This window comes from Emys orbicularis, chromosome 2, assembly GCF_028017835.1.
Source record: "Emys orbicularis isolate rEmyOrb1 chromosome 2, rEmyOrb1.hap1, whole genome shotgun sequence".
Lineage (NCBI taxonomy): Eukaryota > Metazoa > Chordata > Testudines > Emydidae > Emys > Emys orbicularis.
In genome coordinates this window covers 13,478,572-13,622,750 of record NC_088684.1, presented here as the reverse complement: position 1 = coordinate 13,622,750, position 144,179 = coordinate 13,478,572, and positions in this window count along the sequence as shown.

Genomic DNA, 144,179 nt, shown 5'->3' with positions numbered 1-144,179 from the left:
GCAACTGGAGTTGCAGCTAGCAAGGGATGTGCTTAAGTGCTTTGCTGAGTAGGGATGGATTCAAGAATGTGCTTAAGTGCTTTGTTGAATTAGGGCCACTGGGCTTGATCCTATAAGCTGCTGAGTACCCTCAACTCTAGTGGGGGTCATTGGGAGTTGAGGGTGTTTCTGTTAATTTCCAAGGGAGCAAGATTGGGTTAAATATCTGTTGCAAGAAAATCACAAAATCCTCAGTCCAGGTCTTGGCAAGTGCAATACTTTTTAGTTCATTTAAGCATATTTATGACAGATTATATGTCTTATTCTTCACATTAAGATGAACATATGAATATTGGTTCTTTACTACATTAGGTTAACCTGGTCCTGCAACAGCACAGGGGGCTGGACTTGATAAATTCTTAAGGTCCTTTCCAGCCCTACATTTCTATGATTCCATAAAGTACTTTCCCCGTCAGTCTTATTTTCAGGCCTGATTGTCATTTGCACACTGGTTTAATTCCCTTCGTGTCAATGGAGCTACTCCTGATTTACACTCTTGTAGTTTAGGGCCCTACCAAATTCATGGCTATGAAAAATGCATCACGGGCTGTGAAAGCTGATCTCCCCTATGATATCTATTGTAAGGAAGGGGCAGGACTGGAAGCCCCCTAGCCAGGAGCTCCTAACATGGGCAGGACTCCAACTGCTAGTCCCCGCCGTGTGGGGAGGGAAGGGGCTTCCTCTTCCCCTGCAGGGGCCCCTGCCCCTTCCCTCATGCAGCTGGGGGAATTTCCTGGAGGTGGGTCTGTCCCGACCCCAGGAGCAGTCCCTGTAGAGGAAGAGGAAATCCCGTCCCTCCCTAGCCCCACCATGACTAGCAGCTAGAGCAAGGTGCACAGTAGGAGCCCCCGGTTGGGGCGCCCCCAGTCCTGTCCCTCCCCAACTTCGGGCCCAGTGCTCGGGGGATTAAAGGGGCCTTGGGCTGGCTTTGAGTGGGGGAATGGACCACGGTGCCCCCTGACAATGGGACCCTGGGTGGTTGCCCATCTATAAGGCTGGCCCTGCCCCCCCCCCAAAAGTGACAACCATCCCATACCCTGAAACCCCCCTGCAATAGCTTTGCGACCCCCCCATGATCCCTTTAGGGTCAGGACCCCATGGTTACAACACTGAAATGTCTGATGCAGACATCTGAAACCATGAAATTGACTATTTTAAGAATCCTATGACTGTGAAATTGATTAAAATGGACCATGAATTTGGTAGAGCCCTGAACCGTGGGCTGAGGGAGGCTAGCCCCAGCCCTGCCCCTTCTGCCCGAAGCTCCGCCCCTTCCACCCCCTGCCGGAGCTCAGAGCCCCCCCCCCCACTGCAGCCACTGGCCCATCCCCAACCCAGACTAGCCCCCAACCCCGGAGCACCAGGGGGGTGGGTATCAGGGGGTAGCCATGTTAGTCTGTATCTACAAAAACAACAAGGAGTCTGGTGGCACCTTAAAGACTAACAGATTTATTTGGGCATAAGCTTTCGTGGGTAAAAACCTCACTTGCATAGCATCGGAAGAAGTGAGGTTTTTACCCACGAAAGCTTATGCCCAAATAAATCTGTTAGTCTTTAAGGTGCCACCAGACTCCAGGGGGGTGGGTGACGCACGGCCCCAGCCTCCCCAGCCCCAGAGCGCAGGATTGTGGGCAGCATGTGGCCCCAGCCTCCCCAGCTCTGGAGCGCCAGGAAGGTGGGTGGCACATGGCCAAAGCCTCCGCAGCTGGAGCACTGGGCGGCTGGAGCAGGACTGGAGCTGCCGCACACAGGAAGTGTTGGTAAGCAGGGGGTGGGGCAATGCCTAGCCGTTTCGGGAGGCACAGCATCCCCCAGCCTATGCGACCCACCGCCCTGATTGTCAGGCCCTGTGTTTTAATTATTATACCTTCTATGGTTAAACAGAGGAAATAAGCTGTTGGTAGGGTGCCCATATTGCCCAAAGGGAAAATGGGCACTGCGTGGGGCTAGCCCAAAGCCCTTCCACACACCCACACACCCCTGCGCAGGGCTGGCATTGCTGCTCACTCAAGTACTGACTCCTCCCCACTGTGCAGGGCTGGTATCGCCCCCCCCCTCCCCACACACACACGCAAGAGCAAACGGGACAAATGCCCACTTTTGCCAAAAAAGTTGGGACAGCCGAGACAGGGCTTAAAAAAAGGGACTGCCCTGGCCAAAATGGGATGTATAGTCACCTTAGTTATTTGAACTTGTGCTAAACAGAGCTTACTATTCTTGCAAATTGCTCCTGCACCTTAACATTCTTTAATGACAGATAATATTTTATCGTAGTTCCAGCTGTCAATAATAGCTTTGACTTCCCTCTATTAATATTCAATTAGGCACCAAAATCTCTCTGTATTGGACCCTAGAGGTGCTGATAACAGGCTGAGCCAGAAAAGAGGTCCATTCCTTAAAAGGCCGGCAATGGCTTTCAGAAATTTAATTAACAAGATGTGGACATCAATACCCACTGCTTCTGCCTCTTTATTATATTTTTATTAATGAGTTAATGTCCAGCGTCACTTTCATAACTGTAGAATTTGCAAGTAACGTGTTTAACTCACTTCAGCCCAGTCCTTCCTACATGTCCAAACTGATACTTGTTTAAGAATAGGCTGCCATGGCACAATAATAAGGAAAGAGAGAGAGAGAATGGGGAGCTGTTTTCTTTTAACACTGAACAAGTGACTTTATTAAAATAAAAAATATGGTGTTATCTATAAAGCTCCTCTATTTCGTTGTAGAACACATGCAAACAACCTTCCCAAGTCCCATCCATCTCGGCTTCCTGCTATAAATTTAAAGGAACAGTGCAGACATTCTCACACAGGCCAATTGATTTTGATTGAATGGAGGCACAGCAGTAGAATGGAAAGTGGGCAGCTCTGATACCTTTCAGTATGGTGTTTCTTCAGGTGGACGAGTTCTGTACACTATCACTGTCCCTTCTGGTTCATGCCTTATGTTCCTAAAATCTCATGCTTCAGGGCTTCATCTGATCACCTGCCGGGGTCAGGAAGGGGTTCCTCTCCTACCCCCACAATGTATTCTCCTTCCTCTAAAGCAGTGGTCCTTAACCTTTACTGCAGCCTGCACCACTTTGGTTCTCAAAATATGTTCTCGCACCCCTTATCAAAAATCTAAATATGTTCTCGCAACCCTTAAACCTAAAAATATATATTTTCGCACCCCTTAAACTTAGATACATATTTTTGTTTGTATATTACAGTAATCATTAAAAATGTATAATGTTAATAAATACATAGGTTTGATGAAACAAAGTAGTTGTACTTCCCGTGCCTGTGCTTAATTTGTGTTTTAGATTATTTACCTTCTAAAAAAATCTGGCATGTCTCACACCCTCAGAAAGGGCATCTCGCACCCACAGGGAGTGCATGAACCCCAGGTTAAGAACTACACCTCTAAAGCATCAGAGATGGCCACAGCTGCAGATGGAACACTGGATGGAGTTGAACAGTGGTCTGCGGTAGTATTGGGAATTTGCTCTTTCAGGTGCTTGGTTGGTGGGTCTTGCTCACATTCTCAGGTCTAACTGATCGCCATATGCGGAGCTGGAAAGGATTGTTCTGCAGGTCAGATTGGCAGTGACCTTGGGGATGGGTTTCATCTTCCTTTGCAGCATGTGGCAAAGGTCATCTAGGATCATTTAGGTATATCTCACTTAATCAGTTTCCTGCCATGGGTTTAATGTGCAGGTATGGGGTGGTCAGACTAGATGATCCGCTGGTTGCTTCTGGCATTAAACTCTATCACTCTAACTATTTGAAGATCACTAACTACCCACATATCAGAATTCAGAAACTAAATTATGTTGTTCATGCATCTTAAGGGCCCTGCCCCGTCCTCATTCCACCTGCAGAATCCCTTGTAACTCCTAATTTTTGAGTAAGGATCAACAGCAGGTTCAGGTCTCAAATGTTTAAGTGAGTGGTTCCCCCCCACCCCACCTTTCTAAGTGATCACATCAGCAGTATTGCCAACCCCAAGTATTCACAAATCATGAGGCAGGTCCCCAAAATCATGAAACTGCTTTGAAAATCATGAGACCTTCCTTGCATAATCACTGATCTCCAGGAGCTGGAATGTTCGCAAAACACCAACTATTGTGCGACTTGTTATACAATTGCACAAGACTTGGCCACCCTGCAAAAAGTCCCTTGCAGCTACAACTAACATCTCTGTTTATGAACGAATAGGCCAGGGGTGGCCAAACTATGGCTTGTAAGCCACATGCGGCTCTTTTACAGGTAAAGTGCAGCACGAGGAGTCCCCCCAGGCCACCCACATTCTCTACCTACCAGACAGGGAGGCAGGGAGCTCAGGGTTTCTGCCCTGCGGTGAGGTGGTGGGGCTAAGGGATGATGCCAGAGATGACTGGTCCCTGCTGGGGGATGGGCACAATTTAAAGGTTTGCCCCCCCCAACAGCGTGAGTCATGCCACCCCAGGCAGACACCCCCTCTTACCCTAAGAGGCTCTCCCTGCAGCTCCCAGCTGTTTGTCACTGCCTCTCCCCAGGGCCACAGATTCCATCTTGCTGGTTCCAGCAGCTGCCGTGCAGGGAGAGGGCCCAGTGGCACCATGTGACTGAGCGGGACCAGCAATCCCTGGCAAAAATCGGGGGGGGACGTGATCCCATGTATCCCCCCCCATGCATTGCCTCAAGCTTCTGCCCAGCGGGGAGAGGGGTCTCGGGGCTTCAGCCCCACAGGGCTTGCTTGCTGGGTATCAGAGCTTCAGCGGGAGCGGGGCTGAAGCTCTGAGCCCAGGCACGGACCTCCTACGGGGCTGAAGCCCTGAAACTCCCTCCCCACAGAGCTGAAGCCCCGACCCTAGAGAGGTGCCTCCTCTAGGACTGAAGCCACGTCCTAGCTCTCAAACTTTTGAAGATTGTTGTATGTGACTCAGAGGGTAAGTTTGGCCACCCCTGGAATAGGCTATTAAACTTCCCTGTAGAACCCTACAAATACAGCTCCGTCCTGATCTGTAGCCACACTACTATCCCAGATCCGATCCTCACTATAAAATTTGTGTTTGAACAAATGTCTCTTAGCAGGGATGGTCCCCTATCGTGTGTGATTTACCTCAAATTTGGGGTCAGAGCTCTAGCTAAGAACATCAGGTCTATGTGCCAAATGAACCTGTTGCTACTAGAACTTCTTTTAAAGCTTTCTATCCATTTTTGGAAAGGCTTTGGCTCATACCAAGAGATTGGTAAACTTTACAAATATTTCCAGCCGATAATTTTTCACGTTTGCATCAATCAGCTTGGACTGAAAGAAGCAAAATTAATTGAATATTTTTTCCTTATGAATATTTGTCTTGATCTAGTTACAACATTCTTTCTGACATAAGGATTCTTTTGGCTGCCATTTCCTACAGTATAACTATATACTACAGCTGTTTGGAAAACAGAATTTCTGTCCTCTGGAAAATTCCGACCTTCCGACATTTGATTCTGATTGATTCGGAATCAGAATGAAATGTCAAAACATCAAATATTTTCACAGAACAAAATGCTGTGAAAAAATTCAGTTCAGAACGGACTGAACCAATGACATTTTAAATCAAGACAAACATTTCATGTGTGAATGTCAATTTGAAATTTAAACCCCCCTCATTTCACTTCAAACTGTCAATTCACAATGAGATTTTTCTTTTAGACTTTTTGGGTGGAAAAATCAAAATATTAAATCAAAATGGTCATTTTGCCATGGAAAACTTTGGTTTTAACACTACCACATTTTCAACATGAAAATATTTTGGTAAAAAAATATAGACCAGCTCTCTATCATAAGAACATAAGAACATAAGAAAGGCCGTACTGGGTCAGACCAAAGGTCCATCTAGCCCAGTATCTGTCTACCAACAGTGGCCAATGCCAGGTGCTCCAGAGGGAGTGAACCTAACAGGCAATGATCAAGTGATCTCTCTCCTGCCATCCATCTCCATCCTCTGACGAACAGAGGCTAGGGACACCATTCTTACCCATCCTGGCTAATAGCCATTTATGGACTTAGCCACCATGAATTTATCCAGTCCCCTGGATAAATTCATGGTGGCTAAGTCCATAAATGTTCCCCATATCCATTATATGTTCCCCATCTATGCATTAATTGCAAATGTTGGTTATTTAGGATCATGTTGGTAAGATCATATCATCACACCAGTTTCTGAAGATGCCTTGCTGATTTACCATTTGGAACTTCCAAAGCATTCCTAGAGGACTTAGACTCATATCTTCCATTAATTCTAATGAAAGATCTGTTTAGCCTCCTAGGGCTAGTCTACACTGGCAATGTTAAAGCGCTGCTGCAGCACCACTTTAACATGGCTTGTGCAGTTGCAGCAGAGTGCTGGGAGAGAGTTCTGCCAGTGCGAGAGAGTTCTCCCAGTGCTCTAAAAAGCCCACCTCCACGAGAAGGGGAGCTCCCAGTGCTGGGGCACTGTTTACACTGGCGCTTTACAACGCTGAAACTTGCTGTGCTCGGGGGGGGGGGGGTGTTTTTTCACACCCCTGAGCGAGAAAGTTGCAGCGCTGTAAAGTGCCAATGTAGACAGGCCCTTAGACTGCTTTGGAAAAACTCAACCACCATATTTATTTGCATCCCTTAACACCTTGTATTTAAAGAGCAAATCATAGAATCGTAGGACTGGAAGGAACCCTGATAGGTCATCTAGTCCAGTCCCCTGCACTGAGGCAGGACTAAGTATTATCTAGACCATGTTTGACAGATGTTTGTCTAACTTGTTTTTAAAATCCTCCATTGATGGAGATTCCACCCTTCCTAGGTAATTTGTTCCAGTGCTTAACTAGCCTTAGTGTTAGGAAGTTTTGACTAACGTCCAACCTAAACCTCCCTTGCTGCAATTTAAGCCCAGTAGTCCTTAGTGGATAAGGAGAACAATGTATTAACCCCATCCCCTCTTTATAAATAAATTAATGGAGATATCCTATCTCCTAGAACTGGAAGGGACCTTGAAAGGTCATCGAGTCCAGCCCCCTGCCTTCACTAGCAGGACCAAGTACTGATTTTGCCCCAGATCCCTAAGTGGCCCCCTCAAGGATTGAGCTCACAACACCCTGGGTTTAGCAGGCCAATGCTAAAACCACTGAGCTATCCCTCCCCCAACCTTATTTATACCTTAATAACAACCTTATTTATACTAGAAGACTTTCCAGGTTTTTTTTTCTTTTTCTTTTACTTTCAGAACTGAGATTGACTCCATAGCAAAGCTACTGTCAAGAAAACTTGAGAAATGATCTATTTTCAACTTTTAAACCCCATCCAGAAATGCAGTCAACTCTTCCAACACAATTGAGGTGGCTGGCAAGCTGGACAAAAGGGATGGGTTTTGTCAACATCTGGCCTGTTTTCACCCATTGCAATAAATTCTGATCAGATTCTCCATCTCAACTTCCATGAATGACTAAGCAGCATGCCTGTGTACAAGGCCAGTGTTCTGAGAGCTTTGGCATGGTTATTGTTGCTATGGAGACTACCACCTTCACATGCACATGTTCCACACATCTGTCTTCTTTTGTTTATGGCTCTTAGGATGAGCATCCCTATGTGGTTCTGAAGTCAATGGAGAGAATCTCTAAAACCACTCGCAGAAGAAAGTATTTAGAAAACCTAAATTAAATCAGTTTCAGGTTTGTTTGTTTTTAAATTAGTGACTTTCTAAGGCTGATTTGAGTTGAATCCTTTAATTCCTTCTATACCCAGGAAACACAAACAGGGGAAAATGTTAAAACACCAACCGTTAGCAATCAGGTACTCACTATTCCACTATCCACATTTCTCATAAATAATGTAAAGCATCTTTAGTAGCTATGTGCTCTTATATAACAATAATAATGTGATGCTGATTTTCACATTCATAGCAGCTTTAATTTGAAGATCTCAAAAATCTACAAGCCATTCTGGGATAATACCTAGACTGCCTTGTGTAGTCGTAGGTAAATATTCCCCTTTGATTCTGAGGCACAGATAGAACTGGTCATGGACGTTTTTTTGTTCCCATAATTTTTTACAACCTTGACAATGCTTTTGGTTTTATTGAAAATGTTCATCAAAAGATTTTGGGCTTTCATCCAAAAATGAAATAGTGAACATTTTCCCTTTTTTTGGAGGTGGGGGGTGTCAAGATTTTGATATTTGGGCTGCTGAAACAAACAAAAGCTAAACAAAACAACAACAAAGTCAGGTTTACAAGTTTTCTGATTCTTTGATGGAAACCTCAAAAATATAATTGAAAACAGACTCTTGTGACAGAAATACCCATTTTCACAAAAAAAGAAAAGCAAAAGCCATTTTTCATTGCAAAATCATTTTGAAGTAAATATGTCTCCCAGAGAGGTTGAATGACCTGATCACAATGAGATATGCAAAATCCAGGTCACTTTTACTTAGATGCCTCAAATATGAATTTAAATGTCTAATTCAAATTGACAATGCTGGTCTAAGAGACTTTTCTATGGTCACAAACTCAGTCAGTGGCAGAAATAAGCAGTGGAATCCAGGTCTCCTGAGGCCGAATCTCCAGACACACGTCCTTCCTTTAAAGTGCTTGGCTTGTTGCTTTTGCCATTCTCATTGTCCCCCATTTACCTCTTCCACACTCTGTAAGGAGAGAGAGCTGGAATGGATACAGAATATTTAAAAGGTTAAAATCTGTGTTTATAAGTCCATTAGGAGTATATAGTTTTTAACAGAGTGTACCGGCTATTAAAATTCTGATACTTTCTCATGGCAAAGATTGTAGTGGGAACATAAAATGCTACCAAATGAATCCATTCTGAAGATAATGATTGCAAGGAGCCTGGGAAATGATACAAACCTTCCTTAATATCGTTATAGCCTTACATTGTATAATTGTATGCCTTACTTGGATGCCTGTGACATGCTGGAGATAATTTTAGTTTGATGGTAACAAAGGGGTTTATTTAATTTGTTTTAAAAAATAAAAGGTAGTTGCATACTTTTACCACACCATAAATGACATAGAAGCAGTCAGTGTTGCTTTATTAGTCTGTATGCTTCTAAAAATATGGAAGTCTTTTCTGTTGCTTGGAGCTGAGGATTGGAAGTCAGGAGTAGAGCTGGGCAGTTTTCTTTTCTTTTTTGTAAAATACTTTTTATTAAAAAATGCATTTTCGGTGCTCCAAAAGTATTCACAAACTCTGGTCAAATTTGATGAATAGTTTTGGCCAAGAAAAAAATATGAAAAAAAATGGTAAAAAATTGAAAAGTTTCATTTTGAGTTTTCATTTTTAAATAGTGTTTTGAATTCAAATTTGGACAAATAAAAAGATAACCCAGAAAAATCAATTATTCACTCACCTCTAGTCAGGACTGCTGGGTTTCTCTGCCACTGACTGGCTGTGTGAGTTTGGGCAGGTCATGTAGGCCAGTGGTTCTCAACCAGTGGTACACAGAGGTCTTCCAGGAGGTACATCAACTTGTCTAGATATTTACCAACTTTTACAACAGGTTACATTATAAGCATTAGCGAAGTCAGTACAAACTAAAATTGCACACAGGCAATGACTTGTTTATACACTATACACTGAAATGAAATACAATATTTATATTCCAATTTGATTTATTTTGTAATTATATGGTAAAAATGAGAAAGGAAGCAATTTTTCAGTAACAGCGTGCTGTGACACTTTTGTACTTTTATGTCTGATTTTGTAAACAAGTAGTTTTTAGGTGAGGTGAAAGTTGGGGTACTCAAGACAAATCAGACTCCTGAAAGGGGTACAGTAGTCTGGAAAGGTTGAGAGCCACTGTTGTAGGCCAACATTTTCAAAGTTGGATGACTAAAATGAGACACAAATCTGTACACCTAAGTATAAGTGGCCTGATTTTTAGAGCACCCATGACTCCTAGTGAGATCAAGTCGAACTATCTGAGCCACAGTTTTCCCATCTATTAAACAGATATAATCTATTCCCTAACTTTGTGAAGTGCTTTGAGATCCCTTGATGTTATAGAAATGCAAAGTATTGTACTGGAAAACTTTAGAGTTCATATTTTTAATTAAGCAAGAAACTTCTTTTTTGATTTGTTGCTAAAAGGCTGTATAGAAAAAGGAAGGCTAAAACACAGGGTAACATTTTTCCAGGTCTTAGGCTCCTAAGTCATTTAGGCATTTCTGAAAAAGTTACCTAGAGACATTGTACCTAATCTTGCTCCCATTGACTTTAATGCGAGTGGAATCTGTTGCTTTTAATACCAGGCTTTACAAAGCATTAAGAAGTATTCTATAGGGAACAATTCTACACTTGTAAGATGCTGGACTAGATGTCTGTGATGGAATGGCATATGACTTATCACACCGTGAAATCTGTTTTGTATCTGTGCTGAAATACTGGCACTGTGGTCGTGTTAGTTCGGACTAGCCCAAAGGCAGACTGTTACGCTGCATTCCAGACAGCTGCCATGCCTGGGTAAGGCTTTACTCCTCACTGAAGGACCATCACTGAGAGCCATCAAGGGCTATCAGCTTTGACTGAATCTCTTGGGCCACTCCATGGAACAATGGTCTTGCCAGACAGTGGTTTGCAAGGTGGAGAGGGGCAAGTATGTCTGGTTTGTCAGGAGCTTTTCAGCGTGAGCACATGGGACGGAAACTGTGGCCCTGCTTTACAATGGGCCTCTGCTCTATGCAGTGGCCGACCATCACCACACATAAGACAGGCTTCCAGGAGAGAGAGGGAATGGTGGATTCTGCCCAGCCTGAAGCATTGATAAATCATGAACGCACAGAAGGGATGAGCTCAGAGGAAGGGAGGGGGTGGCCTTGCTCTTTTGTTATTTTCTAAGATCTGCAACTCTTGAGTGCTTTAAGAGTAAAGTTACCGGGGTTACGAAATCCCTCTTTGCTTTCCTACCACTTTGTGTTTGAAAGGGTTCATCTAGAACAGGGGTGGCCAACCTGTGGCTCGGGAGCCACATGCGGCTCTTCAGAAGTTAATATGCGGCTCCTTGTTTAGGCACTGACTCTGGGGCTGGAGTTACAGGCGCCAACTTTCCAATGTGCCGGGGGGTGTTCACTGCTCAACCCCTGGCTCTGCTACAGGCCCTGCCCGCACTCCACCCCTTCCCCTCCCCTCCCCTGAGCCTGCCGTGCCTTCGCTCCTCCTGCATGCCATGAAATAGCAGATTGGGAGGTGCAGGGAGGGCAGGGAAGGTGCTGATTGGTGGGGCTGCTAGTGGGCAGGAGGCACTGGGAGCAGGGCAGGGGAGCTGATGGGGGGCTGCTGACGTATTACTGTGGCTTTTTGGCAATGTACATTGGTAAATTCTGGCTCCTTCTCAGGCTCAGGTTGGCCACCCCTGATCTAGAAGCCTAGAGTGCCCACAGCCTACCTGGAGCGCTGAAGGAGCATATGTAAGATACTCAGGGGCTTGGGAGGAGGGGCTGAACCACTGGCTTTGGGGTCTGCATGGTGGCATCCCATGTCCCCAGGACAGAAATCAGACAAGATGTCTGAGATTAGGATCATGTCTTGGAGTCCCAGAGCTAGAAACAGGGACTAGACTATACCCCAACTCAGTTGGCTTTGAAGCATTTGGGTCCCAGAGACTGGGTCTACTTGCAACTAGGGTGACCAGTCAGAAAATGTGAAAAATTGGGACAGGAAGTGGGGGGTAATAGGAGCCTATATAAGAAAAAGACCCCAAAATTGGGACTGTCCCTATAAAATTGGGACATCTGGTCATCCTACTTGCAAAAGACTGGCAAATCTGGGTTACTAGACTAAGTTGTAATTATGACATATAGACCTGTCCCAACTCTATTTGCCATGACAGGGGTAGATGAAGCTTATCTTTCCTCAGGCACTGAAAAGATAATTCCAGGAGATGCAGATAAAATAGTAAAACAGACTATTGTGAGAAGTGTGATTCAATAATTAGAAATATCGATAGCTATAAATGTAGTAAACTGGTTCTATATTTCATTGTCTATTCTCCTAGCTGCCCTCTCCTATTCTGTTAGTTTTAAATACCAAAGAATAAGCCCAGAAAAAATATAGGATTTCACCAGGTGCAGGACTCTGAGTTTACCTGGGAAAACAGCAGCAGGTTCATTCTGTGCCCCTTCATCCATGAAGGCACTGAAATCGCTTTTCCAGCTGTGAAAAACAGTGAACATTTTAATGCAAAGCTACAAAATATTTCAATTCTTATAAAACTGACAGAAACAATTCTTCAGGAAAGGCTTAATCACGCAGCCCATATGTGCGTTTAACCCCAGTAAAGACAATGGAAATTTGGCATGTGCAAAGAATGCAGCAATGACTAGTTTCCATTGTCTAAATCCACCCATAAAATCATTTTCATGGTGTTTTCCTCTACCATGCCTATGAGAGGCAGAAAAAAGGAACAAGAACTACAGTAAGTAAAATAATCATCATGGGTAAATGGAGGGAGTGTATAGAGTGGTTAGTAATTACTGGGTAACCTAGCTAAAGTTCATTCTACTGCTTTACACTTTCCTGATGAAGCCAAAGGACTGATGCCAATGTAACATGTTGCCATATGAACTTTAGTGGAAAACTTTGGTATATGTAGCTGTGTAACTCTTAAGTCTCTCTGTATACTACAGATTAGATTTTCAGATGCACAAAAGGACAGATAGGCACATAGATTCTACAGACTTTCAATGGAACAGGTGTCTAAATGCCTTGTGCCTTTGAAAACCTCACCCTCCATCTTCATATCCCTAAGGACCTTAGGGTTGCCAACTTTCGAATGACACAAAACCGAACACCCGAACCCGCCCCTTCCCCGAGGCCCCACCCCTGCTCCTTCTCTGAGGCCCCGCCACTGCTCACTCCATCCCCCCTCCCTCCGTTGCTTGCTCTCCCACACCCACACTCACTTTCACTGGGCTGGGGCCTGGGGTTGGTGTGTGGGAGGGGCGTGAGGGCTCTGTCTGGGTAGGAGGGCTTTGGGGTGGGGCTGGGGATGAAGGGTTTGGGGTACAAGAGGGGGCTCTGGGCTGGGGTGTGTGTGTGTGCAGGTTCTGGGGTGGGACTGGGGATGAGGGTTTTGGGGTGAAGGAAGGGGCTCAACGCTGGGGCAGGGTCTTTGGGGGTGCAAGGTGCAGGCTCTGTGAGGGAGTTTGGGTGTGGGAGGGGACTCCGTGCTGGGACACGGGGTTGGGGTGGGTCCCAGCGGGGCTTACCATGACTCCCAGAAGAGAGCTGCCAGGTCCGTGCAGCTTCTAGGCAGAGGGGAAGTCAAGGAGGCTCCGCGCGCTGCCCTCGCGCCCCCAGACTCCGCCCCGCAGCTCCCGTTGGTCGTGGTCCTGTCCAATGGGAGCTGTGGAGCCAGCACTGGGGGCGAGGGCAGCGTGTGGAGCCTCCTTGGCCGCCCATGCACCTAGGGGCTGCAGGGACCTGGTGGCTGCTTCCAGGTGCCATGCAGAGTTAGGGCAGGCAGGGAGCCTGCCTTAGCCCCGGGCCCCCGCTGCGCTATCGACTGGACGTTTAACAGCTCGGTCGGCAGTGCCGACCGGAGCCACCAGGTTCCCTTTTCGACCAGGTGTTCCTGTCGAAAACTGGATGCCTGGCAACCCTAAAGGACCTTGTGGGCTGCAGAGGCTGGTGGCCATTTTGTGCTCATTTCAAAGCAGACACTTACAAAGAACACACACACTCCTGGAGACGGTTCTGGTTTCCTGGGACTGTGTTCTCTTAATTTGAGCTAAAAGCAAATCAAACAAAGTATTAGTTTGTAATTTATGCAATGTATGCGTGAGATCGTACAGAAGAAGAGCCCGGTGTAGCTTTTACCTTACACCAACAGAAGTTGGTCCAGTAAAAAATATTGCCTCACACACCTTGTCTCAGCAGCATTCTGTTAGTCTTCTGTTTGTAACCCTTTCCTACAAAGCACATTGGGAAGGATTCTTTCCTGCTATGGCCCTATAGACAGCTGAGGAATAATTTCCTAGTACAGGCATTGCATAGGACAGCTATCAGCTGCCCTGCATAGGCCCCTGTCACAAACACCCAGTCTACTGGGAGAGAGGCTAGGCATGAGGTATATGCAGAGGGCAACAGGGTGCCTGGGCGGTGCTGCAACCTATGAGCAGCCTCGGATGGCCTGCTTTCATTTAAAGCAGCTGCCTAACATATATGGTTCCCAGAACAGTCCAGAATTGACAGGGTGCAATAGAGGCAGAAAGACCTTCCACCCCAAGGGCTGCAAGTTGTGTGCCTCACTTTTAACAGGCATAGCCTAGAATCTCAGCTGCTATGTCTGCAAAGCCAGCAAATGCAGGAGCAAAAAGATACCAGCACCAGATCAGAACTAAAATACATCAGCTACATCTTATTTTCTTTCCCCTTTATCTGCCTGGCTTACAGGATGGTAAACACCAGTTTTCATTGCCATGAGAGTGGAATCACAGCAAAACTATGAAAACAACCACACAGTGAAGATCACATTTTGTTTTATTGAATTATGTATCATGTTGACTTATGCTACCTGGTCACAAAGTAACTGTGTTAAGCAAGCGTAGCATTTTTTTAAAATAAAATAAACACATTAAATAGCTAACTTCAAAAGCAATCCATTTGAAACGCATTACAAGTGGCACTGGGGTGGAAGTTCTTGCCTGGCCTTTTATGACAGTCTCAGTGGATGGCCTTAGTAAAATGTGTTCTGATCACCAGCTGCTCAGTTCCCTGAACATAGCATTAGAATTAAGAGTGCTAGGTTAATAGACTGTTTGTTTGAAGAAGGGTCAGGTACAGGCGCAAGGGAAAGAATTGTACTGTGGATTGAGCTTTTCATTGCTAAGGTTTTTTTTTAAAAAACAAACAAATCAGATTAAATAGCAGCTTCCTGAACGTGCTCCTCGGTCACCCTTGCCATTACTTAGAGCTGGGAGGTACTTGTCCCACCAAATGTCCATTAGAACAAGAGAAAAAAGTCAGCTTGGCCAAGCATGAACATAACACACGAAAGAAGCTCGACTAGCTTTAACTCACTAGTGGCTTGTGTACAGCAACGTTGCCAACTCTCGTGATGTTATCACAAGGGCCTGCTTTAGCCCTCTGGCCACTATGATAAAAATAATATAATAAACAATAATAACTGAACAGCTCTCAGCGAGGACCAGTACATCTCCAGATTCAGCTCCCTCCCCCATTCTGCGCAGGGATCTCCCCATGCAGATCCTTACTTCTGTACCATCATTGGGTCCATGTATTATTCATTTGTATTGTAGTAGCACCTAGGAGCTCTAGTCGTGCACCAGGACCCCATTGTGCTAGGTGCTGAACAAAAAGACGGTCCCTGCCCCCAAAAGTTTACTGCCAGTATTGGGGCTGCTCAGTCCGGGAGCACACAAAACCCCAAAGCAGCCAATAACGTACCAGGTTTACCATGATTCAGAGGCAAGCGCTGTAGGTGCTTCAGCAGCAAGGCCTCCTAGGTGCTCGCTGTGGGGAATCCCAATAACTACCCAGACACAGGGCTAAGGGAAAAGGGTATGTTAGCAAGGCTGGCAGGAAAGGAATACGTTTCAAATACCATAAGTACAGGGGCATGAACAGTTGCGGCTCAAGGTGTGAAACAGTGGTTCTGGTGGGGGGCCCTGAGGCAGTCAGGGCTTTTTGGGCCTAGTGCCTGGGGTGCTCTCTCCAGTCCAGTCTCTATTTAACAAACAGGCGCTTGCAGGTTTCCAAGTCATGCTCAGTTAGCGTCTCTCACTGGGTCCCCTCAGCACTGGTTCCCTGCCCAGCTGCTGCTACTTCCCCATAAGTCCCACCCAGAGCTGCACCTTGCTGTCACATCTGGCACTCTCAGCCTGTTCCACATGCAGCTCTGCATACAATTCCTGGGGATTTCGCTCTGCTATTCCTGACCAGCCCTGGGGCCACCGCTTCCCCAAAGACATAGCCCACGCATGCCCTGGTTCAGGGTCCTTCCCCCCTACCTGGCCAGAGGAAGGGATGTGCAGTGGGGAGGGGGATGATGGCAGATGTAGTTCCCTGCTTAACCGGTCCATCCCCCTTGGGGGGATCAGAGTCTAAATTATTTTTGTATACAATGAATATTAGACTTATATAGCCTTGAGGTCTGCTCCCATTACCCATGCTGGAATTCTACAAGTGCAAGGTACGGATGGATGTGCCAAATGCCTGGGAGACGCCACAGCAGCAGAATTGCTAGGTGTTCACTACTCTAGCCAAAGGCCAATGCCCTTGTGCCCATATGGCTCCTACATGTGATTAAGAGTTGCACACAATATACTATTATATAAATATTTTTAAAATCATATTATGGTAATAAGATCTTAGTAGTTAGGGACGGAAGATTCCTTTGAGATCAGTAGACGAGTGGAACTGATGACAATTTTTGCATGAATTTTCATTGACCTTGTTTTATTAATGTGTTTCCTGTATTTTTATAGCTTTGTCATTTTGGGAAGCTGGGCATTTTTTGTTCGTTTTTGGGGTTTTGTTTGTTTATATTTTCTTTTTGTTTTTAAGTACAGAAACCCACAGAAAACTGAAGAGCCAGTATGAGTGAAAAATCCTCATGTGTGAATTTTCAGCATGGCTTGAGTCTTTGTAGGCAGAACAGTCTAATGAATTCAGCACAGACAAGAAGCCAGAAATCCACAAGTTCTCTTCCCACCTCTGATTGATTTTATTACTTTGAACAAACCTCATTTTGTGGTACCTCACAACACCAGCATGAAGCAGGTCAGCATCACTGGCCACATTTTACTGAGGCTAAAAGAGTTGAAGTGATTTGTCCAAGTTCACATAGAAACATAGCATCACAACCCCAAGTTGTGGGACTAGATTCAAGAATTGCTGGGTGACGTTGCATGGCCTGTGTTAGTAGGAGGTCAGACTGAATGATCATAATGTTCCCTTTTGATCATATGAAATGGGATTAGAACCCAGCTCTCCTGATTTTCAGGAAAATAATAGAACCTACAGTGCCTTATAGTTCACTACACCTCAGGCAAAGTCATGCAATTCTCATTCAACAACCAGTGAAAAATATATGTCAAAGATCTTTGAACAGTGAAATAGCCCTAAAATGCTGCCTTTTTAAAATGCAAGAATAAGCAAATTTCATAGTGGGAACTTTTCACTAAGAATATTTCATCCAGCTCTCATCGATGGGTCTCTTTCCTTTCAAGGACAGAAGATAGACCCCAAAGTAACACACTTACCACATCTTATTTTAGAGGCAACATGAGCTAGTGGACAGAGCACTGGCCTGGGAATCAGGAGAGTAGGGTCCTGGATCTGCCACTGATTTGTTGTGAGCGCTTGGGCAAGACACTTTCTCTGTTTCCCCTTCCATTTTTGTCTGTCTTTTCTATTTAGGCTGTAATCTCTTCAGAGCAGAGACTGTCTGTGCTTTTTGCACAGTGCCTAGCACAATGGGGCCCTGATCTTAACTGCGACATCTAGGCAATAACATATTACTAATATTTTTCTAGCTTAGCATACAACAAACAACATCTGTGGGATCATGTCTTGCTACATCCGAACCAAGCCATAGAGTGCAGAGCCACAACACTTTCCCAAAGTCTTAGTATGTCCAGATCAGAAGTTTGGATTGACCCCATTTCCACCTGCTACTCGGCATGTCCTGTATCAGTTGTGTGCATACACTGGGGTGGGAGAAGGTATGCTAAACCCTTATGCTCTTTTACAGAAATCATAATAATGAAGGAAACAGTATTTTGAATTTAATAGTGCTCATGGGATTGTTATTTTTTTCTTTTGTGTTTTTAAAACAAATAATATCAATGCATTTGGGAGAGTGCCTATTTTGTGTGTAAATTAGAATATGTATGAAGTGCGATTCTCCTCTGCAATCTTTTTTTCTGATTTCATGCACATATACTCATGGGAGGAATAATTCACTAGGTATGAACACTTTAACATAATTTAAAGAAACTTTAACTGTTCTGGGGCTGATGCACACATCAGAGCATCAGAAGGTCATAATAACAGTAATATTTAAAATGGATCCATCCTGCAGAGTAAATTATCTGTTAAAACCCTTTATTCCCAGCTCCACACATTCCAAGTGCTTTTAGTTTTCTGCAGTTGTGATCAAAAAGCAGTTTCAGGCCCAAAGAACAATGGGAGAAAAAGAATATACATTATATAGAGTCACAATAATGACTCAAATCAGAGAGCACTGCTATCTCACACACGTACACACACCAGGATCAAGACTATTTAGGGATTTTACTTGTTGATAACAAAACTTTAGTTTGCACCCAGAAAGAGCCCAACTAAAAGTAATGTGCTCTATTGGGAAAATACTGCTTGCTAAACAGGCCTCTGCCTCTCTGCTCTTTGTAGTTTCTGACTGGTTTAAAGGCATTCCCCTGTGCAGAGACTATTCTAGTCATCCCACCCAATGTGATGATGAGGTCTACAACTGAAAGAAGAGACTGCTTGTCAAGTGTGACTAGGCCCCCAGGTGCAACCTGGACTGTGAGACAGTTGAGCCCTCTGAACGCACCAACCTGGGCTGCCCCTGACATTGTGATGCTGATGTCAAGGTTCAAGCCTCTGACAGGAATTGCATTTACACAGACGTCCACAGGGAGGGACTCACCCAACTGATTTACATGAATGATTTCCCAGTCACTCATGAACCATCAATAGAGAAGCTCCCGGCAATCCCCCCCAGCTCCAGCCCTACACCCCAGGATTGCACCGTATTACACTGCACAAGGCTCCCCTGGGCAGTGCAAGTTCATTAGCACACACACTAGCCTGTGTAAACTGAGCTGAGATTTCCCAAGCACTTCAACCAAAACACAGTGTTAGGTAAAATATAAAACAGGTTTATTAACTAGAGAAAGGTACATTTTAAATGATTATAAGTGGTAGCCACAAAGCTCAGACCTTTAGAAAATGAAAAGTAAACATGCATTCTAAATCCTAAACTTTTGTTGAATCAAACAATGTCTTACCCTGACAGATGGTAAAAGCAGGTTACAGTTCCTCAATATACAGACTGGACTTCCAGTCCAGCCTAGGACCACCGTACCCAAGTTCAAAGTCTCTGTCTTCCAGATGTTCTTCCAGGTGTTGAGATCGGGGGAGGGGGGAGAGAGGCCAAGTGATGATGTCACTTTCCCCTCTTTTATGCTTTCTTCGAGCTTGCTGGAAAGTTCCTTGCTGTGACGTGCGGATCAGGCAGTCCCCATTGGTCAAGCAGTCTCCACTGCACCTGTGCTCTCTCTGAGAAATCTCTGGAATGGCCACTGGGAGAGTGGACTCCCTTTTAATGGGCCATCAGCACATGTCTGGCTGGTCCTTTGTTGCCACTGAAAGGTTGTTGTTTCCCAACCTCACAACATATTTCAGTAACACATATTGCAATACTTAATAACTTCGCATATAATCATAGTACATACAATCCAACAGGATATAAATGTTCAACAGATGGTCTTTTCAAATGATACCTCACAAGGCATGCATTGTACAAAACACATCATAATCATATCACAGTGGTGAAAATGGGGGTTCCAGGGTGCTACTTTGAGGGACAGCGTGTCACACCTCCCCATATAGTTTACTGCAGGAATGTTAGTCACTGACTAATGTGGAGGCAGAGTGCCCAAGCTCCTCTTTAGGTTTTGACAATACAACTCCCAAGCATTGCTAAACATTGTAGTGCTACCCACATGTGTTTCTGCCAAGTTTGGAGTATCTTTTAACACTGTGGATCAGTCTGGTGATCTCAAAAGTTAGCAAGTATGTCTTCTCTGGGTTACTAGAAAGCATTGCTTTGTATCTGTGCAGCATTGTTAACCCTTCTGCCTTTCCAAAAGGTGTTAAATCAAAACAGATATTCATGTTTTCTAGAGCGTAGGTATTTTGGCATTTAGCGATCAATGCCATGAGGTGGCATGTCTCAGTTTTCCCTTCCACACTGCAGACGAGGTTTGTTATGGTTTCATTGCTGTGACAAGCTTCAAGCCTGTTTACAGGTATTAGCAGAGAAGCAGCATTACCACAGGGCCTCTTAACACAAGATGTGTTCTTATTTACCACTCTTAGCATGTCCAAAAGCTTTTCCCCAAAATTGTGTGTATTACACCCTTTCATAGGATTTACCATCAGTACCGAATTCTTTGTCATAAGATTTACCAGTAGCATCAAACCTTTTATCATGAGATTTAACAGTAACACCAAATCCTTCATCACAGATAGGTGTTTCCAAGTATTTTTATCATACCACGCCTTCTGTTTAAACAGTCTGGTTTGTTCAGTATGCATTGTGTCTTCCAACTCCTTCCTGATCCCCAACACGTGCTCAGTTACTGTTTCTTTTCTTTCCCTTCAGTGTCTCTTTCAGTATGGGTCCTCAATCCAATCATATTTTTGGGACTTTGGTACCCCAAGGTCTGGGGAGGTAAGGATGTAGGGGAATTCTGTATATTGGCTGGCCCTTTGTGGAGTTGTCTGCCAACCCCAGGGTTATTCACATACAAAAAATCCATCTCCCCTCTTGGAGTTGCCCTGTGATCCCCCTCCAAGCCCGGGACTTTCCCTAGCGGGTTGTGATCTGTGCTCTCTGTGTTAAGAGTGTCTACTCTTTGGTAAGATGCACCTTTTCCCAGCAGCTGTCCTTCTGCTACTTTTTGTTTCTCATCAGCCTGAGGAAAGCCATCCTCCCCTCTGCCAGCTGGGTCATTTGCATTCTCACAGACAATGATTTCTCCAGTAGAATTTGCATCCTGTGTTAAAGATCCTGAAGTCCTGTTCATTTCCACAAACATATCAGAAGACAGGTGTCCTGAAAAACTGGGACTTGGATTGGGGTACCCTCCGTCACCACTTTCTTTATCCCTGAGAAGTCAGCTGTTTGACTGCTCCCCTCTGAAAGGTCAGTTCCATAGTTCCCTCTCAAAACCTGAGTCGCAGGCTGAGTGCCTGCTTGCACAAATGCTGAATCAGCCATTCTATCCTGGGCATCCTCTCCCAAGGGGCCAGTGAGGACACATTTACATACTCTCACTATTCCTTCCCCAGTTTTCTTCTCTGGGCCGACTCTAAGACACATCTCTCTATGCTCTCTAATGTGGGATCTAGTCCTTGTTACACTGCAAGTTGGCAGCTAACAACCTAGACAGTTCTCTCACTGACAGTCACTCCACCCCCTTCCCTTCCTGGGGAGATATTGCCTTCAGCTGCAGTGTAGGAGCCAGTCTCAATCTCCCCCACACCTGCAAGCAGGCTGCTTCCCCCTGCTGCAGAGGAATCAAGGAGACTTTCCCCTTTTCCTTCAGCAGTTCCTGGAACTTTACCCTTTACCTCTGGGGGTCATAGAAATCTAGGGATCATAGAATCTCAGAGTTGGAAGAGACCTCAGGAAGTCATCTAGTCCAACCCCCTGCTCAAAGCAGGACCAATCCCCAGACAGATTTTTACCCCAGTTCCCTAAATGGCCCCCTCAAGGATTGAACTCACAACGCTGGGTTTAGCAGGCCAATGCTCAAACCACTGAGCGATCCCTCGCCCCCATCCCAGCATAATACTCCTCCTTGTTGTGGGCAAATACCTTAGCAGCCTGAGCTATACTGAAAAATATCATTCCCAATAAGCATGTCAATGGGAATATGGTCTACTATTTCCACTGTCAATATACTTTCTAAACCATCAGTTTCTATATGCATTTTGGTCAAAGGCACAAGAATCCTGTAACCTCCTCCTAATAAAAGCTCTGCCTTTTTTCCTGGGGCAATATGGCACCTTCTTGAATTACACTATGCGTAACCACAGAAATATCTGCACCTGTACCCTCCCACCCTAAGTATTCCTTGCCATTAATCTTGACAACTTTCATGTACTCCATGTTTGGTTCTGCAGAGGCTAATCCCACAACACCAGTATGATAAGTCTCAATTGCCTGAAAGGTTTCTGTGTTGAGGACAGCAGAATTAACATGAGCAATTTGTTGTCTGCTTCCTCCCAGCCCAGGGCATTTATTCCCCGGGTGATCAGTCATATTAAAGTGAGAGCACCTTTTGGACACTTCTGTTTTCAATGGAGATTTGGGAGGGGGATTAGAGAAATGGTTTTGGGGAAGTGAGTGCCCAGCATCCCAGCCACCCTCTTTTTCCCAGGGGTACAACGGGAACCCTGCTTCCTACCAGGTGTAGAATCCTCTTTTAGTGATTTACTTTCAATAGATATGGGGGTCTGCTCAAAGGCATCCGCTAGAGAAGCCATCTCATCCACAGTTTTCACATTTTTGTCCCATAGACATTGTTTCACATCATCTTTACATATGCTTAGGAAATGCTCCTGTGCAACAAGGTCAAACATTTCTTCAAAGCTTGCAATCCCTTTTCCCCTCACCCATTTTCCCATCAGAGCTTTCATCCTGTTTATATATTCCCCATTACTCTCACCAACATTTCTCTTAAAATTCCTAAATTTCACCTTATATGTTTCAGGGATAATCTGAAATTGTTTTAAAACCGTTTCTTTGAATTTAGAATAATATAAAGCATCTTGAATTGGCATTTCATTGAACATATTCAATCCTTTACCAGTTAACTTTGCAACCAAAGTGGGCATTTTCTTCTCCTCAGGAATCTCATGAATCACACACAGCCTCTCAGAAGCAATAAAAATATTCTGCATCATCTGTCTCTTTGTATGCAGGACACAATTGTTCCCATTTGTGGATTTTTGGAGAGATGGGAATCAAAATTGTTTTTCAATGAAAAAATGGGTTTTAGAGGTGCTTTGTTTTTGGCACAAAATGTTTAGTTACTATGAAAAAGGTTGAGTTTTTTAATACAGTGCTCTTAACCACGGTATCTGAGCACCTAATATATATTTTATCTGAAGGTTATTTCTCTTCTCATAGTGATGGACCTAAACCAGATATCAGTTCTGTTTTTTTTAAGTCTAGCACCTGCCTTTAATAACATTGACCTGCCCTAGCAAGAGTAATTTTTGAGTGGCTTTGTATCTGATAGAAAAATGGAATCCTGTGGAAACCCATATAAAAGTTTTGGGGTCAGATGGGCAATTTGCCCACTGGGATCACTGAGAAAGAAAGGAACAGAGCCACTCTGGTATTGAAGGCAGCAGGTAAACTGAAGTGAATCAAAGTGGACAACTGATTTACGAAAAGTCCATCAGTCAACACCATGGACAGAGTCTCCATACCTTATCCAGACATAAAACCTAATCAAGCAAGATCAAAGAAGCCTGAAGACCAGAAAGAAGAATCCAAGGATTATTTAAGGTCTCTTGTCAACATCTTGATCTCCCACCAGAAAGAGAAGATTTGAGAGAAGGTGAAATGAAAACAGAGAAAATGTAGAAATTGTCAGCATCAAGCAAGGGTTTCTTGAGCAAGGGCTGACAATTCCATTTATAATAAAAGCTCACATGCAATGCTCCCACAGAGAGGCATTAACAATTAACTCCAGTCATTGCCACCCCATCTTTCTACTGGATTTCTTCAGTTGAGGGGGACATGAACCTTATTCATATAAAATGAAGATACATACATATAAAATGATGGGGGTCTAAATTAGCAGTTACCATTCAAGAAAGAGATCTTGGAGTCATTGTGGAGAGTTCTCTGAAAACAACCACTCAATGTGCAGCGGGAGTCAAAAAAGCAAACAGAATGTTGGGAATCATTAAGAAAAGGGATAGATAATAAGACAGAAAATATCCTATTGCCACTACATAAATCTATAGTATGCCCACATCTTGAATACTGTGTGCAAATGTGGTCTCTCCCCATCTCAAAAAAGATATATTGGAATTGGAAAAGGTTCAGAAAAGGGCAATAAAATGATTAGGGGTATGGAACAGCTTCCATAAAATAAATAAAAAAATCATAAATTAATGGAGATATCCCATCTCCTAGAACTGGAAGGGACCTTGAAAGGTCATCAAGTCCAGCCCCCTGCCTTCACTAGCAGGACCAAGTACTGATTTTGCTCCAGATCCCTAAGTGGTCCCCTCAAGGACTGAACTTACAAGCCTGGGTTTAGCAGGCCAATGCTCAAACCACTCAGCTATCCCTCCCCGAGGGACTTTTCAGCTTGGAAAAGAGATGACTAAGGGGGCATCTGATACAGGTCTATAAAATCATGACTGATGTGGAGAAAGTAAATAACGAAGTTTTATTACCTGTTCTCATAACACAAGAACTAGGGGTCACCAAATGAAATTAATAGGCAGCAGGTTTAAAACAAAGAAAAGGAAGTATTTTTTTCACACAACACACAGTCAACCTGTGGAACTCCTTGCCAGAAAATGTTGTGAAGGCCAAGACTATAACAGGGTTAAAAAAAGAACTAGATAAGTTCACGGTGGATAAGTCCATCAATGGCTATTAGCCAGGATGGGCAGCGATGGTGTCCCTAGCCTCTGTTTGCCAGAAGCTGAGAATGGGCAACAGGGGATATATCACTTAATGATTACCTGTTCTGTTATTCCCTCTGGGACACCTGGCATTGGCCACTGTCAGAAGACAGGATATTGGGCTAGATGGACCTTTGGTCTGACCCAGTATGGCCGTTCTTGTGTTCTTATGTTCATAAGTTACAGCACACACGAGCCCTAGATTCTCAGTGAGTGGCTGACGTTCAAACAGAGAAGACTGCTTATCCCTCCTCAAGGCAAAACTCTGCTATGGCGATGGTTGTCATCTTAGCTGACGCATGAGTGTTTGAACCAGGGATCTCCAGAGCTTAAAGCAGGAGCTGCTACAGCTTACGTTAAGGCTTCCTACCTTGGGATGTAATAGACTTGCATCCTCTTTGGATCAGCATGTGGGGAAGGGGGGGGCTGCAACAGGTAACACACTCACCAGTCAGTTCCACTACTAGAGATAGACAGCTCAGTCTGGGAGGAAGTGATCTCATCTGCCAAAAATATATGGGCTGTTTGTGTGTGCTACAACCCAAAGAAACAATGGGATGTCATCTTATCTACTCAGACATTTCACATAGGCTACACATTAACCATGACACCGGGCATGGAAAGTCATGGCTTGCTCATGTAGTACAAATCTTATTACAAGTGTCTATGCAATGATCAATATGTTTATTGTTTTAGAGTTGAAAGCACTTCCCTTGAGAAATATGCCTCATGGACTGATGAACAAAGAGAGATTTACTGAGCAGAAAGCAAGGAACTGGCATGCACTGAATTTTTCACATTTAAATGACAAAGCCGGACTGTGGGACATTTTCCTGCACTCACTTGCAACAACTGTACATTGATTTCAATAGAATGACTCCCAATTTATACCGGTGCAAGTGATCTCAGAACCCATGCTCCCCTTTAAACATTTATGGGTGAAAAAATAGAAATGTGTTTAAAGATGCAAGTGGCTGAACCATGTGAGCTTTGAAGTATTAACATTTTTGAGAACCTGATCCAATCAAAATTCAATTGGACTTAATAGGAAAAAAATAGAGAGGGGGACTTGTTATTCACCAATCTAACTCCATGGGATCCAATTCTCCACTGCTATTGCACCTAAGGTAATCTTGTGCACCTGGAAACCATATTAGAATTGTAGAATCTTACGGTATGTCTACACTACGGGATTAATCCGAATTTACAGAATTCGAATTTTGGAAACAGATTGTATAAAGTCGAATGTATGTGGCCACACTAAGCACATTAATTCGGCGGTGTGCGTCCATGTACCGGGGCTAGCGCCGATTTCCGGAGCGTTGCACTGTAGGTAGCTATCCCATAGCTATACCATAGTTCCCGCAGTCTCCTCCGCCCATTGGAATTCTGGGTTGAGATCCCAATGCCAGATGGGGCCAAAAACATTGTCGCGGGTGGTTCTGCGTACATCCTCCCCCTCTCTCCAGGGAAGCAACGGCAGACAACCGTTTTGGGCCTTTTTCCTGGGTGAACAGTGCAGATGCCATACCACGGCAAGCATGGAGCCCGCTCAGCTCAAGACAGCAGTCATAAACATTGTAAACACCTTGCGCGTTATCGTGCAGTTTATGCTGAACCAGAACCTGCAAAACCAGGCGACGAGGAGTAGGCTATGGCAGCGCGGCGGCGAGAGTGATGAGGACATGGTCATGGAATTCTATCAAACCGCGGGCCCCAGCGCTTTGGAGATCATGCTGTTAATGGGGCAGGTTATAGCCATGGAACGCCGATTCTGGGCCCGGGAAACAAGCACAGACTGGTGGGACCGCATAGTGTTGCAGGTGTGGGACGATTCCCAGTGGCTGCGAAACTTTCGCATGCGTAAGGGCACTTTCATGGAACTTTGTGACTTGCTTTCCCCTGCCCTGACACGCCAGAATACCAAGATGAGAGCAGCCCTCACAGTTGAGAAGTGAGTGGTGATAACCCTGTGGAAGCTTGCAACGCCAGACAGCTACCGGTCAGTCGGGAATCAATTTGGAGTGGGCAAATCTACTGTGGGGGCTGCTGTGATGCAAATAGCCAAAGCAATCGCTGAGCTGCTGCTACCAAAGTTAGTGACTCTGGGAAATGTGCAGGTCATAGTGGATGGCTTTGCTGCAATGGGATTCCCTAACTGTGGTGGGGCGATAGATGGAACCCATATCCCTATCTTGGCATTGGAGCACCAGGGTACCCAGTACATAAACCTCAAGGGGTACTTTTCAATGGTGCTGCAAGCACTGGTGGATCACAAGGGACGTTTCACCAACATCAACGTGGGCTGGCCGGGAAGGGTTCATGACGCTCGCGTCTTCAGGAACACTACTCTGTTTAAATGGCTGCAGCAAGGGACTTACTTCCCAGACCAGAAAATAACCGTTGGGGATGTTGAAATGCCTATAGTTATCCTTGGGGACCCAGCCTACCCCTTAATGCCATGGCTCATGAAGCCATACACAGGCAGCCTGGACAGGAGTCAGGAGCTGTTCACCTACAGGCTGAGCAAGTGCAGAATGGTGGTAGAATGTGCATTTGGACGTTTAAAAGGTCGCTGGCACTCGTTACTGACTCAGTCAGACCTCAGCCAAACCAATATCCCCATTGTTATTGCTGCTTGCTGTGTGCTCCACAATCTCTGTGAGAGTAAGGGGGAGACCTTTATGGCAGGGTGGGAGGCTGAGGCAAATCGCCTGGCTGCTGATTATGCACAGCCAGACACCAGGGCGATTAGAAGATCACACCAAGAAGCGCTGCGCATCAGAGAAGCTTTGAAAACCAGTTTCATGACTGGCCAGGCAACGGTGTGAAAGCTCTGTTTGTTGAAAACCCGCCCCCTTGATTGACTCATTCCCTGTAAGCAAACCACCCTTCCCCCTTAAATCACAGCTTGCTTTTAAAGGAAATAAAGTCACTATCATTTAAAAATCATGTATTCTTTATTAATTGATTATAAACATAGGGAGAGAACCGACAAGGTAGCCCGGGTGGGGTTTGGGAGGAGGATAGGAGGGAAGTAAAAGGCCACTGAAAAAATTCAATATAATGACAGCCTTTTGGTTGGACTGTCCACTGGGGTGGACTGGGAGGGTGCACGGAGCCTCCCCCCCCCCCGCGTTCTTACACGTCTGGATGAGGAGGCTGTGGAACATGGTGAGGGGGGAGGGAGGTTATACAGCGGCTGCAGTGGCACTCTGTTATTCTGCTGCCATTCCTGAAGCTCCACCAGACGCCGGAGCATGTCCGTTTGATCACACAGCAGCCCCAGCGTTGCAGCCTGCCACCTCTCATCTCGAGCGTCCCTCATGACCTCACGTTCATTGGCATCTTTCCTGTACTTAGATACCGTGTCCTTCCACTCATTCTAATGAGCTCTTTCATTGCAGGTGCATTCCATTATTTCCGAGAACATCTCGTCTCGCGTCCTCTTTCTCCACCGCCTTATCTGAGATAGCCTTCGGGACGGAGGAGGGAGGCTTGAAAAATTTGCAGCTGCTGGAGGGATGGAAAAAAGGAGATAAGTTTTTTAAAAGATACGTTTTACAGAACAATGCTTATACTCTTTCACGGTGAACAACACTATTCACATTACATAGCACATGTGATTTCAGTACAAGGTCGCATTTTGCATCTTAATATTGAGTGCCTGTGGCTTTGGTGTTAGAGATCACAGACGCAGGTCCGGGCAACAGAATTCGGCTTGCATGCCGCCATGGTAAGCCATTGTCTTTCGGCTTCTGCGCCCTCCTTTCCCACATACCAAGCAAAGCCTGTTGAGTGCTGTGGTTTTCCTCTTAACCTTCAGCAGCAGAAAACAAACTAACCCCCCCCCCCCCGCCTGCCATGAATTATCTGGGATGATCGCTGTACCCCTCCCCCCACCGCGTGGCTGGTATCAGGGAAGATCCCTGCTAGCCAAACGCAAAAAGCTCAGAGCCAATTCCCTCCCGCTCCCCCTGCGCTTGGCTAACTGCAGGGAAGGATTTCTTTTCAGCCACAGGCAAACAGCCTAGTAGGAACGGCCACCTCTGTCCCCTTAATTAAATTCCCGTATTTCAACCAGGTTACCATGAGCGATATCACTCTCCTGAGGATTACACAGCGAGATAAAGAACGGATGTTGCTTGAATGCCAGCAAACACCGGGACCATACACTGCCAGGCTTTGTCATGCAATGATACCAGATTATTTGCTACTAGCATGGCATGGTCAAGTGTCCTACCATGGAGGACAGAATAAGGCTGCACTGCCCAGAAACCTTCTGCAAAGGCTTTTGGAGTATCTCCAGGAGAGCTTCATGGAGATGTCCCTGGAGGATTTCCGCTCCATCCCCAGACACATTAACTGACTTTTCCAGTAGCTGTACTGGCCGCGAATGCATCCCAAGTCCTCAGGGCAAATTAATCATTAAAAAACACTTGCTTTTAAACCATGTTTTATATTTTAAAGGGTAAACTCACCTGAGGTCCCTTCCATGGGGTCATGGTCTTGGGTACTGGCTTGGGAGGGTACTTCAGTGAGCCTGAGAAAAAGATCCTGGCTGTTGGGGAGAACGGAGTGCTGTGTGCTCTCCGCAAGCTCCTCCTCCTCCTCCTCCTCTTCCCTGTCCGCAGAATCCTCAGGTGTGGCTGATGAGATTACCCCCGCCTCGGAATCCACGGTCAGAGGTGGGGTAGTGGTGGCGGCCCCCCCTAGAATTGCATGCAGCTCAGCGTAGAAGCGGCATGTCTGCGGCTCTGACCCGGAGCGACCATTTGCCTCCTTTGTTTTCTGATAGGCTTGTCTGAGCTCCTTGACTTTCACGCGGCACTGCTCTGAGTCCCTATTGTGGCCTCTCTCCATCATGCCCTTGGAGATTTTTTCAAAAGTTTTGGCATTTCGTCTTTTCGAACGAAGTTCTGCTAGCACTGAATCCTCTCCCATACGGTCCATGCTGGTGCTCTTTTTCGATTATCGGCCTGCATGGTTACCTGTGCTGATGAGCTCTCTGTGGTCACCTGTGCTCTCCTGTGCTGGGCAAACAGGAAATGAAATTCAAATGTTCGCGGGGCTTTTCCTGTCTACCTGGCCAGTGCATCCGAGTTCAGATTGCTGTCCAGAGCGGTCACAATGGTGCACTGTGGGATAGCTCCCGGAGGTCAATACCATCGAATTGCGGCCACACTAACCCTAATTCGAAATGACAATATCGATTTCGGCGCTACTCCACTCGTTGGGGAGGAGTACAGAAATCGATTTTAAGAGCCCTTTATTTCGAAATAAATGGCTTTGTTGTGTGGATGGGTGCAGGGTTAATTCGATTTAACGCTGCTAAATTCGAATTAAACTCATAGTGTAGACCAGGCCTTACAATCACTTTGCACAGGTGCAAATGACTCCTTGCGGCTCAAGGCAATGAAGATTCAGGCCCATTTTCTTCAGTGGAGTACCTACTTATGTGCACCAAGGGGCATGAGAAGAGAATCTGGCCCATCGTGTGTCTATTGAACACTACCCTCCCCCAGCTTCACTACACTGTGTGATTGTAAACATACTAGTAGTTACTGCTTTGACCTTTGCTAGTAAATAGCCTGACAGGAGTGATGGCTATGTAGATCCTCCAGCAACAACAAAAAATTGATATATATGTATTATCCCATAAAACCATTGTTCTGTTTTACTAGTGCTGACTGACTGAATCCATCTACTGCTCTCTAAGGACTGCAGAGCATGGAGGCAAAATTCCGGCTAAGCATGGATAGCAAGAACCAGACAACTTGACTTTGAAATAACACACTGCTGCTTCATGACTCATGGAACATCCCTAAATGTGAGCTGATTCTGGGAAGAAGATCAAGTTTCTTCTCACTCGCCTTACAGACAAAATGCCACAGTGTTTTGTGTGTTCCTCAAAAGCTACTGATTTCTTCCTGAAGTTCATCTGGAGCTCTATTCTCTTAACAAGCCTATCTATCCAAACACTGAATGCAGACAAAGGAGCTATTTTGTGTATGCATCTGTTTTCTGATAGGCTGAACTATCCTGCTTTAGAAGGAGGATGGGGAGTATATGACCTCATACTTCTTTCCCATCTCGAATAGCTATGATTTTTATGGCTCGTATTCATCCCTGGTGTAATTCCCTTGACTTCAATGGATTTATACCAGAAATGAATGAGTCCCACCGATTCCATAATCATCAACTAGGTCTTGAATGCCGAAATGATGATAATACTACACAGCCTTTGAGTCAGAAGGATCTCCAGGTACGTTACAGAATATCTCAGGGTCAGATCCAACTCTCAGCTATGCTGGTGTAAATCCCAAGTTATTTAATTCTAGTGGCATTACACAGGGGAGAATCTGAGGGCTTGTCTACATTACCCACAGGATCAGCGGGCAGCGATCGATCCAGCAGGGGTCGATTTATCGCGTCTAGTCTAGATGCGATAAATCGACCGCCGAGCGCTCTCCCATCGACTTGGGTACTCCACCGGAGCGAGAGGCGCAGGCAGAGTCAACGGGGGAGTGTCAGCCATTGACTCACCGCAGTGGAGACACCACAACTAATGCTTCCATAAATTCTACTCTACCCAAGCAGGAGGCGATAAACAGAATATTCCACTCAGATTAACAAAACACCAGAAGGACATCTGCCTTGCCATAAGTATCAGAAAAGGCTTGACAAGAACATGGGACTTTGATTTCAACAAAGTTTTCCCCTTGATCAGATAGAAAGAAGAGTCCAGTCTGATTCGTGGAACACAGAAAGCTTTGGTAACGTGTATAAGACAAGGCTATGTTTACTCACTCAGTTGCTGAACAGAAGTGTGGCCCTGACTGATAATCATGGATCAGATCATAGGTCGGTTGAGTCTAGTATCTTGCCTGGAGAAGCAGACAATACTTGGTAACTGGCCGCAAAAATTGACATGGTCTATCTCACAGTTAAACAGGCTCATTGCTTGTATTAAATGACACAGACAGGGAACAGCTCCTTCTGACACAGAAATGACTGACCAACCCCATCACATCACATGAAGCCACTCACTGCTAACATGAACTGCTCCCTGCAACAGTCAGCAGCAACCCACAAGTGCCACACAACGGTACTGATTAGGGATCTCTGGTGTAACATGGTCTGGGCAATATTCTGTCGTTGCTGTAGTGCCACAATCTAAGGCTTTAGTCTCTGGTGTCTTCCCAGGATGATTTCACATTCCTTCCATTGAACCTGGCTTTTCCTATTGGCTTACATGCAAATGCAGCTTCCTTTGGGTTGGTTTCCCAGTGCTTAATTTACATTAGAGGCACGGAAATAACTAGCTTCCCTCCTCTGGAAGAAAACCTGTTTTCCATGTGTTTGGTTACAGACTTTAGAGCATAACATCAGTAAGTATGCATAATTCCTCATATAGCATTAATATGTACATTTCCCAATGACACTAGTAACCAGTGTGTCACTGGCTTTCATTCGATACCTTACAAGACATTTTTTTGGATATAAAAAAAGTATTAAGTGCAGGGAGTTTGTCAGGCCTGATAGGCCTTGCTGCCACACAGCAGTGAATCACCAGTAGGCCTCTGTATCACAGGGCTGTTGAGAATTTAGGGGAAGATTGAATCCAGATCCAAGCTTTGTGGCTCTGGCCCATTCCCAAGAATCATTAGGGATTCTGGCTTTAAGTCAAAACTGATAAACCGTAGCCAAAGCAAAACTTGAGCATACTTTATTATTCGCAGCTATGTCAAATGTATCATTTTCTGTTTGCTGAAAACAGTTTATGGCAAGAGTCAATGTGCAGATTGGAAGCTCCCCAATGGGATCATGGAACTTTAAAGGGTCCCATGAAGAAAGAAAAATAATAAAAATTCAAGAAAGGAAAAATAGCATAGATACCACCTAACCTGTGCTTTACTCCTAAAATGTTCCAGAGTTCACATAAAATTAATCAGTGCACATCAGAAAAATAAACCCCACAAATCAGGAAAGTCAATGGGATAGCTCAGCTGTAAACAGAGGCAGCCCATGATGTTTGTTATAGCACTACTCTCAACTACTGGCTCTGTCCGTAGCAAGGAGTTCTTTAGAGAGTTTCCTTGGTGGTTGTAGTGAAATAATCAGTTTGTTTAAAACATTTCAAGGCAGAGTGGACTTCCTTATTTTTTCTTAAGTGTCTGTTAATGGAGAAGCACTAATCCCTTAAGTAAAAGCTGCAGGGCCAGAGATCAGGACACTTTTGGATTCTCACCTTGTCCCTTCCCATGACTTCTTGTGATCTTGGGCAAATCTCTCCAACTCTCTGTACCAATTACTGGTAATAGAGAGAGAAAAAAACCTACCTGAGTTTGTCAAAGCACTCTGATATTAACAATATTTTGTTTCCTCATCTGCAAAGTGGAGGATACATATGAAGCGTGCAAACAAAAACGAAAGAACTTGATGAAGGCCATTGAATAAGATGGCAAAAAGGATAAGATTAGAACTTGTAGCTTTTTGGCTCTGACTGTCTTGGCCAATCATGTGATGCTGCCTCTTGTAGATAGCCCACCCACTCAAGCTGATGTTGTTGGCCTTATGAGTTACTGTCTTTGCCTTACTATTACTAAAACTAAATTCCTGGGCTCAAGTCCTGTAGTTCTCACTCATGCACACCTCAACTGACTTAAATAGGAGATGTGCTGGAGAAATGGAGGATTGGGCCCTTTCTGTTATGCTTTGTTTGGAGTAAATATGGTTCTCATGAAAGGTACCAGCTTCACTAACTCAGGAGAATGAAATCCTTTCCTTATTGCCAGATCACTTATATTAAAGGCTCTGCAAATTTTCTCTACGCTGGCACATGGGTGATCCTGAGCCATGAACTGGGGAGCCCTCTAGGATGAGAGAGTAACTCAGTTTTCATGGCCCATTCAATCCCTGGTCGCTTTGCTGAAACTGCCCAGAAGAATACCAGCTTTGGGAGGCTTTATGACATGGAAACTGGCCTGGTAGGACTGAGACCACCAGTTTATATCACATAGGCAATAAAACAGATGTCAATAGTCTCTGCAATCTGGACTGGATTTGAACCAAAATGCAAAGATAGAAGTTTCTATCACTCATTACCCATAAAGCCAGTCTCCAACGTCTATTACAAATCCTCTCAGCCAGCCCAATGCTGAGCTTTAATTTCTAATACGTGCAAACTCTGTTTTTGCACTCAAGAGATAACCCTTCTCTGGATTTACCAGCCCAAACTCCCTCCTCCCAGGGAATAAGTGTAGAGTACCTATAGCGCCAAGGCACTTCTCTTCACCCAAGGACTGAATGCAGATTCCTTCCCTGCAGCCCCTAGCTGCTCTCAGCTCCTGGGCTTTACACAGGCCCCTCCTGTTCTTGACCAGCTAAGCCTCATTTAATCAGTCCCTGTTCCCTGTCTCCTCCTCCAGGTGCAGCCTGGGGAGTTAACTGGTCCACCTGGTCACTTGAACCCCTTCACGTCTTGTGTGTGGTGGACATTCCATCACAGGCATAGAAATGCGACAGTGCATGGAAAGTGAAAGATAACGGGAAAGAAACACAGTGAACATTTTAGAGCCTTCACAAAGTTTTGGTTCAGATTGGGTTCCAGAAATGGACAAAGGTCGGGATGATCTGGGGAGAGCTTGTTATTTTGTCTGATCCAGTTCACCCAGACCAGCCTGGATAGATCATTTCCCTCCCAAGTACATAGAGAAGCTCTTTCGAAAACTTTTAAAGCTCTGGTTCTGAACAACAGCCACAATATATTTACAAATGAAACTGATCTTTTCCAATAATAGTACTTAGCAAGAGCCATCGGATGGATTTGAAATATTTAGGTTATCTACCCTTTGTATGTATTAGCATATTAATTTGCCTTTCCAGGCTCAAATGCAGCATTTGTAGTACTACTTTTCAGGGTTTTTTTCTGATGTCTTTTGGCTTGTCTGTGTAATTCACATTTGAAAAGCCATAAAAGATTTCAGAGAACAAGAGAGCTACACAAATCCCTTCCCAAATCCTTCAATCTGTAGATAAAAAAATCCCCACATTAATGTTTGTAAACCCAATAATGGGACAAATTCCAACCATTTATGGCTACATTTGCAATTGAGTTCTCTGCTAACATGAAGATTAAAGCAGGGATTAATTTCTAGCCCAAAGAGCCAGTGTTTAGCTTCATATACTGTCAGTAGCCAATGCATTCTTTGATCAGAGGATATACCAACATGTTAAGAGTATAGGAACGATAAAAATGGTCATTTCTGATATCTCTTGTTTGAAATAAAGATTAAAACCATTTAAAAAAATCCATCTCCATATTTTCTCCATGGATTCTTTTGTACTTTTAATGGGAGAGTTGTCCTGGCATAGTGCAAAGTTCTCCAGGGTCTGGCAAAGTGTATTACCTAATGCTGTTTAGTTGGAGTTAAAAAATACAAAGACGCCAGCCCCAGTGTCTTTATACTAAGGGTAATTTGATAGTGTTACTGGAGGCGAGCTCCTTGCCCTATGCAGTGACCCCGGTAGCAAAATGGCATTCTGATCTGGCAGATAAACAAGACTGTGACAAATAGCCCTGACATCCTTGTCAGAAGAAAAGACATGACTCAGACCTGGTATCTGTGAGCAGACCAGTGCCAGCCTTCTGTGACAAATGGTTCTAGTCTGACAGTGTGTTTCACTGCTTGAACTTTCATCCATCAAAACAAGAGACAGAAGCACAGGGAGAGGGAGGCAAGGAAGGAAGAGCTAGAGAGAACCAGAGATACAGACGGAACAGCTGGACTGCCGGCTTTTGTATTAGGAGTCACATCTCTTTCCAGCATTTGAATACTGTGTGATTCACATTTGCCTCCCCAATGGAGTGGTGGATCCCCAGAACTCAGTACGTGTATAAACAAAGTGACGTTTCTTATCAGGAACATTGGCAACACATGGATGGATACTATGGGACAGATTTGTTAAAAAAATAAAAAAAACAGAATCCACCATGTGCACACCTAAATAAGTGGCTAGTTGACTTTAAATACAGAGTTCAGCTCCTATTTAGGCAACTGACTCAAGTGGCCAGCACTCAGCAGCAAACTCTCTTCTCAGCGTGCCGCTAGGTGCAAAGTTCTTTTGAAAATCTGGGCTCTTAATTTGGGTACCCAAATGAGATCCGAGCTTCTCTGAAAATCTGGTCTCAATTGTTGGCTCTGAGCTCTTTGGAAAATCTGGCCCTGTATAAAACTCTAAATGGGATCAGTTAGTTGAAGTTAGCTGAACCCATGAACGGATGCATTGTGAGTAGTACAAATTTGCAGGTGATTAGTCAGTCCCCAATGAGGACTAATTGCTTTGTCTAACTGTTTAAAGTAGATCAGGTGTCTTTTTTGAAATAGAGAATGTGTACCTTATTTTCCAGATGGAATAACTATAGTAAACTCCAGCGGCAGGCCCCTCAATTACATCCATTGAACAGAGTTGACCAAATGCTGCTTTTAGTTACAATGGTAAACTCTGAAATCTGCTGAATCTGAATAAATTTTCCAAGCTTCCCTGAGGGTTTTTAAATATGCGATAGTTTACCAGAAAGTAGGTCATGTTTTAAATGTGCTAAATTATACTTAGAAAGGTGTGTTCTCTCCCTCCTGCAGAACAGGTTGCTAACATGATTTCCCATCACTTCAGATTCTCATGGCAGAAGTCAAGGAAAAACATGTTTTCAGCCATTCATGTGAATGCACAATTACACCAGGAAACATTTGATGTTTAGGTAACCATGAAAATGATCCTAAATGGAAGGACATGAAAACAAGACCATGTAAGTGACTAGAGCTGTGTGAGACTTTTACAACAAAACAGGGAAAACTCACCTAGCTTTGAGTTTGGCTCCAAGCTGAAAAATCCAATTCAGGTGAATATGGGCTATTCTGGTTTAGGAACCATCAGAAACTCAATGGTCTCTCATATTTTCAAGCTCAAAGCATTCCAGTTTTAGCTGAGTGTTGCATTAAGTTGGTTAGAACCTGAAACTCATAGTAAATTTCAGGAGTATGAAAGTTCCTGTTAAACTCACCACCCGGTTTCTCACAGCTTTTGTCACAGTGAATAGTTTGACAGCCAAGGTGGTGGGCTGGATTTTCAGCTCATGTAAATTAGCCCAACTTCATCGTAGTCAGGGGAACAGCAGGAGTGTCTGTCCCAGTGAGCATTTAAAGTGCATAAATACGTGATAAGGGAGGGACGATGGGTCTGTGGCTAAGGCATAGGAATGGGAGCCCCTCCTTAAAACTCTCCTCTGCCATGATGCCTACAAAAACAACATGAATGGGTAGGTCACTGGGCCCAGATTCTCAAAGGTCCTTAGGCATCTAATTAATATTGACTTCAATGGACATTAGACAACTAAATACCTTTGAGGATCTGGGCCCTGGTATGTGACAGCTGCTTATCATGATGGCCAGTATCTTCTCACAGTTACCTTGTGTGCTTCCATGTCCATTTCTTGTCTTATATTATTATCTCTTTGCAACAAGGGCCATCTTTCTGAGATGTGGTGGTAAGTGTACTATCACAATCTGTTATTAAATGTGGACAGTAACACATCCCTACTTCACAGGGGCGCTGTGTGGTTGAAATCCTTAATATTTGTAAGTGCTCTTGGAGATCATCTAATAGGAGGCACTGCAGAAGTGCAAAATATTATTATTATTATTAGTCTAGGGGTGAATTTTACTTATAGAAGAAATAAAACATAAGGAAATAGTCATCTAGGGCTTAATGCAAAGCTCATTGAAATCAATGGGAAGCTTTCCACTAACTTCTGTGAACTTTAGGTCTGGTCCCAATAAAAAAGAAAAAGGGAAAACACACACTGAAATAGTTACTTTTTTCCAATTCATAAATAAATGTAACAAATATATTATCATGAAAAATCAGAAGGAAAAGGGCAAGGGAATAATTCATTACTGTTGAACATCTGAGTTGTATTCAGTTAGCCACAATTCATGATAATAATGTGATGTTCCATGATTATAATGCCTTAGCTGTTTATATTGCACCGAAACACTAAAAAAGGAAAAATGAGGGCAAAAAATAATTAAGAACAGGACATTCTAATCAGCACTCTGATGTTTCAGCAGTAGAGCTGGGTGAACAACTGATTTTGTTGCTTGCTGTCAATTCAGATTTTTTTTTAAAGTATGCTTTGAGTTGACCCAAAACTTATTTTTTTCAAAAATTTTAGCAAATTGAAAATTAAAAAAAATAATTTAGGGTCAAATGAAACATTTTTTTCAAGTCAAAATGAAATGTCTCATTTCAGTTTTCAGTGTCTGTTACCTTTTCAAAAAATGGAATTGAAGAAAATTTCAAAACAATTTCATTTTGAGTCAAAATATTGCAATGTTTCATTTCAAAAATGTTGAAATGAAATATTTTGACTTTTTTGTTTTCTTTTTTTCCCCCTACACAAACAATTTTGTGAAACGGACATGAATTTGTTAGACCTTTTGGTATTGCCCAATCTGCACTTTTCACCGAAAAAAGTTTTGGCCACAAAATGTTATCCTGCCCTATTCAGCACCAGAACAGGATCAGAAACCATGATCTCAGTGTTCATTATATTACCTAATGGGACCTCATTCCTAACTGTAAGCACATTCTTAAGTTTCACTGACTTTACATACTTAAATCCCATTGACTTCAGTGGCTCATGGGCTTAAGGGCTTCTCTCGATTGTCTCCCAACAAATTCAGTGGAGCTTGAGGGTGCCAGCATCTTGTAGTACCGTGCCCTTTAAAACATAGTACATCATCCAGATCATTTAAGGGCTGATCCAATGGGAGACTTCAGACTTAAAATGTGGATCAAGCACTTACAATGTTTGGCCATCTCCATACCACTCCTTACTCTACATATTAGTCTTAACTTTGCAAAAGTTCTGACAAGAGAACTGTGACCTTGTTTTTCAGCTCTTTCAAGTGCCTTCCATGCCAAGAGGTCTTCATGAAACTGATGGGAAAAAAATCTGTTTAACCTGGAAATAAATGTCCTTGCTGACCACATCCATAACTTGACCCTTCTCTTTCACAGAAGGAAAAATAATAACTAACACCCTATCTGAAATTTTAGAGTTATTTCCTCAAGGTAACTTCCTGTCCACCCCCCTCCACTGATAAGCTACATGCAGGAGAGTGAAGAGCACAGTGTTTGGGCAGCAGTGTCCCTGCACTAATGCAGCTTGGGAGCCTTGTAGAGAAGATACCTTCCCCAGTGGGACATCTCTTAAGGCCCCTCCTTTTGGCCTCCTAACTAAGGGCTTGTCTTCACTACCGGGGTATGTCAACCTAATTTACGCTACTCCAGCTACGTGAATAACGTAGCTGGAGTCGATGTAGCTTAGGTCGACTTACCCCAGTGTCCTCACTGAGTTGCGTCGATGGGAGACGCTCTCCGGTTGACTTACCTTACACTTCTTGGGGAGCGGGAGTACCGAAGTTGACAGGGGACCACTCTGCCTTCGATTTAGCGGGTCTTCAGTAGACCCGCTAAATCGATACCCCCTGCATTGATTACAGCAGCGTCAATCTCCCTGGTATGAAGACAAGCCCTAAGTGCTTGATCTTGTACCATTCAACTCAATGGGAGCTTTTCCAATGGCTTCAACAGATGTAGAATGAAGCACTAATACTATCACAAGATATTGAAGTCCATTTTACCTTTATCATTCACATGGCTGGTTGTGTCATTAATTACCAAAAGTATGCATTAAATCTGATTTATTAGTTAATGAAACCACATAGCACAGTCACATTTTTTCTAAATTTGAATTAATTTTTTTTTGTATGATGCAGTCATAAAATCATAGAAGATTAGGGTTGGATGACACCTCGGGAGGTCATCTACTCCAACCCCCTGCTCAAATCAGGACCAACCCCAACTAAATCAGCCAAGCAAGAGTTTTGTCAAGCTGAATCTTAAAAACCTCTAAGGATAAGGATTCCACCACCTCCCTAGGTAACCCATTCCAATGCTTCACCACCTTCCTAGTGAAATAGTTTTTCCTAATATCCAAATTAGACCTCCCCCACTGCAACTTGAGACCTTGTTCTGTCATCTGCCACCACTAAGAACAGCCGAGCTCCATCCTCTTTGGAACCCCCCTTCAGATAGTTGAAGGCCGTTATCAAATCCTCCCTCAGTCTTCTTTTATGCAGACTAATTGTTGTTTGTTTTGTTTTTAGGGAATCAAACATTTCCATTTTTTTTTAGTAGCTCTAGTTTGGATGAATCATTTTCAAACTAGGGGCTGTTCTCGAACTCTGCTTTACCTGTTAGCTTCACCTTGCTATTTGTTAATCAAGTCATGTGGTCAGTCACTAAGCATTCTGCTCCCAGATTGGATGACTGAAAAATTATAAACAGGAGATCAAGGAATTGCTAATAATGAGTCAGAGAGTTTAAGGCCAGAAGGGACCACTAGTTTGCCTAGTCTGACCTCCTGTATAGCACAGGCCATGAACACCACCCACATACCACACCCAACAATGGAAATGAGACCAAAGTAAATGAGACCCACAAGAGACTAGACCATTATATGCCAAAGGCAGACAATAGGATGGACTGAGGTGCACCGGTGCTCAAGGCCCCTGCAATGAATAAATGAGATATATCCAGATAATCCACATGTTGCAGAGAAAGACCAAAAAAAAAAAAACCTTCCTAGGGCACTGCCTATCTGACCTGGGGGGGAAATTCCTTCTCCAGTCCACATATGGCAATCAGTTAGGTCCTGAGCATTTGAACAACAACTAGCAGCCAAGCACCAGAAGGAGAGAATGCTCAATACCATATCAGAGCCCTGACCAACCCCACCCAATGTATCATCTCCAGCTTTGTCCATCCCTTATGCTTCCGAGGAAGATGATAAAAAAACTCCCAGAATACACTGGGGGGGAATCTCTTCCTGACCCTTGCATGTGGGTGGCTGAAACCCTGAAGCATGAGCTTTAGGAACATAACAGCTAAACCAGAAGTGAGCCTCAGGACCTGCCCCCCAACATTGAAAGCAACCCCATCGTACAATTGCACTCATAAACTACTCTGTCTTAAAACTAATTAAGTTGTTTGCCCCCACAACTTCTATTGGGAGATGGTTCCAGAATAACAGTATTTGTGGTATGGCCATTCAAGTGATCATTTGTTCTAAAACTTGTGAAATTTTTGAGATTGAAATGTAACACGGAGAACACAGCTGCTGTCTGAAAACTGTGAATAATGGATAATACCGCACCATGAATCTCAGCAAACCAGGATTTTATGTATTTATTTATTTTACTATTCAACCAACTCTAATCATTCACACTGGCATTCAGTATTCACGCATATCATCTCATGAAACTCTTAATTATACTAGAGAATTTAATGAAAAAATGATTTCTTTTCTGTGGCATCTTTGTAATTACATTACATGCTCCTCAAAATGAGCTAGAAGATTTGTACTTCATTGTGTTATAACACTGGGCTTTTACCTCTGGGACCTCTAAGTGCTTAGAACTACAGTGATGGTTACTATAGAGAAAACAGTAGTAGACAGACACTTTCCCTAACAAATGGGAAGAGAGGGTATGATCAAAATAGACATTGTATCCATTTAGTAGTATATTTTATAATTACCATGTGCCAGACTGAAGTTAATATGCTATGAAACACTCTAAGGACCAATGAGTACCTAAGTCTAAGTGAATTATGAAGTCCACTGAAATCAAATATATTCACAGCATATTTTTAAACTTAACTTGAAGGATAATGAGGGCAGCCGAAGGTGGATCTCATCACTGCAAATCCATGGCCATAGGTGGCTTACAATTCCTTGCAATAATAATCTTAGACAACTGTCCCTTAGATTTATAATAACTACTTCATGTACTTTGTAGCTTCCCTTCCCTTCTAATTTGTGTCATATCCAATGAGAGCACAGTGATTGGGCAGCCACAGCGCAGCACTAAACATGAGGCATGGACTCTGACATTTATTTAGAGAATTAATTAGAACAAACCTGTTTCCAAGAATTGGGAAATATTATGAAAATAATACAAAAAAGTTCTCAATAATGATCCCTCTCCCACCAGTCACATGCTCTGGGCTCCAACGTACAGGTCCGAAGAGAGCCCTAAAGATACACATTACTTTTAGAGATGGAAAGAGTTTCGTACTTCTCACCTACCATCAATGCACTTAAAAATGTCCATAACTATGAGATGAGCCAGTTCCAGAGATTATGGGCCTGATGCTCAGCTCATTGTAAATTGGTACAGCTCTATTGGCAAGAATAGCGATGCCAATTTACACCATCTGAGGATCTAGCCCAAAGTTCTTTCTTTAGCTTGAGTAATAGAGATCTAGCCCTGGGAGATGGTTGTCCCAAGTCCAGCCCCTATGGATGACCTTTAGTGGCGTATTGTGTTACTAAGCTAAACTTTGCTCTCATTTAGTGACTTTACTGAGAGCAGGATCCAGCCTTTCCACCTAAGTGGTAGGGAAGAGTCGTTCCTTTCACTACAGGAATAACAGGGTGTCCTGTGTCCTGTATTATGCAGGATGTCTGACTAGATGACACCAATGGGGTCTTTTATTTTTAAAATATCCATTCCCTATCCTTATGAAAGGGAACTCAATGAAACACTTTCATACATTTGGAACAGTTAAAGGTGCTTACTGAGCAAATATGATGGAGAGGTCCAAACGTTAGGAAATTTTGGGACAAGGTACAGGTTAGAATTAACTCAATATTTCTTATTTGTTCCAGACAGTGTTCATAATGAGCTCACCAACTGGAATTTGCACTTCCTGATTCATGAGAATTCTGGTTCCTTTTAAATTCATTGGCAGAAAAGCATCTGATACCAGGACGCTGGAAATGACCTACGTCTCCCAACACAGCAAGGTAGGACAGTTGCAAGGCAGCCCTTGAAAGAATAGCATAGAAAAGTAGGAAAGAGTTCACGGATTTAATGACACTTGGTCTTATGTTAGACATTTTCCACTGACAAACACACTGCTGTTTACCTTTGGGTTTTATACTGGTGCCCATCACCACAGTATCTGTGCACTTTATTGTGGAATGGTGATATGTATTGAGGCAATCTCCTGCCGAAGCAGTGTCATAGACAGTTATGGACTAATGACATTTTCAGCTGAGTCAGTTTCCTGAATGTCATATTTCCTACAATTCCAACAACTTGTTTCTCTTTACTCTTTGCTTTTAAATAATGGACAGGATCATTATCTGGTATAAACTGACTTCAAAGGATTTACGACAGCTGGCCCAAAGCCATCGACAAGTGTAAAAAAAAATTATTTGATGGAGAGGACTTAGATTGTACCTAACTTTGTCATTTTTATTTCTTTGCAGATAGACATCGTTTACCCACCTACATGCAATAAAACATGTAATAAATAAAGTTGTAATATTTCTCCAGATATTTTTTTAAAGATCATATGTTATGTTCATATCAGCCAGTCTGTTTAAAGCATGTAAGAGAAGCTGTGTCCTCCTATTCAGGGAAGAATCTACATCACTAGAGCTTAACAGATTCTTTCCTTCTTGCTTGCTTGCTTGCTATCCAGAGATCTTAGGGTTGCACCTGAAAGATATGTGACTCTGCCAACATTAATGACTGTATTGTTTCTTTCAGCCACACCTTTGCTTATGAGGTGCTGAGGAGCCATGGGGAGCTTTGTTTTACCCACAACTCCTTGGTTCATGAAGGAAGGTGCCTGATGCTACAAGACTGTAGCATATGCTGCCTTGTGTACCTAGTCAACTCTGCTTGGCTGGAATGGGACAGGGTGGGACCATGTGTCCACATATTGCTTACATCTTCCTGACACTTCTTAGGTGGCCTGAGTTTTAGATGGCATTAGCAAGACAAATCACTATTCTCAGGGGAATTACTGGGGATGGTCATTGGACTAAGGTTAAAAGGAATGGGAAAATTCCTTGTGCCCTTCTCCTTCCATGAGCAGCCAGCCAGAGGTCAGCCACAGTCTGGCCCTTAATTTACAGTAGGGATGTTTGAACCTTAAAAGATGCCCCATTTGAATGCAGTTCTGACAAACAGCCAACAGTTTGGATGCTTACTCAAACTTTCTGGCCTTCTTGAGTCTTCAAAAGCGGGATGGAATTCTCATGAGATTCCTCAGACTTCTTACTTTATGTATTGGCTGAAATATCACAAGAACAGTTTGTTTGTTTCTTTCCACTGCTGTTTCAGCAGGTTCCAACTGAAACCTTGAAGGTGCAAAGATGCTCAGAAGTGATAACCAATTAGAGGCCACATAACTGAACATTTCAGAACATCCAGAAGTTTTGGGTGTAGGCATGACCAGTGCTTCTGTACAGAGGAAGTTCCCTTACATTTTTTCAAACTAACTACTGAAGGCCTAAGTGGGACCTAAGTGGTGAATAGTTCTTATATTGTTCCTGGCATGTGGTAAATCTGGAGTTCTATAGAATTGTTCTTGCTTACACTAAAAGTGAATTTGGCCCATACAATTTCTTTAAAACTAGATATATGATCTGAAAGCTAGTGGCAAATATCTATATCTATCTATTGATATGTATGTATATAGATAGATAGATAGGAGCTCACCTGTATTTAATAACATTGAGAAATTACACACAAACAAAGGAACAAAAGCAGAAGGTCACCGATGAATCTGTGTTCTGTAATTGCAGTCTCGCTATGCCACAGCATACCACAAGCAATCTACAGAGGCTAAAACCACAGCGTGACTCCAAGAGGTGTGGTATGACATTTGCTGCAAGGAACATCTGTGCAGCTGTAATGCAGTTAAGCATTTTGAACACTAGTTCAAGAGATATTTCATTATTGATGCCTCTGTGCTTTAAGAAGTACTTGGGCCACTGTTTCTAGCTCCATCCTAAACCTGAGAGGCGCATACAATTTCGGAATTTTTTTGGATGTCAAAAGAAAAAAAAAGTCTTGGGTTCACTTTGAGTTTTACGGTAGATTTGGTTCAGGTCCGTTCTTATTTTTCCAAATCTGCTCGTATATCCCTACTTGTTTGCTCTTGTTTCAGAACATACAGAATATGAGTTAAGTCCTCAGCAGCTGGAGGGAATGCAAGTCAGTTTGCATCAGGATCGTGATGGATCTTACCCAAGAGGGAACCTTAGTTGCAGCCATTTCCAAAGAAGAAGTGATGGCGATTGCATTTTCTTATTCAATTTAGATTTTCCCACAGTAGCAAGAAATGTCTCTTAATAATTTATCTGGAGTTTAAGTATAATATTGTTAATTGATAGAAGTAATTTCAGTGCTTTTTAATATAGCAAGTCTCTAGTGTGCAATACAGTTAGTTACTGAATGGCATAAAACACGCAGAAGCCTTTTTTAATTTAACTCTAAGTTCCAAGTTCATTTTCACACTGAGCTGAAGCAAGGATATCCCAATGAACTTCATATTAGGATAAATCTTCTTGAATCTCATCAGCAATGGAACCTCATGTTAACCAATCACAAAATTATACATAATATACTACAGGTGGAAAGTAGATATTATGAGCAAAATCCTTAGCTGGTGTGAACTGGAGTAGCACCATTGACCTCAATAGTGCTATGCTAATTTACACCAGATTATGATGTGGCTCTATTTTTTCTTGCTGGCAAAAATACCAGTGCTGTGGTACAAAGACCTACCCAGTTTTTCTACTTATGGCGTTTACCACAGCTACACATTGAAGTTCGGATGCAGTGTACCTCATTTGCATTTATGGCCACATTTGATCTCAACCTTTCACATCTAATTTGCATGTTTCGATTTAGTGCAGTTTTAATACAGCCTCACTTCTCATACATAGCGAACCGGGTCCACTCCCTAGTCTGTGCAGACTTCCGCAACAGCTGCTGTGCTCCGGACTGAGCCCCTGTGGTGGGAATTCCACCAGGGAGCAGATGGTGGTGACAGGAAGTTCCCACAAGCTCTCTTCTGCCCAGCCTGTGGTGTAGTCACCAAATGGGTGGTTCTCGCAGGGGAGGGGGCATGACCAGGTGTATACCTTGATTCTGTGTACCTGACACAGCAGCCTGCATTGGCAGAGCACCTACCACATGGAACCCCTTTCGTATTTTAATGCTGTCTTCCCTTATTGCCTCTATGTATCACCTCTGTAACCAGCTTGGGGTTCATTAAATAACAAACCAGTGAATGAGAAAAGAATAAAACTTTAATAAAACAATCTGGAGAGCTTCTGTAGTGAGCTGCTGCACACAGTCATGTGGTGTTCCCAAGCCCCACCTCCAGAGCACCTCTCCAAATTCCTATGTTTATAATACTGTCTCTTATGAGGGAGTGTCTCTAAATTATAGTCTTCTACAAACATATCTCCACATCTTTCCTCTTAAATAAAAACAAATTAACAAATTAACTCATATATATATATATATACAAAGAGAGCTAACAACTATCTAATAAAACATACATTGAATTCTCAACCCACGTAGTATATTTCCATAAATCCAATGTGTCAAGTGCCTAGAGAGGAGAGATTACCAGCACATCACTCTTGAGTGAGTCCTTACCACTCACTTTCCACAAATACCCATTCTCCAGGCAGGTTAGTAAGTCTCTCTGAGTCTTTCAGGACATTTAATCTCCCATTCTGATCTTCTCGGTCTCAGCCTTTCATTAGAGTCTGAGTTGTTCTCTTGTTCCTTGACAGTTTCTCTTTTGTGCATTAATGATAAAGCATCAGTCAGATGGGAAATGCCAGAGTCCACCTCAGCTGTCAATGTGTTGGAGCTTTCTGGGATTACTCGTAGATCCCCTCGATTATGTTGACATGTGTCCCCCTGGTCTTTCTGGACTATATAAAACCTTGGATGCAGCTGTTCTTTAATTGTACCCCTTTGGCCCCAAGTATTGGATGTGTGATTCCTCAGGAACACTCTGTCACCTGGGTTAAGAGATGGGAGATCACGGGCCCTTTTGGAAAAATAATATTTCTGCTTCCACTTCCGATTTTCCTTCATCTTCCGTATGGTTTCATTCTTATGAGATTTCAGTAAATTATCAGTAATTGGTAAATTACATCTGATCCTTCTTCCCATTAACAGCTGAGCTGGAGAAAAGCCATTCTCCAGGGGTGTACTTCAGTAAACCAGTAACACTTTATACAAATCACCCCCACTTTCAAAAGTCTTTTGCATAAGGTTCTTTACTTTCTGTATAGACCTTTCCACAAGTCCATTTAATTGCGGGTAATTTGGACTTGATATTTTGTGATGAAAATCCCAATCTACGGCAAATTGCCTAAAATCTGCACTGGAAAATTGTGGCCCATTATCACTAAAGACTTCATCTGGAATTCCATGTCTGGAGAAGATTCCCTTCATGCCAGCTATCACTGACTTACTATCAATACTGCGCAGTGTGCAAATTTCTGGATATAGAGAATAATCATCTGTGACTATTAAATTGATTGCCAGGTAAGTAAATCAGTGCTGACCTTCTCCTAAGGCCTTTGTGGAACTGGATGAGGTCTCAGTGGCTCTCTCTGTTGGCATGGCTTGTATTTCAAGCATGAAAAGCAGTTTTCTACCACATTAGTGATGTTGTGATTGATCCGCAGCCAATACAGCATCTCTTGTGCTCGTTGTTTGCACTTCTCAATTCCTAAATGACCCTCATGGATCTTCCGTAGCATTTCTTTTTGGAGGCTCATTGGAATTACAACCTTACTGCCCTTGGAAAATCACCCCATTTATCACAGTAAGTTCATGTCTGCAGTTTCAATAGTCTCTTATACTTGGACAGCAAATGCTTATTTCTTCAGGTCACCCTTTAATTATCACTTCTTTAAAAATTCCAGATGATTCATTTTTCTCCATTTCCTTTCTTATTTGTTGCAGTTTCCTGTTAGCTATGGAAATTGGCTTTACCATCAGATCTACATAGGCTTGCATCTCTGGCTCTAAAGTCTTCTCTGGTTTTGTGGGAGCCACTGCTCTGGAAAGTGAAGCAGCAGTGAACATGAATTTACTAGCTGTGTAGGTCAACCAACTCATACTTGGCAGCTTTATCATCATTCTTTGACTCCTTTAGGTACAGTCATTTAGCGGATTGCTAAATAACACTATCAGGGGCTTGTGGCAACTTCCACTGTCTGTCCATAAAGATACTGATTGAATATCTCACAGGCAAACAATATTCCTAAAAACTCCATCCTGACATGTGCATATCTGTTTTCTGCCTCAGTCACCTCCTTTTCCCTACAATGAAAGGAAGTATGTACATGGTGTTTTTATGGTTGATGCTAGCAATGCACCTCCCTTTCACTGAAATATTTGTTTCAGAATAACCAGTGACTTTTATTTTTGTTTGTCCCAGGTTTGGTCTTGTTTTCAGTCTCTCATAATCATGTTCAGACAGAATATTAATTTGAGCTCCTGCGTCCAGTTTCAGTGGAATAATTGTTCCATTCACTGTCGTAGGCAGTATCCAATCCCTCTTATCAGGCTTGCTAGATCCCAGTACATCTATAAAAAACTCCTCAACCAGATTGTCTTTAACTGAATGCACTTGCCTTCGCTGCATCTGGGATCTTCAGTATTTTTTTTTTAAATCACACATTTATGATAGTTTCCCAAAGGCAACACAGTGTTTGGGGCTATGCTGTGATCCACACTTTTCACATGGCCATCTGTACCCAGTCTTCCCTCTAGCAGTAGTTTTCATAGCGAGTGGTTCCACTCTTTGATTTGACCTATTCTGGCTATATTCTTTTCAGGGCCGGCTCCAGGCACCAGCTTACCAAGCAGGTGCTTGGGGCGGCCACTTCGGAGAGGGGCGGCACGTCCAGCTGTTCAGCGGCAATTCGGCAGACGGTCCCTCACTCCTGCTCGGAGCGAAGGACCTCCCGCCGAATTGCCGCCACAGATCGCGATCGCGGCATTTTTGTTTGTTTGTTTTTGTTTTTGTTTGGCTGCTTGGGGTGGCCAAAACCCTGGAGCCGGCCCTGATTCTTTTGTACTTAGTACAAGAATAATTCCTTCTAGTGAATTCAGTTCTTTCGCTTTTGCTTTCACAGTTTCTGCTGCCCTGCATATTTGGAGAGCTTGTTCTAAAAGTTAAGTCTCCTTCACTGAGCCGTCTCTCTCTTAACACATTGTCTTTAATGTCACAAATGATTCTCTCTCTGATCAGAGACTCGGTCAGCTCACCAAAGTGACAGGTTTTACTGAGTTTCCTTCATTCTGTGACACATTGCTCTATGGTGTCATCAGTTTTTTGCATGCATGTAAAAATGTGTCTCTCTTAAAGGTTTCACTCCTTTTTGGCATGCAAAGCTCCTCAAATGTAGTCAGTATTTTACTTAACTTCATGTTTTCACCTTCTTCAAACTTAAAGTTGTAATAAATGTCCAATGCTTCCTCCCCAACAACATGCAAAAAGATTGATGATTTCATTTTTATCATTTTTCTCTTCTGCCCCCATGGCTGCTAAATACAATTCAAATCTCTGTCTGAATTTTTTCCCAGTCCTCTGCAACATTGCCTGACAATTGCACACTGGATAGTTGTTGCAACACATCCATATTTGGCTTCTTTCCCCTTCTTAAGTTAGTCAAGCTACTATTGTGCTCACCAGACACATGCAAAAGTCTCAGTGCCTGGTGCTCCACATGCTTCCATGGTGCCTCCCCTTGACTCTGCTTTCAGCTGCAAACACAGGAGTTAATTTTAAAATGTCTGCAGTTTCCTTCTCATTCAGCACTTCTGACACCATGTAACAATCATGGAGTTCATTAAATAACAAACCAGTGAATGAGAAAGGAATAAAACTTTAATAAAACAAACTGGAGAGCCTCTCTGGTGAACTGCTGCACACCGCCACGAGGTCTGCCCAACCCAGCCTCCAGGACACATCTCCAGATTCCTATGTTCATAATACTGTCCCTTCTGAGGGAGTGTCTCTAAATTATAATTTTCTACAAACATATCTCTACACCCTCTGCCAGGGTTGAGAGAGTGGCAGGAAGTTACTTGTGTGGGGACAATGGATTGGGGACAGGAACAGGCTATATGGCTCACCTATCCCTGTCCCTTAAGACACCCTGCCAGGAGCTGCCATAGAACACTTGGCTAGTCTGGTTGTGGGAGCCTTGGGCATGTGGGACCCCCACAGCGAGCCGGTGCTGAGAGCGTGTGCAGTCAGTCAGCGCTACGCCTGGCTCATGAGACCGCTCATGGTGTCCGACACCATCAGGTGGTCCAGAGACAACTACACGGAGCACATCATGGGACACCGTCAGTACTAGGACTAGTAAACAAGACCACTGGTCAGGGAAAATAACCCACTTCCTTCCCTGACAAACCAAGGGACGCACCCAACCCATGTACCTATTTGCTATAACAACACTGACTTAGACTCTAAATACATTCTATGGGTGGCATACCCGAGATCACTTATTCACTGACTCTTTAAAAACTCCCACACCCCAATCTAGGTCTATGCTGGTTATGTGCTATGTATCTTTTGAACCTTGTAACCGATACTTGTAACCTCTCATAACTTAAGCCTGACCCCAGATGCACAGTACCTTCCTTCTTAACTTGTGTAAATTTGATTTTAAACATTAGCTTTAATAAAAATTTTCTTTCCTACCAGACTGAGTTTGAACTACTGTGGCATGAGCAGAGTGAAAGGTGGGCACCCAAGATCAGCAAGGACACAGCAGATTGGAGGGGCACCTGGAGGCAGGGGAATGATTGTGAGGTGGTTTGGGGCAGTAAAAAGTTGTTAATAAGTTGTGCTCCTTTGATATTTTGCTGGTACACCTCTACCCCGATATAACACTGTCCTCGGGAGCCAAAAAATCTTACCGCGTTATAGGTGAAACCGCGTTATATCGAACTTGCTTTGATCTGCCAGAGCACGCAGCCCCGCCCCCGCGGAGCGCTGTTTTACCGCGTTATATTGGAATTCATGTTATATTGGGTCGCATTATATCGGGGTAGAGGTGTACATTGTCAGTCTATTCCTGCTTGTCTATTCCTGCTTTGGATTTCCAGTAAATGTTTGAATACTAAGAGCTTGGCATTGCCCAAATAATTTTTTTTTTTTAACACACACACAACTACTTTTCCCTATCCAGGAAACAAACAAATATTCCAATAGCAGGATTTTCTGTGGGACCTAAATTCTGCTTCTCAGTCAGCTCTAGTCATCAACAAAATTGGCAGCTGAATTGTAGTTGCAAAAGACCAATGACTGAGGTTGTTACTCTCTTTTTACTTTGATTCAGGCAGTGCCAACCACTGGAAATTTGCTTGAGTAAAGACAGACTGGAAATGGAGATTGGATTCAAATGGAGATCTCCAAAGCTGAGTTGGAGATTTGCTGCTAAATCCCACAGTCCGCCTTGAAAATTTCAGTCTGAGTTTTTGGTCCAGGATCTTTATAGGCAAAGATGATTAAAGCACCCAGCTTGATTTTCAGCTCCCAGGCTCAATTGGCCAGTTTAGAAAAAAATAATCTTGCAATTTGTAAACCTAGCAAACATGCTAAGGGAGTCATTTTGGCTGTGTCCTCAGTAGAGAACTGGTGTGTTCTTAACTTGAATTTGCTAAACTGAGTTAAACTCAAAGTAAAATCCTAGTTAAGACAAGGCAGTTTGCAGCTTTCACATAAGTGGGTTAACTCAAATTGAGAACACTCCTTTTTGTCCCTAGTGAAGACAAGGCCTGAGAGATAATGAGCGTGGAACCAACAGGTGTCTTCTGTAAAGCCACTTCACAGAGCAATGTCATAATTTATCATACTGGTGCATTCTTTGGACACCTTCTGCATTCAGCTACACTGTGCAAACCCGGAGTCACTTTCATTGGTTTCACTGGCGTTACTCAAACGCTGACACTAGTGTAAATGGGAACACACATTGGCCCAAAATGGCCACATTGCCGCTGTTCCATCTCCTCATCTCGCTCAGTGTAGCTACCCCTCAGGCAATCTCTGCTGATTCAGTTTTTCTCTATTTTATTAGTTTCCCAGGCTTACCCTTCTCCCTTGACTGCCAGAAGTTCTTCCATGTGTACTTTAATTCAGCCGCCCCTGTAGTTCAACCTATTTACAATATGTAGAAACTTGTTCTACATGCTGTGCTGTTTAGTAAAGCCACAGGCCCAAACAGAAATCGACAGTGTTCGGTGACCTTTTCCTCTGATACCGCAGTCTCTTGTCCTGTTCCCTCCTTGGCATATTATCCACGGTACACCCCATGACAACTGAGCTATCTGCACAGATACAGAAAAAGCAGCAGAGAAAACAGAGATGACACAGCAAGGGTTGCAAAAGCCAGAGCCGTTGTAGGAGAAAACAAACAAGACAGATTACAGTAAACTCACTGGCTTCTTTGGTCTTGTTACTCATATCCACTTGCATTTGACTCTTTCTTCTCCCCAAGCCTGGCCAGTCTGCCATAGCAACTCTTAGGCTCTCCTTAGCCCTGTCACTTTTATGATCTTAACAGAGCTAGCTGTTCACATATAAGAACATAAGAACAACCATATTGTTTCAGACCATTGGTGCATATAGTCCAGTACCCTGCCTCTGACAGTGGCCAATGCCAGGTGCTTCAGAGTGAATGAACAGAACAATACAATTTCGACTGATCATCATCTACACCCAACTTCTGGCAGTTGGAGGTTTAGGGACACCGAGAGCAAGGAGTTGCATCCCTGACTATCTCAGCTAATAGCTATTGATGGACCTATCCTCCATGAACTTATCTAATTCTTTTATGAAGCCAGTTATACTTTTGACCTTCAAAACATCCCCTGCCAACAGGTTCCAGAGGTTGACTGTACATTGTGTGAAGAAGTACTTCCTTATGTTTGTTTTAAACCTGCTGCCTATTCATTTCATTGGGTGACTCCTGGTTCTTGTGTTCTGTTTATTTCCTTATTCACACTCTCAACACCATTCATGATTTTAAAGACCTCGATCACATCCCCCCCCCCCCATCTTTATCATTACTGTTTCTTAGTATTTATTGCTATTTAGGACCAGATCCTGTGCTCTGGCCAAAATGCATACAGCACAACTCAGGGCACAAGAAGGTCAAAACTTTCACCTTTATGTTCCCTTGATCCTGAGCCTACTTAGTATTGGGCCAGTACCCCAATATAAGTCAGAGCAGACTGGAGGCTGCTGTAAATTACATTGGTTGTCAATGGCCATGACTTAAGGTCCTGTAACACCATCTGGGGATCCCCCTTTGCTGAAGATATGTCCTCCTGCTGGCAGCAATGGTGCTACAGGAGACTCTGTGATGGCCTTATTCCACTGGAAGTTTCCCCCTTGCACTAGGGTGATGATCCAATGCCCAGTTGCATTGGGTTTATGGGCAGAATCTGCAGGCATTGTGCTGCTAAGAAGCTGCATGGAACCTGAGATCTGGCCCTCTGAGAGGGTTGTGGGTGTGGCTCTCTTAGAGTGATAAGATACGCTCGTCCTGATTCTCCTTATGTGAGAACAAAGAGGCTGTATGATGCTAGGAAATGAGAATGGAGGTGCTTTGCACCAGCTTTGCACAGTTGTAAATGACGACGCAAGGTGCAGTGAGAACCCAGGCCCAACAGGTAGCACGGCCATGTACTTCCTTGAAAGTGCTAAAATGGTGATGATGGATGGCACTAATGAGTAGCTTGCAGTCACAAAGACCAAGGACTGGCTGGGACACGGTGACTGACCTATCCTGATATTTGTAGCTCAAGTCCAGGATTCAGATAGCATGGGGAAGCTATCCCTCCCTCTCTCCAGCCACTAATGTTCTCACAATGGCCATCATCAATATCTGGATGCCTCTCGTTAATTGAAAAACGGTTGAGCTGGTCAAAGCTTTTTCATCAACATTATTTTTAATGAAAACCGGTTTTTTTGATTAAATGGCAATTTTAGTGAAAAATATTCTGTTTGCATTAAAAAAATGTAGGTGTTTTGTTGAAAAAAACAACACATTTTCTGTTTGGAGTTTTCATTTTTCTGAGAATAACCAAAACACCTTAAAATAAAATACTGGCATGCATAAAATACTTTAGTTTTTTATCAAAATTTTTCACAAAGGGAAAAAAATTCACTTATTGAGCAAGCTCTAAAACCCAGCATTGTCCTCATCTTGCTGAGGTGTGTGCTGCATCCGTCCTATGTGCAACTAAATGAGCTTTCTCGCCAGCACCTTTCACCTACATTCACTTTTCTTTTAATAAGAAAAAATAACAAAACTGTAACGTCTGCATTTCCCTCCCTGAGTGACTTGTAACAGCCCTCCTGTGTACCATACTATAATCCCTCCTGGCCAGAGACACCAAAATCCTTTTACCTGCAAAGGGTTAAGAAGCTCAGGTAACCTGGCTGACACCTGACCCCAAGGACCAATAAGGGGACAAGATACTTTCAAATCTTGGTGGGGGGAAGGCTTTTGTTTGTGCTCTTTGTTTTGGGGGTTGTTCGCTCTTGGGACTGAGAGGGACCAGACATCAATCCATGCTCTCCAAATCTTTCTGAACAAGTCTCTCATATTTCAAACTTGTAAGTAAACAGCCAGGCAAGGCGTGTTAGTTTTATCTTTGTTTTCTCAACTTGTAAATGTACCTTTTACTAGGGTGTTTACCTCTGTTTGCTGTAACTTTGAACCTAAGGCTAGAGGGGGTTCCTCTGGGCTCTTTAAGTTTGATTACCCTGTAAAGTTATTTTCCATCCTGATTTTACAGAGATGATTTTTACCTTTTTCTTTAATTAAAAGCCTTCTTTTTAAGAACCTGATTGATTTTTCCTTGTTTTTAGATCCAAGGGGGTTGGATCTTGATCCACCAGGAGTTGGTGGGAGAAAGGAGGGGGGATGGTTAATTTCTCCTTGTTTTAAGATCCAAGGGGTTTGGATCTGTATTCACCAGGGAATTGTTGAAGAGTCTCTCAAGGCTACCCAGGGAAGGGAATTAGCACATTGGGAGTGGTGGCAGCGGACCAGATCTAAGCTGGTAGTTAAGCTTAGAAGTTTTCATGCAGGCCCCCACATCTGTACCCTAAAGTTCAGAGTGGGGAAGGAGCCTTGACACCCACTTTTTTTTAACCTTTTCTCATAGGTCAGGTTTTCTAAACCTTTCATCATTTTTGTTGATCTCCCCTGGAGATATCTTTCTCAAAGTGCGGTGCGGTGCCAAAACTGGACACAGTACTCCAGCTGAGGCTGTACCCGTGCCAAGTAGAACAGGACAATTACCTCCTATTCCTTACATATGAATTCCTGTTAATACATCTGTGCCAGTCCTGGTCAATTGCCTAAGTTAGAGCAGCTTAGAAGCCAATCTAAATTACACCAGCTGGTTATGGTCCTATAGGATCATATGCCAGTTATGAATTGGTGAAGTGCCATGTTCCCCCAAACCTTTGCCTTCCCGTTAGGGCATAGGGAAGGAGAAGGGGGAATAGCTACCACTCTTGTTCCAGGCTGATGGGAGGAGAAGGGGGTTGGCAAGAAGTTTGGTGAATGACAGATAGCAGGAACAGGGAGAGGAAAATAGAGTCTGATAGAGTTTGGGGCTGAAAGCGCGCTCGCTGCTCTTTGATCAGGGTCATTTTCAGGGCCTTGCACAATTGTAGGCTTGTTTAGAAATGGTTAAATCAATTGAATACATTAAAAATGATGGGCCCAGACCCCTCACACTGGTGTAAATTGTCACTTAAGGCAGTGGAGCTGTGACAGTTTGCGCCCGCTGAGGCTCTGCCCCATGATCTTTATTCTTTGCCCTAATCATTCGTGGGGCTCTTTGAAAGAGTCAGGTTTTAGCTCTGCAGTGCGTCAAACTATCCAACACTATCTTGTCACAGGAAAGGTGAGGTCAAGGGAAGCAGCTGATCTGGTGACCCTCTCCAGGACTTCATTAAGTCTGGGAAGATATTCCTAAGGCACCACCAGGATTCACTTTTTCAAATACAAAACTCATGTAAAGGGCAAGGGGTGGGGTGGAGCGGGGAGCGAAGCAAATCTTTAAGTGCAGACTGCTTGTCTAGTATGAAGTGTATATATATCAGCGTTTGCTTAATTCCAGCTGAGAGAGAAAGGAGGACAGAGAGACAGAAATAGCAGAGATGAGTCACTGTCAGACAGTAACTGGGGGGAAAAAAAGGCTTTTCATTCTGACCTTAGAAGGAAGAGTGACTGAATTCGGGGGCAGATGTTCTGATTTTTAAATAAGACGGAACCTGAAACGAAATCCGGCACCTGATACACAATCCAAGACACAAATAATCCAGTCTCAAATAAACTGCGGCCACAGTTTATTTAACTATTTACTGAATGAAAAAGAGAAAAGGACTCTGTTAAAAATGTCCATATATTGCACTGATATTGCACCTCTGAGGCTCTCAAAGTGCAAATATTAACTAACCGAACCCAATAACACCCCTGTGAGGTAGGTCCAAGCAAGAAATATAGGGTTAGATTCTCTCCTCTGTTCCAGCTACTATATGATGCTGATGCAGTGGCTGGAATCTGGCCTTACCCATCTAGCAGAGAATTCCCTCAGCATAGGGGGCTCTCCACTGGTATAAAGCTGTGTAGCCAGCTCCTAAATCAGTGTCCCCCCAACTCCGTAACATTCCTGTGGTAACCTGGACACAAACTGACGTAGTGACACAGGAATCTTTTTCTGCAGTGTAACACTTTCTAGTGTTACCTGTAAAACACTTGAAAATCCTGCCTGTGGGCTGCTGTCATCTCATGATAAGTGAGGTGACCAAGTCTCCTCCCTCTCTGAGCTTTGCCCATGTGGGAAAAAAATAGGCCTTATCTAGCTCAAACCATGTATTTCTGTTCAAAAGCCTAATGCCCAGGCCCATATTTGAATGACACGCTCCCTCTCCCTTTCTCCAGCTCTGTCACTACACTGTCCAAAAATATGAAGGGATGGCTGTGATGTAGTGATTCACATAGAAGAAGTAGAATTGTGGGATGAGGAAAACATAAAAACCCTCTGGTTGGCTGGAAATCCAGCCCACAGTATACCCCTCAGGATTATTAACTAGAAACATTTTCTGATTAAAGGGCCAGTGGCAAAATTCCCAGCAACTTTGGGTCAGACCCCAAAGGCTCACCCTCAGAAAAAGCAATCAAAATAAAACTTTCTCTCCTTTTCTCTCACTCAGGCAAGGCCATTCTTAGGCACAATAGTAAACAGAGGGGCTGTTTCCAGTCACACATCGTTGCAATGGCAGAGCTGATCTCCTCTTCCTGTAGAGGAACCATATGAGAATGTACTCGCCCCTCAGATTCCTTTAACACACTGTCTCATCAGTCTAGGCCTCTCACACCCTCAGTCTCACCGGAACTCACCCCCAAAACACTTGGTTCAGGCCACAGAGATGCTGGGATTAGAACTCGGGAGGTTGTTAGTAGCCTGTTTGTTAGCCTGAGATAGAATTTTGAGTCTGATTTTTGATACTGTTATATCCTTACTAACAAAGAACAAAGACGCTGTGCGTTGCCTCTGCCCAGCCAGATGGGTGTTAGTATAATGAGAAAAGATAAGGGATAGAGTTAAAAGTGTTACTGGGTATGGTGGGAGTGTAATATACAAGCATACACTGGAAGACAGCCTGGTTCCTCTCTCAAGATAAGATCAAGCAACCAGTTAGGAGGGGCAAGATGGAATGGGGGGGAGGGAGAGAGAGAAGCATAAAAAACACTAAAAGCCAAAGAAAGGCATGGCCTTGGCCAGAACACAATCTCATTCCTTACCCCTCCCATGGGATACAAAAGAGGTGGCACCAAGACCCCAGACTCATGATCCTCCAAAATGGAACATGACCATAAGTTGTAAGGGGTGGAACCAGGGATGTGCACTGCAGGTATATTTGGGCCTGCTAAGAAGGAGGAAGTGGGAATACAAAATGGGGACATGGGTTAAGGCTCTGTGGCATTAGAGCTATGCATATGCGTGCTTGAAACTAACCCCAATAAACACCGCATTACCTGCACTTCGGACTTCCGGTCTTCTGCTTTCTGTCTCCGTGACAAGAACCAGAGGAGAAGTGAAGGGAAAGCCCCCTAACAGACATCTTCACTCCCTGTCCTGTGACCCGCCCAATAGCCCACACTTCTCTCTCAGTCACAAATCATGGAGTTGAAAATAAAAGCACCTCGTGAACATGAGGGCTGCTTAATGATGCCAACCAATTTGATCCCTCCAGGAATAGGTCGAACTCCTTTTGTCTAAATGGAACGTAAGTAGCTGCCCCTCAACAAGAAAGCAGGTGTATAGGGAGGAGCTATAAAAATCCAAGGTTCAATTAATTATGGCAGCCAAATAATACAAAAAACAGGAAGGAGACTGAATTTGCTAGGGTCAAAATGAGGGAGCCAGAACGGGGCACCTAGAAGCGAACCCCAGGCAATGCTCACCGCTCCAAGAAAGAACACAGGGAGACTGTAGACATTGCCCAAAGGAATTCTGCCCAGATACATGAGTGTAAAAGTGCCAAAAAAACAGGCTGCAGAGAACCTGCCATGTCTGATGTCCCATTCCTGGTCTGATGAATGGCTGTTTTGGCCAATACCAGGAGGAGGTCGATGAGGAGCTCCCTGGACATTGCAGGACCACAAATCAGTTGTGAATGAATTAAAAGGTGCAGGGAACAGTGCAGCCAGCATCTCAACAAGAAGTTACAGAGGAGGGGCCTATTTAAGTCCACAACCTGTGCCAGAGTTTGAACTTGGGAGGTTCTGGCTCCTGTATTGAGCTCACCATACCACATTCCCTTTCTTTCACAAATTATAAGGAATTAAGCATGCAATTAAAATTAATTGCTACTGATGAATTTCAGTGCTGCTAAACGGTGCCAGGTTGGCAGACTGGGAAGTTTGCAAGCTTCCCCACCCATATGTCTCAAGGCAGATCTGAAGGCATTACTTCTACAGTGAAAGGTTGGTTCAGTCTACATGGCATTCAGTCTTTGGCTTCTCTGGTGAGCCTGAACGCTGGAGTGTTAACAAAAGCCCTTTGAAAACACTGGGTGGGATTTTTAAAAGAGCACGGCATTGGCCTAATTCTGCTTCCATTGACAGTAAATTCTCATTGTCTTCTGAGGGAGTGTCTAAGCCAATATTTGCATTTCTGAAAATCCCACCTATAATGTTTGGCAGAGGAAACTTCTTCCATATGTACATTTCCTGTAGACTTCCATCTGTGATGTGCTCATATCTAACCTACTGTGCTTGCTCTTAGCAGACATGTTTTATGTGATATAGTAATATATGAGCTCATGAAAAGCTCTTCCTATAAAGATCTTTGACTCACTTCGGACATCAAAGCTAATTTGCCTTGCTGTCTGTCTCCACGCAATAGGCCTGTGTGTTCATTCTCTGCCAGTTTCTCCTATGTGTCTGAATGGAAGTTCAAATACAGTCAAAGTGGTTGTTTTCTAGGGTTATTAATGTTTTCCAAGTCATTTCCTTGTGGATGACAAGCCTGCCAGAAGCACTCGTCACCTGGCACTTCATGCATGAGGTTGTTTTTGGTGAGCAGAGGAGGGTGAGCTCATAAGAAGGGCTGGCTCTCAATTAGGAACTTCTGAATTGCAGTAAAGGTGGTGCTAATCAGTATACTGCCATTCACATCCAGGGGCCTCAGATGGCGCGAAGGAATGTAGTTCCACTCAAGTCCATAGGCCAGACACTCAGGTAGGGCAAATCAACCTAGTTCCATTAAAGTCCATCGACCAGATCCTTAACTGGTGCAAATCATTGTAGCCCCACTGAAGTCAGTGGGCCAAACACTCAAGGGGTGCAAATCAGCATAGGTCCATTGAAGTCAATGGGTCAGATACTTGGCTGGGGCAAGTGGGTGTAGTTCCAGTTAAGTCAATGGGCCAGATCCTCATGTGGCTCAACTTGACTTAGGTCCAATAAAGTAAATGGAGATATGTTGATTTACACCAGCTCAGGATCTGGCTGATCTCTCTTAACCAAATTTGTTCATGCAGGGCCATGTCCAGCTTACCATAGTAGTGACCCTACAGGGCCAGAACCTTGGGCATGGAATGGTTATGATGTACCTTGCCCACAAGACCTGCGTAACTAGCCCAGGGAGGATCATTCATACAGCACCTGCCACAATGAGGACCTGGTCCATGACTCGGGCTCCTAGGGGCTGAGGTAATACAGATAAATAATCATCATCATTCCAGACTGATCCTGCAACAGCATACAGATGTGGCAGGGACTTGTGTTCCATATGCTGTGCTTGCTGCCTGCATAGCAGGAAAAGGGGGCACATGTTTAGAGAAAAGGGAATGTGGTCTCATTGCTCCTATTCCACAGTGATCCTGGACTAGGTTTTCAGGCACTTTTGGCTACTAAAGGCCAGTATAAATTAGAACGCTCAGAGTGCTTCTCTAACACAGCGTGAGGGGGAAGGGAGAGAGACTAGCACCAGGGCCAGGGCATTACAAACCAGGGGGCTAAACCAGCTTCATGCACCCCCTGATTGGAGCTCTGTGGAGCTGTTGCCATTACGGAGGATTTAGCGATAGGCTGCAAAAGCTGTTTTCATGCATGACCATGTCCCTTTATGTAGCCCCTCCGTAGAGACTGTCCCTACCAGGAGCAAATGTCATCTGTGCAGAGGTCTGTGTAGCAGCCACCAAAAACACACACAAGGATGGGATTTCCAGTGATACTCCTACTAGCTGGCACGGAGTGTAAATCCCAAGGGACAATAAGGTAAATAAAGCAAATCCCAGCGAAGAAATAACACCCCTGTAATAACAGCATAACAGACGAGGAGCCTCTATTAGGAACAGGAAAATCGGATCTGAGAAGGAAGGGTTCAGGTTAGCTTATAAGTAACAAACATTACAAAATAAGCCAATTCTCCACTTCCTCACACTCACAGACTCCAACCCCAGCTCCCTCTATGGCACCTTCTCAGGGTAGTTAGCTTAGCGAGGGTCATGTGTCGTGAGGTGGAGTTTTGCAGCGCTATTGCAATGGCTGGCTTACTTCTTCTTCATCCCTGGGTGGGGCAGGGTCCTCTGACTCCAACTCAGCTCACTGGCTCCTTGGTCTGGAATCCTCCTGGGGTCTCAGCTGGCTGTCGGTAGCCAGGTCAAATCTCTCTCTCTGGATGCTGGTCACCGCAGTGCTGGAACTGCCTATTCCCTCTATCCAGGCTCAGAACAATGCAAAAGCTCCCTTTGGAAGACAGGGGGATTTAGCAGGATCTCCCTAAGTTCCACTGTTTCTCTCCCAGCTTTCAAACTCTTTTTTGTAAAGTCTGGCTGCCCCTTCCCCCGGTAATGCACTGGGAGCTGTTCAACCCTGGCTTTTCATTGGTCCAGTGGACTGCTCATCCAGCAGAAGCCTCCCTATTGGCCCCAGCAGTGTTTTTAGTTTCTTCTGTCCCCACCCATCATTCCAAGAATGCTGGGAATGTGGTCAGAAGAATATGACAGCCATCGTAGTCATAGGCCTTTTGATAGGGCCCCCTTGATGCTCAGATTGGAGCTCCAAACTCCACATGGGGGTTACATTGCTATAGTCAGGGCCGGTGCAACCACTAGGCAAACTAGGCAGCTGCCTAGGGCGCCAAGCTTTGAGGGCGCCAAAAAGCGGTGCCCAAAGTGTCTGGGATGCTCACCCGGCGCCGGCTAAACATGTAACCCTCTTCCCGCCACTGTGCGAGGGGGCGCTGCAGCTTTGATCAGCTCCGGCCGGCCAGGAAGTGATGTCATTCCTCCTCTGGCCGCCGGGGGCACTGCGCTGCTCCCTGCTGCTCTGGCTCCTCCCCAGGGCCCCGCCCCTGCTCAGCCCCACCCCGCCCCCACTCCCCTGAGCTCTGCAGCCGGGCCGGGGCTGCACTAACCCGTGGCAGGAAGTACAGAGACCCGGCCCCAGCTGCGCCGCCAGTGAGTGCTGTGGGGTGGTTCCCCCCTGCCCTCCAAGCCAGCCCCGCACTCCCGTCGCCAGCCAACCCCTGCCGCACCCCCCTGCCCGTAGCCAGCCAGCCCCACACCCACCTGTCTCCAGCCAACTCCTGCCGCACCCCCCTGCCCGAAGCCAGCTAGCCCCACACCCTCTCAAGTTATTCATTTATTTTCATTAAATATGTAGTCTAAATAATGAAATTAATAAATTTTCAAGCCGAATGTGTATTAATTCTAATGAACAATGCCACATTATGCAGTATTCATTTTTGAAAGTTTATAATAAGCGATGCCCTTACAAGATGGAAGTTTCGCCTAGGGCGCAAAATATCCTTGCACCGGCCCTGACTGTAGTTAAATTCTGTTCCCATAGATTCATTGAGTTTTAAGGCCAGAAGGGACCATCATGCTCAATCCAAAGATAGAAATTGAAAATTGAGAGTCACAATAAAGCAGCAGCAATCCAGCCTAGCTATACTCCTGGCACTTTTTGAATATTTCTTGTTCTGTAAAGAGGAAGTTTTTTGTATACACTAGCTAATTGTTAGTCACTGATGCTGAGAACTCCTTTCTGGATGTCTTAGGAAAATGTATTTTATTTTCTGTGACAAATTTCATTTCATGGATTTTTTGGGCCTTTTGTTGAAAACCTGACAAATGATCTTGTTTTGGTTTCCAAATACCAAAAGACAAACATTTATCAATTCAACTGAAAAAGGCCAACAAAAACGGAAATTTTATCACAAAAACTACTTTTTGTAACAGAACCATTTTTCATTACAAAATAATAATCAGGAGATAAAAAAGTCATCCAGTTCTACCCCATCGAATAAGTAGATGTTTTAAGGCTGCAAAAATTCATATTAACTATTTTTCTTTTCACATTTCACAATTACCAGTGATACATCTGCAGCGTCTTAATGAAGCATCCAAGGTAAATTATATGTTACTGCAATTACTTTACGCATATATGCATGAAAGCCTTGGTTTGTTCTACTCTTGTAAGCATCATATAAAAGGCAGGTCTTCTAATGGTTAAAGCAGGGCTGGAACCTGTGGAAAATTCTGCCACCCCTTGTCTACCTTATCTATTTAAACTGTAAATTCTATGAGTCAGGGACCATTTCTTACTATGTATTTCTAGCACAATGTGGCCTTGAACTCAGTTGGAGCCTCTAGGGGCTACTGTAATAGAAATAACTACAACTAATACAATATGTAACTAGTGTTAGAGCATGTAAAAAAGTTGCCTATTCATTAACTCATACGAATGTATAATTCACATGGATTTCCTTGTCAAATGTTCATTTATGATGAGTGAACAATATTAATGATGTTCTTGAGCTTAATTCCCAAACAGAAAGCTACTTTCTGTAATGGGGTACCATCTAGTGTCAAGATTCCAAACCTCTGTCTACACAGATTGCACTAGCAGTGTGAGAAAGGTTTAGATACAGTCACTGTAGTGGAGATGGCCCCTTCTCTTCAAAGTACATGACACTATGTTGTATTTGAGAAGAGCCTTGTCACAGTTCTAGCCATGCGCTGATCATAAATATTTATGCTTGAAGCAAATGAAACAGTCATGCCAATAAACATCAGCCTGTTGTGTAATTTTTCAATATTTCGTGAGCAGCCTGCAGAAGTGAGATGGTGATGTGACAAGTAACACAAGCCACTTCGGCAGCAGTGATGCGAAATTCAAAGAACAGTGGAGGCTGCATAAAAAGTCCACCATCATTCTGCTTTATTATTTCCGCATTGTTACAAATCAAATCCCTTCTCTGTCAGAAAACGGAATGGCGAAGGACTATCTGATCAGGTCAAAGCCCTGGAACACGTCCCATGTACTGAGGACTGAGGTGGGGAATTATGCATGTTTCTCCATAAACAAAGAGTAGCCATGCGCGTCCAGGCTAAAATGAGCTTTATTTTAAAGGAAACAATTGAGAAAGAACAAAAGTAGCTGCAGAGCACAGAGAGTGTATATCTTTGAACCATGTTACATCAGCTGGGAGTGTGTATATCTCCTTGATGTGCTGCGTCAGCTCTGCCTCACAAAATGTCTGTTGCCCTCCAGCCGTCAGCGTTTAAAGGTGCAGGTCACAGAAAAGTCACACGAATTACATAGCTGCATGTACCACTGTTTGCGGGAAGGAATCCATCCCCATGCTGTACTGTGTTCAAAGTCCCGACCCCTTCCACTATTTAGTGTAGACCCGCCAGCCTCACTCTCCAAAGCCCTCTCTGATGCACTATGGAAGGGCCCTCCAATAACAGGTCTCTGCAGCAGCCAGGAGGCAGCAGAACCACTTCTGTTCCGCTGGAGGCAAGATCCTTTCACTGCAGAGGCTTACTCCAGAAAGTAGTCATTATTTTCTCCCCACTAATTTTGTATGAGCTTGTGCCGTTGAAATCAAGGGTAGTCTTTCCACTGGCTTCAATGGGCTTTGGATCAGGCCCTAAAAAGCAAAGGTTGCTTACAACCAGATTTGCAGTAGGAATATTGCAAAGCATCAAATTGATGATCAATCAGTGTGTGGGGCTTCCTGATCAGTCTACATCTCCCATGATGCACTGCAATCTCTGGACTCTCATTATGTATCACAGCGATTCAACAAAAGGGGAGCCCATGGTGCATGATGGGAAATGTAGTCCAGCCATGAATCCTCTGCCATGAGGAGAATGGATCATGAGGTACCTGAATTTACTATAAAAAGGATCCACTGTACAGTGGCAACATACCTTTTCCTTGTTACTCTGTTTCTTTCCCAGCATGTGTGTCCAGCATGTTGTAGACCAGGGGTAGGCAACCTATGGCACGTGTGTCGAAGGCGGCACGCGAGCTGATTTTCAGTGGCACTCACACTGCCCGGGTCCTGGCCACCAGTCCGGGGGGCTCTGCATTTTAATTTAATTTTAAATGAAGCTTCTTAAGGCTGCAGGCAGAGACCATAGCAGCCATGAGCCAAGCAGCAGGGGACACAATGCAGATGAAAGCATGTAGCAGCTGCGGTATGTATATGGTCCTAGCAGGTGCACCTGATCAGAGGTATGTCTGTATGAAATGCCGCCTAATTGCCCTGTTAGAGGAAAAGGTTCAGGGGTTAGAGATGCAGGTAGAGACACTGGTAGAGTTTAGAAGGGGGTTTGAGCAGCTAATGGAGCAAAGGCAAGGGGTGGCTGAAGGGGCATGCTCTGGGGTGCAGGTGGAAGCGGGGGCTATGGTCTGTGAGGGGGGAATGTCGGGGGGAGAACAAGAGCAGTGGAAGCATGTGACCGTGAGAAGCAGGCCAAGGAAAAGGAGGGCTAGTGAGGGGGAAATAGAACTCAGGAACAGGTTTGGGTGTTTGGCTAACGAGGAGGGGACGCAGCAGGTGGTAACTGATGGTGGGAGGCAGAGGAAGAAAAGAAGGGCGGCTAGTCCAATAGACAGGGGGGAGGAGTTGATGGAAGTAGCATCAACACTCTGCCCCGGGAGGATACAGGATGGCAATAGGGGGACTATAAGGAAAAATAGAGACAGACAGGAGTTACGGCCGCAGGGAACAGGGGATAGATTGGTAGATTGCGCTGCCCCCAGGCAAAGGCAGGTTTATGTGATTGGGGACTCCTTACTGAGGAGGTTAGACAGGCCTGTGACCAGGGCGGACCCGGAAAACAGAAGGGTGTGCTGTCTGCCGGGCGCTAAGATACGGGATGTGGACCTGCGGTTGAAAAGGATTCTAAAAGGAGCAGGTAAGAACCCCTTGATTGTCCTTCACGTAGGAACGAATGACACGGCTAGGTTCTCGCTAGAGAGAATCAAGGGAGATTATGTCAGGCTGGGGAAGACGCTTAAGGAAGTCGAGGCACAGATTATCTTCAGTGGGATTCTGCCTGTTCTTAGAGAAGGACAGCAAAGGGCAGACAGGATTGTGAGGATAAATAGTTGGCTAAGGGAGTGGTGCTATAAGGAGGGCTTTGGGATGTATGGCCACTGGGAGGCTTTCGGGGACAGACAGCTGTTCTCGCGGGATGGACTTCACCTGAGTAGGGAAGGAAATAGACTTCTGGGAGGGAGGCTGGCTCATCTCATCAAAAGGGCTTTAAACTAGGAACTTGGGGGAGACGGTTGGGAGATGTCCAGTTGATCTCCACGCCAGATTCCAATACTGAAAAAGAGGGCGAGGAGATAAGCACAGATATAAGTAGGGGTAGGGAATTGGACATAAGAAGGAGGGGGCGGATGGACACTACGGGGTCCGTACCAAAGTGCATAACTAATGGGAGAAAGGATAGACAGCATACGGTAAGATGTTTATACACAAATGCGAGAAGCCTAGGTAACAAAATGGAGGAATTGGAGCTCCTGGTCCAAGAAATGAAACCTGATATCGTAGGAATAACAGAAACGTGGTGGAATGGTAGTCATGACTGGAGTGCAGGTATGGAAGGGTATGTGCTGTTTAGGAATGACCGGAAAAAAGGTAAAGGTGGGGGTGTGGCGTTGTATGTCAATAATGAGGTAAACTGTAAAGAAATAATAAGTGATGGAATGGATAAGACGGAGTCTGTCTGGGCAATAATTACACTGGGTAAAAGAACTACTAGAGCCTCCCCTGAGATACTGCTTGGGGTGTGCTATAGACCGCCGGGATCTAGCCAGGATGCGGACAGAGAACTATTTAATGTTTTTAAGGAAGTAAAAACTAATAAGAGCTGTGTGATCATGGGGGACTTTAACTTCCCAGACATAGATTGGGGAACAAATGCTAGCAACAATAATAGGGCTCAGATGTTTCTTGACGTGCTAGCAGATGAATTCCTTCATCAAGTAGTAGCGGAACCGACGAGGGGGGATGCCATTTTAGATTTGGTGCTGTTGAGTAGTGAGGACCTCGTTGAGGAAATGGTTGTAGGGGACAACCTTGGCTCGAGTGACCATGAGCTAATTCGGTTTAAACTAAATGGAAGGATTAACAGAAATAAAACTGTGACTAAGGTTTACGATTTCAAAAAGGCCAACTTTAATATATTAAGGCAACTACTTAGGGAAGTGGATTGGGCTAACATACTTAGAGAGCTAAAGGCAGATGAGGCCTGGGATTATTTCAAGCTGAAGTTGCACGAGCTGTCCGAGGCCTGTATCCCGAGAAAGGGGAAACGGTCAGTAGGCAGGAGAATTAGACCCAGCTGGATGAGCGGGCATCTCAAAGGGGCGATTAAGAAAAAACAGAAAGCGTACAAAGAATGGAAGAGAGGAGAGATCGGCAAAGAAACCTACCTTATTGAGGTCAGAGCATGTAGGGATGCGGTGAGAAAGGCCAAAAGCCGTGTAGAGTTGGACCTCGCGAGGGGAATTAAATCCAATAGTAAGAGGTTTTATAGCCATATAAATAGGAAGAAAACAAAGAAAGAGGAAGTGGGGCCACTGAAGCTTGCAGATGGAGTGGAGATTAAGGACAATCTAAGCATGGCACAATATCTAAATGAATATTTTGCATCAGTCTTTAACAAGGCTAATGAAGGGCTTAGGAATAGAGGGAGCGGGACAGAGGGGAATAAAGGAGGGGCGATTGACATTAAAGTATCAGAGGTGGAAGCCAAACTTGACCAGCTAAATGGGACTAAATCGGGCGGACCGGATGATCTTCATCCTAGAATATTGAAGGAGCTCGCGCGAGAAATTGCAAGCCCCTTGGCGATAATTTTTAATAAATCTGTAAACTCGGGGGTGGTACCGATGGACTGGAAAATAGCTAATGTGGTTCCTATTTTCAAGAAGGGGATAAAAAGTGACCCGGGTAACTACAGGCCTGTTAGTTTAACTTCTGTAGTATGCAAGGTCTTGGAAAAAATTTTGAAGGAAAAAGTAGTTAAGGACCTTGAGGTGAATGGCAATTGGGACAAATTACAACATGGGTTTACGAAAGGAAGATCATGCCAAACCAACTTGATCTCCTTCTTTGAGAAAGTAACAGACCTTCTAGATAAAGGAAATGCGGTGGATCTAATTTACCTAGATTTTAGTAAAGCGTTTGATACTGTGCCGCACGAGGAATTATTGGTTAAATTAGAAAAGATGAGGATCGATATGAAAATCCAGAGGTGGATAAAGAACTGGTTAAAGGGGAGACTGCAGCGGGTAGTACTGAAAGGTGAACTGTCGGGTTGGAGGGAGGTCACCAGTGGGGTTCCTCAAGGTTCGGTTTTGGGCCCGATTTTATTTAATCTATTCGTTACTGACCTCGGAACCGAATGCAGGAGTGGGCTGATAAAGTTTGCGGATGACACAAAGTTGGGAGGTATTGCCAATTCGGAGAAGGATCGGGATATTCTGCAGGGAGACTTGGATGACCTTGTAAATTGGAGTAACAATAATAGGATGAGATTTAATAGTGAGAAGTGTAAGGTGATGCATTTAGGGATGACTAACAAGAATTTTAGTTATAAGTTAGGGACGCATAGGTTGGAAGTGACAGAGGAGGAGAAGGACCTCGGAGTCCTGGTTGATCGCAGGATGACTATGAGTCGGCAATGTGACGTGGCTGTGAAAAAAGCTAATGCGATCTTGGGATGCGTTAGGCGAGGTATTTCTAGTAGGGACAGGGAGGTGCTGCTTCCGTTATACAAGGCGCTGGTGAGACCTCATTTGGAGTACTGTGTGCAGTTCTGGTCTCCTATGTTTAAAAAGGATGAACTCAAACTGGAACGGGTACAGAGAAGGGCCACTAGGATGATCCGAGGAATGGAAAACCTTTCCTATGAAAGGAGACTCGAGGAGCTCGGTTTGTTTAGCCTAACCAAAAGAAGGCTGAGGGGGGATATGATTGCTCTCTTTAAATATATCAAAGGGATTAATACAAAGGAGGGAGAGGAATTATTTCAGCTTAGTAGTAATGTGGACACGAGAACGAATGGATATAAACTGGCCGTGGGGAAGTTTAGGCTTGAAATTAGACGAAGGTTTCTGACCGTCAGAGGGGTGAAATTTTGGAACAGCCTTCCGAGGGAAACGGTGGGGGCGAAGGACCTCTCTGGCTTCAAGATTAGGCTTGATAAGTTTATGGAGGGAATGGTTTGATGGGATAAAGTGATTTTAGTCAATTAGGCATTAACGTGCCATCGCGGGTAGAATGGGGGTCCGGCTGTAGAATCTTGCCTGTATGCTCGGGGTTCTGCTGATCGCCATATTTGGGGTCGGGAAGGAATTTTCCTCCAGGGTAGATTGGCAGAGGCCCTGGAGGTTTTTCGCCTTCCTCTGCAGCATAGGGCAGGGGTCGCAGGCTGGAAGATTCTGTTATGGGTGGGACAGCTTTTGTGGCCTGCATCATGCGGGAGGTCAGACTAGATGACCATATTGGTCCCTTCTGACCTTAAAGTCTATGAGTCTATGAGTCTAAACATTTTAAAAACCTTATTTACTTTACATACAACAATAGTTTAGTTATATATTAAAGACTTATGGAAAGAGACCTTCTAAAAACGTTAAAATGTATGACTGGCATGCGAAATCTTAAATTAGCATGAATAAATGAAGACTCAGCACACCACTTCTGAAAGGTTGCCGTCCCCTGTTGTAGACTGTACTGTTGACGGATGGAGTTACAAGAGGTTTTGCTTTCGATCAAGAACTAACTGGCGAAATCCAGATAATTTTAAGTATCTCAATGCCTTTGCTAGAGTTTAACCATTCAGAACACCTTCAGCTTCACAACAATGGGGTAGACTATCGTCCTACAGTCTTTCCTGAGTAAGGGGCAGTGCACAACTGCACTGCCCCAGGGTTTCGGAGTCACAATCTAGTCCCTGCTGCCCTCTTGCTCCATGAGGAAATTAAGCTGTGTTAGCCCACTTCCTCCTCTGCATTGACCCAGCTGTGGTGGCCAGTGCATTGAGGGCATGGAACTATGGCTACACTTACTTTGCACCCTAACTAGTCCACTCCCCTTCCACCTGTGTGTGGGGGATTAGTATCCTGTTGGCAGCTGCTCTCTGCCCCTGCGCCAGGTCTGGTAATGCAAGTAGCCACATGGGGAGTACGGTTAAGTGAGGATCCTGAAAGCTCCTTACTCCCCTGTCCAAGCACACAGCCAGCTCATAACTGAGCCCAATGGGAGTTGTATGGCCACAGTCCTCTACCCTATGGATCAAACTGAAGATTTACCCTGCAAAGCCTCCCCATGCTCCACACATTAATTAGAGCCCACAGAAGCTCTGTACCCGTCCAGCCCCTCTGTTGGCTGCTACAGCATGTGCTGTGTGTAGATGCTGTCAGTGGATGATGTGACAGATCTCTGCATTTTCTGGGAAGGCTTTATAATAAATGGCAAGTTGTTATTACTTCCTTTGCAAATCACTGTAATAATGTTAATCACGCTGAATTCATTCACTATTGAATGAGCTATGTAATGGCATAGGAGATTTCTCTCAGAACTTTGTATAAATTAATGCCCAGCATTAAACATGCTATCAAGTTATTTGCCAAGATTGTTTCATAATGAGTTATTTTTAATTCAGTGTTGGTTTGTAATAATCCCTAGGAAGCTGAACCCAAAATCTGTTTCCTTAACAACTCCTTCTCTCTGTGATGCATAACATGATTTGTTATTCTAGGGCTGCTCGTAAGGGCTGGGCTGCAGGTATTGGCTTTGTTCGTTTTCAGAAATACAGCACCCTGATCCATTATGCATTTGCTTTGAAGAACAATATCTATGAAGACTCCCAGTGAAATGATAGGGGTCATTGTGAGAGCTGGGCCCCACAGTTGCAGCAGGAGTTTGAGGTTTGGGCCCATAGTTTATAGCATCTTTTCTACAAACTGCATTGTTTTACGGGGTTTGGTAATACAGTTATAGCTACATAATAAATAAGGGTGAGGGCAGTGGGGAAAAAAAAAAGGCTGTTTGTGATGAGAGTTGAGAAGGAGAAATAAACGAAGACTCTTGATGATGGCAGAAGCTCCAGAGTAAAAGGTCCTTATTCCAAGAGACAAGCCAGAGAGGAAAATGGATCTTCTGAGTAAGGCCCTGAACTGGGTCTCAGACGATGTGAGTTCAATTCCTGACTCTGCCACACTCTTCCTTGGAGAGATTCAGTAAATTGTTTAATTTCTATGCCTCAGTTCCCTATCTATAAAATGGGAATAATATCTCTCACCCTTTGTCCATCTTGTCTATTTATATTGTAAGCACTTCAGCACAGAGAATTGTCCATTGTTTTTGTTTGTTTGTTTGTTTGTTTTTTAGAAAATGCAGTTTCTACACATTTAAATTGTTTCACAGGAAGATGTTGAATTTGCCAAACATTTTTGATTTTCTATTGGCAAAATCTAAAAGAAAAAAAACAACAACGGGCCGGGGGCGGGGGGGGGGGGAGTGTAGGGGGGAAAGTTTGGCTCAGATTGATCCAAATTAAAACATTCTGGTTTGTTCAACCAAACTAATATGTTCTATTTCAGGATAATTCAATATTAATCTGGGTTTCCCTGAGCTGCTATGGTGCCTCATGGGAGTTTTAGTTCAGGTACCTCATGATCCATTCTCCTCATGGCAGAGGATTCATGGCTGGACTACATTTCCCATCATGCACCATGGACTCCCCTTTTGTTGACTCGCTGTGATACATAATGAGAGTCCAGTGATTGCAGTGTATCATGGGAGATGTAGACTGATCAGGAAGCCCCACACACTGAGGAAAATAGGGATATGAGGTATCTGCACTACAACTCCAATGAGGCACCACAATAGCTCACGTGGGCACAATTCAGTGTTTAATTGCGATGAAAATAAAAGTTTCCATTTGGGAATGTCAAAATGAATTTTTCCATTGTATGCAAAATTGGGTATTGACTTTTTCCCTCCAAATGAGGACGAAAACAAATGTCAAAATATTGGCATTTCCCACATGATGGAAATTTTTATTTTTGACCAACTCTAGTCTTTTACTCTGTGTGTGTGTACAGCACCCAGCACAATGGTGCTCTGATCTCCACTGAGGTCTATGGGCAGTGAGGTCCAGATGATATGGCAGTGGCCTGGAATTCAGGAGACTTGTGTTCTATGGCAATCTCTGCCACTGTTCTGCTGTGTGACCTTGAGCAAGTCATTTCACCTTTGTGTGCTTATTTTTTCCTTTATCTTGCCTATGTAGATGGTAAACTCTTTGGGACAGGGACTGTCTCTTAATCTATGTTTGTACAGTGCCTAACACAGGGATCGGCAACCTTTGGCATGCGGCCCATCAGGGAAATCCGCTGGCAGGCTGGGATGGTTTGTTTACCTGCAGCATCCACAGGTTCGGCCGATCGCAGCTTCCACTGGCCGCGGTTCCCTGTTCCAGGCCAATGGGGGCTGCGGGAAGCGGCGCGGGCCAAGGGATGTGCTGGCCGCCACTTCCCGCAGCCCCCATTGGCCTGGAATGGCAAACAGTGGCCAGTGGGAGCTGCAATTGGCCGAACCTGTGGACACTGTAGGTAAACAAACCATCCTGGCCCACCAGCGGATTTCCCTGATGGGCCGCGTGCCAAAGGTTGCCGATCCCTGGCCTAGCACAGTAGGCCTCTGATTTTGACTGGGGCCTTTAGGCAGTTCTGTAGTTTAAATAAGAAAAACAGGTGATACCAGAATACAAACAACAACCAATAATAAAGAAAATAAAGGTCCGAGATGAGCCAGGAAAGTGGTGAAGGGCTGTTACAAACAAATCTAAAAACAAAGGAATGGGAACTGTGGGTCCAATCCAAAATCTATTGAATCGGTTGAAAGTCCTCTTCCAGTCCTATCAACTTCAAAGGTCTCTGGATTAGGCCCTATAAGAATTGGTCAAACTTGGTAGGCCCCAAATTTGACTATGTTCCCGTTAGAGCCGCCAAATTCTTGGTTAGTGCATCTGAAACAAAAGTGAAAAAGTGTACTTGGATGTAATGAAGATGTACATGAATGAAGCTCTGAATCTTTAGTGTTTGGAGTGTACTGTATAGTGGCATAAAACACCACTATAGAAGTGTAATGCATTTTGCCCACAGCAGCAGTTATTTCAGGCACCTTATAACTTGTAGATGAGTCACATTTCTGCAAATTGCTGGGAATACAGTTAATTCAGTGCTCATCTCACACATTTTATATATTTGTTTGAGTCAGAACATTGTGTACGGAGTTGGCTTACAGAATCTCGATAGTCAATGTACAATTTGTACAGATATTCAAAAGAAAAAACGCTTTGACTGACAAGGTTAGTCTGCTGGAGTATTGGTCTTTGGATTATACGACTTGCAAACCATGAGCTATCCATGAAAGCCTTCAAATATTAAGGCATATCAGTTGTGCCTTAGGAATTCTCAACTTACTTGGTTTCTTCTCAGAATTGAAAGTTACAGGCCAGGAATGGCATTTTTCAGTATGCTTTTTATGTTACAAAAAGTTCAAAAAGATTGTTTTGATGATTAATCTTTAGCTCATACAGCCTAAAAGTAACCCCTTTGTTTAAAAATCAGAAGCATTTGCAAGATACTTTTGGACAGATGATATCTTTTTTTTTTTTTTTCTATCTCAACTTTCTTGAAGGTCACATTTGCATAACAGTTCAGATTGCCTGTTCATCCACTAAAGATAGATTTCAGTCAGGGTGGAGATATACATACTGACACCCGAAATCTCTACACATCTTAGAAAAATATTAGCTAGACAGATTTATTTCTCCACTTTAAAAATTGCATTGATATTTATTACTCACTGTGTAATGACTGAATTATATGGTTGATTGTTTCCAGGTATTAGTGTAATATGAATACATTAGTAGTCACTTTCTTTTTGCAATAAAACACAAAAGCATATGATATAAAACAGATTGAAATGGTGCCATATGTATTTACTACATCCCATAAATTAATCTCTGGGAAGGGTAGAAAATATAGAAAAGTATGTTATGCTACTTAACCTTGTTTCAACAATTGTGAAGGACAACCTGCCCAGTTACTCCACTGATTGAGAAAATGGATAAATAAAGCTGCTTGAAAGTCTTGTTTCTATAGCTCATAAAATGTTCTATGTTGATTAAAATTAGGAACTTTATATCTTATCCCTGTTCTGGTCAATAACATTAATTTGCTCAATTTATCTTTGGAATTAAATACTCTAGCTAGAAGACAAAAACCGGGAGTGGAGGTGGAAAGCAAGTTCCCTGTTTATACTGGAAATAAAGGCATTGTCAAAGCTCTGAGAGTATGAAATATACTGAGTTCTGTTAGGAGGTTTATCATCCACTTTCTCTATAATAAGAGAGATCAAAACATAATTTTGCCTCTAGCACAAAAGAAATGTGAGCTGTTCAAACCTGTATCAGGCTACTAAAGCTTAATGGGCCAGTTTGATCCCTAACGTAGTTCTGTGAGACTGTTCATTCACAGCAACTGGATCAGACCCAGGGTCCAGTTATTCTCCAGTATCCTGTCTCCAACAGTGGCCAGCTTCAGATACTTCAGAGGCAGGTCAAAGAAACCTTGCTTTAGACAGCTGTGGGATAATCTGCCTCCATATTAGGTCTTCACCTTAATAGGATTAAGACCAGAAACATGAGGTTTACTATCTCTTCAAAAATTTGTTAGCATTAACTATTATAACTGGATACTCTTGTTATTCGTATAAATATCCAATACCTATTTGATTCTTGCTAAGTTTTCCACCGCAACAACATCGTATGGCAATGAGTTCTGCAGGCTATTGGTGCTTCCTGTGAAAAAGTATTGCTTTATCAGTTTTGAGGTTGCCGCTTTCCGTTTCATTGTTTATCTCCTTCTTCTTATGTTATGAGTAAGGCTGCGAGTTTGTCACAGAGGTCACGGAAGTCATGGATTCCGTGACTTTCGGTGACCTCCGTGACTTTTGCAGCAGTTGGTGCACCTGGCTCAGGGGCAGCTCAGGTAGCCCCTGCGCCAGTCATACCAGCTGCTGATGGGTCAGTCTCAGGCCACTGGGCCCCGCCCCCAGCAGCAGAGTTTGAGTGTGGGAGGGGGCGGGGGGTTGGGGCACGGGATGGGGTGAAGTGGGCTCTGGGCGGCGCTTACCCTGGAAGTGGTAACATCCCCCTCACTCAGCTGCTAGATGGAGGCATGACCAGGCAGGTCTGTGCGCTGCCTCCACCCAGGGCACCATTTCTGCAGCTCCCATTGGCCGCGGTTCCTGGCCAATAGGAGCTGTGAAGCCAGTGTTCTGGGTGGAGAGAGTGCGCAGAGCTGCCTGGCCACACCTCTGCCTAGGAGCTGAGCGAGGCGGATATTGCCACTTCCGGGGAGCCCCCCAGGTAAGTGCCGCCCAGAGCCTGCCTCACCCCGTCCCATGTCCCAGCCCACTGCCCCCTCCCACATCCAAACTCTGCTGCTGCTGGTGCGGGGGAGGCGCAGAGCCAGGTAGGGAGCCTGCAGGCCCCGCCAAACCCCGCACCAGCACCAGTGGGGGGCCCGGGCCATGCGCCGCCACCCGGCCGCCCCGAGCTACAGCGGTCATCCCAGGACGCGCACTGCTGCCCGCCCTCTCCCCCCAGCACCAGCAGGGGTCCCGGGCTGCGCGCTGCCGCCAGTCCTTCCCCCCCAGCACCCGGGCTGCCCTCCTCCAGCACCCGCGGTGCCCCCCGGCAGCCCCCTCCAAGTTTTAGTTAGGGGTATATAGTAAAAGTCATGGACAGGTCATGGGCCGTGAATTTTTTTTACTGCCCGTGACCTCTCTGACTTTTACTAAAAATACTCATGATTAAAACGTAGTCTTAGTTATGAGACAGGAAGAACAGATACTCCTGATTTAGCTTTTCTATAACATTCTTTATTTTATATACTTTTATCATCCCTTATTCATCTTTCTAAAGTGAATAATTCCAATCTTTTCAGTCTCTCTTCACATGAGAGTTTTTCCATGCCCCTAATAGTTTGCTGTTCTTCTCTGAACCTCTCCAATGAGATTAATTTAATTAACTTATCTGTTTGAGAATGCCAAAAGAAGAAGAAGAAGAAGAAGCCGGTATGCAATATTTTCATCAGTGATCTGGATGTAAATACACACTTATTGCTGATAAAATGTGTGGATGACTGTGATGAGGTGTACAAGCCCCACACTAGGCAACAAGAGGCTAAGGCAGGGATTGGCATCCTTTTGGACGCGGCCCATCAGGGAAATCCACTGGTGGGCCGGGCCGATTGTTTACCTGCAGTGTCCGCAGGTTCGGCTGATCACAGCGCCCACTGGCCGCGGTTCGCTGTTCCAGGCCAATGGGGGCTGCGGGAAGCAGTGGCCAGCACATCCCTTGGCCCGCACCGCTTCCCGCAGCCCCCATTGGCCTGGAACAGCGAACCGCGGCCAGTGGGAGTTGTGATTGGCTGAACCTGCGGACACTGCGGGTAAACCGTTCCGGCCCGCCAGCAGATTTCCCTGACAGGCCACGGGCCAAAGGTTGCCGATCCCTGATGTCTAATGTGAGGACTTGGTTAGATAAGAGCCCTGCTGGCAGATGGACAGACAGACAAGGCCCTGATTCTAAATACAACTTCCCTTCGGGAACACTAGCCTGGAAAAGTCCTCATGCACAGGGAGCACATAAACTTTGACCATCACCACAAATTGGCCCACTGCCTGGTCTCTAGTTCATTGTTGGCCAGCATTACTATAGACAGACATTACCATGAAGGATTCAAGTTAAAAGATTTTTACAGACTAACCTGACAGACACTGACTCCATAAGAAAGTTCAGGAATTGCCTTCTGACACCAAACTTTTGTAAATAAAACATGGTTGTACTAGTCTGAGGGTATGTCTACTCGGCATTGTAAACCTGTGTCTGTGGACTCAGTGTTTCCAAGCTCATACTTGAGTGTTCACACTGCCTTGTAAACTGGGCTTACAGTAGTTGGACCTGGGTCTCACAGCCATGGTAAACACATCCATACTGCACTTTGAAGACCTTCTAACTTGGTTTGTGGCTTAATCTGCATCCATACTGCAAAGTGACAGGGATTGGACCTGAATTACAGGGAGATCGGGCTCTGGCATACTCCCCTAGCAGGGCCCTAGGACCCAGGTTGTGAGTGCTTGTTGAATGCCAACAGGCCCTGGTTGTCAGCAGGTGGGAACGAACCTGGGACCTCTGTAGATTAATATATGAGCCATGACTGCATGAGCTAAAAGGCACATGGATCTTAACTAAGGCTGTAGCAGACTCATCAATCTCTAGGTGGTCTAGGTGCCACTAGAGTGGGACAGAGCACCACACCAAAGAGGCTTGGGTTACACTTGCTCACTCAAGTCAGACTGACTTGTGTGTGGATGAAAAGGGGGCTTGGGCTCAAACCTGAGTCAGAGCTGTGCAGTGTAGACATACCCTTAACGATCCAAGTTCCCACAACGTGCTGTCAAGATTGGTGCCTTTGCCTAGCCCTCATGTTCTGTGCATAGTCTTGGTTGATCTTTCTTGCCCTTCTAGTCTTTAAAGATGCCTTTCAGTTTACACTGTCCTCTCCTCTCTGCTGTTTTTGACTCTATTCTGCTTTGACTGCTTCCTAGCCCCTCGGGTTTTATCATGCCACCTAGTATACTGGGGCCATGCTACTGTTATTCTGTCAAGTGCAATATTGATGCCTTTTTATAACACCCTGCAGAAATAAATATTTCAACACTAGCTGTGGGAAAGCAGCAGTGCTTAGGCTAGTCTGCTACTTTAATCTGCCATATGGCTCCAATCTGTGTATACATACCACATTGCTCTCAGGGCGTAGCATAAATAGACTCCTCTCTCACTGGACTTGCATTGCCATCTTAACACAGCGGTGAATCATTTGAAGTACAAAATGAAGTACAAAATCTAGTAACAGACTGTAATCCTAGTACCTCTACTTCTTTAACATTGGTGTTTCAGTAATGTCTTAAGGCCCCAAATAACAAAATGACAGTCCATGCCACCAGAAATTTACATTCCAAGTATATGATAACAGGTGACTACAACGAACGTAACAGGGCATCAGCAAGATGATTGTAATTAATATAATAAGCAATCATAGCACACCTGCTATCTAACCAATGCTAAGCATTTTGTAGGCATCTCAACATAGAAAGACTTTAAGGACAGATCAGTACCTCTGTTGCACCTGTTTGCTAAGTGCTTAATAGAAAAACAGAAGCCAAAGACTTCAGAATAATCTTTGAGAAATAAGACGAACACATTTACTTTGAATTCAGTGGAGTAGCACATTCATAGCTGGAGTATTTTGGTAAGTGTCAGAGGCTGAGGCCCCATTATGTGCACTCACAAAGAAAAAGATTCACCTTACTCCCAAAGAGCTTAGAATTGGTTGGAAAGGTTTCTGCTACTTGTGTTTTTTTTTTTTTTTGTCTGATGATGTTTCATTGAAACCAAAACTGTTTGAGAAACAAGGGCGGAGTTTGACGGTTCTCGTGACTCAAAAAAGGTTGAGGAAAAAAAACCAGTTTTGAAATTGCTGAAACAATTCATTTGGCCATTTTTGAAAACAAAACAAAAAATCTGATTTGAAATGACTTTTTGTTTTGCTATTTAAGCTATTTGGGGGAAAAAAGGAAAAATGGAAGAAAAAAAAAAGCATTTCAAAAATATCCAAACAAAATGCTGCAATTGATATTTTTGTTTTGGTTAGTTGGTTTTCACATTTTGATTTTGTGGACGTTGAGATTTTGACTTTTTGTCCCAGTTTGGGATGGTAAACAATTTTGAACTCTCAAAAATATTTGTGGGATTAGAAAACCATCTCTGACCCAGCATGACTGAGTTTGACTAATCTGAGGGCAGAAATTGACCTGTAGTGCTTTTCAGAAGTCCTAACTTATTCTTTTCTGTACTGAATGCTGTCTTGTGTTTCTATAAGAGCTAAAACTGACAAAATATTTCATGTTTTTAATGTCCGTTAAGAGGTATTAAAATCATGTTGTGTTTTTTATGCCTTACTGTGGTCATTTCATTAGAAACACTTGTTAGACATTTAATCATCTCACAGATGGACCTGATTTAAATTGTAAAATGCTATAGTAGCTAGTGTACATAATAGTTATCACAAACATGTGTGAACAGTGACAACTACACAAAGTAAAATTTGCATACAGTAAAGAGCCACAGGCAGTGGTTGATTAACTCTCAATAAAGCTGTTTGAATTATTAATTGGTTTAATTCACCCTATAACTAGTAGTAGATTGTCAGTACCCAGATGCATATCAAATGATATGTGCATCTCTCATTAATGATCCTGAGCTGCATTCCTCTAAGAAAAGGCAAACTGGACTGACTTAAGCAAAGAAATCTTCCTCCCAGAATCTGGGCCAATAACCAAATCTGAACCAATTTTTGAAGTTAAAAAGCATGGGCTATCATCCCTGTGATGGGGTGTACACCATCCCTGTACTCTGATGCCCAGAAACCTCTGACTCTAATCCCACCAACAACACCCATACAGTCTTGTGTAGCCAAGTATTTGCAATGGTTTCTTGCACTTTCACACAGGGCAAGAGAGGAACAGAGATCTCCCTCCCCTGGGTACTCAGCGCATACTGGCCTCACCTAACCCAATCCTCTCCCCTTTCCTGTGTCTTTTTGTAGCCCTCAGCTGATGGCTAATTGGTTCCTCAGCCCCCAGACTGTGTCATTTGGTTGCAAGTAGCTGGGCGCAGCTTACATGCCATGCCAGAGGCTGTGCGTGAAGAGCCCAGGAGTGGGGGGTTCTCACAGCAGAGCAGGGTAAGGCTGGCTCCCAGTGTCAAGGATTGGAGTGACCTAGCAGATCACCGGTCCAGATAACACCAGAGGGGAACGTTACAGTGTCCTAAATGAGACTGGAAACAAAAATGACCCATACTACTTAAAAAGCCTATTGTTTTATTTCTGGCTCTGCCAGAAGTGGGAATCACTGGAAATGTCACCAGAAGGTCTGTTGACGTGACATTTTCTATCTAGTTGTGCAAAGCATCTAGAGTGAAGTCCTGGCCCCATGGAAGTCAATAGCAACCCTCTCTTCAAATTCCATGGGAGCAGGATTTCACCACTGAACTTGTAAGTGAACTATTTATACACGTGTAATCTCTGAGTCTGCACCCAATACCCTGGTATTCCACACAGAGCACCGCATGACTTTGGAGCAGTCCCTACACCTAAGTAGGACTATTCAGCCCACACTAATTTCCTCTTCTCCCAGGAGCACTGCTGAATTTATATCTGCCTTATGATCCCAATACAACTAAATAAAATGCCCAGTTTGTGGGGGAGCAATGGGATAAAAGTAAAGCATTATGAAGATACTAATCAGAGACCAGGAGTCTGATGGTTAGGTACTATAAGCAGTTTTGATCATAGCTCCTTTAAGTCTGGACATTTGCTGGAGCTAATTTTGCTTTGTATAAAAGCAGAACATTGTGGGGGTTTTTTTCTTCTGCTCAGGACACGTTCAAGCAGAATCAGAACTGGCATGACTAGATGAATAATCAGACAGGTGGTATCCGTACTAGTTTCTGATGACTGCCCCGAGAAGACACAATGCAGCTGGCAGCTTATTTCGCATGCCAAATAAGTTGACGAGGAAGAAAAACAACCTACAAACCAAGGAGAAAAGTTGATAAGCATGTGAGGTTTTATTTTACTAATTGGGGGATGGGGGGAAAGGAAGGTGAGGAAGACTGGTATAGTGTGTCAAGGCAGTGGGTTTAATTCCCAGTTCTACGACTGACTTCCCATGGGACATTTGGGAAATCACTTGGGGCCTGATTTTTAACAGAGCCCTCAGCTCCTTTTTGGCACCAGATATATGGATTGTCCTCACTGTGCCACAGTGCAGACTATGGACGTGTGTAACTGCAAGGCACGCCAAGGAGTTGTGTTCTGATTGCTCCGTATGGGCACTGCTGGCGCATACGAAAAGGTACCTAGTTTGCATTATTACAGCTCTGTTTGAAAGTGACAGATTTCCAGGACAGCTTTAGCATATAGTTAAGAAAAGAGGCAGTAATGGAGCTAATAGGAGAGACACAGAGGGCGACCCTCCCGCCTTTGCAGCCTTTAGGTGTATGTATGGCATCTTTTCCAGACAATAGGTATAGCTTAAGGTGGTACAGCCAATGACCCATTGTGGCCCCCCCCAACAACTCCCCCGCTGTGCCATTGCTAGAAAACTGGCTCCACTAATTAAGAGAGACATATTGGGCTAGATCCATAGCAGATATAAAATTGGAGGGCAGAGCAGTGATTTACACCAACCGAGGATCTGAACCAAAGCCTGATTTTAAAGGAAAATAATTATTTTGTTTGTTTGCTTTTCTTTTAATACAAGAAACACTAAACATATTTTCTATAAGCACTGGAGAGAAAAAGTGACGTCATCTTTGGAAAAAATAGCAGCTACTTTAAACCCTGTTTCTTCTGATGTTACTAAACCAAAATGTACAGAGCACCATGATATTGATACCCCCTACCCATTGGTTTAAGAAAAGTCGTTCTAAAAGTGTCATGAAATATGAAAAATGCTATTTTGTTTGGAGTCTCTGAGGAGTCAGTTGGCATTGAAATGCCAATGCCATCACAATGAACAATTTGAAAATAACATCCAAATGACAGCTCTTGTGAGGTTTGTTCTGCTTTCAGAAATTTCTTTTTAAAAAAAATAGGGCTTAAAACCAGAGGTTGCAGAAAAATCCAAAAGTAGTTTTGTGAAAATTTTCAGCATTTCAAACTTGTTTTCATTTTTTAAAGAAATAATCATTTTTATATTACTTTAATATAAAAAGTCTGAAGTTTTTATTGAAAGCCTTATTGAAATAGTTAACAATTTTCATTTTTTTCCACCAAAAAACCAGTCTGGAGAGGAAATGATTGTTTTTTGTTAGTTTGTTTTATTAGACCCGAGGATTTTTTTGGAAATTAAACATTGCAATAACCAGTTTGATAATACCTTTCAATTAAAAACATTTTAAAGGCATAATATATTTTTGCAAAACCCAAAAAAGTACAACATTGACAATTTTTTGTTTTATAAAATTGTGTCATTTTGGGGGGAAAGGGAAGTTTTTGATTAATTAAATTTTCATGCAAGGAATTTCAGCTAGCTCTACTTTAAATCCTTATCAAGTGGATTATTTTTTTAACATATAACCTAGAGAATCATTCCTTACGTGTATGCATGGCCCCTTTTCAAGCTAATAGGTATAACTGAAGGCAGTACACCATCATCTGCCTTCTCATGTTACAGATAACTCCAACCAATTTAGACACCTATAGAATACATGCAAAATGAGGAGGAAAAACAGTCTTTTGATTAAGGCATAAGATTGAAAGTCAATAGACTCAGGCCCAGATCCTCAGCTAGGGGTAAATTGGGCATATTTGCATTGACTTCAGCAATCTGGGAAAGCAAATGCAAAAGAGGTAGAAGGGAATCATTTTAAATGTGAGTGTTTATGGAACTCTGGAAGTATTTACTCGTCTCCTGATAGAGAGGTTAATTGGGTTTTTCAAGGTCACACCCAAATTCTGCAGCTCAGACAGGCATAGAACCCAGGCACCGAGTCCTCAGCGTGTGTAGATGGGCATATTATTCTCTCCAGCATCTGGTCCAGTTGAGGAGAACAGCCTACTTCTGCCACCAGTAACAAAGCTCAGGTGAGGGAGTCCCAGGATTTTAGTGCAGAAAGTCCCCAGCAAAAGTCCCACCAATGACCCAGGCTGCAGATTGTTATATGTATAGTCCTTTACAGCGGAGTCAAATGCCATCAGCTCAGAATGGCAGTACTCAGCACGCCCATTGTACAAGTATCAATGACTCCATAGGGTGCAGGGCATTGGAGTACTTTGTTCATTATGTGCCATATTTCTGCCTGCATTTTAGACAGAACATTTCACACACTGCACACAAGATTTCAATAGGCCCTTTACCCTCGGAAGAACCATACATCAGGACTGAAATACAACAATCTGCACAGCATAGCTATCAGCTCATCAGCCATGGATCTGAAACCACAGTCTAATACAGCCAAAGATATTGTAGGCAATATTAGGAAAAACAAATGCTGGCTAGGATCTTCTTCCTCCTCCTTTACGCTGCTTTTCCTCCAGCACAGGTTCCAGCTCCTCCTGGGGGATTCCCCAGCGTTCCCAAGCCAGCCGTGAGATATAATCCTTCCAGCGTGTCCTGGGTCAGCATCAGTATAGTGCCCAGTATAGTTCCAAGGGAAGCCTCCCAGGGGGCATCCTTATCAAGTGCCTGAACCACCTCAACTGGCTCCTCTCAATCCAGAGGAGTAGCGGCTCTACTCCAAGGCCTCCCGAATAGCCGAGCTCCCCCGGTCTCGGAGAGTAAACCCAGCCACCCTGCAAAGAAACCTCATTTCTTCCACTTGTACCCACAATCTCGTCTTTTCAGTCATTACCATGGATGGAGATGTAGAGCGACCAGTAAACCGAGAGCTTCGTCTGAGAAACAGCTCCCACTTCACCACCATGGATCGGTACAGCACCAGCATTACTGCCAGCGCCACACCAATCTACCAGTCAGTCTCCCGCTCCCTCTTACCATCACTCATGAACAAGACCCTAGATACTTGAACTCTTCCATTAAGGGAAGCTGCTCCCCCCTGACCTGGAGAGAGCAGTCCACTTTCATCCAAGAAAGGCCCAAAGCCTCTGATTTGGAGGTGCTGATTCTCATCCCTGCCACTTTATATATATATAGAGATTATACCTATCTCATAGAACTGGAAGGGACCCTGGAAGGTCATCGAGTCCAGAACCTGCCTTCACTAGAAGAACCAAGTATTGATTTTGCCCCAGATCCCTAAGTGGCCCCCTCAAGGATTCAGCTCACAACCCTGGGTTTAGCAGGCCAATGCTCAAACCACTGAGCTATCCCTCCCCTCTTCACACTCAGCAGCAAAATTTCCACATGCGCTTTGGAAATAACAGTCTGAAGAAGTAAGAAGGACAACATCAACAGCAAACAGCAGAGATGCCACCTCCGAGTCCCCGTACTGGATCCACTCCACAGCTCAGCTGCGCCTTGATATCCTGTCTAGGAAAATCACAAACAGGAATAGGGACAAGACTCACCCTTGGAGGAGTCGAACACTACCTTGAATAGACTTGACTTAATGCCAAGAATATGAACACAACTCTAACTCCGAGAATAGAGGGACTGGGTAGCACGCAAAAACAGCACTGTCACCTCACACTCCCACAGCACTTCCTACAAGACATCTTGGGGAATGCGGTCATATGCCTTCCTCTGATCTAAAAAACAAAGGAAAACCAGATTAGCAAACTCCCATGACCCCTTGAGTATCTGTGAGAGAGCAAAGAACTCTCTGTTGTTCCACAGCCGGGACGGAATCCACATTGTTCCTCCTGAATCCAAAGTTCAACTAATGGGCATAACTTTTGTCATGGAAAGAATCACCCACGCAGTGATTTTAGTTCACAGACTCAGAGCCTGAGGCCTTTATTGCAATACATACCAACGCGTTGGGGTGCAGTTTTTCAAACTGGCACACCGGGCAACAGCTCGCAGGCTGCCTTTATTCCATTAAACCACAAGCAGGGTACAAACAATACGTCATGAATTAAGTCATTGGGGGCAAATCACAAGCTGAGCAAGGGTTAAGCACGAGCTTTGGGGACAAATCACAAGCTGGGCAAGGGTTGAGCATGAGCTGATCACGAGCTAGGAAGCAGGGGTTGGGGTCAGTCTTCTCACCCCCCTCCCTACCCTCTGACTTAATTTCCGAGGAGTGGGTGTTTGTTTGGGTAGAAGGGCGCTTGGTGGTTTCCGCAGGGGTGGTGCTCGGCCCTAGCTTGGGTACATTTCTCAAGACTTGGACTATGTCATCTTCCGGGGCATTTCAGCAAAGGCTTAAGGGGGGGGGGTTTCCAGGGGACGCTTAAAGGAGAGCTATCATTGGTTAAATTGCAGATAGCTGGACTATGGAAAGTTTTGCAAATAGTTATAGCAGCCAGGATGATTAACTCTCTGCAAAACAATTTCTTAATATCGAGCATCTTACGTCATTTCCGTAGCTTGCGATTATTATATTTCATCAGTTATGAACATATTTCATTAGTACTGCTGGGGGGGGGGAAGGGGGGGTTATTCTCCCATTCCCTCCTCTGGACATGACCCTTGACCGAGTTTGGCAGAAAACTGTGCAGTTTAGTCTAGTTTAAGCTTTAGGCCTGCCCTACTCTGTGTAAAGGCCATCAGCATGACAGATCTCTGTTGGAGGGTTTATTTGGGGCCCACAGATTCAAAGCTCTGGCTATCAAAAAGAAGCCCCCCCTCCTCTATTTCCCCACAATTTCCCTCCTCTGATGCCCTACAGGCATCACTACTATTATTAAACAAAGGGGCCATAGGACAGTATTTGGATTTAGAAATGACACTAAGGTGGTCGATTTTCCGGATTTGAGGGACAATATAGTGTGGGGTGGGGAACATCTATGAAAATAAAAAGGGCTTCCGGTGCTGGTCGGGGCTGAACCGGGAGCCGGGGCAAATGGCAAAATTTACATAGACAACAAGCAACAGCCAACATTAATCCGCAACAAATTGTTAAAACAATTCCAAATAGAATGTGAAGAGTAGAAGAGGTTAGCCAACTGGGTGTAACTTGGGCGATTTCCTTAGAGGCAAAGCACGCAATGTTGTGGGAGAAGCATAAGGTATGTACTTGATAAGCAGTTTGGAAGGCTTTGGCCTCTTTGTTGTATTCTATTTCTATTACATGCATTTGGGTCTTGCAGGTGAGATAAGTTGGAGAGCAGAGGGAGTAGAGAAGTGAGGTTTAGGAAGCAGTTAGGGATAGGGGAAGTCCAATTAAATGTAAAAGGAACACTTGGATGGAGGGTCACATAAACCTGAGGATTAGCAGGCTATACAATAAAGCGGTTTCCTTGTGCAGTGGTTAAGTTAAGGTGAAAGGGGACAGGGATGTGGGGGTCCGATGGTAGGGCACATCCCTGGCTCTTACCAAATAGTAATTTTCCCTTTGGATTTTTACCTATTGCTTCCCCTTCCCAACATGCCAAATCAAAACGTTAACCACTTCTCCAGGATGCAATTTGCGGAGGCAAAATAGCTGTGGGGGGTTCCAAGGGCCATAATGACCACGAGGTTCCGATACCCACCCAGATATGTTGAGCAGCGAAATCATAGGGAGTGGCGATGAAATGGCTAGGTTCATGGGGTGGTTTAACTTCCCATACCTGCCGGTGGATAACCCAGTCCCATAGACAATTCACCCAGGGTTTTGGCACAAGTAAGTGCACTGGAGCCCAGGTGCCATCTACCGGTTCCGAAGCTTGGAAAGTACATGCAACAGAGTCACAGCTTTATTTTGACAATGTTCACGTATTTCTTCACTTCCACAGCTTGGGTGGCACTCCCACAGTAGTGGTAAGGGTTTTAGGCTACCGCTGATTTAAAGCATTGGTTTGCATTTTTTCTAAGGGACCGTTAAAGAAATTCTGCATTTGACTACAAGCTGAATCCCAGACAGTGTCCTTTCCTGCTAAGGCAAGGGTGTTTATTAATTTTTCCTCAGTAAGGAGGCCTGATGCTTTTTCCAAATTTTCCAGGCGTTTTTTATGGGTTTGGGCTTTGTCTATTGTTCAAATAGCGGCTACTCTAGTTAGGTCATGTAAGATTCCTTCTACTACGCCTCCCTTTCCCCAATAAAAACTTTCCCACTGCACAAGCTGGGCCAGTTGAATGGCCATTCTTTGAGAACAATCAGGGTACTGGGTAGTTATTTGGAAAGCAGAGAGGGAAATGAGAAAGTGGTGGTTCTCATAGTAGCATTTAGCACAATTTACCACTGTAAACAACAATTCCATTGGCAGGATGTGCTATACCACATTTGTTGTTTCGAGACTTGAATTTCCCTGAGGCTATGGCCAGACAGATTTGTATGGGAATTGGAGAAGATACGAGGGGGAGTAGCTGGGGAGCGGGGACTACAACAATGGGCAACCATATAGAGCCAAAATACACTGCAATACGACACAGGCCAAACAGGAGGCTACTGATTGGCCAAGATTACTTTTTCCCTCCCCACCCCAAGTTCGTTAAGGAGGAGAGGCTGAGAAATATTAAAAGTTTCATCTTCAGGTAGTTTTGGCTAGCTTCCGCAAGCTATTCTTCAAGATTTCGTAGTCTTAGTTCACTTAGCTGTCCGGCAATGAGGCTGCAAGGGAGGGGTTACCATCACAATCACATTGCTTGGTTGGAGGCTTTATTATGGCCTCAGGTTGAGAAGTTGTTTTCTTAGCAAGGTCCGAAGGCTTAATGGATTTGTCAGCGGACAAGAGTCCCTTAGCATGGGGCCAGGGCAGTTCTTTGCTGATGGACCCTTATGCAAACCCAGTCTCTGGTTTCAGTGAGTGGCAGGACTGCTGTATATAAAAAGACCTAACACATTTCGTTAGTGCCTGACTATTGTGTAATTTATTAAATGACTGTTTATTTGAGCTAGGCCAGCAGGGCACTGTTGGTAGTTGCATTGGGTGCCCTGGTAAAATTTTTATGAGGGCTGAATTTGGTCCTCTGATTGGGAGTGGCCTTTAAAGGGCATTTGGCCATACTGGATCTGTGAAGCTGCACACATACTGGATCTGTGAAGCTGCACATAGCTCTTTTATAATCAGTTCAGATATGCCAGATTGTGATACAAAATTCCTAAACAAAAGCCCCACAACAGCCCACGCATTACATATTTTACCAATGCAAAACTGTTGTAAAACCTTCATCCAAGATCCTGCATCTGCCCCCCTTCACAAGAAAACACACCACCAAAACCAACACATAGTAATGTATTCTCCCGCAAAAAAAAGGCAAATGCCTGCAACACTCAAACGCCTGAACAAATTAATCCAAATATTTAGAAAGAGTTCTTAAAGAGGGACTAACACACACTTACAATTATAACATTTAAACATTTGAATAAAATTAATTCAAATATCTAGAAAAAGTTTTTAAAGAGGGAAAAGTGCTGCCTGCCCAATCATCACGTCACTGGCAGTAGTGCTGGGCCACAGAGGAAAAGTTTTACTCAACTGCAGCAATCAACGGTGCACGGTCATCCGGTGATGCACGCGAGCAAATAGGGCCAGAGCACCTGAGGCGCATCCGTCCGGGGAGCACCAAAGGTGATTAGGGTATAAGATGTACCCAGCGACACTTCAAGATTTCTATTTGTGGCTTTTTAGTTGATATTAGCCTTTACTTGCTATTTGTTACCAAAACAGATTTAAATTTTTTTATTCTTTTGGCTTTGACTATTTTGCTGCAGCCACAACTTTGGTCTTTATTTTAAACACTTTAAATTTTGTAAAGCATTAAGTTACTTTAAGGATCAAATGCTAAATACCAAAATTAAACAACACTAGAAAACATCTTAAACTTATAAACAAAAATTATACACACCAGGAGCGTTTCTTAACAAATTTAACTAACTTTTTTTTTTTTATATAGTCAAATGATTTTACCTTAATATCCTTTTGCCTGGATTATTTACAGACACTCCCAAAGGAATGGCTGCAAAGAAACCAAGAATTTCTTTTTTAACATTTATTCATAGTTTTACCGCTTATGCCATTTGTGACGGGTTGGATCACAGAAACCCCCCTTGGGAGCTGCCACCCAATGTACCAAGACTACTTCTGCTCCTGTTTTCCCTGCCAGCTCAGGACTCCAGCACCCTGTCTTGCTGAGCTAGACACTCCAGTCTGCTCTAACACAGACCCAGGGTCTGAATCACTTGTCCCAAAGCTGCAAGTTTACCTGAAAACAGCTCACAGTAGTGTGCTTGTCTCTAGCACTCAGATGCCCAAATCCCAATAGGGTCTAAACCCAAATAAATCCGTTTTACTCTGCACAAGCCCATGCAGGGCAAACTCATAAATTGTTTGCCCTCTATAACACTGATAGAGAGATACATTTTATATTTCTAGTTTTAGATACAAGAGTGGTACAAATCAGATGACTATACTTAGTAGATTATAAGCTCTGTAATGATACCTTACAAGAGACCTTTTGCATAAAGCATATCCCAGTCACGTTATATTCACTTATTACCATATTTTTTCTAAAACTATTCCAGTTACATTATATTGACTTATTATTAAGTTTTTATAAAATCATATAGACTGCACAACGTCACATCATTATTTAAGCAATTACTATTATGAAAGGAAAAAAGCAAGAAGCCAACCCTGCAATTACTTAATTTCCACCAGCAACTACAGAGTTAACCCCTCAACCCCGCCCTCTTAACTTCCTCAAACTGCGGTTGCCTGCCGGTTTGGGCCCAATCCTTTTTTCTTATGGGCACAGGCATTGTTTTACTATCAATTCAGCAAGGAGGGTGGGCTGTTTTTACCAACCCTCCTTGTAGAAGAGGATTCATTATTTAACAAAACAATTACTATTATACTTAAAGAGTGGTTAAACAACACAACAACACTAAAACACTTGCTATCATGCTTGAAGAATAGTTAAACAACACTAAAACACAGCAATAAGCCTTAGTCTCCTTTAAACACTAGACTTCTTTTCTTTATGACTAAAAATTTAAAGGATTCCGTTCAACCAACCCCCCCTCCCCCGGACCGAGTTACAAAGTCCAGGGAAGAGGGCTATTCAAACAAAACCCCCTTATCATCGGCCAACAAATATTTACAATTATATCTAATTTACACATAAAACACTGCAATAAGCTCTGCTCTCTTTTCCAGAGGGAGGCCCACCCCTTTGCTCTCTTTTCCAGGGGGAGGCCCACCCCTTTGCTCTCTTTTCCAGGGGGAGGCCCACCCCTTCCAATATTCACACCACTGGGGAGGATTTATAAGGGAGGTCCTCGCATGCACCCTGTCCGGCAACAAGTTACCAATCCGCCCTTGAGAGGAATGGGGTAGGATGCCCGATTGCCCCAGGTTTTGGCAAACGATTTCCAGGGGCTCCCCTTCAAACACAGCAAGGGGAGGGAGCTCACTCCATACGCGAGTCCATGCTCCAGAGGAAGATTTGGGGAAGGGTTTTGGTCGTAGGCCAATCACACAAAATTTAGGAAAGCTTTGGTCACCGTACACCTCTCCCCCAGTAGAGAGCACCGGCCCGCCTTCCAGAGAATGGGATGGGATACTCTACTACCTAGGAGTACGCGGACGGATTCCTTGGGGCCTCCCCGCTCTCCGAGCAAGGAGGTGGTCCCCGTACACCCCTCCCCCAGCAGAGAGCACCGGCCCGCCTTCAAGAGAACGGGATGGGTTGCTCCACTGCCTAGGAGTACATGGACGGTTTCCCGGGGCCTTCTCTCTCTCCGAGTGAGAAGGGACACAATGGTCACTTAACAGGTAGAAAAGGGTGGGGACTTACTACTCACACAAAGCGGGGGTCTCCGATTCTCGGTCCCTTACCCCGCCCGTAGTAGGTCCCGGAACCACCTTACGACTTACAATTACACCACACCTAAACCGGGATCTTTGCTATAACAGTCCTACCCAGCCACCAGCCTAATACTAGTGGGAGTCCTGCCAATCCCCGAGCCGCAGGTCTCACCAGTCCACCAGCCTATTGCTGTGTGGGATCCACCAGCCTATTGCTAGTGGGAGCTACTCCGGCCCCTCCGGCTGCACCGGGACTTCCTGGATCACGCTCTAACTCCTGTTAGAGTCCAGGCAGTGGATTCCGCCCCCCTTCCACTCAGGGGATTATACCCCACCTCACTTAAGGGGTCCACCCGCGTCCTATAGGTCCGGTGGATCACGCCCCTACTCACTATGGGGTCCACTTTCCCGGGGTGCACAGACAGCCGGTCCTTCCCCTCCCTCTGAGGTCACCACTGCCCAGAGGGATAACGCCACAAAGCTAATTAAGACACAATATAGAAAGCTTAAAAAAGGCAAAGCATAGGAGTTGGGCGTACTTCTTGTGCTTATCAAGATTAGAAACCCTCTCAGTTGTTTACCTCTAGTCCTCGGGCCACTCAGTTCTTGAGTCAGTGGTGGTTTCCTTTATGTCCCAGAGAGATCACCCAGCCTATTCAGCCTCTGTTCCTGCCTGAATAATCTCCTGTCATCCGAAACTTGTTTTTATTCTGGGCTGGCACTCTAAAAGTGTTTAACTGCCAGACGGATGTCCCAGTAATTTCACCGAGGCTGTTCCAAGGAAACCGTTGGGTCTAAGACCTCGTGTACACACCACAAAACAGACAGTCACCTACGCCCCCCCCAGCTTATAGCCTAAGGAAACAATGATAGAGAGAGCGCAGCATGATGCAAGAATTTAAACAGACAAGTTACAGAACGGACACACACAAAACGAACAGGCGTCAGGCAAATGAGTCTAACCTTAACAGGTTCGGATCACAGCGCGTTCTCACCTGAACCTAGAGCCTATGGGCAGCTCCTTACCGAATCCCAAATAGAGACAAGGGTCTCTTACTTGGCGCCTGGGATCAGTGTGGGAGCGGTCCACGGTCCTCCGGTCCGGTGGGACGTCGAGTGATCCCGGACGAGCCCCCAAATTGTCGTGGAAAGAATCACCCACGCAGTGATTTTAGTTCACAGACTCAGAGCCTGAGGCCTTTATTGCAATACATACCAACGCGTTGGGGTGCAGTTTTTCAAACTGGCACACCGGGCAACAGCTCGCAGGCTGCCTTTATTCCATTAAACCACAAGCAGGGTACAAACAATACGTCATGAATTAAGTCATTGGGGGCAAATCACAAGCTGAGCAAGGGTTAAGCACGAGCTTTGGGGACAAATCACAAGCTGGGCAAGGGTTGAGCATGAGCTGATCACGAGCTAGGAAGCAGGGGTTGGGATCAGTCTTCTCACCCCCCTCCCTACCCTCTGACTTAATTTCCGAGGAGTGGGTGTTTGTTTGGGTAGAAGGGCGCTTGGTGGTTTCCGCAGGGGTGGTGCTCGGCCCTAGCTTGGGTACATTTCTCAAGACTTGGACTATGTCATCTTCCGGGGCATTTCAGCAAAGGCTTAAGGGGGGGGGGGGTTTCCAGGGGACGCTTAAAGGAGAGCTATCATTGGTTAAATTGCAGATAGCTGGACTATGGAAAGTTTTGCAAATAGTTATAGCAGCCAGGATGATTAACTCTCTGCAAAACAATTTCTTAATATCGAGCATCTTACGTCATTTCCGTAGCTTGCGATTATTATATTTCATCAGTTATGAACATATTTCATTAGTACTGCTGGGGGGGAGGGGAAAGGGGGGGTTATTCTCCCATTCCCTCCTCTGGACATGACCCTTGACCGAGTTTGGCAGAAAACTGTGGAGTTTAGTCTAGTTTAAGTTTAGGCCTGCCCTACTCTGTGTAAAGGCCATCAGCATGACAGATCTCTGTTGGAGGGTTTATTTGGGGCCCACAGATTCAAAGCTCTGGCTATCAAAAAGAAGGCCCCCCTCCTCTATTTCCCCACACTTTTCTCAAGCACCCTGGCATAGACTTTGCCGGGGAGGCTGAGGAGTGTGATTCTCCCTATAGTTGGAACACACCCTCTGGTCTCCTGTCTTAAAGATCCGGACCACCACCCAGAGGTACTGCACCGTCTTCCACGCAACATTGAAGAGGAGTTTTAACCATGAAACTCCTACGTTGTCCAGTGCTTTCAATATCTTTGGACAAATCTTGGCCACCCCTGCTGCCTCACCACTACTAAGGCACGTTACCACTGTATTGATCTCAGCATCAGAAATAGATCCAATCTCACCGGAGGTTTCCGGCGCTGGCTCCTGAAAGAGGGCTTGTCCATCAGGTTGAGGAGTTCCTCAAAGTGCTCCTTCCACCTCTTGACGATCGCCTCAGTCAAGGTCAGCATTTCATCGCCCTTGCTGAGTACAGCCTGGGCAATGTCTCACTGATCCCTCTTAAGGTGACGAATGGTTTGCCAGAACACTTTTGAGGCCATCCAGTAATCATTCTCCATCATCTCTCCAAATTCCTCCCAAGCCTGGGCTTTCATTTCAATGACCACCCCAGTTGCAGTCCTCTTAGTAAGCCAGTACCTCTCAGCCGTATCAGGAATCTGGTTTACCAGCATTGCTCGGAAGACCTCCTTCTTCGACTTGGCAGCTTCCCTCATCACTCGACTCCATCAGCGTGTCCTAGGGCTACCACCATGACAGGCACCAACCACCTTCAGGCCACAACTTTTCATGGTTGCCTCAACAATTGAGGCCCTGAACATGGTCACTTGGACTCAATGTCCAAGACATCACCTGGAATGCAGAAGTTCTTCCGTAGGTGGGAACTGAAGTCTTTCCATACGGGGTCCTCCACCAGACATTTGCAAGTGACTCTCACTGATAGTTTGGGCCTCCCGTGTCTATCTGGCCAGCATCCCGTGCGTTGGATCCAACTCACCACCAAGCAGTGATTGGTTGCCAGCTCTGCCCCTCTCTTCACACAAGGTCCTGAACATATGGCCTTAGGTCTGATGAGACAACTATGAAGTTGATCATCGATCTTCATCCCAAGGTGCTCGGGTACTAAGTACATTTATGATCAGCCTCGTGTTTGAACATGGTATTTGTTATGGACAATCCATGACTAGCACAGAAGTCCAATAACAGCTCACCTCTTGGGTCCAGACCAGGGAGGCCGCTCCTCCCAATCACTCCCCTCCAGGTATCTCCATCATTCCCCACGTGAGCAGTGAAGTCCCCCAGTAGAACTACAGAGTCGCTAGGTGACACTCTATTGAACACCGATCCCATCATCTCCAAAAAGCCCGAGTACTCTGAACTGCTATTAGGCGCATAGGCAAAAACAACAGTCAGGGTTTTCCTCTCTGAGACCCGAAGTCTCATTAGGGCAACCATCTCATCTACTGGGACAACCTCCAACTGCGCAGCACCCAGCCGGGGACTTGTGAGTATCTCCACACCCACCCAGGGCCTCTCATGTGGGGCCACTCCTGAGTAGGAAAGAGACCACTCTCGATCAACAAGTATGTTTCCAGAGCCAATGCTATGTGTGGAGGAAAAGCCGACTATATCGAGTCGGTACCTTTCCACCTCTTCCACCAACTCTGGCTCCTTCTCTGCCAGTGAGGTGACATTCCACATCCCTAGAGTCAGTTTCCATTGTGGAGAGCCAATCCATCGTTGTTCATCCTTGCTGCCATTCTGGCATTGCACCCAACCCCTCCCCCCTTTGCCTCACGGCTGATGGGCCACGAGACATGGCCACATTGCCTTTTCAGGCTTGGCCCAGCCAGGTAACATGGGTGGCCCAACCATCAGAGGCTTGCCTGACACCACACCCGGATATTTTTCTCCCTAATAACACACTTTTTTTTTTCTGTTTCACTCGGTTCTGGTGAGTTATTTTAATGTAGCATCTCAAAGTTCACACACCGTGTATTGTTTAATGTTCTTACCCAACACACGGAGTTTCTTCAAAGGGAAGGAAACACAAACAACTTGCTTTTTACGTCCTTGTTGTTTTGTTTTTTTAAGCAGACAACCTGTTAGCATTTGTTTGAAGCTGCATTAGTGTAACTCATTCTCTGCATAGCAATATGGGTTTTTTTTCAGCAAGCTTTGTTAATTATGTTTTCCCCTTCAGCCTGGGCAATGTAATGAAGGCCATTAGAACCTTTTTTACAAGCAGTGTAGATCAGCATACTTCCTTTGACTTAAATGGAGCAATGCTGATTTACACCAGCTGAGGATCGGCCCCTTCTTTGCCAGATTCCAGCGTCTGGGATATGCACCAATATTTTGTACCATTTTCTCTGTGAAGGCTAATGCTGTAACTGTCTTACTGGTGAAAAGAGCAGGATGTTTACCTGATTAGCCCAGGGGACAATGTAGATCATAGGAAATGCAAGCCCTCATTTTAAGACATTTTACATTGTTCAGTGAACAAGGCTAGTGATCTACCTGTATGCTTTGATCTCTCTCTCTCTCTCTCTTTTTTTTTAATGAATGCGCAGCACAATCAAAACAATTCAATCCACACTTGTCCTGGTGCTTAGATACATTGAATTCCTCACTGAGTAGTTTCCACAGTTTCTTTTCCACGTTGCTTCTTTCCCCCTTCTATTTGCTTTATACTTTTACATTTTCTACACAGCCTATTTACCACTAGTATTTGTAATCCAGTGGCTCAGAAGGGTCCCAGCCAAGATCAGGGCCCCATGGTGCTAGGTGCTATACAAACAAAGTGCCTGACTATAGGAGCTTGCTATCTAAATGGGCAAGACAGGGAAGGAAGAGTTATTATCCTCACTTTACAGTAGGGTTGCTAACTTTCTAGTCGTACAAAACTGAAAACTCCTGCCCTGCCCCCTCCCCGAGGCCTTGCCCTTCCCTCCCCGAGGCCACGCCCTGCCCCCCTTGCTCCATTCCCCCTCCCTCTGTTGCTCGCTCTCCCCCACTCTCACTCACTTTCACCGGGCTGGGGCAGGGGGGTGGGGTGCAGGGGGGGGGGGTAACGTCTCAGGCTGGGGGTGTGGGCTCTGCGGTGGGGCCGGGAATGAGGGATTTGGGGTACAGGAGAGGGCTCCAGGCTGCGGCAGGGGATTGGGGTGCATGTGGGGGGGTGAGGGCTCTGGCTGGGGGTGTGGGCTCTGGGGTGGGGCCAGGGATGAGGGGTTTGGGGTGCAGGAGGGGGCTCAGGCCTAGGGCAAGGGACTGGGGTTGAGGGGTGGGGGGTGCGGGCTCCAGGAGGGAGTTTGGGTATGGGAGGGGACTCCAGGCTCAGGCAGGGGGTTGGGGTGCAGGTAGGAAGCCTGCCTTAGTCCCGGGCCCCCGCTGTGCTGCCGACCGGACATTCCAGTCGAAAACCAGATGCCTGGCAACTGTACTTTACAGACAGAGAATCAAGGCACAGAGAGATAAAAGGACTTCCCCCAGGTCACACAGAAAGTCTGTTGCAGAACTGGGAATATAACTCATGTCTCCTGAGTGCCTTAAACTCAAGATCATCCTTCCTCCTGCTTGCATCTCTTGTTACCGTCCCCAAGTTAATTCTCGGCATTGCTGTGATTTGCTCTTTTTGAGCCCTTCAGCTAATTTTCAGCCTTTCAGATCTGTACCATAAAGGGGTTTTTTTTAGTGTTGTTCTCATTGGGCCACACTCAGAGCTCAGTTACACCTGTAGAAAAACCAAGTAACTCAGCTGATGCCACTGGGGTTACCTTAGATATACGCTGCTGAAACTGAGATGTGAATCAGGCACATTGTGTCTAATTAAAGAACAATTTCTCCTCTGACTGACTGAGTTGTAGCTGCTTTATTGGGAACAAATACATCTTTTTCTGTCTACTTAAAGCTTTGTAATAAAAATAGGATTATTAGAACTGTATCAAGTTGTTATGGCAACCTGAATATTGGACCTAAAAATAGTATATTGTTACAGCTGGATATCTATCTTACACTTACCCCCACTCTCTCCTTGCCTCCAACAAGCTAGTTGAAATCAGATCTGTCCCACAGTTAGTATGTTGAAAATTTTCCTCAGAATTTTTTTTCAATAAAAAAATGGGGGTTTTGACAACATGGACATTTTCACAGAAAGCGACAGTTTTCCCTCAAAAAAATACTAGTTTTTTTCCATCAAAAAACTAAAATCATAAAAGCAAATTTTGGTTTTGGCTGAATATTGTTTGTACCTTTGGAATGAATATTTTGGATTCCCGAGAATTGAAAATATTTCTGTGTTCAGGTTTTTAGTTTTTCAATGAAAAGTAATAGGAAAAAAAAAATTCCAACTAGCTCAACCCAATGTGTCTATATAGATTTTATTGAGCTGTTTCACCTCCTCAAGGACAATTTATTTCTCATTCATTGGGGAGGGAAAGGGAATCAACATTGATCTTGTAGTAGAAACATAGAAAGAAACTGAATGAAGGACTCATGAGGAAACTCAGAAAAGTTAAATTGTTAAATATTTTTAATGTTTTCACTGTTTATTATTATGTGTATTACAGTAGGCCCTGGAGAACCAGTGCCCATTGTGCCAGGTTCTGTATATACAAACCGTTGGAGAAACTCATTGTTCCAAAGACTTTACGCTCTAAATAGACAAAACACACACGGGGTGGGAGGAGAAACAGGCACTGAGAGGTGAAGAGGTCAGCTGCAGAGCCAAGGCTAGGACTAAAGTCTCCAAACTCACAGTCCAGTGCCTCACCCATAAGGTATTTCGTTTTCAGTATTTACCGATTTTTACTGAAAATTTCCCTGGTTTTACAAAAAATATTCTGTTTTTACTGATTTGAAGCTGAATTTTGGACCGCTCAAATGCATGAAAATACTGATTGTGTTAAGAAAATCCATTACATTCGGTACATGTGTTTGTGTTAATAATAAATTAATCTAAAAGGGTAATGGTGAGTCTTTCTGTTAAAATAAAGCTAGGTAGTAGAAAGCAAAGCAATATGCGAGGGCATATGTGTACGTACTATTATTGTACAGTTCATGAAATAAACGACAGCATTAAACTGCTGCTTTTTGTTGTTTTTTTCTGTCCTCTCATCTCCCAATATTGACCCTGACATTTTCCCAGAAAACTGTAAAGTTAATTTTTTTGCCCTGAATTTCACCAGTTTTTTTATTTGTTTTATTTATTTATTTATTTGGGTGAGAAACACTTATAAATTCCTAGGAAACTTTAAACAAAATAAAACTTGAAAATGAAGGGCCCTTGCTCATCCGTGAGACCACTATTCTGCAACCCTCTCCTTGAGTCTCCATACAGAAATAGAAGTGCTTAACCACCAGGAGAAAGACAGCTATTGTTGAATGCACAACACTGCAAGAGGTGACATTTGTAAAACATTTCACAGGAAAGTCAGTTCTCAAGAGATTTCCCTCCTGACTCAGCAGACATGTAAATAATTGGGAAGTTTGTGTCAGCACCCCTATTCTTGGGTATTTATTGAAACTGAACCACCACCACATCTTTGGAGGTCTCTCTACATTCAATAAGAGGCTTCTCATCTTGTCTATTTCATGTGTCAGGTTTCACGAGATTGATTTGGAATCCAGACATTGAGCCTAACTTCTCAATCAAGGGTATTAATTTGTGGTAGAAAGCAATCTTATCTTCTCTTGAGATAACAAACAGCTCAAGGGCCTTGAAATCCCAGCCCGGAAGAGTCAATTCCATTGATTAACGATGGGTTCCTGTTTAAAATACAGCAGTCTGTTCCTTCAGGGTATGTGGAATTGTAAGGCTCTGGGACAGCATCCATTAATCAGAGATATGAACCAGCATAGGCACCAACTTTTCCCGGTGCTGGTGGGAGCTCGTGCCACCCCCGCCCCCACGACTCCTCCCCTGCTTCTGCCCTGCCCCCATTCCAACCCCTTCCCCAAAGTCCCTGCCCCTATTGGACTCCTTCCCCAAATCCCCACCCTGGCCCTGCCTCTTCCCTGAACATGCTGCATTCCCCCAGCGGGGAGCGCTGGGAGCTAGGGGGAGAAGCGGCCTGCTCAGGGGAGGAAGCGGAGGTGAGCTTAGGCGGGACGGGGAGCTGCCGGTGGGTGCAGAGCACCCACCAATTTTTCCCCGTGGGTGCTCCAGCCCCGGAGCACCCACGGAGTCAGCGCCTATGTGAACCAGGAGACATGATTCCAGCAGGCCAGACTAAAGCGAGAGCTCCTGGATTCATCATTGACTGCACTTGGTCAAGGTGTCTTGTGTTCCGAAGAGGAACTGCTTACAGGGGAATTTTGCAATGAATCTTTTTTTAAAAAAAAAATTCCGAATTCTCCCAACTGGGACTGTTGGCAAAACAGGGTTGGGTTTGACGAATTTTCCCACCTCCAAAAAGTCAAGAAAAAAAGTTTCAAAATTGTCAAAATGTTTTGTTTCAATATTTGTAAATTTAAAAAAAAATCCAGTTTTACAATCCAAAATGTCTTTTTGTTTCAAAATTAAGCCCACTGGATTTGGGGGAAAACATATCAGTGACCAGGACATGAGTAATTGCACCTGATGGTTGGAGCAGGAGGCAAGATTAGTGGTCAGAGCAGGAGTCCAGCTTAGTGGTTAGAACAGGAGTCAGTAGCCAGGAGTGGGAGCCCAGGGTCAGAGCTGGAGTCAAAGGCCAGATGCCAGAGAACTAGGGTCAAAGCCAGAGTCAGCAGCCAGGAGTTGGTGTCCAGAATCGGAACCAGAGTATTCTGGACAGTTGGAGGCCAGATGCCAGAACCAAAGTCAGAGATCAGAAATCAGAGCCGAGAGTCAGAACGAGGCTACCTGGAATAATGCAGGTTTCAGAGTAGCAGCCGTGTTAGTCTGTATCCGCAAAAATAACAGGAGTACTTGTGGCACCTTAGAGACTAACAAATTTATTAGAGCATAAGCTTTCGTGGGCTACAACCCACTTCTTCGGATGCATATAGAATAATGCAGGTCACATGCAAGGCTAGGTCCAAGACAGGAGAGGGGATGGAACAGGAGCAAAGGTAAGAAGAAGCAGGCGCTATTGCAGCCATCGGCCAATGCTTTGAACAGCTGCTGCTGCTGGGCTTAAGAGCTGACCTGCTGGCACTTCCACCTAATGAGGCGGTGTAGCCAATCAGGCAGCTTACTACATAGCAGCTACACTCATTAAGTTGCCCAGAGACTGGTTGTGCTGCAGGCCCGGATTCCTGACCAAAATGGGAAACTGTGAAATTGAAATGAATCATTTCAAAATGATCTAAATAAAAGTTTTCAGTTTGAGCATTGGCCTGCTAAACCCAGGGTTGTGAGTTCAATCCTTGAGGGGGCCATTTGGGGATTTAGTGCAGGATTGGTCCTGCTTTGAGCAGAGGGTTGGACTAGATGACCTCCTGAGGTCCCTTCCAACCCTGATATTCTATGATTCTATGACTCCAACCCAAAAACAAATGTTAAAATGTTGGGGTTCATGGTTCATTTGGAGATGTTGACTTTTGGTCCTGAGTCGAGATGGGGAAACACTTAGAACTCATGAAAATATTCATGGGGGAGGGGAAACCCATTTCCTGCTCAGCAATAGAACCGCTAGAGCAGACGGCCAGCCACCTGCAAAAGGACACGTTTCCTTAAGGCCTGTCACATCTTTGAAGGGGCAGCACCATTACTGTAATAGACTATAAAGTACACAGGGCTGCACAGCCACGTGTCGTTCCTGATTACTGCACCTGCAGAATTCAGGGAAGTACATGAATGATTTACTGCGCTGCATTGACAAGCAGCACAGTAAATCATTTGCACAGTAAGTTGAAATTCTGTTTTCCCCATGAATCATCAAAGACTCCTCAGAGTATGTTCTTATGGGGCCATTAGCAGCTCTTTATATTTGCCGTAATAACAATCCCCATCAGCCCTGGCTTTTTCCAGGCTGCTGTTTTGCTCTCTGATATATTGGATGAGTGCTATTTTCATTGCTGTTGGGTTTTTTTTTTTTTTTTTTTACATGCTTTTTGGTTTGTTCTTCATTTCTTGACCTAGGCAGTGACCACTGGGTTCAGCCGTTCAGCTATGAAGCAATGAAATGGTGGCAACTGTCCAAAGAAACATTATTCAGGAACAAAAAAGAGTAAGACTTGCTTGGTTGTGTCCATTCGTGGCTCAGTAGTAACACTGCACAGGAGAGAGGTACTGAGTCCCAATCGGAGCAATAAACATGTTACAATACCATATCTAATCATTTTTATTTTTGCATATGAAAGTTGCTAGACAGTGCATGGCATATGACTGCTCCTGAGGGAATTCTGCACCAGAAAATTAAAAATTTTGCACAGAATATTTTAAAATTCCGCAAAATTCTGCAAATTTTATTTGTCAAAATAACACTACATAATCATGCCAGTTTCAATTATTTTGGTATTTCAAAATACCTGTCAGTAAATTTGTCTGTAGTGATACAGACACACACAAAAATTCTCCCAGGAGTAGAGAGTTAAAGAAACCCCTATGACAATCCAGTTTCCATTTCTCTGTCCCCTCCCCACCTCCAGAACCCAGCCGGGAGGCCAGACACCCACCAACCCTTCCCCCCCAGAGTACAGCTGCGGACCCCCACCAGCCAATACACCCAAACCCCCTACCCTCCCAGAGCCAAGCTACAGGGCTCCCCGGACCACATACCTGCACCCCCCGCCTGAGCGCAGCCATGCCCCCCCATCCCAAACTCCCGCACCCCTACCCCTCAGAGCCCAGGGATCCAGAGGGAGAAAAAGCTTGATGCTGGGTCCTGAGCTTGTATGGAGTTTTCTGCATGCCACCCTCTCCTTCCCTCAGGGCATGCGGGGAACTGCAGCTGCTGGGAGCCCTCTAGCTTCCTCCCTCTGCCCCCAGCAGTGTCTTCTATGTGCGAGCTGGGCTCTGCCAGGTCCATATTGCTCAGTGTCTGCCCTTTCAGACTGTGGTACCACTGGGCCAGCGGTGAATGCAACCCTGGTTTTCCACTCCCCTTATATTTCCCCCTGTTGTTTTTCTCCTTTTGTCCCTCTGTAAATAAACATTTCCCTTTCCTATATTCATTGTACTTTTCCGGTGTGTCTGTGTTCTCTGTGGGAGGGTTGGAACAGGTGCCCCTGGGATGGAAGGGACTTTCCCTGCTGCATTCCTGCACACGTCTTCTCTTGGCCAGAGATGCCTGCAGAACAGACTCCACGTTGGCCATGAAGGCACCAAAGTTACACACAAAATCAGTTATTCACTCTACACAGAGCACACAACAGCAGTTCTGTACTGCTGCCATTAACATCTCTGACCAGAGTGCATTCTGCCTTTAAGGCACACAATGGGATCAGACACACACAACCACATATTCCTGGGAGTCTCTCTCTCATTTACTGCTGGGGATTGCTGAAATGTATAGAGCTCATGACTACATTGGCAGAGGGGAGGATGAGGGCAAGAGGAGGGGCAAAACAGCTGCAAGAAGAACACTTAAAACACATGGTAAAAATGTCACATGAACCCAGCAAAGAGGATCTTGTGCATAGTGTTTTCAATACCATGTAACCCTTTTATTTTTATTGGTATCTTGAAGCCAGTAGTTCTGTTCCTCTGAATTGATTTGGGCAGAGATGATCAGGCCGTGAATAAAATTGACTCTATGCATATCCTTAAAAAAAGAATTGCATCATGACTGACAATGTACAATTTCTCAAGCGTTCTTTTCCTATACAGTTGGTTAAACAGCATCTGGTGACTCCCAGGAATGTTACAATGTGGAGCATTCCCCCAGGGTGCTCTAATCAATGTGTGTAGACTGTTACTAATCTGTGTGTGCCCTCTTCTCTCCACCTCATCCTCCAGTTGCTGCCTGGGATTCATCATATTACAAAGTCCGTATGCAGCCAGGTGTAATCCAAAACACCTCTGTAAACCAGAATGTACAATGTAACCTGAGAGAACCATGGTGGTAGATTTTATTTTTAAGCATAGATACTTTAATGGTTTATTTATCACGATGTGTTGTGCTGCCAAATGGAAGATCCCATGATGGAGAAGAATACATAGTGCATGTCACAGACTTGTCTATTTTAATTATTATCGAGTGAGAAGGCAGTCTGGAAAAAAAACCCAATTAATTCTGCTCTTTTCTCCCTATGGTAACTGCTGCCAAACACCTGTAGAAAGGACATCTTGGTGTTTTTATCTAGCAGGCAAAATACAAGTACCTTAGCATGGATTGCAGCTGCTTCAGCAGCAGATATTTGGCACCATTTGCATACTATCTAATCATCAGTACAGATGTTGCTGTTTATCCTTATTGAGATGCATTCTGTTGCCACTGCAGTAGAATACATTAGCACAGCTAGGGTATCCATCTTTTTCATTCTAGCAGATCCCCCCCACCACAGGTACACACACACGCCCTCTGAATCTCTCACATAGTTAAGAAAAATAGGATTGAGAAGCTGGTCACCTAAAGAGACAAGGTGGATGGGGTCGTTTGAGAAAACCTGTGTTGTAGACCCAGCTCTGCCCCAAGCTTGTTACTTTTCATGGCCAGGGATAGACCAAGAAATTGATGGAGAAATGAGTCAAAACGAACTCTTCAATGGTCATCAAACATGCCACAAAACACTGCATGGAAATAGAATATATCATCTTGGCAAAGACTGCATATGGATTTTTGCAGAGAATAAACAAATTTACTTAGCCATAGTTGATGTTAATTCAGATGGCCAGAAGTGGAACATATGACAAACACTTCTGCTCATATTGTATTGAGGCACTGTGGACCATGTTCATCACACAGCTTCAAATTATGGCCCTCAGTTTGATTCTAAGGAATTTCAGATTTTCCTGCTTCCTTCCAGTAGAAGATGCAAGATCAGCTGCATATTGCCCAGTATCCAATGGATTAGCAGAATGCTTCCAGCTGACACTTAAAAGTATGTGTGGGAAATGTGAGGGTAGAAAATTGTATTGCAAACTTTCCTTTATTTCATGGATCAATCCACAAAGGAAACTCCTAAGGAGGTATTTCTTAATTATCAGATGCAATTTGCTTAGACCAGATGAAGCAGAAGAACTAACTGAAAAACAGCACAGAGTAAAAACAAAGGAACAAAATACAAATATACAACATAAGTTTCCTAGAAGTCTATGCCTAGAACAAAGGAGATTGGTTCAGAATTACAGAGAGAGGGAAGAAATGGGAGGACACCATTATTATGCATATTACACTAGTGCCCTGAGGGACCCTGTTCTAATTAAGCCTTGAACAAGTCTTTCTCTAATGTAGAAAGAAATAACAAGAACCAATGGCTGGAAGTTAATGCTAGACAAAAATGTGTGCCTTATTTCTAATTTGAATTTCACAGTGATGATGATTAACCATTGGAAGAAAGTGCCAAGGATAGTGGTGGATTCTCCATCACTTGATTTCTTCAGATCAAGACAGGATGTCTTTCTGGAAAATACGCTTTATCCAGACACAAGTTACTGGGCTCAATATATGTGTAACTGGGTGAAATTCTATGGTCCGTGCTATACAGGAGGTCAGACTAGATGATCTAATGATCTCTTCTGTCCTTACCATCCGTGAAAAAGCATAGATCCTGATTCTTCAGTAAGCTCCATGTGTCCGCAAAGAACTCCATTGATTTCAGTGCATCTTCTTGTTGGGGTAAAGCTTCTGCCATGCGAAGGAGCTTTCAGTATCAGGGCCTTAGAAGTAGGTGGCCCCTGCAGAGAAGAGATTACTAAGAAGACACAGCATCACTTGGAAGGTGGAAGAGAGGGAAACTGTCAAATGTTTAATATTGATGCAGGGAAGGTTTTGGGATCAGAGATATTTAAAGTGTCACTCTGACACCCAGCAGGACCTGGAGAATGTAAACTGGTTTTAGTCTGTTCAAGTGACTGAAGAGGAAAGCCTGTCTAACTGAGCTTGTAGTGAAGGGTAAGATTAGATGAGATTAAATATGCATGCAGGCTGTTTGTTGTTTTAAAATCCTTTCTCTAATGCTTTGTTCCAATGGCTAAATAAACACACTTTGTTTTAAGAAGACTATTGGTCAATATCACTCCAAAGGGAGGAAAGGCAAGTGGATCTGCAGGGTGATAAGCAGTTGGTATTCACAGAGTCCTGTACCTGGTTAAAAGTGGAAAAATTAAGACATTCAAGCATGAAACTGGGAGGGGCAAGAGGCCATGGGTGCTGTCAGAGAGAAACAACAGGGAACAGAGGTGGAGATAGCCCCCAAACCATGATGAATATATTACAACAGACAGGCATACCTACCTAACATTTCTGCCATGTTTTGTCGCAGCAACTAGGGCTGGATTCAAACAGGTCGGGGTCCCTCCTAAAAATGACAAATATCACTGGCTCTGTAAAGGCTGCTTCCCCACTTTGAACTTTAGGGTACAAATGTGGGGGCCTGCATGAAAACTTCTAAGCTTAACTACCAGCTTAGATCTGGTCCGCTGCCACCACTCCCAATATGCTAATTCCCTTCCCTGGGTAGCCTTGAGAGACTCTTCACCAATTCCCTGATGAATACAGATCCAAACCCCTTGGATCTTAAAACAAGGAGAAATTAACCATCCCCCTCCTTTCTCCCACCAACTCCTGGTGGATCAAGATCCAACCCCCTTGGATCTAAAAACAAGGAAAAATCAATCAGGTTCTTAAAAAGAAGACTTTTAATTAAAGAAAAAGGTAAAAATCATCTCTGTAAAATCAGGATGGAAAATAACTTTACAGGGTAATCAAACTTAAAGAGCTCAGAGGAATCCCCTCTAGCCTTAGGTTCAAAGTTACAGCAAACAGAGATAAACACCCTAGCAAAAAGGTACATTTACAAGTTGAGAAAACAAAGATAAAAGCTAACACGCCTTGCCTGGCTGTTTACTTACAATTTTGAAATATGAGAGACTTGTTCAGAAAGATTTGGAGAGCCTGGATTGATGTCTGGTCCCTCTTAGTCCCAAGAGCGAACAACCCCCAAACCAAAGAGCACAAACAAAAGCCTTCCCCCCACCAAGATTTGAAAGTATCTTGTCCCCTTATTGGTCCTTAGGGTCAGATGTCAGCCAGGTTACCTGAGCTTCTTAACCCTTTACAGGTAAAAGGATTTTGGAGTCTCTGGCCAGGAGGGATTTTATAGTACTGTACTCAGGAGGGCTGTTACCCTTCCCTTTATAGTTATGACAGGCTCAGACTCCCACCCACAATTTCTGGCATCACTAAATGACAGATTCTAGCTGGTGGCCATTCCTGCAATCCACTGGGATTGGTGTGATGGGAATCTAAGCCTCTGTGCTCTGGATTCTCAGGGGTGTTTCAAGATCCTGGAGCCAGAATGGAATCCAGCCACTGCCCCAAACTTGGGGTCCCTCAGCACACTTTCAGGGCACAGAGCTGCTATTTGCACCCCCCTCCCCAAGTGTTGTAACCTGTTGTCCAGGTACCTAGCCCCTCTGGGCACAGTGCTGACCCTTCAGACTCTGGGCTTGTGTACACTTAAAACACTGCAGCTGCACAACTGTATTGCTTCAGTGTAGACCGGTGGTGGACAACCTGCGACCCGCAGGCCACATGGAGCCCATCAGGATAAGCTGATTGCAGACCGAGAGACATTTTGCAGATGTTGACCATCCGCGGGCACGGCCCCCCACAGCTCCCAGTGGCCGCGGTTCACCGTTCCTAGATGTATGTTCTGATGATTTTACATTTAGCCATACTGAAATGCATATTGTTTGCTTCTGCCCAGTTTACCAAGTGATCCAGATCGCTCCGTATCAGTGATCTGCCCTCTTCATTATTTATCAGTCCTACTATCTTTGTGCCATCTGCAAACTCTATCAGCGTTAATTTTATGTTTTCTTCCAGATCATTGATAAAAATGCTGAATAGCATAGGGCCAAGAACTAATCCATGCTTGAGAATGACTCCTCATTTATGATTCCATTTTGAGACCTATCTGGTTGCTAGTTTTTAATCTATTCAGTATTTGCTATGCTGATTTTGTATTGTTCTAGTTTCAAAATGTTGTGCCGTACCAAGCCAAACACCTTACAGAAGTCTACGTATATCACATCAGCACTATTACCTTCATCGACCATCTCATTAAAAGATTATTAAAATCATCAAAAGCAGCTATAGTAGTTTGCTCGTCTTATTTCATAGATTTCTTTACATTGTAGAGACTGAGATATTTATTATTATGACTTCAAAGAGGAAAATATGTATGTATGCTTCTTTTTTAAAAAAAGCTTGAAATAGCCCCCTCTCATTTCCCCTCTGTTTTTCTTTACCCCACCCACCACCCTTCTCTTCCTCTGTGGTGAGTGAAGAATTCCCCTCCCTGTTGCTTTCTTTATTAATGTAATGCACAGAAGGATTGAAAATCAGAGAGATCGGGGCAGCAGAGTTCCTGAAAGACATTATTTTTTCTTTTCTTAAATGACGTATAGCAGCACTAAAAATACCACCTTTTCTTCTCCTTGGAACGCACCCTGGGATTGAGAGAGTACGGAGATGGCCGGGTGGGTGTTTGTATTGACAAGATGCTACCCGGATCCACAAATTTAGCACCGACACTGTGTACTTTTCGACAGGCTCATGTCTCAATTTTCTCCTGCATGCACGATGCCGACTATTTTGAGTCAAGTGAGGGTAAGAAGATAATGTTCCGAGGGTAGCACTGTGAGCTGGACAGAGGAAGAACAAATGTTCAATTCATAGTATTTCACTTAGGGCCTGTACTCGTTGAGTAGTACCTTACTCTGCAAGTAGTCCTAATGGGTCAGGTTGTGATTTGCCCACTTAGGGAAGGAAAAGGGAATAATAACCTCCTGATTTTACACCACTTCAAAGGCTACTGAGTGTTGGGGACTGGGCGTGCAGGAGTTTCTGAGCAGGCACTAGTTGCAGGTGAGTGGAGAGTGGGTGATGAGAGGCAGGAAAGGGGGAGATTGGAGTCCATTCTGCCAGTGTGCCAATCAGCATAGCATAGGACAGCAGTACATTATTACCCTTTTCCCCCAAAAGAGAAAGGGGTCAGTAGCCTCAGGGCTTGTCTTCACTACCCGCCGATCCGGCGGGTAGCAGTCGGTCTATCGGGGATCAACTTACCGCGTCTAGTGAAGACGCGATAAAATCGATCCCTGATCGCTCTGCCGTCGACTCCGGAAATCCACCACGGCAAGAGGCGGCAGCGGAGTCGGCGGCAGCGCGCCAGCGGTCGACTTTCCCCCGTCCTCACAGCCAGGTAAGCCGACCTAAAATACGCAACTTCAGCTACGGTATTCACGTAGCTGAAGTTGCGTATCTTAGGTCGGACCCCCGCTGTAGTGTAGACCTAGCCTCAGTGGCGTGTCCAGTGTTGACAACTCCTACAGGTTTCATGATATTTGGTGTGTTTCTGAAAGTCCCAGATCCCAGTTTCACGTGATAACCTGAGAATCTCAGCTTTCATTTAAAGAAAGCAAGCAAGCTTCTAACCCTTATGGTTGCAGAGCAAAATCTTGAAAACATGAAGCAAATGTGCTCTGAAGGCTCAAAGAGAGCTGTGCAAATAGCAGATTTTTTGGCTGGCAAATCTGAAAAAAATATTAGTAAACAAAAGTGTTTCAAGTTATCCCAAGACTGAATTTGCTTTGAAATGATCAACAAATCAAGAAGTAAAAAAAAAGAAATTAATTTCATGTTGACTGAAACACTTTGATTTGATTTTTTACATTTTAAAAATAAAATTGAAATACATTTCCAAATGAAAAGTTGTTTAATTTAGAAACTATGATAACAGGACATTTTGCCTTTTCAGAAATTGTTTGAGTTCATTTTTTGAGGCGAACAATTTGGCAAAACTGGATTCTGAAAGTGTCTTGGTGCTGCTGAATCTGCATTCTTCAATGAAAATATGTTCGCCCAGTTCTAGGCTCTAAAACCAGAAGGAGAGTAATAAAAAGAACACAAAAATTATTATTGTTCCTTAAAAATAACCAAGCTTAAGCCAAAAATATGATTTTTTGAGCAGCAATTCTGGGTGTTGTTGGGACACAGGGCTTTCCTAGAGCTCCTCTTTGTGTGGTGTGGCTTGCCCACTCCCCCTTGCTCAGGGCTGTGCCTACAGGCACAATCTAGCTAATGGGAAACTTGTCCAGTATAGAATCTGAACCTTAATTATTTACTCATGGATTCCATGTGGCAAGTGTCTATGAGCAAAGATGAAATTGCTGATGAAAGCCAAACTGCCTGCTTTATTCAGCTGGGAATAAAGCAAGGAGAAAAACTTCCAGTTCCAGACAAGAAATGTGTGTGTGTGTGTGTGTGTGTGTGTGTGTGTGCGTGCGTGCGTGTGTGTGTGTGTGTGAGAGAGAAAGGGGACTGTTTGTTTGTTTTTTCCCCTTCTCTGTCTCTGGAGACATGTTGGCAGCTGGGATGATAATGCATGTCACCACAATATCAGCAACATTAGCAGGGAAACGGTCACATCATATGATTGTAATAATCTAGACTATTCCTGATGTGACTGTGCCTTCACCCAGCCTCTATCTGACTGACAGCTCAGAGTCCGCAAAGGCATCACAAGCTACCCTGATACCCTATGAGCAGTCAAGGAAGTTGACAGCTGTTTATAAAAAGCAGCATCGCTTTTTCTAAACCAATCTTCAATCATTCATTAAAAAAAAAAATCCACATAGTGATCTGGTGTATTCTATACACATCAAGGATGTTTCCCATACCTGATTTTGTAGTCCATTTTTTATTCTTTCTGTTGTTTTGTAAATGACAATAGCACTTAGTGGCCCCAGCTGAGATCAGAGCTACATTGTAGTAGGCGCTGTACATACAGTCTAAGGGCTGGTCCACACTAAGCCCCCAGTTCCAACTAAGATACGCAACTTGAAGTATCTTAGTTCGAACTTAAAGGTACTTACCGCAGGTCCACATGCGGCAGGCAGGCTCCCCCGTCGACTCCGCCTACTCCTCTCGCGGAGCAGGATTACCGGCGTCGACGGTGAGCACTTCCGGGATCGATTTATTGCGTCTAGACAAGACGCGATAAATCGATCCCAGAAGATCGATTGCTTGCCGCCGAACCAGCGGGTAAGTATAGACATACCCTAAATCAAGAAGGCCAGCAACAGGTTTCAGGGAAAAGAAGTATTATGATCCCCATTTTACAGATGGGGCACAGTGGTAAAGAGAGTTTAAATGAGTCCCTCATGGTCACATAGGCGGCCTGTGGCAGCAATAACGAGAATCAAATCTCCAGAGTCCCAGTCCAGTGCCTGTACCATTAGACCATCTTTCTTCTCTTAAGCCCTGTTCAGGAAGGCACTGAAGCATGTACCTATCTTTAAGCCTATAAGTGGTTTCACTGAAGTCCTTTTCTGAGGCCTGAATGCATTAGCCTTTTGTTGCTGGAGACTTCAGTTCAAAACCATACTCAGGAGGATCAAATAAAATTGGTTTGCTGGTCACATCATAAACCTCAGTTGTTCATATCACAAAACCATGGCATGATCATCAGACAAGGCTCCAGACTGACCCCAGAGGAGAAAAGCAGGGCATGCTAAAGGTCAGGAGAGAAATGAATTTGCATAGCTATACAGGGAAACAGCAAATAATGCCCTTCATTTCCACCCTAAATAAGCTTCACTTCCACACGGTCTTAGAATTACTATCATCTACAAGTCATTTGACATACACTCCAAGAGTCCTCTTCAGCTTTAATTGATGAGAGCTTGAGAAACATTTACATTTCAGAGCTTTGCTTCACTTCAGATGTCCCGACGAATCTCTAAGGAGGAACCAAACTTTCCTCTCTTGTACACTGATCCTGAAATGAGATCAAGGCCCTTCTAGTCATGTGGTTCTGTCTGCAGTATAGGGACTTTTTTTCTGGGAGTCTCACAAGAGCAGGCATTTGTGGAAGATTTCTTGTCTTGGAAAATCCCAAGAACAGTGTTTCTTATGGCATTTCAGCTTTTCTGCTCCCAGCCCTGGGAAGAGGGGCACAGAAGGAAACAGTTATGTCTCCAAAATATTTGTTAATTCAAGTGCTGGGTGAAGATTTAGGCCCATTGTTATTTCATCTGAACTTTTTCAATATGGGGCCCAATCCTGGAACCCTCACCAGACCTTATTCTCATGAGTAAGTATTACAGGACTGGGTCCTTGTCTTTGAGATAACGAAGTTTGAAATGTGTACTTCATTCTCCTTTGCAATGCACGGGATGACAGGAAACAGGTGTCTTTGTTCAGCAGGCAGATTGAGGGCTCATCCTGGATTACTGAAGTGTCATTGTTGAGGCATTTATATGCTCATTCCTTTTTCAAATGCTTTTTACTAACCATGGGAAATGTCAGGTCTTTAGAAGTTCTTGGGTGAAAACCTGGCTCCACTGAAGTCAATAGAAACGCTCACATTGATTCATTAGGGCTGGGATTTCACCCCGGTATCCTTGTAAGTGAAGATAATGATCTAAGTAGCCAGAGGCACCTGGTTTCACATTTTCCCATTGCTGGGAATTTTTTCAGTAAGTTAACTCAGACCCTCTTCTCCTTCCCTGGGCAAAACATTAACTTTTTCTGGCTAATTTCCATGTAGAAACACTGGAAGATAATTGGCTTCAACAAAATTGTCTGCCATATTTAACTCTAATGATAGAGCATCTAAGCTTTGTAGCCTTAAGCACGAATTTAGAATTTCAATTTCTGTGGATAAAGCTTAACGTTTATTCTTCAGAATATCAAATGAAGAAGAGTGATCCTGTAAAATGTATCTATGCCATGGGTGAATCATTTAATAGCTGGGCAGTAGTTCCTGAGTGATAGGTAATTAACAACAGGTAGCATCAAGTCTCTTGTTTGGTTTATTGTCGATACAGCATATAGTCAGAAAAAGACATGCAGAAAGAGAGAGGACCTTTCTAGAAGGGATGAAGTATAAATGCTGACCTGTAGTAAGTGCACACAAAATGTGCAGTGGGAATTCACTCTGATCCATTCACTAATGGCCAATGGTAGATCAATTTACTACGACATCTTACGACATTAAATCAGGAAAGAAGCATGCTTCAACCTGGCAAAAATCTGATAAATCTGGGAGAAGAAATAGGTGATGAGACTTCATATGTATTACTGCTAATTACCATTACTGGAAAGAAGTGCATGATGGGAGAAAATAGCTACTGTTGTATTGTAGTTAATTGCTATAAGAACATGAGAATGGCCATACTGGGTCAGACCAAGGATCCATCCAGCCCAGTATCCTGTCTGCCGACAGTGGCCAATACCAGGTGCCCCAGAGGGAGTGAACCTAACAGGTAATGATCAAGTGATCTCTCTCCAGCCATCCATCTCCACCCTCTGACAAACAGAGGCTAGGGACACCATTCCTTACCCATCCTGGCTAATAGCCATTAATGGACTTAACCTCCATGAATTTATCTAGTTCTCTTTTAAACCCTGTTATAGTCCTAGCCTTCACAACCTCTTCAGGCAAGAAGCTCCACAGGTTGACTGTGCGCTGTGTGAAGAAGAACTTCCTTTTATTTGTTTTAAACCTGCTGCCCATTAATTTCATTTGGTGGCCCCTAGTTCTTATATTATGGGAACAAGTAAATAACTTTTCCTTATTCACTTTCTCCACACCACTCATGATTTTATATCCCTCTATCATATCCCCCCTTAATCTCCTCTTTTCCAAGCTGAAAAGTCCTAGCCTCTTTAATCTCTCCTCATATGGGACCCGTTCCAAACCCCTAATCATTTTAGTTGCCCTTCTCTGAACCTTTTCTAATACCAGTATATCTTTTTTGAGATGAGGAGACCACATCTGTATGCAGTATTCAAGATGTGGGTGTACCATGGACTTATATATCTATGAAGCTAATTCTTTTATTTAAATAGGATAAAGAAATGCACATCTTCCCAGTGACTCTGTCTATGTCTCTGGGACCACATGCACCCTTAAGGCTTAGGGTTTATCAAGGTATAAGGTGGAGCGATGTCGCTGAATATCCTTTATTTCCTATTGACAATACAGCAGCGCTCCATTTTCATCCTGGCTTTAAAACTCACAATGGACATTGGGAAGGGAGCTATGACATTTTGGCTTGTAGCTTTCAATGGGACTGGAAGTTAAATCAACTTTTTGGCATTTGTTACAAAACAAAAATGGTAACGAAAGAGTCACTGTCAGGGTTATAGTGCCCATTAATATTTGGCTGTCAAAGAATTTGATTATTGTGCTTCCAGATTTTCATCTCATTTGGGCTCACATAAGCTAAACCATTTCTGTTGAAGCTTGTGTGACTTCCTCATATAAAATCAATACCAAACCATGTGGGCTTATTTTAGAGATCTTGGTGGAACCTACAATGCCACAGAGATATCAACAGCTCATCATAACAGGGTGGTGATGTAATCAAATATTGGATTTGTCTGGGCCAGAGGAGAAAGTACAGGTTTTAGACTGTAAGCTTACTGCATCTCAGGACCAGGACACTCCCTTCTGTGGTGGCAGGGAATCAGCGCTCACGACGGATTGGTCTATCAGGCATCCTAACTTGCGGCTGGGCAACCAAGAAAGTGATAGCTCAGGCCTCCGGGATGAGGAGTTGAGCAAATAAACAGTTGGTAGCTCAGGCGGTTGGGGTGACAACTGAGCAGGCAAACAGCCCATAGCTGAGGCCTCCTGAGCTAAGGCTTAGCACTCATCCAGCCTTGAGTGCATGGCCAGGGGTAGGGGCACCCAGGCCCACTAGCTCCACTGGGTCCTAGCCCAGGGCTTTCAAAGTGACAGGTGATCCCATCGCAGGGTTGTTGGGGAAAAGTGGTGTGACTGCCTCGCCTTCTAGAAACACAACAGGCCCAATGTCTCCTATACCTGGGCTACTTCCTACTGGCGTCTGGGGCCTGATTCCAAGTCTCCTTGTCAAGTGGCTCATGCTCTGCTTCCTCCCTGGGTTTCTCAGTCTCCCAGGGTAGCAGCTGGCTTTCTTTCCAGGCTGGCTCAGGGGAGTCATCACCTGCCACAGCGGATCGTGGGCAGGCTCCGCTGGTGGTTCAGCTAACTGGGAAGGACATAAAAAGAACAGGAGTACTTGTGGCACCTTAGAGACTAACAAATTTATTAGAGCATAAGCTTTCGTGGGCTACAGCCCACTTCATCAGATGCATATAGAGTGAAACATATATTGAGGAGATATATATACACACATATACAGAGAGCATGAACAGGTGGAGTTCATGCTCTCTGTATGTGTGTGTATATCTCCCACCTGTTCATGCTCTCTGTATGTGTGTGTATATATATCTCCTCAATATATGTTTCACTCTATATGCATCCGAAGAAGTGGGTTGTAGCCCACGAAAGCTTATGCTCTAACAAATTTGTTAGTCTCTAAGGTGCCACAAGTACTCCTGTTCTTTTTGCGGATACAGACTAACACGGCTGCTACTCTGAAACCTGGGAAGGACATGTGGCTCCTTCCCTGGTCTGGCTCTAACTGAGCTCAGGACCCTACTTTTATACTTCCTGCCCCACCTGTGCACTTCCTAAAAGGGGGATGGGGCGGGGTTAGCTGAGCCCAGCATGATGAATTAACCCCTCTCTACCATAATGAGGCCATTCCGTCTCAGTATAGGGACCTTTAACATGTCTTGCTCCGTAGATAGCAAATGTAAATGGTCTCAGCCAAGCATTTTTATTATGAGAAAGGCACCTGAAGATAAGCTATGGAGTTATTTATCTTCACTATGAACAAATTCGTTAACAACACTCTGTTGCAGGTCAGGACTCAGGGGTTAGAGTTTGTTCTAAGGGTAGGGGTTCACAGCAGAGTTAGTCTGGGCTCTTACTGAGGTGTGTCCCCTCCCACCCACCCACAATCCTCTGACCCCTAGAAATGTCCCCTCCCAAGATAGCAGTGATGCCTGCTGGCAGCACTATCCGAGAAGGCTTGAACTGCCATGGCCTGTAGTATACAGAACCTTTCCTGTGGCTAAATAGAGGGCTTTGTTCTCCAGGATTGTCAATCTAGCTGCTTTCAAAAGCACTAGAATCACTTCAGAAAGAAAAAAAAAAGGAATAGAAAAAATAAAATGCTGTCAGAAGGCAGCTTGGATGACAGTTTCAGGTAACGGATATGTTTTGGGCAAAATTAGAAGATAAAAGGGGAAAACAAAAAAAAAACAGAAAAGGAACTAAGATCTTTTGAAAAATGTTCTTGAATTACCAGGGATCTGGGGAAAAAAATGTTTTTCTTATTAAAGACTAAATTCTTCCCTCACTTAGGTACTTGCAATTCCATTCAGGTAGAATTTGAAAGCAAATTATCAAATGCATCTCATATTATTTTCATTCATTTGGGAAAAGAGAGTGATTTGGGGAGCCCGACGTGAGACACCTTAAAGGGGCCTGGTTTTCAGAAAGTGCTGAGTACCCCCCTCCTTAATAATCAGGCCCATTTAAAGTATCCTAACTGCCAAACATGGAGACACTCAAAATTACTTGTGACTTGTGAAAATTAAGCCAGAATATCTATTGGATGAGCAACAATACAGATACCTGGCCTGATTGTCTGTTGCTCTGACTCTTGTGTAGTTATTTATAGTAGTGCAAAGTATGTGCCCATTATTTCCATTCAGGGGCATGATCGGGAATTTAAATTTGACCGCTTTTGTAGGGGCATGTTCTGTGCCCCTGCAGTGGCCCTGGGGAGCTGTTAGCTCCTGCTGCAGCCCCGGGGCCAGAGGAGCTTGCTCTCCCTGCCACAGTCCCGGAGCCGGAGGAGTTCTGTGCCCCTGCCCATTATTGGGGGAGTCCATGCCCCTGCTTGTCCCCTTTGTGTACGCCTCTGTTTCCATTCCAAATCAGCAGAACTACACCAGTTTTGCTGTCATAAGATTCAATTTGCCCAGGGAGGAGGTGGGGGAAAATACCCGTTGGGACCTTTCATAGCGTTCTTTACTGACCTCCAGATTTTTCATAGTTAAGGTCATTAACGTCTATTGTACATGTGTGACTGAGTTTGTGACTGAGTAGAGCTGGTCTGCAAATGTTTTTGTTTTTGTTTTCCACTGTGGAAAATTTCAATATTTTGGCAAATAATCAAAAAACAAAAACTTTCACCTGAAAACCAAACATATTAATTTGGAAATACCACCATGATGCCTCGTGGGAGATGTAGTCTGGGTGCCTCATGCCCCCATTCTCCTGTATGGGCCTGACTCCCTGGATGAACTACATCTCTTATGATGCATTGCGGTCTCCCCTCCTGCTGAACTGTTGCAATGCATGATGGGAGTTCCATAGACACAGTGCATGTACCTGCATGTAGACCAGCTGCAGATCTGCTCCTGAGGTGGGTCTTGAGAAGGCATTTGATGCAAGGGAGGGTAATAGGCTGAGAGTACATTTTCAGATATGGTGATGGTTATACCTAGGGTGGGCTGAAACTCAGAATTTCCAGTTGATGGGGAAATTTTAAAGTTTTGGAATGATTTTTTTTTTTAAATTCCCAGTAAACTGGAAATTCCAAAACAATCCAGTTTGGTGTTGGTATTTTAAAATTTCATTTCAGATTGTGGAATTTCATTATTTGGCACAACACCCAAGTCTCTTTGTGGGGTTAGCCCTAGGTTCTTGGGGCAGGGGCCATCTTTTTCTCCTCAGTGTGTACAGCGCCTAGCACAAGGGGGTCCTAGTCCATGACTAGGTAGCCTAGGGCCTGCAGTATGAATAATAAATAAAAAATAACAATGCTAGCCACATGTTTCATTGTCTTGACTTCTGCATATCACATTCAATAGGCAGAAATCAGGAACAGTGTGGCAGAGGAGTCCAGTGGGACCAGGGTTTGGCTCATTCGGATCCCAAAAAACTAGCCCCAAGCAGCTAAAATAAATGCAGACAGCATCCTTGCACAGCTCCAGTGCTGCAGGTGTCTATTAACAAGTACAGGAATCATTGCCTTGTTGCCGGCCTACCTCCTGACAGTTTGCTTCAGAGCATCCTCGTTTTCCCTCTAACAAGCCACTCTTTTCCTATCACTTTGCCAGAGTGCTTCTGTAACTTGTTTTCTTTGCTTTAATCATGGAACTACTAATGGCACTGAGATTTTTCCCTCATCACAATTTCTGTTGCACATGGCTGCATAGTCTTTTCTGCTTTCCGTTCTCCCTGATAGGTTTGAGAGGTGTAACAAAGCACATCTGCGAAGAAGCGTTGGAGAGGTGTGTGGGGGGGAGAGATATGAAGCACTTAGCGTGCTGTTCTGTTTCAGGTTCTCTGATATCTTCTGCTCTGCCTGATGGGTGTCAGATGTAAGAAAAATTAATAAATCTTGGCAAGAAAAGCACTTAAGTGAGTCGTATTTCCTGCCCTCCACCCCTTGGGTATTTCTCTGCTCTCCCTAACCCATGAAAGAAATTCAAATTGAATAGAAATTCTTCATGCAAGGAAATAAAAAAAAAAAAACACCCCTCTTAAAAGTGATTGTATTCCCTTCCTTAACTTTTCATTTCCTTGGGGTTTTTTGGGGGGTGGGGGGAGGGGAGTTGAGTCTGGTATGTGTTGTGTCTTTTGCTCTTTACACAACAAAATTAATACCACAAGGCCACTTGGGCACAATGGGTTACCAAATAGCCAAGTAATCTTATAGTAAGTATACACAACATACAAGATCTAACTAAACAAATACTGCCGCTCTAGCAGGTTTTTTGGCAGCTTCTCATATGGAGAAGACAGTTAGTGTTACTTGATGGCTCACAGATGAATCAAAAAGCTATTTCTCTAGGTGATGGTCCTCATCTTGGCTAACACATCAGGGTTTCCACCAGGGACCTCTAGAGCTAAAAGTGTAAGCTGCAGCTCAGTGAGCTGGAACCAAGCTTCCGTAGGTATTGTCTGTAACAACCCATATGCGGTGTGGAGTGGCACCGCATGGGACCTATAATTCTCATTCAGCAGTGGGTTACATTTACACTACACAGTATGTCATTTGTGTAGCAACTCTGCTGCACCCCAAAGGATTATGTATATATTAATGTCCTACTTTTGAATGCTTAATTGAGAGCTTTTCAGTGCATGAAAAGAGGGGGCAGACAAGCAGCGCTGGTGTAACTACAGTTGCTGAAGGGGTAATTTTTATGCACTGTGACAGACCCAGACCAGTGGGGTACAGGAGTCTGGTAGAGGGCAAATATACTGGTCACTGGATGAGCAGTTTTCTGTTCCCTGAGTGACCAGAGCAGGGGCTGCACTAGAGTAATCAGGAACCTGCTAGAACCAATTAAGGCAGGCAGGCTAATTAGGACACCTGGAGCCAATTAAGAAGAAGCTTCTAGAATCAATTAAGGCAGGCTAATCAGGGCACCTGGGTTTTAAAAAGGAGCTCACTTCAGTTTGTGGTGCGAGTGTGGGGAGCTGGGAGCAAGAGGTGTGAGGAGCTGAGAGTGAGAGGGTGTGCTGCTGGAGGACTGAGGAGCACAAGCGTTATCAGACACCAGGAGGAAGGTCCTGTGGTGAGAATAAGGAAGGTGTTTGGAGGAGGCCATGGGGAAGTAGCCCAGGGAGTTGTAGCTGTCATGCAGCTGTTACAGGAGGCACTATAGACAGCTGCAGTCCACAGGGCCCTGGGCTGGAACCCGGAGTAGAGGGTGGCCCCGGGTTCCCCCCCAAACCTCCCAATTGACCTGGACTGTGGGTTCTCCCAGAGGGGAAGGTCTCTGGGCTGTTCCCCAACTCACATGGTGAATCTTTGAGGCAAGAAAATCCGCCAATAAGCGCAGGACCCGCCAAGATAGAGGAGGAACTTTGTCACAGCACCATCAGCTGTTGCACAAGAACCCTGATGTGTCAGGAGTGTCATGTGAAAACCTTCTCCGTTAAATGCAGAAGCTGCACCTAAATCCTCAATTGCCAGGAGCTGCATGCAAATTTGATGCACAGCTGCACATCGATAGCACATGAAGCACTTCCAGCCAGCCCTCAGAAAAAAGAAAACTCTCCTGAGGGTTCCGAATGTCCAGCGATTGTTATGGGATTGTCATGGAGTCTTGCTCTAGTGGCTGTGGTACTGTACCCATGTGAAGCAATGGAAGAGAGAAAGTAGGCACCTCCATAGCCTCCCTACTCCTTCCCCAGACCCCAGGGAAGCTCCTGCCACATGGACTTGCTAAAAGGAGAAGAAATCAAATAATAACACTTTCATATGTTTAGTGACCTACAGAATATGGGGCTGGGGGAAACAGAGTGTGAAGGCTTATATAATAGCCTCAGTTAACTCAACATGAGATCCGATTTATTTCCACATACACTTCTATTGTTCCTTTCAGCAAATGAGACTTTCTCCATCAAAAAGATAGTAGTGAATTTGGCCAACCATTTTGTTTTGCTCTGCCGCACAGAGCTTCAGAAAAGAAAAATCTTGAGAGTACCATTTTGGCAGCGGTTAAGGCACCAGATCCCTACTTAGAGGCTAATGAGTTGAGATGCAAGTTATGCTCCACAAGGCCAAGTAGGCAAAATGTAGCCGCGGGAGCAAAAGCCAGAAGAGCAAGAGCTCTGGCAGCATCTTTGCAAATGTCTGGGGTATTTCTTCACCCTTCAGGCACACAGAAAGAATGTGTGAAGCATTCTCTGGCTTTGTTTGGCACGGACACCTCCAATATTTTGTTTCTGAAGAGAGTCCAGCCTATTCAATGTGTGTTGGGGGGGGCAAAGGAGGGGGGCAAATCAGCCTTTAATTAACACAAAGGGCTCCCATAGACACACTCTGTATGTGGTAAAGGGTATGTGCTGCTTATCTGCCTCAAGAGCAACCCCAGGGAGCAATAGTGCATCCCTAAGAAAAGCTCTAATTCCCTTTTTGTCCCCATCTTGATCTAGGAGAAATATTTTGCGGCTGTCCTTCATCAGCAGTAAAGTACTAACCCCCTGCTCACGGTCATGCACCCGTTCAGTTCTCCTGCACGGATCAGTGTGGAGACACAGCCAATGTCAACCCTTTCCTATTCCCCACCCTGGCTTGCTCACTTGCTCTGCGGGGGGAATAAGGAGATGGCGTTAGACCTGCACAAGCACATAAATTGTGTGTTGGGGAGGGGCATCTGATGCTCCCATATAACCCCACGCGGGCGATAATCCCAGGTCAGATTATAACTCAACATTAATAAATCTTGCTGCTATTTCATGAACAGGCAGATCTCATATGTCAGGTCTGGAGAGCATCGGAAGGGGAAGGGACTTGGGCTGTAGCAGATGTCATACTGGTTACTGTGATGTGGATAACATTTCCAGAGCCAAGTCCTGAGAGCATATAACACCAGCGACACTTGCATGTTGAGAACACAACGGGGCCTTTGCTTTATAGATGGGATTCTGGGCGATCTTGTCTGTTTTTTCAGTTCAGTTCCTGTGAATGTGAGTTACCATGGTGATTAGGAGAATTTGGAAATTAACTTTGTTTTATGTTTATTGTGGAACATTTGTATGTGAGCAGGTGAGCTGTATTTCACAGTCAGGCATTGAAAATACAACTGGCCACTTGGGGATGTAAAGCTCTTCACATGAAACTCCTGATAGGGCGAGCAAAGAATGAAAAGGGAATTGAGGCTTATAGATGCGTCAACCCAGACCCTCAGCTTGTGTAAATCAACATGGCTCCACTGTTTTTAATGGGGCCAGGCTGATTCATGCCAGGGGAGGATCTGCCTCTTGGTTTCTATTCATTTATTATAATCCCTTTTAGGGTACCTGGGCATGTGGACAACACTTAAACGATACAATCAAGCAAACAATGTAGCTGCAAAATTGTTCCTTCTCCCCTCGGTGTCCACTGCCCTTGCTCAGAAAGTCCCTTGTCTATTTATAAAGCCATCTTCTTCTACTACCTCCCAACTATAAAAAGGATATTCTAGTGACTACCTCACAGGGAACATATTTTCTACGAGCTGGTCTCCTTTAGCTGAGCTAGTAGAGGCCTATGTTTTTGGAGCTGAATGACCAGGGTTCTAGTCCAAAGCTGTGCAGTTCTGTGTCTGTTTTGTCTAGTAATCGAACATCTGTTGTCTGTAGCATATAGATTTGTTACTTCACCAGTGTAGCCTAGTATAGATGCATAGGTATAAGTTAGGGCAGTAATGCAATAAACCTACAGGCCTCAATGCCTGTAAGACTATAGCTTAGCTAAACTACTCAAGACATAATGTCCCAAAAGCCTTACCATAAGTAGCTAACCAAGAGTAACCCTAGGTCATAAGATATCAAAAGATAGAATCCTGTTAAGACTACACTGGTGACAGGTAACCACAAGATGCTAGTTTATATCAACTTGGGACATTTTAAGTTAGGAACATCAGCTGATGTCTGACCATAAGAGTGCCGTGGTAACTAATTGATTACTATTTTAATAAGCTTGAGGTAAATAGACTAGTAACCTCTGGGAGAAGGTAAGCCCAACGTTAGTAGGATGAGGAACTACAAATTAGGAAAAGGAGAAAAACCCCTACTGAATATGCAGTAGGCATAGTAGCATCAGTGTGACACATAATAAAAATTGTATCCCAGCCTGTGTGCTTTGGGAGATATAGCTCTTGGGAGGTGCCGGATGACGACCACTGGTGATGGTGATGAGAAAGATAATAACTAACACTTCAGGTTGTTCTGCAAGGTATGGTGTGAGTAGAAGGATGCTCAACTCATTCTGTATTATCTCTACCTACATTGCTGGGTTGGAGTGTTTGTAACTTTGCTAACTGTGTTAATAAAACTAGTACAATTACAGAAGGTTTTCCCTAAGTCTGAGTATTGCAACTATGCACACTGGTGTTCCCAATTAAATGGGAATTCTAATAATGCTGGGCTGGATCTTGGGAAGAGAACCAATCAAACCTCAGAATGTTAACTGGGATTTTTATATAATCAGTCTAATTAACACATAATCAAAAGATCAGGCAACACCAGCAGACAATGCATATTGATCAGGTTTCTCCCCCTTAACTGAAAGGTTGCCAAGCCAACTCAACTCAACTGCCAACTGATAAGCAAAAGGGAGTAAAATCAAAAGTTGTGGCTCTTTAGCAAAAATATGTTGTTGCTCAGTCTGAGGATTGATTGCAAGAAAATTTTTATGTGGCCTGTAAGTAGACTTGGTGTCTGTCTTCAGGACTGAACTTCTGGGAGGGTATTTATAGTAGAGGGGTAGTGGTCTTGCATTGTGCCACTTTTTGCACTCCATAAGTAGGCTTTAAGTTTCCGGGTAAGCAGAACCTGTTTGGGTTGGGTTTTTAAATCAACAGGGTGTTAATTTTGATGGCAAGGCGGTAGACAGGTGGAAAATTAGGTCTTTTTAAACAAGAGGTGGGGATTTAATATTAGAGGGTAGTGGGCAGTGTGGGTGAGGTGGCTGTATACAGACATTTATTATTCATGTAACCAGTTTCAGATGCTCAATCATAATGTTCTGAACAAAATTTTACTTATTCAGTTGCATTGCAGAGATCTATTGTTCAATTTGTGGACTGATCACTTTTTCAGGACACTAGTTAAATTTCCAGCCTGTATGTCTCTCATTTAGCCATTTGAAGTCTGTAACGTGGGTGTGTAGACAGGTGGCCAAAAAACTGGGTAGAAATGTGAAAATATTAAAAAACTGCAAACAAGTTTTTATTTCTAAATGTTCCAGAATTGATTTTGAAATGTTTTGTAAAAATGCTTACTGGACATTTTTGGTTTAAAAATATGTAGTTTTTAATTTCCCCCCCTTTGTCACCACATACCTCCTTTTTCATTTTTCCTATTTTGCCACTAAAAGTGGGGAAGGGGAGAAAGGAAAATGTAAAACAAAAAACTGAAAACTGACTTTTTTCAGTTGTATTATTATTATTATTTTTTTTTACGAAAAAGAAAATGCTGGGGGGTGGAAATTATTTTCATGAAATTTTCGTTTTTGATTCAGGCACAAGAACAAAATCTGAAAACTTTCAAGCAGCTCACACACTGCCATATACTGAAGCACATATGAGACTCTAGGGCTTGATTCTATTGTGAAGAAAATAGGGCTCCACTCCCTCAAATTTCAGTGGAGGATCAAGGTCTGGCTATGATTTAAAACACAATGGGTATGTCTAGACTGCATTGTAAGCCCAGGCTCAGACTCAGGCTTGAGCCCAAACCCTGCTTCCTTCCACACACAAATTTCTCAGATTCAGACTTGGACCTCCTAGGACCTCATGAGGGTGGAAGGTTTCAGCCCAAATCAAGCTGACACTGAGGGTTCATGCCTTATTGCTTTGCAGTGTAGATGCAGCCCCCTCGCATTTGGGTCCTGGGAGTCCACCAAAGGAATCCCACAATTCCATGGGCTGACTTCCTTTGTCCTCTCTCTCAGAAGCATTGCCCGGGAAAGAGAAGCAATCCCCCTTCATGTAGTATAGCAAGCCAGAGTTTAACCCTTCCATTTTATTCTAGCCACCAAGCTGCAAACACACCTTCAGAGAACCATCTGTGTTTGCAATGGAGACTGACGAGGAGGAATCCTTTACAAAGCATGCTGTGTCATGGTAGCGAGAGCACAGCCAGATTTTGATTAATCTGTGGTGTAAGGCCAGCAAAACAGTGTACCAAGTTTCATGAGCAGCAACAGCCAGTCTGAGTCTGCCATGTCTGTGTCTTTTTCCATCATTAGCTCTGATCAGGGGTGAGAAAGTGCCACCACGGAAATCTCCACTAGTCTCTCATGGAAGCTCTGCCCATTTCCTGAAACAGGACTGAAAGTGCAAGCGAGAGAAATTCTTCAAATGGCATCTCTTCCATGTTGTTGCCTCCAGTTGCCGGGAGCGTGCAGACCAAAATGACAGCTCAGCAGGAAGGTTGCTGGGCGGTTCAAACTTCCTGTAACATGCAGGATGGACTGTCAAGTTTTCTCACATTGAACCAAAAACAAAGGGTTACAGCAACCACATTTTGGGAGGGTGCTAGGAAGTCTGGGATATGGTTGGTTGGACTCGGGTCTTCATATTGCAGCGTGGATGCTAGACCCCTGGGTTTGGGTTTGGGTTACAAAATTCTTAACCTAGGGTTTACAATCAGTGTAGAGAATCCAGCCCTGGGATCTCTACCCCAGGACTCACTGACTCGAGTTCCGGTGACCCTGGGTTTACACTACAGTGTAGACATACCCAATGAGTGAAATCCTGGTCCACTGAATTCAGTGGCAGTTTTCCCATTGATTTCCATGGGGCCAGCATTTCACCCAATTTGTGAAGTCTGCTTAAACAATCTTGCCTTCCTCATTCAGCAAACACTCCCAATTACATCAATGGAAGCTGTGTATGAGTAAGGAGGGAGGTTCAGAGAAGAGTTACAAGAACGATTTGTGGTTGGGGAAACATTCCTCACAATAAGAAACTAAAGGAGCTCAATGTATTTAGCATATTGAAAAGAATGTTAAGAGTCAACTTGATCCTGGTCTGCATAGAAAGAAGATACCTAGTACCAGAGATTTTGGTAATCTAGGTGGCAAAGATATACCAAAATCCAGTGGCTGGAAAGCTGAAGTTGGAAATAAAATGCATATTTTTTGCAGTGAGGGTGGTTAACTACTGAATCAGCTTACAGAAAGATTTGGTAAATTCCCCATCACTTGGAGCCTTTGGATGGCTTTCTAAAATATACCTTCTAATTCATCCACAAGCTATTGGGCTAGAAGCAGGAATCGCGGTGTGAAATCTCTGGCATGTGCTAGGCAGGAGGCCCTATGGGGCCCTCATTTTTATTTACATGAAGGCCCCTTTACATCACTCTGGCAGTGTATAGAGGTAGGATCTGAGAAGGAGTATTTAATAAGTGTAGGATAAGGCCGATAGCGACAATAAATCTGAGGAGGCAAAGCAAAAACAGATAAACTGCAGAGCATTGTCACAATGCAATATGATTGAATTATGATGAAGATATGATTATGATGTAAAACATTATGCAAAGTACTCAAAAACAAAACATTATAGGTGGCTATTGAATTAGACTCAATAAATGATAAGTGGTGGTAATAAAAAAGAATATTTCATTTCTTATTTCTAGTCTAATACTTTCAACATTGTGTTATTTATTATGCCAAATTATCAGACACTCTCTCTATTGCTATATGTTTAATCCGTAAGGCATAGAGACTATTATTGCTGAAAAAGTAAGAATGTTTTCTCTTTCTGCAAACATATACTTTAATGATGGGTTTAATGGAATGACACAGAGAAGGGCAATTATGATTGTGTTAATAGGAAATTCATTCAATTTTAGGGGTAATGAAGAACAACAAAACACATTTATAAAAGGATAATATTCACAGAAAACAATGATGTACAGTACACCCCTTCCCAGCACATCTCCCTGGTGTTTTTAATAAGGGGGTTTTATTTGCTGCTTCAATTTATTTTGGACATTTATAATGTGCATTACTTAAATATTTATATGTAATGTCCCGAAGTCCTCTATCAACAGAAGGGTGGCTGACAAGAGCCCGATAAAAATCTGATTAGGTTACTCTGTGAGTAATAATGACAATGCCAAAGGTGAAGATATATAGTTACACCTGGAATGGAACATAAAGGTAGCTTGTCAGAAGAGATCTGTGTGGTCTTCCTTTCAATACTCTTTTGGAGTATTTGTCAAGCACTTACCGGAAACAGTGTTGTTTAGGTGCACAGTTAATGTAGATCCTTTGATTTTCTTTTTTAACTCCCTATAGTTCCATGGCCATATGTTCTTTGACATTCTTTTTAATTAGTGACAGATGGATGATGGCATTTTAGATCCTAGACTGGCTTTCATGCTGTTGTGGTATTTTTAAAATGACACTTCCTATACACTATCCATCTCTTAAATTACTTTGACTTCTCGTTGGGTTCCCCCTCTGCTCCCGCCTATCCGTCTCTCTGTGTTGTTTCCAGCAAGTTTCAGAAGAGAAAAAAAACATTACTAATCCTCATTTTCACGGTGGGGTTATTTATGATGCCTCCAGTGATGGCTAATGACCCTGTAGATCCAGTCTGATTTTCTCTCTCTAATGTTGTCAGGGTGCCTGAAAGGAAATCCTGGCATGTCAAGAGAATTTGCAGCCAGTTATAAGAAGTTTGATGCCCAATTATAAATGCATGGGCAAATAAAAAAAAAAAAAAGGCAAAGCAAAGATAAATGAGGAATGATAATCTGCAACTCACACTTCACCCAGCTCATGCTTTGGCCCTGTTCTAAGACGGCAGCTGATTTTCATCTTCTTTCTAAACATTATGTGTTTCTTTGGCTTTCTCCTCTGATACCTCCCTTTCTTCAGTATTATAATGAATGAAGCCCTTTGGGCACTAATAGACTCAAATTATTTCTTCCTCCTTCCTCATTAAATGGTACCTGGCTAACGTTAAAGCTGCTGCTGCTGCATTGGGTAGTTGTAATTTTATGGGTATCCACAATATATCAGTTCTATCCTCTGACAGATAATGAAATGAAGAATATTTATTAGCAGTTAGACCTCTCTTTGAGCTATTAATCCAGGTTTTTACTTCTTATCGACAGAGAGGAAGATTTAGGTTTAAGGATGTGATTAATGGTGATGAGTAAATTGGCTGAAAATTATAGCCCTAGCCAATGGAATGGGCCCTATTGTGGAAGATGCATATGTGGGTCAAAGCTGGAGCAAGTCAATACAGGCCTCTGGTGGAAGGTCTCCAGAAGAGGGAAGTCATCCAGGAGGGGGTATTGTGGCAGTATACATCCTCAACAACATCTGCAGTGTTGAGCTCCTGGAAGGATGCAGCTGTTGGTCAGCACAGCCCCTGAAGTGGTCATGGATGGCAGTGTGGGTAGGGTGGTCAGTGATTACTCTGATTCAGTGCACAGCCTGGATAATAGCAGCTATCAGTGCCCAAGTGGTGTCCCCAACATGGAGGTTAAATCTGTCCTCCCCTGGGGGAAGGCAGGAGGAGGCTTATCCCCCACTCCCTGCCTTGGGGCATAGGAGGCCAAGCCGTAATTTAAATCAGCAACGTGAATTGTAGCTGCCCTGGTGACAAGCACCTTGTAATCTGACTGCATGTGTGTGTTCTATAGAGCTGACAATGCAGGTTGGGGAAAGCAACGGACAGGGAATCTGAATTTATCATTCGTCTTTGTCAAGTGGCTTGAGAATCACAGATAAAAAGGGGTGCAGAGGTGCAAAGTCCTGTGTTTATTATTATCACCAACACCAAAAGCAGGAAATAGTCTGGTCAATTGTTTACCATGTGACAGTACTAACTAAAAGTCACAAACCTGCACCACATCAATAAATACATGAATAACAGAAGGTTACAAATCTTTAAATTAAATATGAAAGTTTCTTCCCTTCTCCCACAAGTAGATTTGGCAGGGAGGTTGTTGTACAGTACATGTGGGTGAGTTGTCCTTAGTAAAAAACATATTACCAACTTTGGGGGACCCAAGACTCATCTCACTGTCCAATTAACTTCAATAGGAACAGGCTTGTAAAAGGTAGGGTGAATAGATCTTAAGAAGGATTCTGATTATTTAATTTGGCCAGTAGGTGGCAATCCATAGAGCCTCTAAGGCAGGAATCAGCAACCTTTGGAATGTGGCCCGTCAGGGACATCCGATAGTGGGCTGGGACGGTTTCTTTACCTCCAGGGTCTGCAGGTTTGGCTGATCGCAGCTCCCACTGGCCATGGTTCGCCATTCCAGGCCAATGGGGCTGTGGGAAGCGGCGACCAGCACATCCCTCGGCCCACACTGCTTCCAGCAGCCCCCATTGGCCTGGAAATGCGAACCGCAGCCAGTGGGAGCTGTGATCAGCCGAACCTGTGGACACTGCAGGTAAAGAAACCAGCCCGGCCCACTAGCAGATTTCCCTGATGAGCCGTGTGCCAAAGGTTGCCGATCCCTGCTCTAATGCAGTAGTTTTCAAAGTTTGGGTCGTGACCCAGTACTGGGTCATGGAATGCAAGGCACTGGGTCACCTTGCTCAGCACCCAGGGACCCTGGCAGCCGGCCAGTAAAAACTAGTAGTCCCTACGTGTTCTGACACCGTGCTGCACCCCGGAAGCATCCAGCAGCAGGTCTGGCTCATAGGTTGGGGGAGGAAGGGGCTCTGCGTGCTGCTCCCACCCCAAGCACTAGATCCCAGCCAATGGGAGCTGGGCGGGGTGTGTGCCTGCAGGCGAGCGCCGCACAGAGCCACTTGCACGCCTATGCCTAGGATCCGGACCTCCTGCTGGCTGCTGACTGGGAGCTGCTGGAGGTAAACCCGTGCCCCAACCCCCTGCCCCAGCCCTGAGCCCCCCACCAAACCCAGAGCCCCCTCCTGCACCTCAAACCCCTCATCCCTGGACACACCCCAGAGCCTGCATCTCCAGCCCAGGACCCTGACCCCCTCCCACACCCTAACATCCTGCCCCAGCCCAGAGCCCCCTCCCACACCCTGAACCCCTCATTCCTGGCCCCACCCCACAGCCCTCACCCCCACACCCCAACCCTCTGCCCCAGCCCTGAGCTCCCTCCCACACCCCAAACCCCTCATCCCCAGCTCCGTTGGGTTGTGAACATCAACAATTTTCTTCATCTGGGTCACCAGAAAAATAGTTTTAAAGCCACTGCTCTAAGTCATACTGTAGTTCAAATCCCTCTGTGTGCCTCAGAACCCTGCTTGAGTTTCAGATGGATCACTCAATCCACAGTAAAGAAATGATCAGTAATATTCTGTTGGATTTACCATCAAAGATGACCTCACGTATTTCTGGAGAGCTGGAGACGACACATATCAGCTATCTATCATTTTTCTAAAGTGCTCATTACCACAGCATATTGGTACGTCCTTGTAGGTTATTCCTGCTTGTCATTGTGCTGTATGCCATGACCACTTCCTGATCAGCAGAGACGATACAGCTCATGCAGCACTCTCCTGCTTTCCTGACTTGGAGCCCCAAAACAAGCCATAACATGTGGATGATACCAACAAGCTGGCCAGGATGAGTGATAAAAATAATATGTTGCGTGCAGTTCTTAGCCAATCATGACCAGCACTGGCTATTACCTAAATCCGTGTATCTGATTCACCTTAAAAAGGGAGACGTCAGAGAGAATTATGTTGTCTCTCCCTTTGGAGCCCTTACGTATGAATTCCTAGACTATTTGCAAAGGAGGAAACTCAACTTCTGTTGCTGAGCTGTGTTGGAAGAGCATATTGCCGGCCTACAGCACAAGTACCAAGCTGCTGCACCTGTAACGGAGAGACAATTATGAACAGCTGCTGACGATTAGCATAGCAACGTACAATCTATACAGCATATTTCACTCCAGTAAAGCAAACAAGAGTAGCGCAAAAGAACACTACAACGTGTGGCTTTCATATTTCACAACAAGCCTTCAAGGGGCAACATTTTAACAAAGAGATGCCTGAACCAGAAAGTGGTACATTATATGTTTGTGTTCATTCTCCAGCTTTAAATTATGGCAAAGTAAGAAACAGTGCAGGGAAACACACCGTAAAGATGCAGTTAAAAGAAGACACCAGATATGCAGGTAAGGGTCATCAAGAATATCATTGCATTGTATAGATCAGAGATGGAAAACACCTCCTAAAATGGTCCAGTCGAGTGGTTCTCAACCAGGGGTATGTGTACCCCTGGTGGCATGCAGAGGTCTTTGAAGGGATACATCAACTCATCTAGATATTTGCCTAGTTTTACAACAGGCTACATAAAAAAGCACTAGCGAAGTCAGTACAAACATTTCATACAATGGCTTGTTTATACTGCTTTATATACTATACATGTAAGTACAATATTTATATTCCAATTTTATTTTATAATTACATGGTGTGGCAGAGCTCTGGACCCACTCCCCGTGGGTCCTGCGCTTCTAGGCGGTATATGCTAGCCTCAGTGGCTCTCTGTGACCCTCCACATAGCCCTTCTCTCTCTAGGGCCAGGATTACAGTCTACTGAGCCCTTTTCATCATAAGCCAGCAAGGAGGTTGGTGAGAGAACTCCCACAGTCTCTGTTGTCCCTAGGGGCTTGTTTTAGAACAGTTTAGCCTCCTGTCCTGACAGGGGCCTGACTTCCCCTCCCAGGAGGTGTTCCTGTACTGGTGGGTTGGGGGGAACCCGGGCCCGCCCTCTACTCTGGGTTCCGGCCCAGGGACCCTAATGGTAGCAGCTGTTGGCAGCCAACCTTTCACTGCCAGAGTTGCTACATTTCCCTGGGCCACTTCCCCACAGCTCTCCTGCTTCTCCCTTCTTCACCCTTACCTTAGGGCTCCCTTATCAATAACTTGAGGGTGTCTTCATTAACCAGGCCTTCAGCCGCACTTCCTCTCCTCTGGCTCCCTGGCTCTCCTCTGCCTGACTGGAGTGAACCCTTTTTATAGTATCAGTGGGGCCTTAATTAGAGTCAGGTGGTCACATTAGCTTAATGGCCTCACCTGACTCTTTGCAGGTTAATTGGAGTCAGGTGTTCTCATTAGCCTGGAGCAGCCCCTGCTCTGGTCAGTCAGGGAACAGAAAACTGTTAATCCAGTGGCCAGTATATCTGCCTTCTGCTATTCTGCAGTACCCAACTGGCCTGGGTCTATCACAATGGTAAAAATGAGAAAGTGAGCAATTTCAGTAACAGTGTGCTGTGTCACTTTTGTATTTTTATGTCTGATTTTGTAAGCAGGTAGTTTTTAAGTGAGGTGAAACTTGAGGTACACAAGACAAATCAGACTCCTGAAAGGGGTACAGTAGTCTGGAAAAGTTCAGAGACATTGGTCTAATCCATCCACCCTTCCCATACATGATCACATCCTATGTCCATCCTCAATTTAATTGTCTCAATCCACTTCCTGTAAGAACTTATTAACAGCATAAAGAGTAATCAATGATATTCTGTAGTCTTTGGTGATGCTTCCGGAACCATTACTCACAGGAATTCAGGAACTTTGTAAAGTTCAATGGGACTGTTTGCATGATTCAGGATTGTTCTCTTTAGTAAAGACTGCAGAAGTGTGCCCTTTCTATCCTGAAAAAGAACAGCTGATGTCCACATCTTACCACTAACTCCCTCTTTCCATTGATATTGCATAGCTCAAACACAATTCACATGTGGTCCACATTTGAACTCTGTTCTGAAAAGGTGGAAAGTTAACCAATTATCCTACGAGCCCCTCTAGCCCCCTACTCCCCTTGGGGACACTGGATGGGACTGAGTCAATAGATTTAATGTCAGTGAAAAATGAACATAATAGAAGAGGGTCAGGAATCACCATGTGTCAGGGTGAGGAAAGGTCTTGCGATTAGAACTCAGGACTGAGCATCAGGAAACCTAGGGAATTTCCTGTTCATACCATGCATTTCCTGCATGACCTCAAGAAGGTCACTTCACTTCTTTGTGCCTCATTTTTCCCATCTGTAAAATAGGATAACACAAGGATGTTTTGAAGCTTAACTAAATAATGCTTATAAGGGTACAAAAGAAGTGCAAGGCATTATTAAATATGAATCCAAATGGGCCAACACAATTCAATACAGTGTATTTCTACAGATTTATTATTTATTTATGTTAGTAACGCACAAAACAGCAAAATACATGTTATTTTATTATCTCGAGGGCTTGAGGGGGGTTCTTTTATTTTGTTTTTGCATTTTATTAGATGGTACTTAAATTATTGACAGCAGATGATAATACCAAACAACAAAGAAGGCAGAAGGTGGCAGTATGTAAAGAAAGCTAAAAAGTGCTGCAGTCATTGTATCATAAAAAAAATCCGGAAGAGAACTATTGGGGGGTAGAATTTGGATGTTCCATTACATGAATGAATTGGAAATTATGGCCCTGACTCAACCAAGACCTTATAAGCTTCAATGGGACTTAAGTATAATTAAAATTATGCATGTGGTTAAGCCTTTTCCTGAATCAGAATCTAAATCTGAGCCCCATTCCTTAAGGTCTCCCGATTCATTTCTTTCACACAAGCATATAATTAAAGTTAGCCATGGTATTATCACAGGGTGGCTGGCTCCTTAAGGACAGGGGCCTCAGTCCACATGTGACATGCTGGCAAATGAAGGTCATGAGACAGATGGGTCAATTGACCCAATCAGGCCTGGGATAGATAAGGAAGTGGCCTGGAGAGAGCAGGGGCTGCAGGTGGGTGTTGGCAGATGCCTGCAGACTTTGCAGAGAGTAAGAAGTCTTCTGCAGGAGCTGGGGGGAAAGACACCAATGGGGAAGGCAGCCTGGGGCAAGGCCAAACTCCAGTCAGAAGGTGCTGGAAGAGCAGCAAGACAGACCCTCATGGTGGAGCGGCTGTGCCCAGCACGGGATTGGGGCAAAAGCAAGGATCTTTAAAGAGAGACCAGACCCAGGGCCGGCTCCAAGGTTTTTGCCGCCCCAAGCGGTGGGGAAAAAAAAAAAAAAAAAAAGCCACGATCGCGATCCACGACAGCTCCACCGCGCCGCTTTCTTCTTGGGCGGCAGGTCCTTCCCTCCGAGAGGGACCGAGGGACCCGCCGCCGAATTGCCGCTGAAGAGCCCGACGTGCCGCCCCTTCCCCTTGGCCGCCCCAAGCACCTGCTTGCTCAGCTGGTGCCTGGAGCCGGCCCTGGCCAGACCCTCAGGGAGGAAGGAGTTTGAAACTGGGGTGAACACTGTATGTGTGAGTTCGATTTTGAAAGATTGTGTGCAGGACTTAACAAATTGGACCCCAGAAAGGGAATGTTTTAGTGTCTGGACTAGACTTCCTAAGGGGCCCTGAGCAGAAGGGAAAACAGAGGCAGGAGTCCATAGAGCCACCCGAGGCAGAAGGAGCCGTACAGGACAGGCATGCCCTTTTACATATGTGCTTAAACCCTTGCCAAACTCTGGGGTACATTTATTAAGATCTCCCTTTTCATTGCTTTCACACAACCATATATCATCCTCCTTCATACAGCTATTTGGGTACAAAAACATTTGTGGAACTAAACTTGGAACCAGACTTCAGTAGTGCCAGGATATATTTTTGTCTCAGTATATAGAGAAGGAGTGTAGCAGGGAACCCATTAATAGCAGAGCTGGGAAAAAAATATTTGTAACCAAATCCAAAACTAGCTGAAACTTTCATGTCTCATTACAAACAGGACATTCGGCTCAGATTTGTTAAGGTTCTCAAACGTTTTGATCAAATATTGTGCCCATTTTCAAGTGAACTTTTTTTTTTTTTACCCCAGTATTCCAATCACACGAAACATGATTCTGACATGAAAACAGGTGAAACTTGATGGTTTTCACTAAGTTTATTCTCTCAGTGAGCATATCAGATTTGCTCAGTCAAAAGACAATTTTGTCATTGGCCAGTTTTGCAAACACCACCAGGAATGAGGAAAAAACCCAAACCATTGTTCTCTTTCTGCCTCTTACATCAACACAAAGAAGAAAGATCAAGGAGAAGTTTAAGAGGTGACGCAATCTTGACCTATCACCTACATAAGAAGGCACTACAGGGCTCTTGAGTCTAGCAGAGAACAGCATTTCAATATCCAGTGGATGGAAGTTGAAGTCAACCAAGTTTCTGTGTGAAATTCTATGGTCTGAATTATGGCAGGCATCAGACTAGAGGATCATAATGTTTCCTCCTGGCCTTAAAATCTATTAAGCTAGAAATTCTGCTTTCAAAATTTAGTAGAAAGTTCAAGGTAGGACAGGATCCCTTGGGTGCTCCTATAGCTGTGTTTGCTCAGCAGGGCAAACAGGAGGGCAGACTTATTTGTCTGTAAAGTAAACAGAGATGACGGAAAAACCCATAGGGAGAGGAGCATGGAGGGGCCATTTCTATGTCATCACTTTTCCAACAGAGAAACATTCGTATTGCATTTATTTTATTATATATTATCAGTATTATTTTGTATTACAGTAAAGGCTGGAGGCCCCAGTTGAGATCAGGACTCCATTGCGCTCGGTGCTGTACAAACACATAGTGAGAAAAAGTTCCTGCCTTGAAGATTTTACAGTCTAAATAGAGCAGCCAGACAAAAACGTTTGGAAGCAGTGGGTGGGGGGAGATATAAAATGACTTCCCCAGCATCCCACAATAGATCAGGGCAGGCAATAGAACCCTGACATGCCTATCATGAGTTCTTTTGTCTCCCGTTACTCATAAATTTGTCAGTTTCTCTTACAGGTGAATGTTTGCCAATTAAAGGCCATCAAAAGATTACATATGTATTAAATATTTACACCCAAGCTGTTACACTGAAGAAACTGAATATATACTTTTCTTTTAGAATTAATTTACTCTGGTTTTTAAAGGAATATAATTACTTGAATTTCTCTCAGAATATAATTACGTGTTAGATATTTGAACAAGTTAATCATGCCTGCATAGAAGTGTGACTGTTTTATAATTATCTATGCTCCTGAAACAATATTTGTTTACACATAAAGAACAAATGGGTTGCCACTTTGGTGTTTTTGCAGGAAGACGGGATGACATTGAACACACCATTATGCAGAGAGTAATTTCTTATGTTGTGTGGCCAATGTAACACTCTCCCACACTGTTTTCCTATTTACTTCCTTCCAAAATTAGATACCAGGCTTTCATTTCAACGGTTGGGAGTCAGCTGAATGAAAGCTGATCATATACTGTTTAGAAAAGAACTGCTAATTCGGCCGGAGGGAAATAAATAGTCTCATTTGTTCTCTTGTGGTATTTTTCTCCACTTCATGAGGCCCTTGTGTGAAACCACGGCTCCACTGAAGTCAGTTGCAATTTTGCAATTGACTTCAATGGAGCCAGGTTAGTACTCACCATGTTTAAGTGATCCTACACCTACTGAAGCCAATACCTACACTTTGGTAGCTGAATAACCTTGCCACAAAAGATCAGTGGCGATCAAAACTAGTTAGGGTTGGCAGAATTCATTCCATTTTTATTCTTTTAAATTTTGATGGATAATATAAATGTTTATTTTTAAGCATTTTCTTCAATTTTTATCCACTTACCTTTTCAGAAAGTTGCAGGTAATTATGGGGAGGTCAGATAATAAGGTGTGTGGTCAGAGAATAATTATTTAATTACCATAGATTCAGAAAGTTAAAGCTTTACAACTGTTAAAACACAAGTTGTCTATATCACATGTCAAAATACACAAAGTAAATATCCTTAAATCAAACTAATACATTCTCAAGCAGCACTTTTCTTACTTTGCCTATGTGTAAATATCAATGATCAATGCAATTATTTTAATCAGTGTGTGAGTGTATAGTGAAATTGACATTACTCAACATTTACAGATAAAAATCTAATCCCTACAAGCATAACTATAGGGAAAAATCATGATTGTTATATGATTACAATATATTGGCCTTGGCTAGGTTGCAGCAGGGCCTAAGATTGCTGAACATATTTGTGAACGTTAGCAAACATTTAGGCAAATTTGATCTGAATTTTGATCTCCTAAAGAAACCAAACTACAAAGCCTTGGTCCGTGTCTCTTGTAAAAGGTCTCCATTTTTCTTCAGCATTTTGTTCTAAAGAGAAATCGGCTAACATTTTTAAAGGAGGTTTATCATGTCTTGATCACTTATGCAAACAGGAGAAGGATAGTTTTGTGGACTGGGGCTCAAGACACATGGGCTCAAATCGTGTCTCTGTGACTGATGTTTTGTATGACAATGGGAAGTTAAGAAAAGTCAAGTGTTTCAACAAATTAAGTTTCTCACTGGGCATTGTTCTTTATGAGTGCAGATGATCAAAACACGGAATTTCCATCTGTGACAGGTTCGGTCACAGAGACCCCCTTTGGGACTGTCACCTGATGTGCTGAAACTACCTCTGAGCCCATTTTCTTTGCCAGCTTGGGACTTCAGAACCCTGTTTTGTTGAGCCAGACATGCTAGCCTACTGCAACACAGACCCAGGGTCTGAACCACGCCCCCAAAGCTGCAGACTTAACTGAAAACAGCTAAGCAAGTAATCCTGTCTCCTTCACCCAGAGACCCAGCTCCCAATAGGATCCAAACCACCAAATAAATCTGTTTTACTCTATATAAAGCTTATACAGGGTAAACTCATAAATTGTCCGCTCTCTATAACACTGATAGAAAGATATACACAGCTGTTTGCTGCCCCAGTTATTAATCACATACTCTGGGTTAATTAATAAGCAAAAGTGATTTTATTAAGTATAAAAAGTAGGATTTAAGTGGTTCCAAGTAATAACAGACAGAACAAAGTAAGGTACCAAGCAAAATAAAACAAAACACACAAGTCTAACCCTAATACATTAAGAAACTTAATACAGGTAAATCTCATCCTCAGAGATGTTCCAATAAGCTTCTTTCACAGACTAGACTCCTTCCTAGTCTGGTCCCAATCCTTTCCCCTGGTACAGTCCCTGTTAGTTCCATCTCAAGTGATAACTAGGGGATTTATCATGACTGGCCACCTCCTTTGTTCTGTTCCACCCCCTTTTATAGCTTTGGCACAAGGCGGGAATCTTTTGTCTCTCTCTGGGTTCCCACCCCTCCTTCTAAATGGAAAAGCACCAGGGTTAAGATGGATTTCAGTATCATGTGACATGGTCACATGTCCTGTGAGACCCCTAGTCTCCATTCTTCCAGGGCTGGCTGGCATGTACCCCAGAAGGTTTGCAAGTAAACAGAGTCATTTACAGGTGATTGATTCTGAAGCACCCTTAAGGGCTTCCACTTCACATGTTTATATCTTATTCTCCTAACTCCAGACATAGAAATAATACATGCAAACAAATGGGATGAACACACTCAGTAGATCATAAGCTTTGTAATGATACCTTACAAGAGACCTTTTGCATAAAGCATATTCCAGTTACATCATATTCACACTTACAAATATATTTTTATAAAGCATATGGAGTGCAACGCCACACCATCCAATGGGGAAATTCTGATATTCTGATATTTGTTTTCATCCCAAATTGAAACGAAAAGTTGAAATATCAAGTGATTTTTATATAACAGAAATAGCAGAACATTTCAGTTCAATGTATTTGTTCAAAAGGAAATGTTTCAATATTCCTGAAACTAAACACTTCATTTCTGACTGCCATCCACAAGGAGAAACAGTAATGCCTCATAGGAGATGTAATCTGGCCAGGGAGCTGGACACATAGGGAGCTTAGGGACATGAGGAACCTGAAACCTCAGTTCCCATGAGGCACTGCAGCAGCTCAGGAAGATGCAGAGATGAATTCTTAATTGATTTGAAAAAGAAAGTTTCATTACGATTTTTCCAATGGAAAATTTCACCAAATTCTATTTTTCCCACGGAAAGTTTCAATTATGACAAAGCTAATTTCCCACCGGAAATATTTCATTGGAATGTTTTCAACCAAGTCAAGAGTTTTAATGAACTGGGCCTTACATATCTCTTTGCTTCCGTTTTCCTTCTATAAAACGGGAATTTGAATTCCTTACTTCACAGGGTGGGGACGTGGACAGAAATATCGACAACTTCTACCTGAGGGACCCTGATCAGGAAACTCCCAATCTGCAGTGCTCTTCAACTGATACAGCGATACTCAGACTGAGGTTTGCGAGCTGCAAGTGGCTCTTTAATGTGTCTCCTGCAGCTCTTTGCAGCACATGATATTAAAACCCTGTGTGATTGAATTATTAACCAATCAGCATGCTTTTACTATGTTATTAACCAAATAAGTTATTAATTTGCATTAAAGAATTAACTTATATTTCCTGTAGCTAGGTAAATATGACATACCTGTTTCCATCCAACATAGATTTATTTATCTTCTGTTTAATGTAGGAGCTGGCTTTTAGAATTGTTTTCGAACTCTCTATGACCCACATCCATCGGTGCTGGAACTAGGGGTGTGTGGGGTACTGCCGCACCCCCTGGCTGTAAGTCGTTTCCATTATATACAGGCTTTACAGTTTGGTTCAATGGCTCTCAGCACCCCCACTATACAAACTGTTCCAGCACCCCCGCCCACATTTGAGCTGCTTCTGACTGAGAAACGGCAGCTGTTGAAGGAAGAAAATGCAAGAAGGGCTGAATGCTGGTTACGTATCGGGTCCAAGGACTCGGTCCTATTCCCGCCCATGGTCGTTTTTTCCACCTTCAGCTCTGCTCCTTTTTAAAAAATTGCAGCATCTTGATAAGCAAAGACAAAAAATAAATAAATAAAGAGACCCATCTCCTTTCATTTGGTAAAACATTTGATCAGTATACCTGATCTGCTGATGCACTCACCGGAGGCGATGACCCACTTTGCTTTCATTTGATAATTCCTTTTGAACTCCCCATGACTCCATGAGATGAAGTTATCCTCCCCTACCTATAAAACAAGTCAGAGTTATAACTTTCGAAAGCTCTTCCTGGAATTTTTGACGAGAGGGTCATAAAGTCCCATTTCCAACACAACCCCTTCTACTTCGGTCTCGTTAATCGTTGGATGTTTTCACAGTTCACTATTGTTCTCAGCCTTTTCACAGAGAGTATACATATTGTGCAGAGTCAAAACGTCAGGTGGTATGAACTGCAGACTGTTTTGATCTCTTCCTCCTCTCTCTTGTAAAATCATGAAACCTGCCTCCTTTTCAAACTAGATATTAAGTAAAGCCCCTGTGGTATTTCAGACCTCCAGCAGATTTCTCTGAGAAAAGGGATGAACTATTCTGGGGGTTATGGCATGTCTATTTACTCTTCCCCATTGCTACCTGCACCACCAAAGCCCCTTATTGGTTTCTTTCATAGCAGAGCCTCCTCTTTAAATCAATGGGGCCAGAGCCTAGCCCCTGCATTGGGTCCACAAGCCCCTGCATTGTGGACCTCCCACTGGATTCAGCAGAAGTTCCATGGGCTGAGAACCTGTTGGACCTGCTCCCCGGAAATGACTGGGACATATTTTCTGCCCTGCTTTTTCTCCCTTCGAGCCATTCAGCCCATATGAATGGATCAAATACTGGCTGCAACCCCCTAGTTAGGGATACCCAATGTAGGGGGGTCTTCAGTGGGAATTTAGGTGGGGGATTCGGTGCCTATGCCACCCTCCCCACAGCCTGTTGTGCAGGGGCATGTCCCTCACCACTCACAACATGCCCCTGGTACAAGTTGGGAGGGTGCTGGAGCAAGCCCCAGCTAGCAGCTGATCTGTACTGAATTCTCTTGTAAGTATACCATTCACTATTAAAGTCTACAAGATGGTTAAAAAAGAAACCCTATTACAAGGTGATCCTTTTCTGTTCAATGTCATGACTTTTCCCTAACAATAGCTGTTGTTCCCTACCTCCTGCACCCGGATTGGGGCTTGTCCTGCATTCGTGCAAGGAAGGAAAGAAGGAAGAGAGCCCCCCATTCAGATGGGTAATACCACCACTCTCAGGGGATTGGGAGGAGCTGGCTCCACAGAGCTGCTAAGTCACTGCTCACACATGTGGGCAGGAAGGGTCAGGAGGGACTTGTCTCTGCCCCTCAAACACACTCAGCAGTGCAGGTACACAGGGGTATTGTAGATCACACTCTGCAACAGGTATAGATGCAGTGCAGTTTTACTCCCTCCCTGAAGTAGTAGGAAAACTAGGGGGGGAAATGTCACCATCTCCGTCAAGCGCTGCTCCAAGGACAGAACGACAACGGATGGGGCATTTAAATGCATAACAAGAATATCTGGAGTTAATTTAATGCTAGCAAATATTGCAGAAGGGATGTTAAACCTCATGCTTCAGAGCTTGAACCAATCACTACTAGAGATCAGGATGAGACTTAACGTGTGGGGCAGCTTATCCTACATGCACTTACTGTGCGGTTCTTACACCTTCCCCTGAAGCATCTGCTGCTGGCTCTTGTCAGAGGCAGGATATCGATTTAGACAGACCTTGGGTACGATCCAGTCTGGCAAGTCCTCTGTTCCCAACATGATGCTCTAGCCCTATAAAAATACATGTACTTTTTCTGGTGTAAATATGCAGATCAAAAGAGACACGATGATCTTATTCTGAGATACAAAATGTCTTTACCCAGAAATATGTACATAAAGAAAATCAACAAAGTGGCTCTATTTCTACTCTACTTACATTTAAAGGCAAACTTTACCAACAAGCATAATTTATACCCTGCTTTTAATGCTGACTTCTAACAATTCTCTTCCACTCTAGCTATTACACTAGCTTCTGTCTCAGCAGCTTCCTATATTTTCCTTTCAAAATGTGAAGGGCTTTTGTATTGGATTTAAAAGCAGACTAGGTAAAGAATAACTTTTAAAGGAGAAGGGAAGGAAGTCCCAAAGGGCTAATGTGAGAAATGCACCATTTTTTGCCATGCTACAGTTATATTTCTGCCCTGAGAGAATGCAACGCTATGATACTGCATGCAGAAAATTAAGTGTTGTATCAAAGCAACTTCTTCTTATCATTAGCAGATATTAACCATTTGGTTGGTTCTAACAGGGGAACATGGTGTTCCCATGTCTGATTAGCACATCCCAAAGTGAACACATCCAAATTCTACCAACTAGATTGAGAACATATAGATTCCTAGACCAGATGGGACCATTGCGATCATCCTGTCTGACGTTCTATTAGAATAGGAATACTGCAAGACTATATGTCACTCACATGAGTACAAACGGAAGAGTCTGGGTATAGAAATAAGGTAGCAGCACTTTAAAAAGTTTGTGAGCCCTCTAGTGAGGCTCACCATGTTTTATTTTGTATAAGCCACCAGAAAGCACTCAGAGTGGCAGTGTGTAGCTAGGCCTTTTATGTTTCTGTGAGGTTAGTAAATAGTTATTTGGGAACCAGCTGAATCCCTGTGGTTTCTTTGCTTTGTTTTTGTTGTGTAAAGAGCCAAGGAAACAAACTGGGGAGCTAACCTTGATTTTTAAATCAATTTTTAAAGAAGACTCAAGCTCTGCGTCTGATTATGCACCCAGCTTTCCATAGTGGAGTGCCAAACTGTGTATTCATTGGCTTGACAAAGGACCAACTATTTGAACAGACATGGCCTCCCCGTCCTTCCTACTGCCTGCAGTAGGGGAAAGGGAAAGAAGCACGCAACATTTGATGTGATGCAGAATGTTATCATAACTCATTCAGATAATCAGAGGAAGGGACATTTGTGGGGGAAGGGGATGCAGAGGTGTCAAGGTTAAAATGGACCACCTGGCAAATGCTGGTTTGTTCCTCTCGAAAGGGTTCAATCGTGCAAGGTGCTGAGCATGGTAAACCCAATCCAGCAGAGTGCTTGAGCACATGCTTAACTTTAAGCACACAAGCAGATCAATTGATTGAAATAGGACTGGTCACATGCTTAAAGTCAAATGGCTCATGATTGGTAGATTTAGGTATATTTTATGGACGGAAACGAAGGAAAGGGGGAGGGGGATGTCTGCTTAACTCATTCACAGAATTATCAACTGTAATTAGATCCATGTAAGCTGATAAAGCTCCAGGCAGTGAAATTGTTTAAAAATTAAGATGCCTTAATTGAACTTACCTGGCTTGTCTTTTCTTTTCGTTTTCCCGCAAAAACTGCACTGTTCAAAAAGCGCAAGATTTGGCAAGTCCATCCAGAAATGCAAATCAAAGTCTTAATAGCACACCAGGGAACAACACGCGGGAAGCATTGAGTAGTTAGCTAATTAACTAGTTATATTTTACTATTACTAACTAATTCCCTAAAACCAATTAGTCAGCTGGCAAAAATCAATGATTTATTCAAAGGTGGCACTAGGGGATAACAGATCACATTCTCTGAATAAATGATACTAAATTTCAGGGGGCAGAGGGTGGATATTGTTATGACATTCTGATAGAGTGTCAATCTATCAAAACTAAAGTGCAAATGTTATAATTACAGAACATATGTGTAATGTTTACACCCACTTTACAGGATTCCTTGGTCATTTTGATGAAGAGAAAGAGACCAGAGAGAATTGCTTAATGGTGCTTTACTTACAATATGAGATGACAGAATACATGATGCAGTAAATGATGCAGTGTATTATCATTTGTACTTAATTAAGTTTGTAGTGCTTCAGAAGGCAATGTAAATACAATGGGAAGCGCTAATTACTCAGTATTTTTGACCACCTCAAATCCAATCTGGTTTTTTTGCACTTTTTTTTTACTTGAATGCATCAGTCTGAAAGCCAGCTGGTCTAGTGCTCAGGCAGTGCTCCACCATTCTTTCTGGCCTGATCATTCTAGAGAGAGGCCTCTGCAAATCATATGCAGAAAGCCTCAAGCCCTCCTGAGTTTCTCTTCCACTACCCTTAGGGTTCTGTCATGGCAGAGATAATAGGGGAGAAAGTTAGGAGGACTCAGGCCCTCCCACTCCTCTGGGTCCCAACCCAGGTCCCTAGAGGGATGTTACAGTATCACTTGCTGGTTCACCCCAAGTTATACTACCCCATGGGTCACTTCGTACCAGGCTGTGGCCACAGCCTCAGAAGTATGTCAGTGGGACAATGCCTCATTCTGTGAGAGTCCAGCTGCCCAAAGAAGGGGAGAAGTGGGAAAACTGGATCACGGCTTCCAGAATAACCTTAGGAATGCTGTAGCCTCTCCTCTCTCAGCTCCAGGTGCCAGCCTCCCTTCCTATAACTCCTTGCCCTGTGCTACCAAGGTCCTCTTAAACTATCCCTCCACCTGGAGCATGCCCTGCAGCTGCTGAGGGGCAGGACCTCCCTAGGTCAGTACTGCTCTAGCCCTTGCCCTGGTTTAGTCTGGGGTCTGTAACTCCATCACAAGGCTGTATAGTTTGGATGGCCTCCACCACAGCAGTGGAGGAACCAGTCTCCTTGGGGACAGGTTGGCTAAAGTAGTCAGGACAGCATTAAAATGATAGCAAAAGGGGCGGGTAAAAAGGGGGAAGACATGAGCATTCAGTACAATACTGAGATGTTGAGGACAAAATTAGTCAACAAACCAAAGGACACAAAGAGAATAAATGACTGACTTGCCTATACACCAATGCTAGGAGCCTGGGTAACAAACAAGAGGAACTGGAGTTGATCATTTATGAACATCAAGTTGATCTAGTTGGTGTTCCTGAAACCTGGTGGGATGAGTCACAAAACTGGAGTGTTCAAATAAATGTTTGTAATCTAATGAGGAAGGATCGAGTGGACAAAACGGGTGGGGGAGTGGCAATCTATGTCAAAAAATGGCATTACCTGTTTCTGAATCACTGATAACTCAGAAGAAAATGATTGTGAATGCTTATGGATCAGTGTCCTAACAGATAGAGCATAAGATGGGGAATTAGGTGTTGTCTGCTACAGACCACCAAATCATACTAAGGAACAGGACGACCGCCTACTTATGCACCTATCTATAATGTGTAGGAAGAAAAGCTGTAGGATCATGGGGAATTTCAATTTGAGTGACATACACAGGAGGTCTGATGCTGCCAGTACTAAAACATCCTTGGAATTTCTAAACTTTATAGATGACAATTTCCTCACTCAAAATCCAACCTCACTTGGGTTGCAACCAAGATGGTGAAATTCTTTATTACATCTTGTCTGAATAGCTAAAGAGAAATGGATCACAGAACTAAAAATTAGTGGAAGCTTAGGTACATATGATCATCACTTGATCATATTTATAATGAGCAAGCAGAATGAAAACCAGGCCAGTAATGTATATACTTGGTGATTTAATACAGCCAATTTCACAAAGCTGAAAACAATTATGATCCAAATCAGCTGGGAGGAAGAATTTAATCATAAAAAATGTGAATGATAATTGGGAATCATCTAAGAACACCTAACCAGATGTCCAAAAAGCCACAATCCCATATGTGAGGAAGAAGGCTATGCTACTTTAAAAATTAACCTGATTTAGAGGGGAGGTGAAAGCAGTTGTAAAAGTTAAAAAGCAATATAAAACAAATGGGAAGTTAACAGAAATGAATATAAATTACAAATTAGGAATTGTAGAAAAATGATAAGGGAAGCAAAGGAACACACGAAGAAATCTGTGCCCAGTTAAGAAGAATAAGAAGGAGGGTTTTTTAAAAATATATTAGCAACAGAAAGAATCCTGACACTGGTATGAGTCCATTATTAGATGGAAATTGTAGAATTATCAATAATAAGGCAGAAAAGGCAGAAGTATTCAATAAATATTTCGGTTCTGTATTTGGGAAAAATTGATTATATAATTTCATCATATGGGGATGTTAACGCTCTTTCCATTCCACTTGTATGTATAGAGATTGTTAAACAGACGCATGATCAGAGGAATCTCAAGTAGGAATAGGGAGGGCTATTTTACCTTTGTATTTGGCAGTGATGAAACCGCTGCTGTAATACTGTGTCCAGGTCTGGTGCCCACAATTCAAGAAGGATGTTAATAAATTAGAGAGAATTTTCAGAGAAGAGCCATGAAAATAATTAAAGGATTAGAAAACATGCCTAATAGTGATAGATTCAAGGAGCTAAATCTATTTAATTTAACAAAGAGTATTTCAAGGGGTGACTTGATTATTGTTTGTGAGTACTACATAATTAATAATGGTCTCTTCAATATAGCAGAGAAAGATATAACACAATCCAATGGCTGGAAGTTGAAGCTAGACAAATTCAGAATGGAAATAAGGCATATTTTTATAGTGAAAGTAATTAACAGTTAGAACAATTTACCAAGGGTGGTGATGGATTCTCCATCACTAACCATTTTAAAATCAAGATTGGATTTTTTTCTCAAACATATGCCCTAGGAATTATTTTGGGGACGTTCTCTGACCTGTGCTATACAGGAGGACAGACTAGATGATCACAACGGTCCCTTCTGGCCTTGGAATCTATGAATTTATGAACCTATCAAGTTGGGAGGCTGCTCTGAGCATCTGGCGTGGTATGGAAGGCACCACAGATTCAAGAGCTGGCAAAGGATATGGCGAGAACAAGAGGGCTATGAGGGAGACAAATAAACTGCAGTAGCCATTTCAAATTGTTTTTGCAAAATATGCTTACTATCTTTTCACTAGCTCTACAGAAGATCCTTTTGGAGTGTCTGAAGGCAGATTCCTGGGCAAGATTGAGGACATGTAATGCCTGTATAGCCTCTCCTACCCTCATCCCAAGTCCTTAAGGGTATGTCTACCCCAGGGCCGGCTCTAGGATTTTTGCCGCCCCAAGCAAAAACAATTTTGACCGCCCCTCCCCCCCGTTTTTTTCTTACCCCACCCCCGGCCCCACCTCAACTCCGCCCCTTCCCCAAATCCCCAGCCCTGCCTCCTCCCCCCAGGCTC